The sequence below is a fragment of the Pseudopipra pipra genome, chromosome 26 (assembly GCF_036250125.1).
Source record: "Pseudopipra pipra isolate bDixPip1 chromosome 26, bDixPip1.hap1, whole genome shotgun sequence".
Classification (NCBI taxonomy): Eukaryota; Metazoa; Chordata; class Aves; order Passeriformes; family Pipridae; genus Pseudopipra; species Pseudopipra pipra.
In genome coordinates, this window is record NC_087574.1 from 957,428 (window position 1) to 1,093,535 (window position 136,108).

General features: G+C 51.4%; 18 protein-coding genes and 1 long non-coding RNA gene across 21 annotated transcripts in view; 9 read left to right on the forward strand and 10 right to left on the reverse strand.

Annotated features, from left to right (window-relative positions):
* Window positions 1-1,319: 1,319 nt before the first annotated feature.
* On the forward strand, window positions 1,320-1,709 carry LOC135402901 (feather beta keratin-like). The gene has a single exon (XM_064636428.1). It carries the CDS (start codon window positions 1,320-1,322, stop codon window positions 1,623-1,625), a length of 306 nt encoding a protein of 101 aa, XP_064492498.1. The 3' UTR covers window positions 1,626-1,709.
* A 5,500-nt stretch (window positions 1,710-7,209) lies between these two features.
* LOC135402818 (feather beta keratin-like) lies at window positions 7,210-7,872 on the reverse strand. The gene has a single exon (XM_064636278.1). It carries the CDS (start codon window positions 7,597-7,599, stop codon window positions 7,294-7,296), a length of 306 nt encoding a protein of 101 aa, XP_064492348.1. The 5' UTR covers window positions 7,600-7,872; the 3' UTR covers window positions 7,210-7,293.
* A 2,875-nt stretch (window positions 7,873-10,747) lies between these two features.
* LOC135402819 (feather keratin 1-like) lies at window positions 10,748-11,444 on the forward strand. Its single transcript, XM_064636279.1, has one exon. The coding sequence runs from the start codon at window positions 10,932-10,934 to the stop codon at window positions 11,382-11,384; it is 453 nt and encodes a 150-aa protein (XP_064492349.1). The 5' UTR covers window positions 10,748-10,931; the 3' UTR covers window positions 11,385-11,444.
* Window positions 11,445-13,545: 2,101 nt separating this feature from the next.
* LOC135402820 (feather keratin 1-like) lies at window positions 13,546-14,187 on the reverse strand. The gene has a single exon (XM_064636280.1). It carries the CDS (start codon window positions 14,022-14,024, stop codon window positions 13,647-13,649), a length of 378 nt encoding a protein of 125 aa, XP_064492350.1. The 5' UTR covers window positions 14,025-14,187; the 3' UTR covers window positions 13,546-13,646.
* A 2,563-nt stretch (window positions 14,188-16,750) lies between these two features.
* LOC135402849 (feather keratin 1-like) lies at window positions 16,751-17,373 on the forward strand. The gene has a single exon (XM_064636337.1). The coding sequence runs from the start codon at window positions 17,067-17,069 to the stop codon at window positions 17,370-17,372; it is 306 nt and encodes a 101-aa protein (XP_064492407.1). The 5' UTR covers window positions 16,751-17,066; the 3' UTR covers window position 17,373.
* A 3,730-nt stretch (window positions 17,374-21,103) lies between these two features.
* Window positions 21,104-23,380, reverse strand: LOC135403177 (feather keratin 1-like). Its single transcript, XM_064636916.1, has one exon. The coding sequence runs from the start codon at window positions 21,508-21,510 to the stop codon at window positions 21,205-21,207; it is 306 nt and encodes a 101-aa protein (XP_064492986.1). The 5' UTR covers window positions 21,511-23,380; the 3' UTR covers window positions 21,104-21,204.
* A 731-nt stretch (window positions 23,381-24,111) lies between these two features.
* LOC135403178 (feather keratin 1-like) lies at window positions 24,112-28,426 on the forward strand. The gene has a single exon (XM_064636917.1). The coding sequence runs from the start codon at window positions 27,971-27,973 to the stop codon at window positions 28,361-28,363; it is 393 nt and encodes a 130-aa protein (XP_064492987.1). The 5' UTR covers window positions 24,112-27,970; the 3' UTR covers window positions 28,364-28,426.
* A 2,779-nt stretch (window positions 28,427-31,205) lies between these two features.
* On the reverse strand, window positions 31,206-31,527 carry LOC135403180 (feather keratin 1-like). Its single transcript, XM_064636920.1, has one exon. It carries the CDS (start codon window positions 31,509-31,511, stop codon window positions 31,206-31,208), a length of 306 nt encoding a protein of 101 aa, XP_064492990.1. The 5' UTR covers window positions 31,512-31,527.
* Window positions 31,528-31,580: 53 nt separating this feature from the next.
* Window positions 31,581-34,921, forward strand: LOC135403179 (feather keratin 1-like). Its single transcript, XM_064636918.1, has 2 exons — window positions 31,581-31,832; window positions 34,495-34,921. Exon 2 carries the CDS (start codon window positions 34,515-34,517, stop codon window positions 34,818-34,820), a length of 306 nt encoding a protein of 101 aa, XP_064492988.1. The 5' UTR covers window positions 31,581-31,832; window positions 34,495-34,514; the 3' UTR covers window positions 34,821-34,921.
* Window positions 34,922-38,652: 3,731 nt separating this feature from the next.
* Window positions 38,653-38,958, reverse strand: LOC135402990 (feather keratin Cos1-2-like). The gene has a single exon (XM_064636587.1). The coding sequence runs from the start codon at window positions 38,956-38,958 to the stop codon at window positions 38,653-38,655; it is 306 nt and encodes a 101-aa protein (XP_064492657.1).
* A 4,045-nt stretch (window positions 38,959-43,003) lies between these two features.
* LOC135402992 (feather keratin 1-like) lies at window positions 43,004-43,645 on the forward strand. Its single transcript, XM_064636589.1, has one exon. The coding sequence runs from the start codon at window positions 43,167-43,169 to the stop codon at window positions 43,542-43,544; it is 378 nt and encodes a 125-aa protein (XP_064492659.1). The 5' UTR covers window positions 43,004-43,166; the 3' UTR covers window positions 43,545-43,645.
* A 2,064-nt stretch (window positions 43,646-45,709) lies between these two features.
* On the reverse strand, window positions 45,710-46,704 carry LOC135403007 (feather keratin 1-like). The gene has a single exon (XM_064636615.1). The coding sequence runs from the start codon at window positions 46,257-46,259 to the stop codon at window positions 45,807-45,809; it is 453 nt and encodes a 150-aa protein (XP_064492685.1). The 5' UTR covers window positions 46,260-46,704; the 3' UTR covers window positions 45,710-45,806.
* A 2,999-nt stretch (window positions 46,705-49,703) lies between these two features.
* Window positions 49,704-50,199, forward strand: LOC135403070 (feather keratin 1-like). Its single transcript, XM_064636701.1, has one exon. It carries the CDS (start codon window positions 49,793-49,795, stop codon window positions 50,096-50,098), a length of 306 nt encoding a protein of 101 aa, XP_064492771.1. The 5' UTR covers window positions 49,704-49,792; the 3' UTR covers window positions 50,099-50,199.
* Window positions 50,200-52,887: 2,688 nt separating this feature from the next.
* Window positions 52,888-56,195, reverse strand: LOC135403068 (feather keratin 1-like). The gene is made up of 2 exons (XM_064636698.1): window positions 55,945-56,195; window positions 52,888-53,282 (listed from the first exon to the last, which is right to left on the reverse strand). Exon 2 carries the CDS (start codon window positions 53,260-53,262, stop codon window positions 52,957-52,959), a length of 306 nt encoding a protein of 101 aa, XP_064492768.1. The 5' UTR covers window positions 53,263-53,282; window positions 55,945-56,195; the 3' UTR covers window positions 52,888-52,956.
* Window positions 56,196-56,248: 53 nt separating this feature from the next.
* LOC135403069 (feather keratin 1-like) lies at window positions 56,249-56,651 on the forward strand. Its single transcript, XM_064636700.1, has one exon. The coding sequence runs from the start codon at window positions 56,265-56,267 to the stop codon at window positions 56,568-56,570; it is 306 nt and encodes a 101-aa protein (XP_064492770.1). The 5' UTR covers window positions 56,249-56,264; the 3' UTR covers window positions 56,571-56,651.
* Window positions 56,652-58,329: 1,678 nt separating this feature from the next.
* LOC135403071 (uncharacterized) lies at window positions 58,330-61,482 on the reverse strand. Its single transcript, XR_010425305.1, has 2 exons — window positions 61,398-61,482; window positions 58,330-58,604 (listed from the first exon to the last, which is right to left on the reverse strand). It is a non-coding gene; the product is annotated as an uncharacterized LOC135403071 (long non-coding RNA).
* A 101-nt stretch (window positions 61,483-61,583) lies between these two features.
* GTSF1 (gametocyte specific factor 1) lies at window positions 61,584-69,625 on the forward strand. The gene is made up of 7 exons (XM_064636697.1): window positions 61,584-61,699; window positions 63,772-63,869; window positions 66,025-66,151; window positions 66,808-66,894; window positions 67,577-67,637; window positions 68,499-68,580; window positions 69,350-69,625. The coding sequence occupies exons 1-7, from the start codon at window positions 61,678-61,680 to the stop codon at window positions 69,362-69,364; spliced, it is 492 nt and encodes a 163-aa protein (XP_064492767.1). The 5' UTR covers window positions 61,584-61,677; the 3' UTR covers window positions 69,365-69,625.
* Window positions 69,626-73,051: 3,426 nt separating this feature from the next.
* Window positions 73,052-87,309, reverse strand: GOSR2 (golgi SNAP receptor complex member 2). Of its 3 annotated transcripts, none has more exons than XM_064636694.1 (6): window positions 87,196-87,308; window positions 85,124-85,188; window positions 83,168-83,276; window positions 81,681-81,813; window positions 78,789-78,929; window positions 73,052-75,804 (listed from the first exon to the last, which is right to left on the reverse strand). In XM_064636694.1, the coding sequence occupies exons 1-6, from the start codon at window positions 87,222-87,224 to the stop codon at window positions 75,643-75,645; spliced, it is 639 nt and encodes a 212-aa protein (XP_064492764.1). In that variant the 5' UTR covers window positions 87,225-87,308; the 3' UTR covers window positions 73,052-75,642. The 3 variants fall into 3 exon arrangements, with proteins under 3 accessions (XP_064492764.1, XP_064492765.1, XP_064492766.1); XM_064636695.1 differs by lacking the exon at window positions 87,196-87,308 and adding an exon at window positions 86,990-87,000 and having other exon boundaries at window positions 85,124-85,187; XM_064636696.1 differs by lacking the exon at window positions 78,789-78,929 and having other exon boundaries at window positions 87,196-87,309.
* A 40,671-nt stretch (window positions 87,310-127,980) lies between these two features.
* WNT9B (Wnt family member 9B) overlaps window positions 127,981-136,108 on the reverse strand; it is a 10,741-nt gene continuing 2,613 nt past the window's right edge. Inside the window, exons 2-3 of the mRNA XM_064636430.1 lie at window positions 131,181-131,446; window positions 127,981-129,119 (exon numbers count right to left, since the gene is read on the reverse strand). Coding sequence (XP_064492500.1) covers window positions 128,643-129,119; window positions 131,181-131,446 — 743 coding nt within the window. The 3' untranslated portion in view covers window positions 127,981-128,642. The remainder of the gene's footprint in view (window positions 129,120-131,180; window positions 131,447-136,108) is intronic.

Consider the following 136,108-nt stretch of genomic DNA (forward strand, 5'->3'; position numbering starts at 1 on the left):
CCAGGACCCACTTCCTCTGCTGCAAAGCTCTTTGGCAGCCAGTTGGTTCCAGCCATTTTGTGACTGCTGTGTCTTTCAAAGGGAGCTGAGAGCGGCCTTGACCTGACACCAACAGGGTGCATGGAACCAAGTCACACACACTCATGTCAGTCCAGTCTGTTTAAGTGTTCCCACATCTGATCCTGCCCTAGTGCAGGTCAGCCTTTCCTGCTGCTTTTCCTGCTGTCAACTTTCCAAGGCGCATCAGGAGCCCAATCTCTTGACAGCAATTCCAGCAGGTAAAGGCCAAGGCGAAGAATCCCTTCAGTGTCTCCACCTTTCCTGTCCCCAGTGAAGCTGCCCCAGTCAGCCTTTGGACAAATGTCCCTTTTGCTGCTCATCTCCTTGAAAGAATTCCTTGTGCCCTCTGCGTGATTTGCCTGTTTCGGGTGGGCTTTGGTTGTCCCCGATGCTGCACACTCGGACAAGCTGGCAAACATTCTCCCCAGAGCAAACTGCAGCAATAGGAAGAGAGCTAAAGCATCTTCCTACTAAGGGAGCTGTAAAAAATTCCAATTCACAGCTCCAAGACAACATTCCCTGCCTGTGTAGGACCCCTTCAGCATCTGGAGCACATCTTCTACCTTCACTGACACAACGTTACCCAGGATGTCCTTGACTCCTCATCTCAGCACATGAAAGCAGCCGACATGGCAGAGCAGGCACGTCAGAAATGAGGAAATGAAGTGGCAACGTTGACAAAAACCAAAACACAACCTGGGCCATTACATGGAACATTTTGTTTTTGAGGTGAGTCTGTTAGAAAATTACTGCCCTGTCCAGTGACCGTGGTCCTGGGGCGGTGCAGGAACAGTATAAAAGAGAGACCTTCTCCTCACTCTCTCATCCACTCCTCTTACCTCCATCCCATTGGGAACAAGGTCAGTCTGAAGCTCTTTCTCATCCTTCTCCTCCTTCTCCTCCAATGCACCTCAGCTCACACCTGCCCCAGTCCTATGTGGGGTCCTGGAAGTGCTATCATGGGAGAGGGGAGGGGGTGGAAAGGGGCAGAAGTTGTGTCATGATCAGAGGTTGGAGCTTGGTGAGGTGTCTCCTGAGGTACGGGCTAGGAAGGGATCTCTCTGGGCTTGGTTGCTATGAACAGGGTTATTTTGGGATGAAAGGAAGGTGATACCTTTGGACCTCCTTACACAGTCCCCAGCTCTTTTCTCCAGCTCATGACTTACCTCACTCTTGGTGGGGTGACAGGTTGCTCCATATCCACAGTTTCTGCTCTGCTTCCCCTGCCCTCTGTCCCAGGTGCAGCTCCAGCCCCAGACATGTCCTGCTACACCCCGTGCCGGCCCTGCCAGCCCTGTGGCCCGACCCCGCTGGCCAACAGCTGCAATGAGCCCTGTGTCAGGCAGTGCCAGGACTCCAATGTCTTCATCCAGCCCTCCCCCGTGGTGGTGACCCTGCCCGGGCCCATCCTCAGCTCCTTCCCACAGAACACCGCCGTGGGATCCTCCACCTCCGCTGCCGTTGGCAGCATCCTCAGCTCTCAGGGAGTGCCCATCAACTCCGGGGGCTTTGGCCTCTCTGGCCTTGGTGGTGGCTACTGTGGCAGGAGCTGCTTCCCCTGCTAAAGCTGCTGCCCATGGCCCTGGGGAAGGCCCTCGAGGACTCACAAGATGGTATTTCACTGGTGGTGGAGCATCATCTTGCTGCTTCCAGAGGGGCTGAGCCAGCCCAGCAGCCCTTGCAGAAGGACGAGGCTCTGGGCAAGCACGGCCCAGCCCTGCCTCTACCCTCTGCCACTCTCCTTTCCCTCCTGTGTCCTTGTTCCCTTGTACTCCCTGGTCTGTGAGGCCCTCACAGTCAGCCTGGGGACGACCGGCTGACCCTGCTGCTTCCGTGGGGCAGGCAGATGGACACCTGCTGGAATCTCCACCAGAGTTACTTGGTGCAGACTCTGATGTGCCTCTGGTGCTCCCTGCACTCAGTTACCCAGTTTCCACCTTTTGACACAATAAAGTTCTGCTGCATTCGAGCCCTTGCCTATGTGTCATCCTTTCCCCTGCATATGCCGTCACAAAATGATCGGGGGGGTTGTTGGATATGCTCGTGCAGTGGCCATTATCACAGGGTTGCTTTGACCGTGCTTAGAGTGTGATTTCCTTTTTTCAAACTTCTCTACCTATCTGAGGCTAGATAGAATGATCCAACACACTTCAATGACAGAGTTATACCACAGGTGCTTTTATGTCTCCCACTCTCAGCAAGCCCAATTCCCTCAGCTAAGTGCTCCAGCCCCCTCACCATCTAGTCCCTCTTCTGCTCAGTTTGCTGAGCTTGATGAAAATCTTTCATAGGATGACAATAATTTAGGTTGGAATGTGCCTTATGACCGTCTAGTCCAACCATATATCTAATGTTGTCAAGCCTACCACTAAACCATATCATGAATTGCCACATGTACACATCTTTTAAACACCTCCAGGGTCAGTGACTCAACCACTTCCCTGGGCAATCTGTTCCCGTGCATGACAATCATTTCATTGAAGAAATTTTTCTTAATGGCCAATTAAATCTCCCCTGGTGCAACTTGAGGGTATATTCTCTCATCCTATCGCTTTTTACTTGGGAGAAGGGACTGACACCCACCTCGCTACAATCTCCTTTCAGGGAGTTTTAGAGAGTGATAAGGTCCCTCTCTGAGTCTAACTTTTCTCCAGGTTTAACATCCCCAGCTCCTCATCTGCTCCTCATCAGACTTGTGCTCCAGACCCTTCCCCAACTCTGTTGCCCTTCTCTGGACACGCTCCAGCCCCTCAATGTCCTTCTTGCTGTGCGGGGCCCAGAATTGAACCCAGGATTCAAGGTGTGGCCTCACCAGTGCCAAGTACAGGGGAACAATCACTGCCCTGGTCCTGCTGCCACACTATTCCTGTTACAAGCCAGGAGGCCATTGGCCTTCTTGGCCACCCGGACACACTCAGGCTCATGTTCAGCCACTGTCACCAGCACCACCAGGTCCTTTCCAGCCACTCTGCCCCCAGCCTGGAGCACTGCAGGGAGTTGCTGTGACCCAGGGGCTGGACACAGCATTTCTCCTTGTTGAACTTTATACAGTTGGCCTTGGCCCATCAATCTGGCCTGGTCAGATGCCTCTGTAGAGCCTTTCTAACCTCCAGCAGATCTAGTACAACAATGACACCCAACTTGGAGTCATCTGCAAACTAAGTGAGGGTGCACTTGATCCCCTCATCCAGGGCGTCGATAAAGATACTAAACAGAACTGGACCCAAAACTGAGCCCTGGGTGACACCACTAGTGATCAGCCACCAACTGGATTTAACTGCACTCACCACTACTCTCTGGGCCCAGTCATAAAGACAATTTCTTATCCAGTGAGTATGATACACATGAGCAGGCAGTTTCTCCAGGAGAATGCTGTGGGAAATGGTGTCAAAAACTTTACTAAAGTCCAGGTAAACAAAATCTACATCCTTTCCCTTGTCCACTAAGTGGGCTGGTTATCTTGTCGTAGGAGATCAGGTCAGTCAAGCAGGATGTGTCTTTTCTACAGCTATTCTGACTGAGCCTGATCAGCTGGTTGTCCTGTATGTGCTTTGTGAGTGCACTCAAGATGATCTGCTCCACAACCTTCCCTGGTGCCAAGGGCAGACTAACGGGCCTGTAGTTCTCTGGATGCTCCTTCTGGCCCTTCTTGTAGATGCATCTTTCTTGCATTAGAGCCCAAAATTCAACAAAGATGTTGATGACGGTCCTCAGTGTCTGGAAATAGTCCTGCTGTCTGGAAACAGTCCTGCTGTCTGGAAACAGCCCTGGCAGTGGCACCTCTTTTGATGGCATTACCACAAAAGCATCTTTTTCTGGTCTTCCTTTTGGGCTGCTATTTCTCAGGGACTGGTTGCTACCAAGCCAATGTCTGATCAGGGCTCTGGGTGGACATGTGTCACCCTGCCCAGCTGTGTCCTGCAGCAGTTCAGCCACTCCCCTCCCTCAGTTGCTCCTGGACAGCCCTTCGAGACAGCCCTTCCTGCCCTGAATTTCTCCCTGCCTCCATCTCTCCATGATTTTTTCCAGGAAACCCTGGTCACAGACAGGGAAGGAGGAAAGTGAATGGGACAAGAACTGCCTGTGGGTCTGTGCGTGTGTTGACCCCGATCAGCTCTAAGCTCCCCCTGGCCATTTGTATTTACTCCACTATCACAATGGGATCAACCAAGAATTGGAAGTGCAAGGGAGTGAAATACTCTTGGGTCAAGATAATGGCAGTTGAGAAGGAAAGGGACAAGAAAGGAAAAAGCACAAGTTGTGCAAGACCAATCACCCACCACCTTGCAGCAGCAGCTCGATGCCCAGCCATCTCCAAACAGAACAACTACTTTGGAGAGACTGCCCATAGTTTTTTTGCTGGGCACGTTATATGGCATGGTAAAGCCCTTCCATCAGTTCAGCTGAACCACTGGAAAGACATTTCCTACTTGATTCTTGTTCCCTGGTACAGTGGTAGCCAGAGAAGGAGGAATTGCTTCCTCACCTCTCCTCTCATCTCCTCACCTCTCCTCTGCTTGCCTCACCTCCTGCTACCCTTGGAGGACATGGATGACTTCCAAAACTGCAAGTCACAATACCTGAGGGGGACCCATTGCACTCCCCATTCTCCTCTCCTTTTGTGAGTGCTGAAGGCTCCCCAAGCACCCCCAACTTCCTCAGGGCCTACAGTGTCCACAGAAGAGGCAGTAAACAATTATTCTTATGGTGGTTTGGTCTTGTCTGGCTACCAGGTGGTGGAGTCATAGTTATTAACTTATTGATCACATCCACATGGATGTCACAACACCCACCCTGCTATTTTACTTTCAAGAAACACATCCCCTATGCAGGTCCTTCAACCTGGCTTCTCTTCAAGGCCAATCCACCTTCCAAAAGAATTGGAATTATTCTTTTGCACTTCTCAAACACTTCTCCTTTCTTGCCCCACATGAAAGGGGAGCTGAACTGCAAGTAAACTGACAGCCTTCTTGCATGACCTTAGCAGCTGTCTTCCCCCTTCATAGCTCATACACAGACTTCCACCTTCAAGGTGGGCTCTTACCATCCTCAGTGCTCCCACTGCTCTTGCAGGAAGAGCCAGAGGGGCTGTGTAGCAGGATCTTGGGGCTCCCTTTCCCACTGACCTCATGGAACAGAATAGGCTACAACGGGTCACCCTTCACAGCTGAGGTGCTGACAGCGAGAGCTTTTCTTCAGACTTTCAGGGACAGGAAGATGCTCTCTCCACAGTTAGTGCATCCTCTTTGCTGATTCCTGGTCAGGCCCTTTCTCCCCCTCACTCGATCCATCGACAGTGGATCACCTCCTTGTCCACTATTTCTTTTCTCCTACTGGGACAATACCACACGTGTTGTTTGGGTCCCTACCTCAACCCTGGTGTTCTCACGTGAGAGTTGGGCGTCTGCCTCAACCACCATGTTCTTAACTGTAGTTTGGATGCATGGCTCTACTGTGACATCCTCAGAAGTGATTTGGGTCCCTGTCTGAATCACTGTCCTCTGATACTACTGAATGGTGGCTCAACAGGCACAGGTCAAGCTCCAATATTTTCTAAAAGCTGCCACCCAGGGACCAACCACCTCAGGGCATGTTTCACTGTTGCCATACCAAAAACTCATCTCTTCTTATGCCACCCTGACCAGATACCTCAAACCCCACATTAAGTCAATAGAGTTAATTAGTATTTTTAAACACCTCACACTAAGATGAAAAAGGAGTTGTGAGTCAGCACGAAACAACCTGTGTCATTCTTGGGTGAGAAGGGAGAGGTGTATTCCCTCATCCTCCCCACCAGGCAGCTCCCCCAGCACAGTATCATCTTTCCTGGCCACCAAAATCCTATCACTCCCCCTCCTCAGAGAGTAAGGGGGGGGGGGGAAGATATAAAATTAAAATACTGTGTGTTGAGATAAAGGCAGTTTAATGAAGTTAAGCAAGGAAACACTGCAGAAACACAGCAAAGCAAAGAGATTTATTATCACCTTCCCATCAACAGGCAATGTCCAGCCACTCCTGGGAAGCAGGGTCACATTTAGCAGTTTTTTCAGAAGACAAACAATCTACTAATGAATGCTACACCACCCCCCACCTACTATTTTCTCTAAGCAATTATTGCTGACCATCATGTCCTATGGTATGGAATATGCCTCTGGTCAGAGTCAGTCAGCTGTCCTGGCTGTGTACTCTCCCAGCCTCTTGCCCACAAACACACTACAGGTGTTCTGAAGAGGAGGCTGGAGATAAGGAACTGATGCTGGGCAAGTCCTGCCCAGAAAAACTCAAAACACTTCTGTGTTCTCAGCACCATTCCAGCTCCAACTACAAGGAACTAGAAGAGGAGTTAATGTGGTGAAACTTGACTCCATCTTATGTAGGCCCCATACAATGCTGTTACCCATCACTGCGTATTCATCCCAAGCAAACACTCACAGAAACACACCTGAAAAACATCTTATTCCCTGGGCATCTTGAGAGAACACCTGCAGGGGAAAGGATGATGCAGAGACATGGGCTGGGATGAAACAGAAATTTATTGAGTCAAGAGGGAAAAGAGGTTGCCCTGAGTGGAGGTCCCAGTGAGGGAGCACCAGGGACAGAAAGGAATCTGTGCCCCTTTAGTTGTGGTAGAGACCCCACCAGGTGTCAACCTGCCTGACCCAGAGATGGAACAGGGCCAGCAGGTCCTCCCCAGGCTGGTTCTGTGTGGCTGAGAGCCCACAGAAGCACAAGGGAACAAGGACACAGGACGGAAAGGAGAGAGTGGCAGACTCCCCCGATCATTTTGTGATGGCATATGCAGGGGAAAGGATGACACATAGGCAAGGGCTCAAATGCAGCAGAACTTTATTGTGTCAAAAGGTGGAAACTGGGTAACTGAGTGCAGGGAGCACCAGAGGCACATCAGAGTCTGCACCAAGTAACTCTGGTGGAGATTCCAGCAGGTGTCCATCTGCCTGCCCCACGGAAGCAGCAGGGTCAGCCGGTCGTCCCCAGGCTGACTGTGAGGGCCTCACAGACCAGGGAGTACAAGGGAACAAGGACACAGGAGGGAAAGGAGAGTGGCAGAGGGTAGAGGCAGGGCTGGGCCGTGCTTGCCCAGAGCCTCGTCCTTCTGCAAGGGCTGCTGGGCTGGCTCAGCCCCTCTGGAAGCAGCAAGATGATGCTCCACCACCAGTGAAATACCATCTTGTGAGTCCTCGAGGGCCTTCCCCAGGGCCATGGGCAGCAGCTTTAGCAGGGGAAGCAGCTCCTGCCACAGTAGCCACCACCAAGGCCAGAGAGGCCAAAGCCCCCGGAGTTGATGGGCACTCCCTGAGAGCTGAGGATGCTGCCAACGGCAGCGGAGGTGGAGGATCCCACGGCGGTGTTCTGTGGGAAGGAGCTGAGGATGGGCCCGGGCAGGGTCACCACAACGGGGGAGGGCTGGATGGCCACGGTGGAGTCCTGGCACTGCCTGACACAGGGCTCATTGCAGCTGTTGGCCAGCGGGGTCGGGCCGCAGGGCTGGCAGGGCCGGCACGGGGTGTAGCAGGACATGTCTGGGGCTGGAGCTGCACCTGGGACAGAGGGCAGGGGAAGCAGAGCAGGGCAGATGGATGAGGAGCAACCTGTCACCCCACCATGAGGGAGCCATGTCAGACCAAGATGGAGACAAGAGCTGGAGGTGTTGCAGGGATGCCCACAGGTTTTTTCTCACATTTAGCTCACAAGCTCGCCATCAAGAGCAACCAATCCCAGAGAGTTCCTGCCTAGACCATCACTCACTTCAGCCAAGCCCCAGCCTCCCTCCATGTGACCTCTCATGTCACCTCCCATGGAGAACAGTCCCATAATGCAGCATAGGACAAAAGGGTATGCACTGGAAAACAAAAAGAAGAAGAGGAAGAGTCAGGAGAGGAGAAAAGTCACCAGACCCACCTTGTTCCTTAGGAGATGGAGGCGAGAAGAGTGGATAAGAGAGTGAGGAGAAGGGCCCACTTTTATACTGCTCCTGCACTGCCCCAGGCCCACAGTCACTGCACAGGGCAGTAATTTTAAAACACTCATCTCCAAAGCAAAACATCCTGCGCAATGGCCCAGGTTGTGCTTTTGTTTCCATCAGCATTGCTGTTTTATTTCCTCATTTCTGCCATGACCATTAGGCCTCTGAAGATGCTTTCAAGTATTGAGATGAAAGGCCCAAGACCTGGGCAGGGACACATCAGTACAGGAAAATGTGCCAGAGGGGTCTCTGGAGAAATGGAATGTGGGACCAGGGAAAAATGATGACATTAATGTCCACCCTCTTTTGCTGAAATAGGGTCAGGCTGAGGGCAAAGTCTGTAGGGCTGCCTGGAGCTGCGTACTTGGTAACAGCCCAGTGCTGGAGATGTTTTTCTCCATGCAGGAATGGAGCTGCCCTTGCTGGAGGGGAATTCAGCCCTGACTGAGACACAAGCCTGCAGACAGCACACACTCCTGGCTTGGCCAACACCAAAAAGCTGACGCAAGGCCACTCTAAAATTAGAGTGTGACTCGCCAGGGGTAGGGAGAGTCCATCCCAGGAAATTTGCCTACTGAAGGCGTTCCCTTGCCCTCCTGGGATGCGTCCCAGCTGCCTCCATGTCTGCAGGGCAGGAAGAGCATCACTGCTTGGCGTAGTGTGAGAGCTGGGTTTGTACCCAGGGCCCTTCTGGGCACACAAGGCCACCCTTGATTCTAATGTTCCTAAAAAGTTCTTCTTTCTCAGAGGCAGCTGTGCATCACCATTTTTTCCCCATAATAGAATCCTTGAGGCTGGAAATAACTCTGGACATCATCTCTTCCAACTGCCCCTGCTGAAAGCATGATCAGCCTTTGGAGGATGCTCAGGGCCAAGTCCTGTCAAGCTCTGAATCCCTTCAAGGATGAAGAATCCACAACTGTCCATGTCAGCCACAGACAACTTCTTTACCAACATCACGCTAACAATGTCGTTTCTTATGTTTCCCTGGAACTTCCCATATTTCCAGATGTACCTGTTGCCTCTTGTCCCTTCACTGGATAGGACTCAGGAGAGTCTGACTCTGAGTTCTGGACTCTCTCCCAGCAGCTCTTTTTCCCATTCCTGGGAAGTGTGCCCAGATGCCCTCTCTCCTCCAGGGGGATAGGCCCACCTCGGGCAGCCCCTCCTGTCCCAGGGGCTCCAGTCACTCCCTGGGCTCTGAGGCCCTTTGCTGGACTGGTACCAGTATGTCCGTGCCTCTCTCACACCGGGCAGCTGCTCTTGGTGGCAGCTGTTTCCTGAGCACCGTGGAGCAGAGAAGAGGGGTCCCATTCCACAGGCTGATGGCAAACCCCATCCTAAGGCCACCCAGGATGCTGTTGGATGCCATTTCCACCAGGGCTCAAGGCTGTATCCTGGTGCCCCCCAGGACCCACGTCCTCTGGTGCAAAGCTGGGGCTGCCCCTCAGCCCCAGCCCAGGGTGGGGCAGGAGTTTGTCCCTCCAGCCCTGCAGGACTTTGCACAAGGGAGTTAAACACTGCTGGCCCCAGCCTGGAGCCTGTGGAGCCCCAGCGGGGAGTGTCTGCCAGCTGGACTTTGTGTCCCTCCTGCCAGCCCCTGGAGACCTGCAGCCATGCCCCGTTTCAGAAGTCAGGATGCTCGTTGTCTTTCTCCCGGTGCTCAGCTGCATTCCCCGAGTGCCAGCACTTCCAAAGGGGAGCTCAGGGAGGCCACTCCCTGACACCAGCACTCGTGTGCCCATCACCAGGTCACACACACTCATGTTGGCCAGGCTGTTTAAAGGTTCCCACACCTGAGCCTGCTCTGCTCTGGGAAGTCTTCCCTGCTCCACACCTTGTGAGGAATAGCAGGAGCCTGACCCTGAGACAGCAAATCTTGCCAGTAAAGACCATGGCCCAGCAGCCCTGGAGTACCTGACCCTTTCCTCCAAGCCCTGCACGCAGTGAAGCTGCCCCAGGCAGCCCTGGCTCAAGCCTCCCTTTGGCTGCTGCCCTGTGGGGAAGATCTTGTTTCCCTCCGCAGGCTTTGCTGATTCAACTCCAGGTGGGCTTTGGCTTTCCTGACCCAAGCCTGGAACACTCAGACAGCCTGGCAAAGGTTCTCTGTGAACCAAGGGCGTGAGGAGGGAGAGAGAGGAAAGCATTTGCCTGGAGCAGCAGTGGCCAGTGAGCACTGGAGTGAGCTGAGAGGGAGGAGAGAGAAGCCCGTGGGATGTACTGTGGGAAGAGGAGCCTTTGGGTGCTCTGCTGCTCTGGGCAGTGCAGGGCAGGGCTGGGCCTCTCCCTGCAGGTCAGTGCCCTGAGCCAACATCCCCTGCCTGCACGGGACCCTCCAGCACGTGGGGGCACATCTTCTGCCTGCAGGGACACATTCTGATCCAGGGGATCCTTAGGCCTGTCAAGGCAGCACATGAAAAAAGCTGCAGCACAGAGCAAGCCCATCAGAAATGAGGAAATGAGGTGGCAGCATTGCTGGAAACCAGAACACCGTGTGGCATTAGGTGGGATGCTTTGCTTTGGAGGTGAATGTGCTGGAAAATTGCTGTCCTTGTGCCGTGACTGTGGGCCTGGGGCAGGGCAGGAGCAGCATAAAAGCAGGACCTTCTCCTCACTGTCACATTCACTCCACTCGCTTCCAGCTCCTTGGGATCCAGGTGAATCTGAAGCCCTTTCTTTTCCTCCTCCTTTGGAGTTTCTAAGTCTATCCTGTCCTTTTGGTCTCATTTGGGTTCTGAGAACTGCCTGTCATGGGAGAGGGAAGGGGGCAGAAGGTGTGCCCGGGGAGAGGCTGGGTTTTGGCTGAGGTGTCTCCTGAGCCATAGTCCACACGGAGAAGTCCCTGAGCTTGGTCTCTCTTGGGGCTTCAGGGGCTGAGGGGAAAGTGATGCTGGTGGGCCTCTCTAAGCAGCCTCGTGCTCTCTTCTCCTTCTTTTGTCTTTTTTTCGTCATGGTGGGCCAAGAGACTCCCCTCACTCACCCCTGTGCCCTGCCTCCCCCGCCCTCTGTCCCAGGTGCAGCTCCAGCCCCAGACATGTCCTGCTACACCCCGTGCCGGCCCTGCCAGCCCTGCGGCCCGACCCCGCTGGCCAACAGCTGCAATGAGCCCTGTGTCAGGCAGTGCCAGGACTCGAATGTCTTCATCCAGCCCTCCCCCGTGGTGGTGACCCTGCCCGGGCCCATCCTCAGCTCCTTCCCACAGAACACCGCCGTGGGATCCTCCACCTCCGCTGCCGTTGGCAGCATCCTCAGCTCTCAGGGAGTACCCATCAACTCCGGGGGCTTTGGCCTCTCTGGCCTGGGCAGTGGCCTCTGTGGCAGGAGCTGCTTCCCCTGCTGAAGCTGCTGGCCCTGGCCCTGCAAGGAACCCAGGGACACACAGGATGGTACAAACCCAGGGATAGAGCATCAGTGCTCTCTTCACTGGGATCTCCACTCAGAGTGACTTCTTTCTAATCTTTGGACTCATTAAAGTTCTCCTGCATCCCAGCCCATGCCTCTGTGTCATCCTTTCCCCTGCAGATCCTCATCCAACGTGGCCAGGGAGAGAGGTGTTGCTGTGTGGTTCTGGGAGGGGGTCATTAGGGATGGTATTGCCATGGTTGTCAGCATAGCATTGATTACGTTAACACAGCACTGATTAGTCATATTTGGGGTCACCTTTCTGAATTTCTCTGCCTCTCTGTACCCGGAAGAATTACCTGACACTGTGCAATGACCACATCTACTCCACAAATTATTTTAGTTATCCCATCAGAGCATTCTCTTCTCTCTTCTCAGCAAACCCTGTGTCCTCAGCCTCTCATCCCCAGGAAAGTGTTCCAGCCCACTCACCATCCTGGCCAGTGTATTTCATATATTTGGCTTCTCTTGGTTGAGCTTTTCCTTGCACTCCCCTCCAACAGGCAGCACAACATGCCAGGTGCCATCTGAGCAGTGCTGAGCAGAGGGGGATCTTTGCTGCCATCAGTGTCCTGGCTGTGGTCCTGCTCGGAAAGCCCCGGATGTTGGTGACAGTCTTTGTGTCCAGGGACAGCCCCGGGAGTTGTGCCTGTTTTGATGATGTTACCACAAAAGCACCTTCTCTGGGCCCAGCTTTTCAGAGATGGAATGATGTGACAGGGTTGGCTACGGCACAGCCAACTTCCCATCTGGCCTCTGGATGGACATATGTCATCATGCCCAGCTGTGTCCTGCAGCAGTGCAGAATCTCCTCTTCATCATGTGCAAACTTCCCTGCAGCCTGGGCTGCTGTCACTGCCCTGCTCTGGAGAGCTCCTGGAAAGCCCTTGGAGACACTCAGCCCACACCCCCTTCATCTCTCCTTCCTCTGTGCTTCTCCCTGCCTCTTCCTCTCCAGAAATTTTCCCACAAAAATTGCACTGAGGAAATCCACAGTATCAGAACAGTCTGGGAGAACAAAGGACTGAGAGCAGACCTTTAAAAGAGACATGGGATACTGGAGATTTAAAAATTGGACATGAGCCAGCAATGTGCACTTTCAGGCCAGAAATTCAATCATGCCCTAGGCTGCACCAACACAAACATGGCCAGCACGTCAAGGGAGGGGAATCTTGGCTTCTTATCTGCTCTTGTTTGACCTCCCCTGCAGCTTTGTGTCCAGTCTGGAGTCCTCAGGTCAAAACAAACATGGACCTGTTAGAGCAGCTCTGGAGAAGGGCTGCAAACATGATCACATGGATACATCACACCTTCTGTGGAAAAAGGCCGAGGCAGTTGAGGTTCTTCAGGCAGGAGAAAGAGCTGCTCTGGGGAGATCTTATTGCAACCTTTGAGTACGTAAAGGGGATGTATAATGAAGTCAGAGAAAGACGTTTTCTCAAGGCCTGCAGTGATTGCAAAAGGAACAACAGTTTTACATTGAAATAGGGTAGAAATAAGGAAGAAATTACTGAAGATGAGTGTGATGAGACTCTGGAAAAGGTTGCCCGGAGAATGATGGGGTGTCCCATCTGGAGAAGTGTTTCAAGGTCAGGTGCGATCGAACTTGGAGTAATGTGATGGAGCAACAGATATCCCTGCCCATGGCAGGAGGGTTGGATTGGATGGCCTTTAATGGTCTCTGCCAACAAAAATCAATCGATGATTCCATGATCCTGTGGGTGTGTGAGAAGGCAGCCCCTGCACTGTGTGGTTCTCTTTGAGAATCCTGTGATTAGGAAAGGTTCTCCTGCAGTCTGAGGAGAAGCTGGTGCCTGTGTCGGGTCAGTAAGACATTCAATGCTGAGAACTTGTGTCACAGAGTGGAGCTTAGGGAGGAAAAGGAAAAGATGTGCAAACATCTGGTTGTCAGTGGCCAGTGGAGGGTAATTGTGTCCTGAGGCAAAGAGGCAGAAATAAAGACACCAGAGGGTCACTCCACACAGGACAGAGCTCACTCAGGGCCAGCCTGACAAATGGTGCAAAACCATCCCCAAGAAGCCCCTCCCAGAAACCCCCTGGGGCAACATCTGTGCCTTGGGAGAGTGTCTGCAGGGGAAAGGATGACACGGAGGCGTGGGCTGGGATGCAGCAGAATTTAATGAGTCAAGGGAGGGAAGAGAGGTGGATCCAAGGGGAGAGCCCAGAGCAGGGAGCAGCTTTAGCAGGGGAAGCAGCTCCTGCCACAGAGGCCACTGCCCAGGCCAGAGAGGCCAAAGCCCCCGGAGTTGATGGGCACTCCCTGAGAGCTGAGGATGCTGCCAACGGCAGCGGAGGTGGAGGATCCCACGGCGGTGTTCTGTGGGAAGGAGCTGAGGATGGGCCCGGGCAGGGTCACCACCACGGGGGAGGGCTGGATGGCCACGGTGGAGTCCTGGCACTGCCTGACACAGGGCTCATTGCAGCTGTTGGCCAGCGGGGTCGGGCCGCAGGGCTGGCAGGGCAGGCACGGGGTGTAGCAGGACATGTCTGGGGCTGGAGCTGCACCTGGGACAGAAGGTGGGGGAGGCAAAGCATGAGAGGTTTTTATGAGCAGCATGTCACCCCACTGTGACTCAGAGTCTTCCCCTCAGCTCACATGAACTCCACTAGCAGCAGCATTGCCCACCAATCCAATCCCCACACAGCCCATAGCTCAGGAGGCATCTGAGCCAAACCCCAGCCTCTCTCCATACCACACCTTCGGCCCCCTTCCCTCTGCCATGACCAACAGTTCCATGAAACCAGGTGGTGCAAAGAGGTTGGAATGTGCTCAGAAATCCCAGAGTAGGGACTGGAGGAGGAAAACAAGCAAAAGCTTCCAACTCTCCTTATGCCCATGTCTTGTTTCCGTGATATGTTAACCAATGACACAATGTAGGACAAAGGGTCAGGTATGCTCTGAGATATTCAAAAGGAGGAATAGGCTGAGGAGAAAGGGCTCAAAACTCACCTTGTTCCCAATGAGATGGAGGCAAAGGAGTGGATGAGAGAGTGAGGAGAAGAGCTCACTTTTATACAGCTCCTGCACTGCCCCAGGCCCACAGTCACTGCACAAGGGCAGCAATTTTCCAATAGACTCACCTCCAAAAATACCCAACCTTATGCCACAGGTGGTGTTTTGGTTTCTGTCAACGCTGCCATCTCATTTCCTCATTTCTGACATGACCATGAGGATCCACAGAGGATCTTTTGAAGTATTGGCATGAAAGGCCTGAGGATTTCCTGAGCAGGATCGTGTCAGCACAGGCAGAAGATGTGCCCCCACGTGCTGGAGGGGTCTGTGCAGGCAGAGGACGAGGCTGTGGGGAAATATGGTGAGGTTTTTTGAAACCCCTCAGAGGGATCATGTCTTCCCACCAATGCAATCCTCTCCTGAGTCCCCAGTCTTCTCCTAAGGAGGACATGCTGCAGCCCTCTCCCTCCCTGCCTGCCTCCCTGCTCAGGCCAGCACTCACTGCACTTTGCCTCTATAGGCTGGCAGGTTATGTTGCTGCTTTCAAATGGCTTTGTCCAAGGAAATCTTCTCCTTCTGGGAATACAATTCTTGGTTTTTTGGCACAGTTGTCTGCTCTCATTGCAGGCTCTGGGGCTCCCCACCAGTGCTGTCAGCAGGGTTGTGGAAGGAGAATACTGTCCTCTTCCAAACCCCTGAGTCCTCAGCAAGCCCTGTGGACTTGGGTTCCTCTCCTCTCACTCCCTGAGGGATGTGTTGGGTCTCAGGGCAGCACCTTCTTCCTGTCCCTCTCCTCACCCCACGATGCCCTTTGGCTGCACACTTTGCACAGGGCACACAAGCACAGGGCACTTTTCCAGGACACACTGTCAGTCCTGAGAACAGCCCTGAGCTGTGGCAGCGCTGCCAAGCGGGGCAGGCTGAGGGCAATGGCCTTTGGGTGCCTGGAGCTGTGGCTCTGGGCTCCAAGATGGTTTTCCTGGGAAAGGAATGGAGCTGCCCAAAGGATTGAGGCCTGGCAAGACCCTGCAGCTCCACGTGCCTGGGGATGCTCAGGGAGGGGACATGCCCAGAAGGGCCCCGGGTACAAACCCAGCTCTCACACTACACCAAGCAGTGATGCTCTTCCTGCCCTGCAGACATGGAGGCAGCTGGGACGCATCCCAGGAGGGCAAGGGAATGCCTTCAGTAGGCAAATTGCCTGGGATAGTCTCATAGACTCTCCCAATCCATGGTGAGTCAAGCCCTAATTTTGGAGTGGCCTTTTGGACCGAGGCCAAGCCAGGAGTGTGTGCTGTCTGCAGGTTTGTGTCCCATGTGGGGCAGAATTCCCCTCCAGCAAGGGCAGCTGCATCCTTGCCCCAGGCAAGTGGATGCTTGGCAGCACTTCCACAGGTCAGGAGTGTCCTCAGGACTGACAGTGTGTCCTGGAAAAGTGTCCTGTGCTTGTGTGTCATCCAGGTCAGAGTGTAAAATGTGCAGCCAAAGTGCATCGTGGGGTGAGGAGAGGGAAGGAACAAGGAACTGTCCTGAGACCCAACAGACCCCTCTGACAGTGAGGATGGTGGGACACAACTCCACAGGGCTTCTTGAGGAACCATGTGGTCAGGGAGGGCAAAAATCTCCTTCCACAACCCTGCTGACAGCACTGGTGGGGAGCCCCAGAGCCTGCAATGAGAGCAGACAACTGTGCCAAAAAACCAAGAATTGTATTCCCAGAAGGAGAAGATTTCCTTGGACAAAGCCATTTGAAAGCAGCAACATAACCTGCCAGCCTATAGAGGCAAAGTGCAGTGAGTGCTGGCCTGAGCAGGGAGGCAGGCAGGGAGGGAGAGGGCTGCAGCATGTCCTCCTTAGGAGAAGACTGGGGACTCAGGAGAGGATTGCATTGGTGGGAAGACATGATCCCTCTGAGGGGTTTCAAAAAACCTCACCATATTTCCCCACAGCCTCGTCCTCTGCCTGCACAGACCCCTCCAGCACGTGGGGGCACATCTTCTGCCTGTGCTGACACGATCCTGCTCAGGAAATCCTCAGGCCTTTCATGCCAATACTTCAAAAGATCCTCTGTGGATCCTCATGGTCATGTCAGAAATGAGGAAATGAGATGGCAGCGTTGACAGAAACCAAAACACCACCTGTGGCATAAGGTTGGGTATTTTTGGAGGTGAGTCTATTGGAAAATTGCTGCCCTTGTGCAGTGACTGTGGGCCTGGGGCAGTGCAGGAGCTGTATAAAAGTGAGCTCTTCTCCTCACTCTCTCATCCACTCCTTTACCTCAAATTCATTTGGAAGAAGGTGAGGTTTGACCCTTTCTTATCCTCCTCCTTGTCCTCCTTCTTCTTCCTCCCCTTTATCTTGTTCCTTCTCTGGAGTTTTCTGTCACATTCTTACCTCCTTGTTCTCTGCTGCCTTGAGGCTGCTTACCACAGGAGAGAGAAGGTGTACATGGAGAAGGGCTGGACTGAGGTGTCTCCTGAGCTATGGGTTAGTGGGGTCCTCCTTGGCCTTGGTCACTCTTGGTGGGGCTCATTGGGGTTGAGAGAAAGGATGTCCTTCATGGTATGGTGAGAGGCTGCCCTTCAAACACACCTCATGCCTTGATTTTTCTTGCCCTCTGTCCCAGGTGCAGCTCCAGCCCCAGACATGTCCTGCTACACCCCGTGCCTGCCCTGCCAGCCCTGTGGCCCGACCCCGCTGGCCAACAGCTGCAATGAGCCCTGTGTCAGGCAGTGCCAGGACTCCAATGTCTTCATCCAGCCCTCCCCCGTGGTGGTGACCCTGCCCGGGCCCATCCTCAGCTCCTTCCCACAGAACACCGCCGTGGGATCCTCCACCTCCGCTGCCGTTGGCAGCATCCTCAGCTCTCAGGGAGTGCCCATCAACTCCGGGGGCTTTGGCCTCTCTGGCCTGGGCAGTGGCCTCTGTGGCAGGAGCTGCTTCCCCTGCTAAAGCTGCTGCCCATGGCCCTGGGCTCTCCCCTTGGATCCACCTCTCTTCCCTCCTTTGACTCATTAAATTCTGCTGCATCCCAGCCCACGCCTCCGTGTCATCCTTTCCCCTGCAGCTGCTCTCCAGTATGATTTCCAGGTGGAGAGATGTTGCTCAGGGGTTGTTTTGAGAGGCAGTTTTAGAGAAAGGTGTTTCACTGACTTTTAAGACAAGAGTGTCTGAATGTGCTCCATCAGGCTATTGCTGCTTTCCAACCTTCTCAACCTGCTCATGCCTGGATAGAAGGAACCAATCCTCTTCACTGGCTGCAGCTGCTCCAAGGACGATTTTGTCTCTCTGACCAAAGCATTCTCCTTTCCACACTCAGCAGTCCCGGTGCCTGAGTCACGTGCTCAGCCTCCTTATCATCCCAAACACCCTGCACTGAACTTCCCCCCTTGCTCAGGGTTGTTCTTGCATTCCAGCCTGTCCTCAACAGGGCTGATGCCACCAGGCGAGTGCTGAGCAGAGCAGCATCGTGGCTCCCCTGGGTCTCCTGCTCACACAGCCCAGGGGGTTGAGGACAGTCCTCGGGGTCTGGGCACAATTGGGGCAGTGGCTCCTGTTCTCATGGGGTCACTACAGGAGCCCCTTTCTCTGGCCCTGTGTCCTGGTTTCAGCTGGGTGGAGTTAATTTGTTCTCAGTATCTGTTCTAGTGCTGTGTTTTGGATTCAGAAGGAGAACAGTGTTGACAACACACTGATGGTCTGGGTTTTTGATAAGTCCTGTTTATCCTAAGTCTTTTTTTTTTTTGCCTCCTACTCTGCCAGTGATGAGGTTGACAAAAGAAACTGAGAGGGAGCAGAGCTGGGACAGGTGATCCAATCTCACCAAAGGAATATTCCACAAATAGAACATCAGGCCCGGTCTATAAACTTGGGGGAGTTACCAGGAAGGGGGATCTGGCATCAGTCAGAGGGTGGTGAGCAATTGTATTGTGCATCACTCGGTTTTCCCCTATTATTATCATTATTATGAACATTTACCATTGTTGCTGTATTTTTATTTTATTTTCAATTATTAAACTGTTCTTGTCTCAGCCTACAAGATTGTCCTCATTCACCTGAGCTTTGGGGAGAGAGGAAGGTACCACAACCCCCTGGTTGGGGCTGTGCATGCCAGGGGCCGAGGCAGTGTGGGTGGGGACGTGGCTGGTTGGTACCAAGCCAGCTTGTGATCAGGACTCGGGATGAAGATGTTCCGGCCTGCCCTGCTGTGTCCTGCAGACATCCCCCTCCCTCAGCTCCCAGTCTCTGCAGCCTGTGCTGCTGTCACTGCACTGCTTTGGAGAGCTCCTGGGCAGCCCTTGGAGACACTCAGCCCACACCCACTGCCTCTCTTCCTGCTTTAAATCTCTCCCTGCCTCCATCTCTCCATCAGCTGTCCCAGGAAGCCCTGGGCACAGGCAGGGAAGGAGGAGAGCAAGGAGGACAAGCACTGCCCATGGGCCTGTGTGGTGTTATGAGCAGCACCAAGCACAGAGCAGCTCTTCTCATGATCCACTGACCCAGAGGGATGGGGGAGAACTGGAGAGAGTGGGATATCCTGAGGTCAACATCAGGACAATCTGTGAAGGGATGGGGAAAAAGAGAGCAACCCAAGTGGTTCAAAGGCAATCCCCCTGTACCTGGCACCAGCAGCCCAGTGCCCAGGCAGTGTCCAAGAACGGCTCCATTGGGAAAATGCCCAGAGCTTTATTGCTGAGCGTGGTGTGATATGTGCCAAGGGCAGTGGTGGAGTCACCGTCCCTGGAGGGACTTAAAAGACGTGTAAATGGGACACCTGGGGACAGGGTCTAGTGTTGAGCTTGGCAGTGCTGGGTTAATGGTTGGACTCCTTGATCTCAAAGGTCTTTTCATGTCTCGATGATTTTATGACTCCGAATGACATGGAATAGCCCTTTGGTCAGCTGAGGTCATCTGTCCTGGCTGTGTCACCTCCATCTGCTTGTCCACCCCTGGACTGCACTGCAGGGGATGCAGAGTGAGAAAGAGAGATAGCCTTGCTGGTGAGCAAGGCCTGTGCAGCAATAGCTCAAGCTTTGGTGTGTTCTCTGCACTGGTTTAGCCACACATGTGAAGCACAGAACAACATTGGCTGCTCTGAAGACGGTGACTCCCATCCCAGCCAGCACCAGTACAGACTGGTGCTCCATTCCCTCTCCTCTTGTCCTCTGAGGCTTTTTTTGGTTTGAGCCTCCTGTCCCAGAACGATGGCACCCAGGGCAAGATAAATTGCTGTATCTTCTTTCCTTTCCCTTCCTCTCCCCTCCTATCCAATTCTCAGGGGCTTTGAGGGCTTCTGCCCTCCCAGAGCCTTCCACAGCCCAGGCTTCTCAACCAGCTTGTGCAGCGGCCACGCGTCCCTTGCACAGAACGAACAGCGAGGCCCAGAGGACTGGGCTGGGCAAGGCTGGATCTGACAGCCAGGGGCTCAGCTGGAGTCATGGGTTCCTTCCACACCTGCAAGTGACGGTGCCCCAGGGGCACAGTCACCAGCTCAAGGTCCAAGTGGAAACCAGTGCTGACTGGTGCCCTTCAGGGGTCAATACTGGGACCATATTTGTTAATATGTTCATCGATGACATGGGTAGTGGACTGGGTGGACCCTCAACAAGGCTGTGCATGACCCAAGCTGAAGGTTGCACTGCTGCACTTGAGGAAAGTGTTTCAATCTAAGGGATCTTGGCTGACTTGAGGAATGGTCCCGTGTGGGACTCAGGAACTTCAACAAGGCCAGGACTGGAAGGTGAATGGTTTAGAGCAGCACTGCAGAGAAGGCACCAGAGAAAATGGAGGTTGAAGTATTTGACATGAGCCAGCAATGTGCACTTTCAGGCCAGAAATTCAGTCATGTCATGGGCTGCACCAACACAAACATGGCCAGCAGGTCAAGGGAGGGGACTCTCTGTTTCTGGTCTGCTCTTGCTAGACCTCCCCTGGAGCCTTTAGTCCAGTCTGGGGTCCCCATATCAAAAGAGACATGGACCTGTCAGAGCAGCTCCAGAGAAGGGCTGCAAAAATGATCACATGGATACATCACACCTATGGAGAAAGGCTGAGGGAGTCCAAGTTTTTCAGGCAGAAGAAGAGCAGGGTCTGTGGAGATCTTATTGCAGCCTTTGAATATGTAAAGGGCACGTATAAGGAAGTCGGAGAAAGATATTTTTCCGAGGCCTGTAGCGATTGGATAAGGAGCAACAGTTTTTAATTGAAATAGAGTAGATGTAGATGGGATAAGAGGATGAAATTTATGATGATGAGTGTGGTGGGATACTGGAAAAGGAGGTGGCCCATCATGGGAAGTGTTCAGGGTGAGTTTTGGTGGAACTCAGAGTAACTGATGTATTGACAGAAAAATGTCAGGAAGGGTTCTCCTGGTGTCTCATGGAAAGCTGGTTCTTGTGTCAGGTCAGTAAGATATTCACTGCTGAGAACTTGTGTCACAGAGTGGAGCCTGGGGAGAAAAAGGAAAAGATGCGTAAAGTACGTGTATGTTAGTCACTGAAGTGTGCAAGGTAATTGTGTCCTGAGGCAAAGAGGCAGAAATTCAGACACCAGAGGGTCACTCCACACAGGACAGAGCTCACTCAGGGCCAGCCTGACAAATGGTGCAAAACCATCCCCAAGAAGCCCCTCCCAGAAACCCCCTGGGGCAACATCTGTGCCTTGGGAGAGTGTCTGCAGGGGAAAGGATGACACGGAGGCGTGGGCTGGGATGCAGCAGAATTTAATGAGTCAAGGGAGGGAAGAGAGGTGGATCCAAGGGGAGAGCCCAGAGCAGGGAGCAGCTTTAGCAGGGGAAGCAGCTCCTGCCACAGAGGCCACTGCCCAGGCCAGAGAGGCCAAAGCCCCCGGAGTTGATGGGCACTCCCTGAGAGCTGAGGATGCTGCCAACGGCAGCGGAGGTGGAGGATCCCACGGCGGTGTTCTGTGGGAAGGAGCTGAGGATGGGCCCGGGCAGGGTCACCACCACGGGGGAGGGCTGGATGAAGACACTGGAGTCCTGGCACTGCCTGACACAGGGCTCATTGCAGCTGTTGGCCAGCGGGGTCGGGCCGCAGGGCTGGCAGGGCCGGCACGGGGTGTAGCAGGACATGTCTGGGGCTGGAGCTGCACCTGGGACAGAGGGCAGGGGAAGCAGAGCAGGGTAGATGGGTGAGGAGCAGCCTCTCACCCCACCACAGGGGACCCAAGGCCTGAGTTGGAAAGGAGAGCTGAAGGCTGTTGATGGAGGCTCACAAGTTCTTCCCCTCAGACAAAGCCCAGCAGCAGCTCAAGCCCAGCAAGGGCCCCAACTAGCCCAGAGCTGTGGGGACGCTTTGGCCAAGACTCAGCAGTTACACACCCTCCTTCTTTCCCTCCCCCACCACAAGCACTTCCAAGACCCCCCACGGGACAAAGTGACAGGTCTGTGCTGTGAAATGCCAGAGGAGAAAATGGAGAATGGGCTTCAAACTCACCTTGTTCCCAAGGAGATGGAGGCGAGTGGAGGGAATGTGGGAGTAGGGAGAAGAGCCTGCTTTTATACTGCTCCTGCACTGCCCCAGGCCCACAGTCGCTGCACCAGGGCAGTAATTTTCCAACAGACTCATCTCCAAAGCAAACTATCCAGTGCAATGGCACAGATTCAGGTTTTGTTTCCATCTACGCTGCCATTTCATTTCCTCATTTCTGGCATTCCTGTCCTGCTTTGCAGGATCCTTTCATGTCCTGTGCTGGGAAGCCAAAGGATGTCCCAGGCAGAATCCTGTCAGTGGAGGCAGAAGTTGTCTCCTCAGTGCCGGAGGTGTTGTCTTGGGGCAGTGAAAAGCAACTCTTTGCAATACCCTTTGCAGGAAGAGGCCCAGGTCTGTCCCTCACTGCACACGTTCAGAAGAGCATCCAAAAGCTGTGTTTTGGGGACATGTCACTCACTTCTCTCTCTTCCCTCTCTCTCACCTCTCCCCACACATCACGAGCTGTGGCACCTCCAGGCAGCCAGGCTGTGCCAGTGGTTCCAGGGCTCTTCCTCTTGGTGCCCTTTGCTCTGGGGAGGAGGTTTGACAGGCTGAGAATCCAGGGTGGGGTTAGGAAAGCCAAAGCCCACCTGGCACTGATTGAATCCGACCAAGCACATGGAGGGCAACAAGAAGGTCTTCTCCAGGCAAGTCATCAGCAAAGAGGGGCTTGGCCAAAGGCAGGCCCAGTGGTGAACAGGGCACCTTCCCTGAGGGCAAGGGATACAGGAAAGCTGGAGATACTCAAAGGCTTCTTGTTCTTATTCTTTACTGTCAGGACTTTCTGTCAGGAATTCAAGCTCCTGAAAGTCCTTGGAACATCTGGATCTTCCCCACAGTAGAACAAGATCAGGCAGGGGGAACTGTCCTGCACCTGGAAAGGAAGAACCTCTTGCATCAGGATGGACTGGGGACAGAACTACAGACCTTAGAGCCCACAGACCTCCTCCTGGGAGATCTGACCGTGGGGTAGGGTCAGCTGTGGGGAGAGACTTGGATGTTGGAAGGGGACAGACACACAGGCCTCCCCTGCCTGGCCAAGAAGACTGTGCTGCAGTGAGGAGCCCTCACCAATGTGCTGTGGAGGGAAAGAGAGTTGTAGAAAACAGCTCCCTCCAGGCTGGGACCCTTCCCTGGTTCAGAGGTGGTACATCTCCTCCTGGCATTAGGGCTTCAGCACACCTCCCCTGCCATTCCCCAAGGGCCTCCTCAGCCTGAAACCAAATCCAGCACCATTGGGGAGCCAAGGAAACTTCCCCCAGCTCCGCAGGGAGTGAGGCCTGGCAGGACCCTGAACAGACCTGGGGATGCTCAGGGAGGGGATGTGCTCAGAAGGGCCCTGGGTACAAACTCAGCTCTCACACTACACCAAGCAGTGATGCTCTTCCTGCCCTGCAGACATGGAGGCAGCTGGGGCGCATCCCAGGAGGGCAAGGGAACGCCTTCAGTAGGCAAGTTTCCTGGGATGGACTCTCCCTACCCCTGGCGAGTCATGCTTTGATTCAGGGTTGGCCTTTTGGTGTTGGGCCAAGCCAGGAGTGTGTGCTGTCTGCAGGCTTGTGTCCCATGCGGGGGCAAATTCCCCTCCAGCAAGGGCAGCTCCATTCCAGGCCCCTGGAAAACCATTTTCAAGCACTGGGCTGTGCCCAGACCCACAGCTCCAGGCAGCCCCAAAGGCCATTGCCCTCAGCCTGCCCTGCGTTGGCAGCACTGCCCAGGATTGGGAGCAGCCACGGGACTGAGAGCGTGAACTGCAAAAGGGGCCAGTGCCTCATCCAGCTCAGGGTGCAAAGTGTGCAGCCAAAGGGCCTGGGGGGGGGAGGAGAGGGGGGAGGAAGAAAGTGCTGTCCCAAGAGCCAACAGAGTCCTCAGGGAGTGAGCAAGTGCCCAACACCACAGGGCTCCACCTCAGCCTGGATTGCTGCCCGTACGGATTTGTTCCTGCACGAGAAGTCCTTGGGCTTCTCATCCCAGGACATGAAAGGAATCTCCAGGACCCAATGGGCCTGTCAGCAACGAGGAAATGAAATGGCAGCAGGGACAGAAACCAAAACACACCCTGTGGCACTAGGTGGGATAGTTTGCTTTGGAGATGAGTCTGTTGGAAAATTACTGCCCTGTGCAGTGGCTGTGGGCCTGGGGCAGTGCAGGAGCAGTATAAAAGCAGGCCCTTGTCCTTGCTCTCTCATCCACTCCATTCGCTTCAGTCAAGCCCCAGCCTCTTTCCATGAAGACTCTGCCCCCATCCCTCTCCCATCATAAACCACCCCATAACCCAGCACAGTACAAAGGGACAGGTATGTGCTGAAAAAACCTGTGAAGGAAGAAGACAAGGAAGGAGAGGAGAAAGTCTTCAACCTCACCTTGTTTCCAATGAGATGGAGGCAAGTGGACTGATGTGAGTTTGGAGAAGAGCATGCTTTTATACTTCTCCTGCACTGCCCCAGGCTCACAGTCACTCCACAAGGGCAGAAATTTTCCAGCAGACTCATCTCCAAAGCATAATATCCCACCCAATGGCACAGGTTGTGCTTTTGTTTCTGTAAATGCTGCCATTTCATTTCCTCATTTCTGACATTCCTTCTCTAAGCTGCAGGATCCTTTCATGTGCTACAATGAGAAGCCAAAGGATAGCCCAGGCAGAATCCTGTCAGTGGGGCAGAAGTGCTGGAGGGTTCTGCGGGGGCAGGAAATGTTGGCCTGGGGCATTGAAGTGCAACTGTTTGCTGCTGCCCCATGGAAGTGCCCCAGCTCTGCCCCATGCAGCACATGTCACCACAGTCCAAAAAGCTCCTTGTCCTTTAGGGATGTGTCACTTGCTTCACTCTCTTCTATCTTTCTCCACTCTCCTCCAGGATCACAAGCTGTGGCATCTCCAGGCAGCCAGGCTGTGCCAATGGTTTCAGGTCTCTTCCTCTTGGTGCCTTTTGCTCTGGGGAGGAGGTTTTCCAGGTTATCTGAGTGTCCAACAGCATCCTGGGTGGCCTTAGGATGGGGTTTGCCATCAGCCTGTGGAATGGGACCCCTCTTCTCTGCTCCACGGTGCTCAGGAAACAGCTGCCACCAAGAGCAGCTGCCCGGTGTGAGAGAGGCACAGACATACTGGTACCAGTCCAGCAAAGGGCCTCAGAGCCCAGGGAGTGACTGGAGCCCCTGGGACAGGAGGGGCTGCCCGAGGTGGGCCTATCCCCCTGGAGGAGAGAGGGCATCTGGGCACACTTCCCAGGAATGGGAAAAAGAGCTGCTGGGAGAGAGTCCAGAACTCAGAGTCAGACTCTCCTGAGTCCTATCCAGTGAAGGGACAAGAGGCAACAGGTACATCTGGAAATATGGGAAGTTCCAGGGAAACATAAGAAACGACATTGTTAGCGTGATGTTGGTAAAGAAGTTGTCTGTGGCTGACATGGACAGTTGTGGATTCTTCATCCTTGAAGGGATTCAGAGCTTGACAGGACTTGGCCCTGAGCATCCTCCAAAGGCTGATCATGCTTTCAGCAGGGGCAGTTGGAGCAGATGATCTCCAGAGGTCCCTTCCAATCTCAAGGATCCTGCAATTCTGTCGTGGGAAATGATGAGTTATGCACAGCTGCTCCTAAAAGGGAAGAACTGGTTGGAAACATTGGAATTCAAAGAAGGGCAACCTTGGTTCTCACACCTCAGAGACCCTGGAGTCAAGACCTGATGGCAGGAAAGAAAACCAGTAGCACAGGACAGGTCCTGGATTCAGGCACAGCAGATTCAGCTTAAGCAGCTGTTAGGGATGATTTCATGGACACAGCTTTTGGGTAGCACATGGTTCAAGAGCAAAAAGGGTCCAGCCCAATACTCAAAAACAAGGAGATGTCTGAGCAGACTGGCTTTGACCAAGTGGGGTTATGAAGACAGATCAACAACATCTAAACGCAGTGTCCTGGAGCTGAAGGGAGGGATGATCTTCAAAGGAAGAATTTAGAAATATTTCGTAAGGCATGTTGGGGTGCTGTTACAAAAATCAAAGCTCAGCATGCCTTGAGTCTTGAGAGACACATCCAGAGGAACAGACAACAAACATCATCCTACAAGAGCAGTTAAAGACTGACCAAGGAAAACGTGGTGCAACTGCTGACAGGGGCAGCTGATTTCCTGAAGAGTGTCCAGAGAAAAGGTTGGCGGAGTCAATGCCTTCTCTGTCTCAGTCATCACCTAGGAGTTCTCCCAGGCTGCTGTGCCCTCTCATCTAGTTGAAGGAAGTAGTGGGAAACCTCCAGCAGTGGATGGGCTTCAAGTCAAGGATTGCCTGAGAAAAGCCAATCCATACAAGCAGAGGGTGGAAGGGAATGGATACACCTGCCTTATCTACTTGGGCTGAGACTTGTCTCAGGCTGTGGTGAGGAGCTCTCCTGAATGTTTTGTGGAGTTAAAGAAAGGGTTGCAGAAAACCTCTCCCCACCACCTTGAACATATCCTTGGGTCTCACATGACATGACTTCTCTTGGAATTAGTGCTTCATCATGGTCCCTTTCCCCTGACCCAAAGACTGGCTCAGCCTGGAGCAAAAATTGGTACCATTCGGGAAGCAGAAACTTGCCCAACTAGCAAGTAAATGTGGCCTGGCAAGACCCTGCAGTTCCACATGCCTGGGGATGCTCAGGGAGGGGACGTGCCCAGAAGGGCCCAGGTACAAACCCAGCTCTCACACTACACCAAGCAGTGATGATCTTCCTGCCCTGCAGACATGGAGGCAGCTGGGACTCACCCCAGGAGGGCAAAGGAATGCCTTCAGTAGGCAAATTTCCTGGGACAGACTCTCCCAACCCATGGCGAGTCACACTCTGATTTTGGATTCACCATGTGTCATCCTTTTGGTGTGCTGTGTGCAGGCCCATGTCCCACACAGAGCTGAATTCCCCTCCAGCAAGGGCAGCTCCATTCCATGCCTCAGAAAAACCATCTTCAGTCACTGGGCTGTTCCTCATTCACAGCTCTGGGCAGCTTGAACAGACACCACCCTCAGCACGGACTCATTGCCATCACTCCACAGCTCAGGGGGCTTTCAGGACAGTAGGCTTGTTCTGGAAAAGATTCTCCTGCTAGTGTGGGGCCAAATTGTGGGGTCACAGTGTATGGTGATCTGAGGAAAATGGGAAGAACGAGATGCTTCACTGAGCCCCAACACACCCCTAGGGCAGTGAGAAAGGACCCAGCACTATAGGGCGAGTTCAGGAATCACAGGGTTCAGGAGAGCAAGTTATCCTTCCCCATGCCACTCATGACACTTGTTGGGAACCCCACAAGGCTGCCAGGAGAGGGGACAACCTTGCCAAACAAAGTGCCATGGGCAGGAGTGGACTGAATTGGTGGGAGGGTATGTTCAGAAGCCTCCAAAGAGGGTAGAAAACAACCACAACATATTTCCTCAGATTGGTGTCAACAGTCTCCACAGACCCTTCCAGCACATGGAACACATCTTCTGCCTGTACAGATGTGTCACTGCCCCAAATCCTTGGGCCTTTCATCTTAATACTTGAAAGGATCCTCGGAGGCCTAATGGTCATGTCAGAAATGAGGAAATGAAATGGCAGCACTGATGGAAACCAAAACACACCCTGTGGCATTAGGTGGGATATTTTGCTTTGGAGGTGAGTCTGTTGGAAAATTACTACCCTGTGCATTGACTGTGGGCCTGGGGCAGTGCAGAAGCAGTATAAAAGTGGGTTCTTGTCCTTACTCTCTCATCCATTCCTCTCTTCTCCATCTTATTGGGAACAAGGTGAGTTTGGAACACTTTTTTCACTTCTCCTCCTCCTCCTGCTTTTCCGCCTCCTGTTGTGGGATATCTTAGGACATACCTCTCCCTTTGTCATATTCTGGGGTCCTGAGGGTGCTTGCCATGGGGGAGGGCAGGTAGAAGACAGTGTGGCAAGAGAAGAGGTTCAGGCTTGGCTGAAATGTCTGCACAGCCATGGGCTAGGTGGGGTCCTCCCTGGGGCTGCAATTCCTGCCAGGGCTCTTCTGAGGGAAAAGGACATTCCTGTGGTCTCTTTGTGATGTTCTTGTGGGATAAGGGAAAGGGTCTCCCTCATGTGGAGGGTGAGAGGTTCTTCTTCAAGCACAACTCATGCTTTTCTTCCCCTGCCCTCTGTCCCAGGTGCAGCTCCAGCCCCAGACATGTCCTGCTACACCCCGTGCCTGCCCTGCCAGCCCTGTGGCCCGACCCCGCTGGCCAACAGCTGCAATGAGCCCTGTGTCAGGCAGTGCCAGGACTCCAATGTCTTCATCCAGCCCTCCCCCGTGGTGGTGACCCTGCCCGGGCCCATCCTCAGCTCCTTCCCACAGAACACCGCCGTGGGATCCTCCACCTCCGCTGCCGTTGGCAGCATCCTCAGCTCTCAGGGAGTGCCCATCAACTCCGGGGGCTTTGGCCTCTCTGGCCTGGGCAGTGGCCTCTGTGGCAGGAGCTGCTTCCCCTGCTAAAGCTGCTGCCCATGGCCCTGGCAAGGAACCAGGGATACACAGGATGGAACCGCCCTGGGGATGCAGCATCGGCTTCTGCTTCCAGAGCGGCTGAGTGAGCCCAGCAGCCCTTGCAGAAGGACGAGGCCAGCCTGGGCTCTGGGCAAGCACGGCCCAGCCCTGCCTCTGCCCTCTGCCACTCTCTCCTTTCTCTCCTGTGTCCTTGTTCCCTTCTGCTCCCATGGGCTCTCAGCCCCACAGAACCAGCCTGGGGAGGACCTGCTGGCTCTACCTCCTGTGTGGATCAGGCAGATGGACTCCTGGTGGGATGTCTGCCAGATCCAAGGGAGAGAGATTCTCTACCCCTGGTGCTCCCTGAACTGAGGTCTCCACTCAGAGCAACCTTTTTTCCCTCTTTTAACTCAATAAACTTCTGCTGCATCCCAGCTCATGTCTCTGTGTCATCCTTTCCCCTGCAGACATTCTCCTAACATGCCCAGGGGAAATGGTGTTGTCTAGGAGTGGTTCTGGGAGGGGGTTGTTGGAAAAGGCTGTGCAGTGTTTGTCAACGTGGTTTTGCAGTGAGGCTACTCAGTCAGGAATTGTGTGTACTTGCTGGTTTCTAAAGGTCTCTGTCTATTTGGGGATGGAGTGACCAGTGAAGTTCAATGTCTAACATCTGTTTGTTGTGCTCACCTTGTCTTTTGCCTTGGTAAGCTCATCCCTGTAACACAAGCAGTCCTAGGGAGGAGGAATGAATGTGTTATTGACAAGACAGAGGGAATACCTTCCCAGGAAAGCCCAGGAGATCCTGTCCTAGCAATAGCATTGAGGTTCAGAGTTGTGGGGTGAGGTGGAAATAAAAGCATGAAAACAGGAAGGGAACATACCACCACACAATATTCAGGAAGACTTTGTCCCAAGAGCTAGAGGCCACAGGTTTGTGGTCTTTAAGTTGGTGCAGGGATGTTTTTTGCAATCCTTTGTTTCCCTCAATGAAGCATTCCACAGAGCTCCTCACACTGCCTGTATCCTCACCGTGAAGCGGAGCCTCCCTTCCTCATTGCTGGCCTTACCCCAGTGGGCAGAGGCACAGGCTGGCCCAGGGTCCGTAGGATCATACCATAGTCAGGGTGGAAAGAACCTGCAGAGATCATTGGGCCCAACCCCTTGTTCCCAGCTCAGTCAGCCATGACCATCCAAGGAGGGCAACTGCACAACCTTCCCAGGCAATTATTCCACTGCTTCATCCTCCCCTCGATGAAGAACATTTTCCATCTATCTAGTCCCAGCCTCCCATCTTTCAGTGTGAGTCCAGTGTCTCTAGTCCTCCAGCCATGCACTGGCACAGTGTTGAGCCTGAATCTGTCTTCTGAGGCACCTCACCAGAGCTACTCCAAATCTGCTCTCAAGTCTCCCACTAAAGCTTCCCCTTCACACTCAGCAAGTCTCATACCCTCAGCATGTCCTACTCAGGGAGGTGCTCCAGCTCCTCACAATCCTGGAAATCCTCTGCTGAACTCCCTCGGTCAAGGGCTTTCTTGTACTACATCTTTCCTTGTGTCAGAGCAGAGTCCTGGATGCCATGAGGTGAGTGCTGAGCACAGCAGCATCGTGGCTCCCATGGATCTCCTGGTCACACTCCTGCTCACGTAGCCCAGGGGGTTCAGGACAGTCCTCGGGGTCTGGGCACATTGGGCCAGTGGCTTCTATTCTCATGGGGTCATTGCAGGAGCCCCTTTCCCTGGCCCTGCTCTGGGGCTGCTGCTTGCCAGGGGCTGAGGGAGGGGTCAGCACTCAGGGCTGGGGGGTCCCAGTCAGCTGCCATCGAGGGTTCTGGGTGGACATGTGTCACCCTGCCCAGCTGTGTCCTGCAGCAGTTCAGCCACTGCCCTTCCTCAGCTGCTCCTGGACAGCCCTTTGAGACACTCAGCCCATACTCGCTGCCTCTCTTCCTGCTCTGTGTCTCCCTGGGCTCTCTTTCCCCAAAAACATTCCCAGGAAGGCCTGGGCACAGACAGGGAATGAGCAGGGCAAGGGGGAGATGCACGGGCTGGGGACCTGTGTGGGTGCGTTTAACCCAGTCAGCACTGAGCACCGAGCAGCTCTGCTCTAGATCACTGTCCGAGTGGGATGGGGGAGAACTGGGAGAGCAAGAGAGTGGGATACCCTGGGTTTGAGATCAGGGTAAAACAAAAAAGAGGAAAAACAAAGGGACTGGAAGGTCATCACACACTGCCTTGCACCACCAGGTTGACGCTCAGGCATTCTCCTAAGGATGGATACTTTGGAAAGTCTTCCCACAGCCTCTCAGGTACCAATCATTGTGCCAATACGCATTGCACAAGCATCCCCAAAAATACTCTCAGAAACATCCCTGAGGATCCCCTCTCTCCCTGGACAACTTGGGAGAGCATCTGCAGGGGAAAGGATGACGCAGAGACGTAAGCTGGGATGCAATAGAACTTTAATCAGTGAAAAGATGAAAATGAGGTCGGTCAGAGTGGGGAATCGAGCGCAGGAAGAACCATGGGCAGACAACAGTGTGTGTCCATGGCTGTGGCAGAGATCCCATCTTCCTGATCCAGAGAGGGAACAGGGCCAGCAGGTCCTCCCCAGGCTGGTTCTGTGGGGCTGAGAGCCCATGGGAGCACAATGGAACAAGGACACAGTAGGGAAAGGAGAGTGGCAGAGGGCAGAGGCAGGGCTGGGCCGTGCTTGCCCAGAGCCCAGGCTGGCCTCGTCCTTCTGCAAGGGCTGCTGGGCTCACTCAGCCGCTCTGGAAGCAGAAGCTGATGCTGCGTCCCCAGGGCGGTTCCATCCTGTGTGTCCCTGGTTCCTTGCAGGGCCAGGGCCAGCAGATTTAGCAGGGGAAGCAGCTCCTGCTACAGAGACCACTGCCCAGGCCAGAGAGGCCAAAGCCCCCGGAGTTGATGGGCACTCCCTGAGAGCTGAGGATGCTGCCAACGGCAGCGGAGGTGGAGGATCCCACGGCGGTGTTCTGTGGGAAGGAGCTGAGGATGGGCCCGGGCAGGGTCACCACCACGGGGGAGGGCTGGATGAAGACATTGGAGTCCTGGCACTGCCTGACACAGGGCTCATTGCAGCTGTTGGCCAGCGGGGTCGGGCCGCAGGGCTGGCAGGGCCGGCACGGGGTGTAGCAGGACATGTCTGGGGCTGGAGCTGCACCTGGGACAGAGGGCAGGGGAGGCAGGGGAAGCAGAGCAGAGCAAGATGGGTGAGGAGCAGCCTCTCACCCCACCACAGGGGACCAAAGGCATGAACTGGAGGCAAGACCTGGGGGCTGTGTAGAGAGACCCACAGGCTTCTCCTTTTCCCCAGAAGAGCCCTGCCAAGAGCAACCAAGGGAGATCCCAGCCTGGTCCAGAGCTCTGGAGACTCCTCAGACAAGCCCCAGCCTTTCCCCACGTTGCACCTTCTGCCCCCTTCCCTCACCCATGGTCAGAACCTTCATGGAACAAAGAAGCTGGTATGGACTGAGAAATCCCCTGGGAGGAGGAGAAGGATGAGGAAAAGCTTCAGACTCACCTTGTTCCCAAGGAGATGGAGGCGAATGGAGTGGATGAGAGAGCAAGGACAAGGGCCTGCTTTTATACTGCTCCTGCACTGCCCCAGGCCCACAGCCACTGAACAGGGCAGTAATTTTCCAACAGACTCATCTCCAAAGCAAACTATCCCACCTAGTGCCACAGGGTGTGTTTTGGTTTCTGTCCCTGCTGCCATTTCATTTCCTCATTGCTGACAGGCCCATTGGGTCCTGGAGATTCCTTTCATGTCCTGGGATGAGAAGCCCAAGGACTTCTCGTGCAGGAACAAATCCGTACGGGCAGCAATCCAGGCTGAGGTGGAGCCCTGTGGTGTTGGGCACTTGCTCACTCCCTGAGGACTCTGTTGGCTCTTGGGACAGCACTTTCTTCCTCCCCCCTCTCCTCCCCCCCCCAGGCCCTTTGGCTGCACACTTTGCACCCTGAGCTGGATGAGGCACTGGCCCCTTTTGCAGTTCACGCTCTCAGTCCCGTGGCTGCTCCCAATCCTGGGCAGTGCTGCCAACGCAGGGCAGGCTGAGGGCAATGGCCTTTGGGGCTGCCTGGAGCTGTGGGTCTGGGCACAGCCCAGTGCTTGAAAATGGTTTTCCAGGGGCCTGGAATGGAGCTGCCCTTGCTGGAGGGGAATTTGCCCCCGCATGGGACACAAGCCTGCAGACAGCACACACTCCTGGCTTGGCCCAACACCAAAAGGCCAACCCTGAATCAAAGCGTGACTCGCCAGGGGTAGGGAGAGTCCATCCCAGGAAACTTGCCTACTGAAGGCGTTCCCTTGCCCTCCTGGGATGCGCCCCAGCTGCCTCCATGTCTGCAGGGCAGGAAGAGCATCACTGCTTGGTGTAGTGTGAGAGCTGAGTTTGTACCCAGGGCCCTTCTGAGCACATCCCCTCCCTGAGCATCCCCAGGTCTGTTCAGGGTCCTGCCAGGCCTCACTCCCCGCGGAGCTGGGGGAAGTTTCCTTGGCTCCCCAATGGTGCTGGATTTGGTTTCAGGCTGAGGAGGCCCTTGGGGAATGGCAGGGGAGGTGTGCTGAAGCCCTAATGCCAGGAGGAGATGTACCACCTCTGAACCAGGGAAGGGTCCCAGCCTGGAGGGAGCTGTTTTCTACAACTCTCTTTCCCTCCACAGCACATTGGTGAGGGCTCCTCACTGCAGCACAGTCTTCTTGGCCAGGCAGGGGAGGCCTGTGTGTCTGTCCCCTTCCAACATCCAAGTCTCTCCCCACAGCTGACCCTACCCCACGGTCAGATCTCCCAGGAGGAGGTCTGTGGGCTCTAAGGTCTGTAGTTCTGTCCCCAGTCCATCCTGATGCAAGAGGTTCTTCCTTTCCAGGTGCAGGACAGTTCCCCCTGCCTGATCTTGTTCTACTGTGGGGAAGATCCAGATGTTCCAAGGACTTTCAGGAGCTTGAATTCCTGACAGAAAGTCCTGACAGTAAAGAATAAGAACAAGAAGCCTTTGAGTATCTCCAGCTTTCCTGTATCCCTTGCCCTCAGGGAAGGTGCCCTGTTCACCACTGGGCCTGCCTTTGGCCAAGCCCCTCTTTGCTGATGACTTGCCTGGAGAAGACCTTCTTGTTGCCCTCCATGTGCTTGGTCGGATTCAATCAGTGCCAGGTGGGCTTTGGCTTTCCTAACCCCACCCTGGATTCTCAGCCTGTCAAACCTCCTCCCCAGAGCAAAGGGCACCAAGAGGAAGAGCCCTGGAACCACTGGCACAGCCTGGCTGCCTGGAGGTGCCACAGCTCGTGATGTGTGGGGAGAGGTGAGAGAGAGGGAAGAGAGAGAAGTGAGTGACATGTCCCCAAAACACAGCTTTTGGATGCTCTTCTGAACGTGTGCAGTGAGGGACAGACCTGGGCCTCTTCCTGCAAAGGGTATTGCAAAGAGTTGCTTTTCACTGCCCCAAGACAACACCTCCGGCACTGAGGAGACAACTTCTGCCTCCACTGACAGGATTCTGCCTGGGACATCCTTTGGCTTCCCAGCACAGGACATGAAAGGATCCTGCAAAGCAGGACAGGAATGCCAGAAATGAGGAAATGAAATGGCAGCGTAGATGGAAACAAAACCTGAATCTGTGCCATTGCACTGGATAGTTTGCTTTGGAGATGAGTCTGTTGGAAAATTACTGCCCTGGTGCAGCGACTGTGGGCCTGGGGCAGTGCAGGAGCAGTATAAAAGCAGGCTCTTCTCCCTACTCCCACATTCCCTCCACTCGCCTCCATCTCCTTGGGAACAAGGTGAGTTTGAAGCCCATTCTCCATTTTCTCCTCTGGCATTTCACAGCACAGACCTGTCACTTTGTCCCGTGGGGGGTCTTGGAAGTGCTTGTGGTGGGGGAGGGAAAGAAGGAGGGTGTGTAACTGCTGAGTCTTGGCCAAAGCGTCCCCACAGCTCTGGGCTAGTTGGGGCCCTTGCTGGGCTTGACCTGCTGCTGGGCTTTGTCTGAGGGGAAGAACTTGTGAGCCTCCATCAACAGCCTTCAGCTCTCCTTTCCAACTCAGGCCTTGGGTCCCCTGTGGTGGGGTGAGAGGCTGCTCCTCACCCATCTACCCTGCTCTGCTTCCCCTGCCCTCTGTCCCAGGTGCAGCTCCAGCCCCAGACATGTCCTGCTACACCCCGTGCCGGCCCTGCCAGCCCTGCGGCCCGACCCCGCTGGCCAACAGCTGCAATGAGCCCTGTGTCAGGCAGTGCCAGGACTCCAATGTCTTCATCCAGCCCTCCCCCGTGGTGGTGACCCTGCCCGGGCCCATCCTCAGCTCCTTCCCACAGAACACCGCCGTGGGATCCTCCACCTCCGCTGCCGTTGGCAGCATCCTCAGCTCTCAGGGAGTGCCCATCAACTCCGGGGGCTTTGGCCTCTCTGGCCTGGGCAGTGGCCTCTGTGGCAGGAGCTGCTTCCCCTGCTAAAGCTGCTCCCTGCTCTGGGCTCTCCCCTTGGATCCACCTCTCTTCCCTCCCTTGACTCATTAAATTCTGCTGCATCCCAGCCCACGCCTCCGTGTCATCCTTTCCCCTGCAGACACTCTCCCAAGGCACAGATGTTGCCCCAGGGGGTTTCTGGGAGGGGCTTCTTGGGGATGGTTTTGCACCATTTGTCAGGCTGGCCCTGAGTGAGCTCTGTCCTGTGTGGAGTGACCCTCTGGTGTCTGAATTTCTGCCTCTTTGCCTCAGGACACAATTACCTTGCACACTTCAGTGACTAACATACACGTACTTTACGCATCTTTTCCTTTTTCTCCCCAGGCTCCACTCTGTGACACAAGTTCTCAGCAGTGAATATCTTACTGACCTGACACAAGAACCAGCTTTCCATGAGACACCAGGAGAACCCTTCCTGACATTTTTCTGTCAATACATCAGTTACTCTGAGTTCCACCAAAACTCACCCTGAACACTTCCCATGATGGGCCACCTCCTTTTCCAGTATCCCACCACACTCATCATCATAAATTTCATCCTCTTATCCCATCTACATCTACTCTATTTCAATTAAAAACTGTTGCTCCTTATCCAATCGCTACAGGCCTCGGAAAAATATCTTTCTCCGACTTCCTTATACGTGCCCTTTACATATTCAAAGGCTGCAATAAGATCTCCACAGACCCTGCTCTTCTTCTGCCTGAAAAACTTGGACTCCCTCAGCCTTTCTCCATAGGTGTGATGTATCCATGTGATCATTTTTGCAGCCCTTCTCTGGAGCTGCTCTGACAGGTCCATGTCTCTTTTGATATGGGGACCCCAGACTGGACTAAAGGCTCCAGGGGAGGTCTAGCAAGAGCAGACCAGAAACAGAGAGTCCCCTCCCTTGACCTGCTGGCCATGTTTGTGTTGGTGCAGCCCATGACATGACTGAATTTCTGGCCTGAAAGTGCACATTGCTGGCTCATGTCAAATACTTCAACCTCCATTTTCTCTGGTGCCTTCTCTGCAGTGCTGCTCTAAACCATTCACCTTCCAGTCCTGGCCTTGTTGAAGTTCCTGAGTCCCACACGGGACCATTCCTCAAGTCAGCCAAGATCCCTTAGATTGAAACACTTTCCTCAAGTGCAGCAGTGCAACCTTCAGCTTGGGTCATGCACAGCCTTGTTGAGGGTCCACCCAGTCCACTACCCATGTCATCGATGAACATATTAACAAATATGGTCCCAGTATTGACCCCTGAAGGGCACCAGTCAGCACTGGTTTCCACTTGGACCTTGAGCTGGTGACTGTGCCCCTGGGGCACCGTCACTTGCAGGTGTGGAAGGAACCCATGACTCCAGCTGAGCCCCTGGCTGTCAGATCCAGCCTTGCCCAGCCCAGTCCTCTGGGCCTCGCTGTTCGTTCTGTGCAAGGGACGCGTGGCCGCTGCACAAGCTGGTTGAGAAGCCTGGGCTGTGGAAGGCTCTGGGAGGGCAGAAGCCCTCAAAGCCCCTGAGAATTGGATAGGAGGGGAGAGGAAGGGAAAGGAAAGAAGATACAGCAATTTATTTTGCCCTGGGTGCCATCGTTCTGGGACAGGAGGCTCAAACCAAAAAAAGCCTCAGAGGACAAGAGGAGAGGGAATGGAGCACCAGTCTGTACTGGTGCTGGCTGGGATGGGAGTCACCGTCTTCAGAGCAGCCAATGTTGTTCTGTGCTTCACATGTGTGGCTAAACCAGTGCAGAGAACACACCAAAGCTTGAGCTATTGCTGCACAGGCCTTGCTCACCAGCAAGGCTATCTCTCTTTCTCACTCTGCATCCCCTGCAGTGCAGTCCAGGGGTGGACAAGCAGATGGAGGTGACACAGCCAGGACAGATGACCTCAGCTGACCAAAGGGCTATTCCATGTCATTCGGAGTCATAAAATCATCGAGACATGAAAAGACCTTTGAGATCAAGGAGTCCAACCATTAACCCAGCACTGCCAAGCTCAACACTAGACCCTGTCCCCAGGTGTCCCATTTACACGTCTTTTAAGTCCCTCCAGGGACGGTGACTCCACCACTGCCCTTGGCACATATCACACCACGCTCAGCAATAAAGCTCTGGGCATTTTCCCAATGGAGCCGTTCTTGGACACTGCCTGGGCACTGGGCTGCTGGTGCCAGGTACAGGGGGATTGCCTTTGAACCACTTGGGTTGCTCTCTTTTTCCCCATCCCTTCACAGATTGTCCTGATGTTGACCTCAGGATATCCCACTCTCTCCAGTTCTCCCCCATCCCTCTGGGTCAGTGGATCATGAGAAGAGCTGCTCTGTGCTTGGTGCTGCTCATAACACCACACAGGCCCACGGGCAGTGCTTGTCCTCCTTGCTCTCCTCCTTCCCTGTCTGTGCCCAGGGCTTCCTGGGACAGCTGATGGAGAGATGGAGGCAGGGAGAGATTTAAAGCAGGAAGAGAGGCAGTGGGTGTGGGCTGAGTGTCTCCAAGGGCTGCCCAGGAGCTCTCCAAAGCAGTGCAGTGACAGCAGCACAGGCTGCAGAGACTGGGAGCTGAGGGAGGGGGATGTCTGCAGGACACAGCAGGGCAGGCCGGAACATCTTCATCCCGAGTCCTGATCACAAGCTGGCTTGGTACCAACCAGCCACGTCCCCACCCACACTGCCTCGGCCCCTGGCATGCACAGCCCCAACCAGGGGGTTGTGGTACCTTCCTCTCTCCCCAAAGCTCAGGTGAATGAGGACAATCTTGTAGGCTGAGACAAGAACAGTTTAATAATTGAAAATAAAATAAAAATACAGCAACAATGGTAAATGTTCATAATAATGATAATAATAGGGGAAAACCGAGTGATGCACAATACAATTGCTCACCACCCTCTGACTGATGCCAGATCCCCCTTCCTGGTAACTCCCCCAAGTTTATAGACCGGGCCTGATGTTCTATTTGTGGAATATTCCTTTGGTGAGATTGGATCACCTGTCCCAGCTCTGCTCCCTCTCAGTTTCTTTTGTCAACCTCATCACTGGCAGAGTAGGAGGCAAAAAAAAAAAAGACTTAGGATAAACAGGACTTATCAAAAACCCAGACCATCAGTGTGTTGTCAACACTGTTCTCCTTCTGAATCCAAAACACAGCACTAGAACAGATACTGAGAACAAATTAACTCCACCCAGCTGAAACCAGGACACAGGGCCAGAGAAAGGGGCTCCTGTAGTGACCCCATGAGAACAGGAGCCACTGCCCCAATTGTGCCCAGACCCCGAGGACTGTCCTCAACCCCCTGGGCTGTGTGAGCAGGAGACCCAGGGGAGCCACGATGCTGCTCTGCTCAGCACTCGCCTGGTGGCATCAGCCCTGTTGAGGACAGGCTGGAATGCAAGAACAACCCTGAGCAAGGGGGGAAGTTCAGTGCAGGGTGTTTGGGATGATAAGGAGGCTGAGCACGTGACTCAGGCACCGGGACTGCTGAGTGTGGAAAGGAGAATGCTTTGGTCAGAGAGACAAAATCGTCCTTGGAGCAGCTGCAGCCAGTGAAGAGGATTGGTTCCTTCTATCCAGGCATGAGCAGGTTGAGAAGGTTGGAAAGCAGCAATAGCCTGATGGAGCACATTCAGACACTCTTGTCTTAAAAGTCAGTGAAACACCTTTCTCTAAAACTGCCTCTCAAAACAACCCCTGAGCAACATCTCTCCACCTGGAAATCATACTGGAGAGCAGCTGCAGGGGAAAGGATGACACGGAGGCGTGGGCTGGGATGCAGCAGAATTTAATGAGTCAAAGGAGGGAAGAGAGATGGATCCAAGGGGAGAGCCCAGGGCCATGGGCAGCAGCTTTAGCAGGGGAAGCAGCTCCTGCCACAGAGGCCACTGCCCAGGCCAGAGAGGCCAAAGCCCCCGGAGTTGATGGGCACTCCCTGAGAGCTGAGGATGCTGCCAACGGCAGCGGAGGTGGAGGATCCCACGGCGGTGTTCTGTGGGAAGGAGCTGAGGATGGGCCCGGGCAGGGTCACCACCACGGGGGAGGGCTGGATGGCCACGGTGGAGTCCTGGCACTGCCTGACACAGGGTTCATTGCAGCTGTTGGCCAGCGGGGTCGGGCCGCAGGGCTGGCAGGGCAGGCACGGGGTGTAGCAGGACATGTCTGGGGCTGGAGCTGCACCTGGGACAGAAGGTGGGGGAGGCAAAGCATGAGAGGTTTTTATGAGCAGCATGTCACCCCACTGTGACTCAGAGTCTTCCCCTCAGCTCACATGAACTCCACTAGCAGCAGCATTGCCCACCAATCCAATCCCCACACAGCCCATAGCTCAGGAGGCATCTGAGCCAAACCCCAGCCTCTCTCCATACCACACCTTCGGCCCCCTTCCCTCTGCCATGACCAACAGTTCCATGAAACCAGGTGGTGCAAAGAGGTTGGAATGTGCTCAGAAATCCCAGAGTAGGGACTGGAGGAGGAAAACAAGCAAAAGCTTCCAACTCTCCTTATGCCCATGTCTTGTTTCCGTGATCATAGAATCATAGAATCGATTGGGTTGGAAAAGACCTCCGAGATCATCGAGTCCAACCCTTGGTCCAAATCCAGTCCATTTACTAGATCATGGCACTCAGTGCCACGTCCAATCTGCGTTTAAAAATCTCCAGGGATGGTGAATCCACCACCTCTCTGGGCAGCCCATTCCAATGCCTGATCACTCTCTCTGTAAAGAATTTTCTCCTGATATCCAACTTAAATTTCCCCTGGCGGAGCTTAAGCCCGTGCCCCCTTGTCCTATTGCTGAGTGCCTGAGAGAAGAGACCAACCCCCACCTGGCTAGAACTTCCCTTCAGGTAGTTATAGACGGTGATGAGGTCACCTCTGAGCCTCCTCTTCTCCAGGCTAAACAACCCCAGCTCCCTCAGCCTCTCCCCATAGGACTTATGCTCCAGTCCCTTCACCAGCCTTGTTGCTCTTCTCTGGACCCGCTCCAGCACCTCAATATCCTTTCTGAACTGAGGGGCCCAGAACTGAACACAATACTCAAGGTGTGGCCTCACCAACGCAGAGTACAGGGGAAGGATCACTTCCCTGCTCCTGCTGGCCACGCTATTTTTGATACAGGACAAGATCCCATTGGCCTTCTTGGCCACCTGGGCACACTGTTGGCTCATGTTGAGCTTCCTGTCAATTAGTACCCCCAGGTCCCTTTCTGCCTGGCTGCTCTTCAGCCACTCTGTGCCCAGCCTGTAGCGCTGCATGGGGTTGTTGTGGCCAAAGTGCAGGACCCGGCACTTGGCTTTATTGAACTTCATCCCATTGGAATCAGCCCATCTCTCAAGTCTATCCAGATCCCTCTGCAGAGCCCTCCTGCCTTCCAGCAGGTCGACACTCCCTCCCAATTTAGTGTCATCAGCAAATTTGCTGATGATACACTCAATCCCCTCATCTAAATCATCTATAAAGATGTTAAACAGGACTGGGCCCAACACTGATCCCTGGGGAACACCACTGGTGACCGGCCGCCAGCTGGATGCAGCTCCATTCACCAGCACTCTCTGGGCCCGACCCAGAGATTGATATGTTAACCAATGACACAATGTAGGACAAAGGGTCAGGTATGCTCTGAGATATTCAAAAGGAGGAATAGGCTGAGGAGAAAGGGCTCAAAACTCACCTTGTTCCCAATGAGATGGAGGCAAAGGAGTGGATGAGAGAGTGAGGAGAAGAGCTCACTTTTATACAGCTCCTGCACTGCCCCAGGCCCACAGTCACTGCACAAGGGCAGCAATTTTCCAATAGACTCACCTCCAAAAATACCCAACCTTATGCCACAGGTGGTGTTTTGGTTTCTGTCAACGCTGCCATCTCATTTCCTCATTTCTGACATGACCATGAGGATCCACAGAGGATCTTTTGAAGTATTGGCATGAAAGGCCTGAGGATTTCCTGAGCAGGATCGTGTCAGCACAGGCAGAAGATGTGCCCCCACGTGCTGGAGGGGTCTGTGCAGGCAGAGGACGAGGCTGTGGGGAAATATGGTGAGGTTTTTTGAAACCCCTCAGAGGGATCATGTCTTCCCACCAATGCAATCCTCTCCTGAGTCCCCAGTCTTCTCCTAAGGAGGACATGCTGCAGCCCTCTCCCTCCCTGCCTGCCTCCCTGCTCAGGCCAGCACTCACTGCACTTTGCCTCTATAGGCTGGCAGGTTATGTTGCTGCTTTCAAATGGCTTTGTCCAAGGAAATCTTCTCCTTCTGGGAATACAATTCTTGGTTTTTTGGCACAGTTGTCTGCTCTCATTGCAGGCTCTGGGGCTCCCCACCAGTGCTGTCAGCAGGGTTGTGGAAGGAGAATACTGTCCTCTTCCAAACCCCTGAGTCCTCAGCAAGCCCTGTGGACTTGGGTTCCTCTCCTCTCACTCCCTGAGGGATGTGTTGGGTCTCAGGGCAGCACCTTCTTCCTGTCCCTCTCCTCACCCCACGATGCCCTTTGGCTGCACACTTTGCACAGGGCACACAAGCACAGGGCACTTTTCCAGGACACACTGTCAGTCCTGAGAACAGCCCTGAGCTGTGGCAGCGCTGCCAAGCGGGGCAGGCTGAGGGCAATGGCCTTTGGGTGCCTGGAGCTGTGGCTCTGGGCTCCAAGATGGTTTTCCTGGGAAAGGAATGGAGCTGCCCAAAGGATTGAGGCCTGGCAAGACCCTGCAGCTCCACGTGCCTGGGGATGCTCAGGGAGGGGACATGCCCAGAAGGGCCCCGGGTACAAACCCAGCTCTCACACTACACCAAGCAGTGATGCTCTTCCTGCCCTGCAGACATGGAGGCAGCTGGGACGCATCCCAGGAGGGCAAGGGAATGCCTTCAGTAGGCAAATTGCCTGGGATAGTCTCATAGACTCTCCCAATCCATGGTGAGTCAAGCCCTAATTTTGGAGTGGCCTTTTGGACCGAGGCCAAGCCAGGAGTGTGTGCTGTCTGCAGGTTTGTGTCCCATGTGGGGCAGAATTCCCCTCCAGCAAGGGCAGCTGCATCCTTGCCCCAGGCAAGTGGATGCTTGGCAGCACTTCCACAGGTCAGGAGTGTCCTCAGGACTGACAGTGTGTCCTGGAAAAGTGTCCTGTGCTTGTGTGTCATCCAGGTCAGAGTGTAAAATGTGCAGCCAAAGTGCATCGTGGGGTGAGGAGAGGGAAGGAACAAGGAACTGTCCTGAGACCCAACAGACCCCTCTGACAGTGAGGATGGTGGGACACAACTCCACAGGGCTTCTTGAGGAACCATGTGGTCAGGGAGGGCAAAAATCTCCTTCCACAACCCTGCTGACAGCACTGGTGGGGAGCCCCAGAGCCTGCAATGAGAGCAGACAACTGTGCCAAAAAACCAAGAATTGTATTCCCAGAAGGAGAAGATTTCCTTGGACAAAGCCATTTGAAAGCAGCAACATAACCTGCCAGCCTATAGAGGCAAAGTGCAGTGAGTGCTGGCCTGAGCAGGGAGGCAGGCAGGGAGGGAGAGGGCTGCAGCATGTCCTCCTTAGGAGAAGACTGTGGGGACTCAGGAGAGGATTGCATTGGTGGGAAGACATGATCCCTCTGAGGGGTTTCAAAAAACCTCACCATATTTCCCCACAGCCTCGTCCTCTGCCTGCACAGACCCCTCCAGCACGTGGGGGCACATCTTCTGCCTGTGCTGACACGATCCTGCTCAGGAAATCCTCAGGCCTTTCATGCCAATACTTCAAAAGATCCTCTGTGGATCCTCATGGTCATGTCAGAAATGAGGAAATGAGATGGCAGCGTTGACAGAAACCAAAACACCACCTGTGGCATAAGGTTGGGTATTTTTGGAGGTGAGTCTATTGGAAAATTGCTGCCCTTGTGCAGTGACTGTGGGCCTGGGGCAGTGCAGGAGCTGTATAAAAGTGAGCTCTTCTCCTCACTCTCTCATCCACTCCTTTGCCTCCATCTCATTGGGAACAAGGTGAGTTTTGAGCCCTTTCTCCTCAGCCTATTCCTCCTTTTGAATATCTCAGAGCATACCTGACCCTTTGTCCTACATTGTGTCATTGGTTAACATATCACGGAAACAAGACATGGGCATAAGGAGAGTTGGAAGCTTTTGCTTGTTTTCCTCCTCCAGTCCCTACTCTGGGATTTCTGAGCACATTCCAACCTCTTTGCACCACCTGGTTTCATGGAACTGTTGGTCATGGCAGAGGGAAGGGGGCCGAAGGTGTGGTATGGAGAGAGGCTGGGGTTTGGCTCAGATGCCTCCTGAGCTATGGGCTGTGTGGGGATTGGATTGGTGGGCAATGCTGCTGCTAGTGGAGTTCATGTGAGCTGAGGGGAAGACTCTGAGTCACAGTGGGGTGACATGCTGCTCATAAAAACCTCTCATGCTTTGCCTCCCCCACCTTCTGTCCCAGGTGCAGCTCCAGCCCCAGACATGTCCTGCTACACCCCGTGCCTGCCCTGCCAGCCCTGCGGCCCGACCCCGCTGGCCAACAGCTGCAATGAGCCCTGTGTCAGGCAGTGCCAGGACTCCACCGTGGCCATCCAGCCCTCCCCCGTGGTGGTGACCCTGCCCGGGCCCATCCTCAGCTCCTTCCCACAGAACACCGCCGTGGGATCCTCCACCTCCGCTGCCGTTGGCAGCATCCTCAGCTCTCAGGGAGTGCCCATCAACTCCGGGGGCTTTGGCCTCTCTGGCCTGGGCAGTGGCCTCTGTGGCAGGAGCTGCTTCCCCTGCTAAAGCTGCTCCCTGCTCTGGGCTCTCCCCTTGGATCCACCTCTCTTCCCTCCCTTGACTCATTAAATTCTGCTGCATCCCAGCCCACGCCTCCGTGTCATCCTTTCCCCTGCAGACACTCTCCCAAGGCACAGATGTTGCCCCAGGGGGTTTCTGGGAGGGGCTTCTTGGGGATGGTTTTGCACCATTTGTCAGGCTGGCCCTGAGTGAGCTCTGTCCTGTGTGGAGTGACCCTCTGGTGTCTTTATTTCTGCCTCTTTGCCTCAGGACACAATTACCCTCCACTGGCCACTGACAACCAGATGTTTGCACATCTTTTCCTTTTCCTCCCTAAGCTCCACTCTGTGACACAAGTTCTCAGCATTGAATGTCTTACTGACCCGACACAGGCACCAGCTTCTCCTCAGACTGCAGGAGAACCTTTCCTAATCACAGGATTCTCAAAGAGAACCACACAGTGCAGGGGCTGCCTTCTCACACACCCACAGGATCATGGAATCATCGATTGATTTTTGTTGGCAGAGACCATTAAAGGCCATCCAATCCAACCCTCCTGCCATGGGCAGGGATATCTGTTGCTCCATCACATTACTCCAAGTTCGATCGCACCTGACCTTGAAACACTTCTCCAGATGGGACACCCCATCATTCTCCGGGCAACCTTTTCCAGAGTCTCATCACACTCATCTTCAGTAATTTCTTCCTTATTTCTACCCTATTTCAATGTAAAACTGTTGTTCCTTTTGCAATCACTGCAGGCCTTGAGAAAACGTCTTTCTCTGACTTCATTATACATCCCCTTTACGTACTCAAAGGTTGCAATAAGATCTCCCCAGAGCAGCTCTTTCTCCTGCCTGAAGAACCTCAACTGCCTCGGCCTTTTTCCACAGAAGGTGTGATGTATCCATGTGATCATGTTTGCAGCCCTTCTCCAGAGCTGCTCTAACAGGTCCATGTTTGTTTTGACCTGAGGACTCCAGACTGGACACAAAGCTGCAGGGGAGGTCAAACAAGAGCAGATAAGAAGCCAAGATTCCCCTCCCTTGACGTGCTGGCCATGTTTGTGTTGGTGCAGCCTAGGGCATGATTGAATTTCTGGCCTGAAAGTGCACATTGCTGGCTCATGTCCAATTTTTAAATCTCCAGTATCCCATGTCTCTTTTAAAGGTCTGCTCTCAGTCCTTTGTTCTCCCAGACTGTTCTGATACTGTGGATTTCCTCAGTGCAATTTTTGTGGGAAAATTTCTGGAGAGGAAGAGGCAGGGAGAAGCACAGAGGAAGGAGAGATGAAGGGGGTGTGGGCTGAGTGTCTCCAAGGGCTTTCCAGGAGCTCTCCAGAGCAGGGCAGTGACAGCAGCCCAGGCTGCAGGGAAGTTTGCACATGATGAAGAGGAGATTCTGCACTGCTGCAGGACACAGCTGGGCATGATGACATATGTCCATCCAGAGGCCAGATGGGAAGTTGGCTGTGCCGTAGCCAACCCTGTCACATCATTCCATCTCTGAAAAGCTGGGCCCAGAGAAGGTGCTTTTGTGGTAACATCATCAAAACAGGCACAACTCCCGGGGCTGTCCCTGGACACAAAGACTGACACCAACATCCGGGGCTTTCCGAGCAGGACCACAGCCAGGACACTGATGGCAGCAAAGATCCCCCTCTGCTCAGCACTGCTCAGATGGCACCTGGCATGTTGTGCTGCCTGTTGGAGGGGAGTGCAAGGAAAAGCTCAACCAAGAGAAGCCAAATATATGAAATACACTGGCCAGGATGGTGAGTGGGCTGGAACACTTTCCTGGGGATGAGAGGCTGAGGACACAGGGTTTGCTGAGAAGAGAGAAGAGAATGCTCTGATGGGATAACTAAAATAATTTGTGGAGTAGATGTGGTCATTGCACAGTGTCAGGTAATTCTTCCGGGTACAGAGAGGCAGAGAAATTCAGAAAGGTGACCCCAAATATGACTAATCAGTGCTGTGTTAACGTAATCAATGCTATGCTGACAACCATGGCAATACCATCCCTAATGACCCCCTCCCAGAACCACACAGCAACACCTCTCTCCCTGGCCATGTTGGATGAGGATCTGCAGGGGAAAGGATGACACAGAGGCATGGGCTGAGATGCAGGAGAACTTTAATGAGTCCAAAGATTAGAAAGAAGTCACTCTGAGTGGAGATCCCAGTGAAGAGAGCACTGATGCTCTATCCCTGGGTTTGTACCATCCTGTGTGTCCCTGGGTTCCTTGCAGGGCCAGGGCCAGCAGCTTCAGCAGGGGAAGCAGCTCCTGCCACAGAGGCCACTGCCCAGGCCAGAGAGGCCAAAGCCCCCGGAGTTGATGGGCACTCCCTGAGAGCTGAGGATGCTGCCAACGGCAGCGGAGGTGGAGGATCCCACGGCGGTGTTCTGTGGGAAGGAGCTGAGGATGGGCCCAGGCAGGGTCACCACCACGGGGGAGGGCTGGATGAAGACATTGGAGTCCTGGCACTGCCTGACACAGGGCTCATTGCAGCTGTTGGCCAGCGGGGTCGGGCCGCAGGGCTGGCAGGGCCGGCACGGGGTGTAGCAGGACATGTCTGGGGCTGGAGCTGCACCTGGGACAGAGGGCGGGGGAGGCAGGGCACAGGGGTGAGTGAGGGGAGTCTCTTGGCCCACCATGACGAAAAAAAGACAAAAGAAGGAGAAGAGAGCACGAGGCTGCTTAGAGAGGCCCACCAGCATCACTTTCCCCTCAGCCCCTGAAGCCCCAAGAGAGACCAAGCTCAGGGACTTCTCCGTGTGGACTATGGCTCAGGAGACACCTCAGCCAAAACCCAGCCTCTCCCCGGGCACACCTTCTGCCCCCTTCCCTCTCCCATGACAGGCAGTTCTCAGAACCCAAATGAGACCAAAAGGACAGGATAGACTTAGAAACTCCAAAGGAGGAGGAAAAGAAAGGGCTTCAGATTCACCTGGATCCCAAGGAGCTGGAAGCGAGTGGAGTGAATGTGACAGTGAGGAGAAGGTCCTGCTTTTATGCTGCTCCTGCCCTGCCCCAGGCCCACAGTCACGGCACAAGGACAGCAATTTTCCAGCACATTCACCTCCAAAGCAAAGCATCCCACCTAATGCCACACGGTGTTCTGGTTTCCAGCAATGCTGCCACCTCATTTCCTCATTTCTGATGGGCTTGCTCTGTGCTGTAGCTTTTTTCATGTGCTGCCTTGACAGGCCTAAGGATCCCCTGGATCAGAATGTGTCCCTGCAGGTAGAAGATGTGCCCCCACGTGCTGGAGGGTCCCGTGCAGGCAGGGGATGTTGGCTCAGGGCACTGACCTGCAGGGAGAGGCCCAGCCCTGCCCTGCACTGCCCAGAGCAGCAGAGCACCCAAAGGCTCCTCTTCCCACAGTACATCCCACGGGCTTCTCTCTCCTCCCTCTCAGCTCACTCCAGTGCTCACTGGCCACTGCTGCTCCAGGCAAATGCTTTCCTCTCTCTCCCTCCTCACGCCCTTGGTTCACAGAGAACCTTTGCCAGGCTGTCTGAGTGTTCCAGGCTTGGGTCAGGAAAGCCAAAGCCCACCTGGAGTTGAATCAGCAAAGCCTGCGGAGGGAAACAAGATCTTCCCCACAGGGCAGCAGCCAAAGGGAGGCTTGAGCCAGGGCTGCCTGGGGCAGCTTCACTGCGTGCAGGGCTTGGAGGAAAGGGTCAGGTACTCCAGGGCTGCTGGGCCATGGTCTTTACTGGCAAGATTTGCTGTCTCAGGGTCAGGCTCCTGCTATTCCTCACAAGGTGTGGAGCAGGGAAGACTTCCCAGAGCAGAGCAGGCTCAGGTGTGGGAACCTTTAAACAGCCTGGCCAACATGAGTGTGTGTGACCTGGTGATGGGCACACGAGTGCTGGTGTCAGGGAGTGGCCTCCCTGAGCTCCCCTTTGGAAGTGCTGGCACTCAGGGAATGCAGCTGAGCACCGGGAGAAAGACAACGAGCATCCTGACTTCTGAAACGGGGCATGGCTGCAGGTCTCCAGGGGCTGGCAGGAGGGACACAAAGTCCAGCTGGCAGACACTCCCCGCTGGGGCTCCACAGGCTCCAGGCTGGGGCCAGCAGTGTTTAACTCCCTTGTGCAAAGTCCTGCAGGGCTGGAGGGACAAACTCCTGCCCCACCCTGGGCTGGGGCTGAGGGGCAGCCACAGAGCTTTGCACCAGAGGACGTGGGTCCTGGGGGGCACCAGGATACAGCCTTGAGCCCTGGTGGAAATGGCATCCAACAGCATCCTGGGTGGCCTTAGGATGGGGTTTGCCATCAGCCTGTGGAATGGGACCCCTCTTCTCTGCTCCACGGTGCTCAGGAAACAGCTGCCACCAAGAGCAGCTGCCCGGTGTGAGAGAGGCACAGACATACTGGTACCAGTCCAGCAAAGGGCCTCAGAGCCCAGGGAGTGACTGGAGCCCCTGGGACAGGAGGGGCTGCCCGAGGTGGGCCTATCCCCCTGGAGGAGAGAGGGCATCTGGGCACACTTCCCAGGAATGGGAAAAAGAGCTGCTGGGAGGGAGTCCAGAACTCAGAGCCAGACTCTCCTGAGTCCTATCCAGTGGAGATGGGAATCTGGTAAAGGGGATGCTAAGGAGGTACCCGTGAAGCAGAAAAAAGGTCGAAAAACCAGCAGCACCTTTGGCACTTCAAGAGGTCAAAGTTCATGAAAGGTCCAGGCAAAACAAAGGAAAACGAGAGGAGACACTGATGGGGGGAGGAAATGGACACAGAGGCCTCATCTTTCTGGTCAAAGAGACCAGGCTGTGGAGGGGAGCTCTCCTGGATGCTCAGGAGATGAAAGAAGGGGTTTTTCAAAGCACCTGTCCACTGGCTGGGATTCATCCCTGGCTCCCAATCTCTGTGTCTTCTGCTGGGCATTGGCCCTTTCCCACGACCCAGAAGCTTCCTCAGCCTAGAGAACAACCCAACCCAGCACCACTGGACGGGCAGGAAAACCTTCTTCATGTCCCCAACACGTGAGAGCTGCAGGGAAACTGCAGTTCCACGTGCCTGGGGATGCTCAGGGAGGGGACGTGCCCAGAAGGGCCCAGGTACAAACCCAGCTCTCACACTACGCCAAGCAGTGATGCTCTTCCTGCCCTGCAGACATGGAGGCAGCTGGGACGCATCCCAGGAAGGCAAAGGAATGCCTTCAGTAGGCAACTTTCCTGGGATGGACTCTCCCTACCCCTGGCGAGTCACGCTTTGATTCAGGGTTGGCCTTTTGGTGTTGGCCAAGCCAGGAGTGTGTGCTGTCTGCAGGCTTGTGTCCCATGGGGGGGCAAATTCCCCCCCAGCAAGGGCAGCTCCATGAGAAAATCGGTGCTTGGCAGCACTTCCAAAGGTCAGGAGTGTCTCAGGACTGACTATGTGTATTGGAAAAGTGTCCTGTGCTTGTGTGTCATCCAGGTCAGGGTGCAAAGCCTTCAACTAAAGTGCATTGTGGGGTGAGGAGAGAGGGAGGAAGAAGGCACTGTCCTTAGATCCAAGGTAGTGTGGAGGTACCCAACAGCACAGGGTTCTACTTGAGACTTGATTCCTGCCCATAATCATTGAATTATTGAATCAGAGACAAAATATGACTGGAAAAGACTCTTAAGATCATTGAGTCCAACCATTGCTCATGTTCCTGCAACAAAAATCCTTGAGTTTCTTGTACCACTACATAAAAGGAATCTCCATCACCCGGTGGAAATGTCAGAAATGAGGAAATGAAATGGTAACATTGACAGAAGCCAAAACACAGCCTGTGGCATTAGGTGGGATAGTTTGCTTTGGAGGTGAGTCTGCTGGAAAATTACTGCCCTGTGCAGTGACTGTGGGCCTGGGGCAGTGCAGGAGAAGAATAAAAGCACGCCCTTGTCCTCACTCTCTCATCCACTCCTCTCAACTCCATCTCCTTGGCAGTAAGGTGTGTTTGGAGAGCTTTCTCCTCCTCTTGATCCTTGTGCTGCATTTCAAAGCACATACATTATCTCTGGCTGGGTACTGGGACTTCTTACCGTGGGTGAGGGAAGGAGGCAGAAGATGTGGCATAGGGAGAGACCGGGGCTTGTGTGAGGTGTCTCTTGAGCTACTGGTTAGGTGGGGATCTCCATGGACTTCATCATGACTTGAGGAGTCTTTTGGGCTGAGCAAAAGAGGGTCAATCTAATGGTGGGGTGACAGGCTGCTTCTCACCCATCTACCCTGATCTGCTTCCCCTGCCCTCTGTCCCAGGTGCAGCTCCAGCCCCAGACATGTCCTGCTACACCCCGTGCCGGCCCTGCCAGCCCTGCGGCCCGACCCCGCTGGCCAACAGCTGCAATGAGCCCTGTGTCAGGCAGTGCCAGGACTCCAATGTCTTCATCCAGCCCTCCCCCGTGGTGGTGACCCTGCCCGGGCCCATCCTCAGCTCCTTCCCACAGAACACCGCCGTGGGATCCTCCACCTCCGCTGCCGTTGGCAGCATCCTCAGCTCTCAGGGAGTGCCCATCAACTCCGGGGGCTTTGGCCTCTCTGGCCTGGGCAGTGGCCTCTGTGGCAGGAGCTGCTTCCCCTGCTAAAGCTGCTCCCTGCTCTGGGCTCTCCCCTTGGATCCACCTCTCTTCCCTCCCTTGACTCATTAAATTCTGCTGCATCCCAGCCCACGCCTCCGTGTCATCCTTTCCCCTGCAGACACTCTCCCAAGGCACAGATGTTGCCCCAGGGGGTTTCTGGGAGGGGCTTCTTGGGGATGGTTTTGCACCATTTGTCAGGCTGGCCCTGAGTGAGCTCTGTCCTGTGTGGAGTGACCCTCTGGTGTCTGAATTTCTGCCTCTTTGCCTCAGGACACAATTACCCTCCACTGGCCACTGACAACCAGATGTTTGCACATCTTTTCCTTTTCCTCCCTAAGCTCCACTCTGTGACACAAGTTCTCAGCATTGAATGTCTTACTGACCCGACACAGGCACCAGCTTCTCCTCAGACTGCAGGAGAACCTTTCCTAATCACAGGATTCTCAAAGAGAACCACACAGTGCAGGGGCTGCCTTCTCACACACCCACGGGATCATGGAATCATCGATTGATTTTTGTTGGCAGAGGCCATTAAAGGCCATCCAATCCAACCCTCCTGTCATAGGCAGGGATATCTCAATTCCATCTCCCCCATTTCAGTTTAAAACCATTGTTGCTTGTCCTCTCACTACAGGTCTCCATATAATTAATGTCTCTCTCCAACCTCCTTATACACCCCCTTGACATATTGGAAGGCCACATTAAGATCTTCCCAGAGCTGCTCTTCTCCTGCCTTAAAAGCCTCAGCTCCTTCAGCCTTTCTCCATAGCAGGGTTGGTTTATCTGTGTGATCATTTTTGCAGCCCTTCTCTGCAGGACAGCTCTCCATCCATCCACCCCGCTGTCTCTGTTGATATTGAGGATTGTCTCAAAGTAGTTGCAGGACCTTGGACTTGTTGAAGTTTCCAAGTTCCACCTGGGATCATTCCTCTAGTCTCCCAACATCCCTCTGGATTGGAACCCTTTCCTCAGGTGTAGCTATTGCTCCCCTCAGCTTGGGGTCATTGCTGAGAATCACAGGATCATTAAGGTTGGAAAAAACCTTCAAGATCACCACGTCCATCCCTTGACCCAAAACCCCTAAGCCAAATAAACCATATCACAAAGGGCTATGATGGTGCACCCAGTCCCACTATCTATGTCATGGGTGAACATACCAAACAGCATTGGTTCCAGAATGGACACCTGGAGGACACCAGTCATCACTGGTTTCCACTCAGACCTTGATCCCTTGACCCAAAACGCCGTACATTCAGCCAAAATGCCCCTTGGCCTCAGTGCTTGTGCTGCAGAAGGGACATGTGGCCACTGTGACATTGGTTGAGAAGCCTGGGCTCTGGAAGGCCTTGGGAGAACAGAAGCCCAATAAACTCCTGGGAAGACCACGGGAGCAGAAAGGAAAAGATTGGAGAAGCATCTGTTCCTCTTCCCCCGTCTGCCATCGCTCCGTGGGAGGGGCTCAAGCACAAAATGGCTTCAGAGGACAACAGGAGAGGGAATGAGGGAACCAGGATATGCTGGCACTGGCTGGGATTGAGGTCACTGTCTTCAGAGCAGACAGGACAGACGACCTCAGCTGACCAAAGGGCTATTTTCTGTCATATGGAATCACAGAATCACAGAATCTTTATGTTGGAGAATCTCTCTAAGACCAAGGAGTCCAACCATTAACCCAGCACTGCCAAGCTCAACACTAGACCCTGTCCCCAGGTGTCCCATTTACACGTCTTTTAAGTCCCTCCAGGGACGGTGACTCCACCACTGCCCTTGGCACATATCACACCACGCTCAGCAATAAAGCTCTGGGCATTTTCCCAATGGAGCCGTTCTTGGACACTGCCTGGGCACTGGGCTGCTGGTGCCAGGTACGGTGTGATTGCCTTTGAACCACTTTTTTTTTTCTCTTTTGGCCCATTCCTTCTTAAACTGTCCTGAACTTCCACCCAGGGTATCTCACTCTCCTGCTCTCCCAGTTCTCCCCCATCCCACTCGGACAGTGATCTAGAGCAGAGCTGCTCGGTGCTCAGTGCTGACTGGGTTAAACGCACCCACACAGGTCCCCAGCCCGTGCATCTCCCCCTTGCCCTGCTCATTCCCTGTCTGTGCCCAGGCCTTCCTGGGAGAGCCTGAGGACCTGGGACTTCCTGAGTGTAGGTAAAAAAAATCTTTAGGGGGAGACTGAAAATCATTTTTCTCATAGTTATAGTCACTGGAGAGCATCTTGTCATGCTCTCCAGCCCCAGTTAAGTAGAGAAGGTTAAAAAACAGAGTTATTTAACACGTGACTAAGAATACTCAAAGTCAGCCTGTATTAACACCCAACAGAGGCTGAGCACAACCAACCCCAACAAGCCTCTCCCAAAACCAGCCCCAAGCAGCGAGTCTCTTTCTGGGCAAGTCAGGAGAGGATTTGAAGGTGAAATGATGGGACAAAGACAGGGATTGCAATGCAGAAAATCTTTAATAAGTCAAACCAGGAAAATGAATTTGATCCAAGTAGAGGTCCCAGTACAAGGAGCACCGGAGAAAAACAACAGCCAGAGTCATTGCAGTGGACACCAAACCAGGTGACTACCTTACTGATCCAGAGAGGGAACAGGGCCAGCAGGTCCTCCCCAGGCTGGTTCTGTGGGGCTGAGAGCCCATGGGAGCACAATGGAACAAGGACACAGGAGGGAAAAGAGAGTGGCAGAGGGCAGAGGCAGGGCTGGGCCGTGCTTGCCCAGAGCCCAGGCTGGCCTCGTCCTTCTGCAAGGGCTGCTGGGCTCACTCAGCCGCTCTGGAAGCAGAAGCTGATGCTGCGTCCCCAGGGCGGTTCCATCCTGTGTGTCCCTGGTTCCTTGCCAGGGCCATGGGCAGCAGCTTTAGCAGGGGAAGCAGCTCCTGCCACAGAGGCCACTGCCCAGGCCAGAGAGGCCAAAGCCCCCGGAGTTGATGGGCACTCCCTGAGAGCTGAGGATGCTGCCAACGGCAGCGGAGGTGGAGGATCCCACGGCGGTGTTCTGTGGGAAGGAGCTGAGGATGGGCCCGGGCAGGGTCACCACCACGGGGGAGGGCTGGATGAAGACATTGGAGTCCTGGCACTGCCTGACACAGGGCTCATTGCAGCTGTTGGCCAGCGGGGTCGGGCCGCAGGGCTGGCAGGGCCGGCACGGGGTGTAGCAGGACATGTCTGGGGCTGGAGCTGCACCTGGGACAGAGGGCAGGGGAAGCAGAGCAGGGTAGATGGGTGAGGAGCAGCCTCTCACCCCACCACAGGGGACCCAAGGCCTGAGTTGGAAAGGAGAGCTGAAGGCTGTTGATGGAGGCTCACAAGTTCTTCCCCTCAGACAAAGCCCAGCAGCAGGTCAAGCCCAGCAAGGGCCCCAACTAGCCCAGAGCTGTGGGGACGCTTTGGCCAAGACTCAGCAGTTACACACCCTCCTTCTTTCCCTCCCCCACCACAAGCACTTCCAAGACCCCCCACGGGACAAAGTGACAGGTCTGTGCTGTGAAATGCCAGAGGAGAAAATGGAGAATGGGCTTCAAACTCACCTTGTTCCCAAGGAGATGGAGGCGAGTGGAGGGAATGTGGGAGTAGGGAGAAGAGCCTGCTTTTATACTGCTCCTGCACTGCCCCAGGCCCACAGTCGCTGCACCAGGGCAGTAATTTTCCAACAGACTCATCTCCAAAGCAAACTATCCAGTGCAATGGCACAGATTCAGGTTTTGTTTCCATCTACGCTGCCATTTCATTTCCTCATTTCTGGCATTCCTGTCCTGCTTTGCAGGATCCTTTCATGTCCTGTGCTGGGAAGCCAAAGGATGTCCCAGGCAGAATCCTGTCAGTGGAGGCAGAAGTTGTCTCCTCAGTGCCGGAGGTGTTGTCTTGGGGCAGTGAAAAGCAACTCTTTGCAATACCCTTTGCAGGAAGAGGCCCAGGTCTGTCCCTCACTGCACACGTTCAGAAGAGCATCCAAAAGCTGTGTTTTGGGGACATGTCACTCACTTCTCTCTCTTCCCTCTCTCTCACCTCTCCCCACACATCACGAGCTGTGGCACCTCCAGGCAGCCAGGCTGTGCCAGTGGTTCCAGGGCTCTTCCTCTTGGTGCCCTTTGCTCTGGGGAGGAGGTTTGACAGGCTGAGAATCCAGGGTGGGGTTAGGAAAGCCAAAGCCCACCTGGCACTGATTGAATCCGACCAAGCACATGGAGGGCAACAAGAAGGTCTTCTCCAGGCAAGTCATCAGCAAAGAGGGGCTTGGCCAAAGGCAGGCCCAGTGGTGAACAGGGCACCTTCCCTGAGGGCAAGGGATACAGGAAAGCTGGAGATACTCAAAGGCTTCTTGTTCTTATTCTTTACTGTCAGGACTTTCTGTCAGGAATTCAAGCTCCTGAAAGTCCTTGGAACATCTGGATCTTCCCCACAGTAGAACAAGATCAGGCAGGGGGAACTGTCCTGCACCTGGAAAGGAAGAACCTCTTGCATCAGGATGGACTGGGGACAGAACTACAGACCTTAGAGCCCACAGACCTCCTCCTGGGAGATCTGACCGTGGGGTAGGGTCAGCTGTGGGGAGAGACTTGGATGTTGGAAGGGGACAGACACACAGGCCTCCCCTGCCTGGCCAAGAAGACTGTGCTGCAGTGAGGAGCCCTCACCAATGTGCTGTGGAGGGAAAGAGAGTTGTAGAAAACAGCTCCCTCCAGGCTGGGACCCTTCCCTGGTTCAGAGGTGGTACATCTCCTCCTGGCATTAGGGCTTCAGCACACCTCCCCTGCCATTCCCCAAGGGCCTCCTCAGCCTGAAACCAAATCCAGCACCATTGGGGAGCCAAGGAAACTTCCCCCAGCTCCGCAGGGAGTGAGGCCTGGCAGGACCCTGAACAGACCTGGGGATGCTCAGGGAGGGGATGTGCTCAGAAGGGCCCTGGGTACAAACTCAGCTCTCACACTACACCAAGCAGTGATGCTCTTCCTGCCCTGCAGACATGGAGGCAGCTGGGGCGCATCCCAGGAGGGCAAGGGAACGCCTTCAGTAGGCAAGTTTCCTGGGATGGACTCTCCCTACCCCTGGCGAGTCACGCTTTGATTCAGGGTTGGCCTTTTGGTGTTGGGCCAAGCCAGGAGTGTGTGCTGTCTGCAGGCTTGTGTCCCATGCGGGGGCAAATTCCCCTCCAGCAAGGGCAGCTCCATTCCAGGCCCCTGGAAAACCATTTTCAAGCACTGGGCTGTGCCCAGACCCACAGCTCCAGGCAGCCCCAAAGGCCATTGCCCTCAGCCTGCCCTGCGTTGGCAGCACTGCCCAGGATTGGGAGCAGCCACGGGACTGAGAGCGTGAACTGCAAAAGGGGCCAGTGCCTCATCCAGCTCAGGGTGCAAAGTGTGCAGCCAAAGGGCCTGGGGGGGGGAGGAGAGGGGGGAGGAAGAAAGTGCTGTCCCAAGAGCCAACAGAGTCCTCAGGGAGTGAGCAAGTGCCCAACACCACAGGGCTCCACCTCAGCCTGGATTGCTGCCCGTACGGATTTGTTCCTGCACGAGAAGTCCTTGGGCTTCTCATCCCAGGACATGAAAGGAATCTCCAGGACCCAATGGGCCTGTCAGCAACGAGGAAATGAAATGGCAGCAGGGACAGAAACCAAAACACACCCTGTGGCACTAGGTGGGATAGTTTGCTTTGGAGATGAGTCTGTTGGAAAATTACTGCCCTGTGCAGTGGCTGTGGGCCTGGGGCAGTGCAGGAGCAGTATAAAAGCAGGCCCTTGTCCTTGCTCTCTCATCCACTCCATTCGCCTCCATCTCCTTGGGAACAAGGTGAGTCTGAAGCTTTTCCTCATCCTTCTCCTCCTCCCAGGGGATTTCTCAGTCCATACCAGCTTCTTTGTTCCATGAAGGTTCTGACCATGGGTGAGGGAAGGGGGCAGAAGGTGCAACGTGGGGAAAGGCTGGGGCTTGTCTGAGGAGTCTCCAGAGCTCTGGGCCAGGCTGGGATCTCCCTTGGTTGCTCTTGGAGGGCTCTTCTGGGGAAAAGGAGAAGCCTGTGGGTCTCTCTACACAGCCCCCAGGTCTTGCCTCCAGTTCATGCCTTTGGTCCCCTGTGGTGGGGTGAGAGGCTGCTCCTCACCCATCTTGCTCTGCTCTGCTTCCCCTGCCTCCCCCGCCCTCTGTCCCAGGTGCAGCTCCAGCCCCAGACATGTCCTGCTACACCCCGTGCCGGCCCTGCCAGCCCTGCGGCCCGACCCCGCTGGCCAACAGCTGCAATGAGCCCTGTGTCAGGCAGTGCCAGGACTCCAATGTCTTCATCCAGCCCTCCCCCGTGGTGGTGACCCTGCCCGGGCCCATCCTCAGCTCCTTCCCACAGAACACCGCCGTGGGATCCTCCACCTCCGCTGCCGTTGGCAGCATCCTCAGCTCTCAGGGAGTGCCCATCAACTCCGGGGGCTTTGGCCTCTCTGGCCTGGGCAGTGGCCTCTGTGGCAGGAGCTGCTTCCCCTGCTAAAGCTGCTGCCCATGGCCCTGGCAAGGAACCAGGGACACACAGGATGGAACCGCCCTGGGGACGCAGCATCGGCTTCTGCTTCCAGAGCGGCTGAGTGAGCCCAGCAGCCCTTGCAGAAGGACGAGGCCAGCCTGGGCTCTGGGCAAGCACGGCCCAGCCCTGCCTCTGCCCTCTGCCACTCTCTCTTTTCCCTCCTGTGTCCTTGTTCCATTGTGCTCCCATGGGCTCTCAGCCCCACAGAACCAGCCTGGGGAGGACCTGCTGGCCCTGTTCCCTCCCTGGGGCAGGCAGGTGGACACCTGGTGGGATCTCTTCTAGAGCCATGGAGCACAAACTCTCATCTACCTCTGGTTCTTTCTGCACTGGGTTCCCCACTTGGATTGACCCCTTTATCTCTTTCGACTCATTAAAGTTCTGTTGCATCCCAGCCTACACCTCTGTGTCATCCCTTCCCCTGCAGATGTGCTCCCAAGATGCCCAAGCAGAGCAGTGTTGACCAGGGTTGGTTCTGGGAGGGTATTTTGGGCATGTCTGTGCAGTAATTGTTAACTCTCATGGTCCTTGCCTCTGTGGACACCGCAGACACACAAGGTCAGGAGGAAGGATGTTTCTCTGGAGAGGTTAGGGGAGCACGGGGCACATGGAGAGCCTTCACTATTCCCAGAGGGAAGGATGGGAGAGTGCAGTGAGCCCTTTTCAGACACTCTCAGTTGCAGGTGAGGAAGGTGTCTACTACTCCTCCTGTTCCTCCCAGCTCTGTTGATCCTCTGCCCATAAATGTCCTCTTGACCTCAGTGGACTGTGTATGGAACAGCTGTGGGGCTACTCCTGGGACTGGTTGAGAAACTTGGGCTGTGCTAGGCCCTGGAATAGCAGCAACCCCACGGGGTCTTGAGGAGGGGATGAAAGTGGATTCCTCCTGCTCTGGATGCTGCTGTGCCAGCATGGGGAGAAAGGATCAGGCATAAAATACCTTTTATTCCTTAAGCTGATTCTGTTCTTGTTGCTATCAGAGTGCACTGGTAAGTCTTCAGTTATCTGCTGGAATTAAATTAGGCAAATTTCTGGCCACAGGCAGGAAAATCTTGGTTTGTAACTTCTAACTAAAACAGTGGGAAACCTTCTACTGTGTCTTCTTCCCCTACAGGAAAACAGGGGTTGAAGGTCCATGCCTTTTGCTCACATCCACAAAACTCCTCATTTGAAGCCAGTTCCCAGAAAGGACCATTGCCTTGAGGAGAGGTGGGTTGTGCTGGTCACGGAGGAGAGAACAAACAACTAGAGCCCAAATCTGACGAGGAGCAGCTGAGGGAGCGGGGGGGCTCAGCCTGGAGAAAAGGAGGCTCAGGGGGGACCTTCTGGCTCTGCAACTCCCTGACAGGAGGGGGGAGCCGGGGGGGGTCGGGCTCTGCTCCCAGGGAACAAGGGACAGGGTGAGTGAAAATGGCCTTAAGTTGTGCCAGAGGAGGTTCAGGTTGGATACTGGGGAAAATTTCTTCACTGAAAGGGTGGTCAAACACGGGAACAGACTGGCCAGAGCAGTGCTGGAGTCACCATGCCTGAAAGTGTTCAAAGAATATGTGGATGTGGCACTTGGGGACGTGGGTTAGTGCTGCACTTGGCAGTGCTGGGGGAATGGTTGGACTCAATGGCCCCAGAGGTGGTTTTTCCCACCTTAGCAATTCTGTGATTCTGTGAAGTAGAGGCAGAATCATGAGCTCAACCCTTGGTGTCCCAAAGCAGAGTCTCAGGCACGAGATTTACAAAAATAAATACTTCAACAGAGTGGTACAACAGCAGGTCAGCTTGAGCTGGTGCCTCTGTCACCAGAACAAAGAAATGCCCAGGCCCTTATGGCTTGTGCACCTGCCCCTCAACACATTCTCTTGGTCCAGTTTTTGGTCTTGGGTCTTCTAACACCTTGTTGAGGTCTTTTTCCTTGCCCATGCAGGCAGGAGCTGCTCTGATCTCACAGAGTTGCAACCTCTGCAGGAGGCTGAACCCTCCTATCTCCTGCTTTGGCTTCTGCTGCTCCTGGAATGAGAACAGCCCCAGACACGGGATAAACACGACTGAGCACCCAAACCATCAGTGTGTTATTGTTGTAAAATGTGGGACATGTAAAATTTTCTTAAGAGAGGATGTTCTGTAGTGTTTGATCTTTGTAATACTTTCGAGCCTAATCAACAAGAAGGGAGATTTAATCCAAGAAACAGAGGGAAGTCAACAAGCTCCAAGTGATGTCCGGGTGTTAGAAAAATTATTTGTTGTTAGAGTTGCCTCGTTAAGGTTTAGGGCTGGACATGCTTCAGTGATCTCAGACTTAGGGGGAGGTTAACAAAGCTTGGGAAGAAGGACGTACCACTGATAGTAGGCACAAAGAATGCAGGATTTACATCCCACAGAAATTTGGCAGAACTCCCAAGATAAAGAAGAAACGAATAAAGCCAACTCAGCAACTGTGCTGAAATCAGCTCCAGCTCGGTAAAGGGTAATGCTGGCAGGGGCAGATCCTGACCACATACCCAAGAAACCCACCGACCCAAAAGCACAAGAATGAGAGAATCATTAAGCAACAAATGATAGAATAGTAATTAATAAGAGAACTATGTAACTTGTAGCCAATGAACACTATTTCCTTTGTTTTCTAAAATGTATAAACAGTAAAAAGTTTTGATAGTTGCTGTGCTTGATTTGTGGGATACCACTGAGCACCCAGGCTTAGGCAGCTCTGAAATAAATAATCAGTGTTTCTCTGGAGTGTGTACTTATTGGCACAAATCCAGCGTGCAACAAGTCCAATTTTTGTGGGCAACATTATCAATGTCCTTCTCATACCAACACCAAAGCACAGCACTGTGCCAGCTACTGGGAAATTACTGAGGGAATCAACTCCACTCCAGCCAAAATAAATTGTCTTATGAGGAGCAGCCAGGGAGCTGGCTTTGTTTAGTCTGGACAGGAGGAGGCTCAGGGAGGACCTTCTCACTCTCTAAAACTCCCTGATGTCCCTGAGGGGCCATTGTAGTGAGGGGGTTCAGTCTTCTACCATGCCGGCAAGTGAGAGGACCATGGCAAATGGCCTTAAGCTGAGACAGGGCAGACTCACACTAGATATTAGAAAAAACATGTTTTCACTGTTCAGGAGGTCAGGCTCATGATTAGCTTGCCCAGGGAGGTGGTGGGGTCACCATTCCTGGAGGTGTTCAAGAGGTGTCTGGCTGATGTGGTTTAGGGGTTACAGTGGCAGTACTGGGTGGACAGTTGTGTTGGAAATGATATCACTTTCCTAAAATTTTAATTAATGGTACAGTTAGCTGGGTTCTTTTTTTTTTTCTTACAGACTCTTGTCAATTTGATCTTTAAATCACCGAAGCTCTGAGTTTCTCTGAACTAGCACTGATAAGCTTCAATAAATGAAGCTTGAGGGAGTTGAGGATTGAACATCTGGGGTCTTAAATTTATGGTCCTTCAAAGACATGTTGGAGTAACCAGAAGGTACAGAGGGGATTAGCAAAGATATTATACCCTGAGAGTTGGAGACTGTCTAAGGAAGAATGATAAGAGGACCAAAGAATGTTGACCAAATTAGCCAGTGAATGATAGAATACTAATTAAATTATGAGAATTGTGCAAATTAGGACCAATGAATGTTAATTTGTTTGCTAAAATGTATAAATACGTGAAAAGTCTTGAAAGAGATCTATGTGACTGGGATGATTCACTACCTATCTCTGGCCAGAATAAAGTAATGCCTGGCTCACTAACACTTCAGAGGTAGTGTTGGAGGGTTGAATTTCTTCCTGACAACTTTCATAGAATCATAGAATCACAGAATCAGCTGGGTTGGAAAGGACCTCCGAGATCATCAAGTCCAACCCTTGATCCACAACCACTGTGGTTCCCAGACCATGGCACTGATGCCACATCCAGTCTCATCTTGAAAACCTCCAGGGACGGAGAATCCACTACTTCCTTGGCCAGCCCATTCCAGTGTCTGATTACCCTCTCTGGAAAGAATTTCTTTCTAATATCCAACCTAAACCTCCCCTGGCACAGCTTAAGACTGAGCCCTCTTGTCCTACTGCTGCTTCCTGGGAGAAGAGACTGACCCCCACCTGGCTACAGCCTCCTGTCAGGTCTCCCTTGAGCCTTCTCTTCTCCAGGCTCAACACCCCCAGCTCCCTCAGCCTCTCCTCACAGCACTCGTGCTCCAGTCCCTTCCCCAGCCTTGTTGCTCTTCTCTGCACCTGCTCCAGGACCTCAATAATCTTCCTGAGCTGAGGGCCCAGAACTGGACAGAGCACTCCAGGGGTGGCCTCACCAGCGCTGAGTACAGGAGAAGAATCACTTCCCTGCTCCTGCTGCCACACTGTTCCTGATCCAGGCCAGGATCCATTGGCCTTCTTGGCCACCTGGGCACACTCTGGCTCCTGTTCAGCTTCCTGTCAATCCACACTCCCAGCTCCCTTCCTGCCTGGCTGCTCTCCAGCCACTCTGTGCCCAGCCTTGAGCTGCCGGGGGTTGTTGTGGCCAAAGGGCAGGACCCGGCCCTTGGCCTGGTTGAACCTCATCCCCTTGGAATCAGCCCATGGATCCAGCCTGTCCAGGTCCCTCTGCAGAGCCCTCCTGCCTTCCAGCAGATCAACACTCCCCCCCCACTTGGTGTCATCTGCAAATTTGCTGATGGTGGACTCCATCCCCTCATCTAAATCATCAATAAAGATATTAAACAGAACTGGGCCCAACACTGATCCCTGGGGGACACCACTAGCGACCGGATGATGGTGACAGTCAGACTGGCTGATCTTAAAGGTCTCTTCCAACCTTGATAATTCTGACTCAAAGGACGTCCAGGGTCAGTTCACAGCCAGCGCCTGAGCCTGCAGCTGGTCCAGTTAAAAACAACAGCACCCTGAACGTGACCCATTCCACGCGAACCCGTGCCTTTGGGCTGCACAGCCCACACCGCCCCACTCCCGCGGGGCCGGGCCGGGCCTCATGGCGGCGTTGCCCCGGCAACCGTGGCCTGGCGGGAAGGGGAGGGCGGAGCGGCGGGAGCGCCGTGGATACACAGCCGGGCTGGGAGCGGGCACACGGGCCCGCCATGGAGCTGGAGGAGGACATGGGTGAGCTCAGGGTCTGCCCGGGGCAGGCACACGGAGGGCAGTCGGCTGCGGGCAGGGCTCGGAGAGGCGCCACGAGGGCGCGGGCTGTCCCCACCCCGGTGCCCGAGCCGCGATGGGATTCACTCCCGCGGGCTCTCCCTCGGTTGTTCCAGTCCCGCTGCCGGTGGGGTCCGGCCGGCAGGAAGGGGGATGAAGCGGCTCCCGCCGGGGGCTCCGGGCGGGCGGCTCGGGCGGGCCGGGGGTTGCTGTGGATGTGTTTCCATGCGGTGGGGACAGGGACAGGGACAAGACCCCAGTGCACGGGGCATCGCTGTGGTGCCTCTGCTCCTTCAGCCGCCTGTAAATTGTGTCTGCTCACCTGCCCGGGACGGTTCTGGGGCTGGTTGGGCTTTGGGTGTCCCCTTCTCTTCACTCCTAGCGCGCTCGGTCACGTCTGATGTGGAGCCAGTTCACAGAGAGAAACCTGGAAAAATCTGTGACACACAGTGCTTAGTCTTGTGGATTCCTTTGACTTTAACAGACAGTACTTAATCCTATGATTAGCAGTGAGAAATAATATATATCTGATATCATTTATCTATCAGTGATATTTTAGCCCCGGGAATAAAGACTGTGCCCGATTTAGTCTTATGAATTCCTTTAACAGACAGTGCTCAATCCTGTGATTGCTTATCAGCGATAAATAATGTATATCTGATATCAGATATACATCTCAGATATACAGATATACAGATATATATCTCAGTGGTTAATGTGTACAAGCGGCTATTTTAGCCGTGGGAACAAAGACTGTGCCTTGAGCAAGGCTGATAAGACGGTGTTTCGTGGCCGGAACACACAGTTGGAATATGTTCAAGGAGACGAAACTGTGCTTAGGAGGTTTGTGACCTGAAAAGGATAATTGGAGGAACGGGATGTTCCCCAAAGACCCTCAAAAGGCCCCTAGTCTAATGTAAATGAGTTCCGAGAAGTGATTTAAATATGTAAAAGAATTCTCGGGAGCGTTTAGCACATACCTATGAGTTCTGATGAGTGTGTATTAGTTCCCTAGATATAAACTGGTGTGTTAGGAGGAGCATTCCCCAAGCACCCTGTGCCAAAATAAACACCTGCTTTCTAATACTGAAACTACCGTGTTAGACAGTTTTATTTTATTTTTCGGTGACAAAGCCACTTGTGGTTGCTGTTGCAGGGGCAGCTGGGCCAGTGCAAAGGCAGTTTGGTTCTCAGCTGCCCTGAGGGGCTGATGCAGGTGAGGTAGCCCACATGGAAACTTAGAGCTGTTTTACCTCTTGCATAATCAAATCCTAAATGTCCTAAAAGCCTGAGCAACAAGAGTGGCAGACCAAAAAGAATGGAGCAGCCTGGTCTGGCTCCCTGGTGTTGTATCCCATGTCTCCTGGCTGCCTCCTCCTCACTGAGAATATGGAAAGTGTGAGGTTTTATTAATATTTACATTTTAATATATTTTATAGACAGAAAAATATGTGTGGAGTCACACTGCTTCACTGTTCAGTGCTTTGATTCTTCAGTAGTTTTGCTGGTTTAGTAACTCCTCAGCTCCTAAATTATTACATGACATATTAAAAACTTCATTCTGAGTGACGTGAACTATGTTGGGCTTCCTCTGAAATGAAACTTAGTTGCTTACTGTTCTTCCTCCAGCAAAATGAGCTGTTGATGGAAAAAAAATTGATTCAGCTCCTGAAGGTGCTGGTGGGTGTGTTGTGATCCCACTGATCCTCCTCTAGGAAGCTGGAAAAGTGCTCCTGGCTTTCCCTTGGAGTTAGGGTGCTTTCCTTCCTAATAAGGGAACTGAAAAAGTTACACTCAGTGTTACTGACTCTCCTCTGTTTTGATTGATGTTCCAGTCATGAAAACTCTGCATTTAATTAATTTGCTTATGCAAATCAGGTGCCTGCCTTAATGAGTGGTTTCAAATTAAGAGCAACTGGTTTGACTCTGTCAGAGCACAACCCTGATGTGGTGGGGTGGGGTTTTTCCCCACTTCACTGTGTCAGTGATTCCTGTCTTTGTAACCAGGTGCTTTTCCCTGTGTTCTGTTCCATCAGATTTGTTGGACCCAGAGAGGTTGATCCAGTGTCCCTTTGTCAAACAGCATCAGATCCGAGCCTGCCGCTTTCCCTACCACCTTGTGAAGTGTAAGGAGGTGAGCTGGGCAGGGGCTGGGGATTCTGGGCATGCAAACGTGCCCTGTGTGTTCTCATTCCTGCTGCAGTTCCTGACAAACAGCCTTGGTTAGCCTTTATTTCGTAGAACTTCATGATTTGTTTAGTAACAGCTTCAGGCACCCATTAATTCACACAAGACCCGTCTGGCTCTGTTGGAAGGAGACAGAGATTGCTCATGGTTAGTTCAGATTCTGGTCCCTTCCAAGAGCTCACAGGGAGATCAGATACATTTTTCCACTTTCAGTTGGAGAGAGGACTCAGTCACAGTTCTGTGCACCCCTCTTGGCTCCTCAGAGCAGGAGGTCTGGGATGTTGCAGTGCATTCTTCCAGTGCTGGGAATGCAGCTGCACAGCAGGGCTGGGGAGTTTTGTTTTGCTAATAACTATTTCATGGGCATCTGGCACAAACTGCATGTCCTGGGCTCAGCACATTTGGGAGAGGTTTATTCCCCTCTTTGTCTTTTATCTGGAATTTGAATACAAATTATTTCACAGGAAGCATTCCTTCTCTGTTGTCCTCATGGTTGGGTTTCTTTAAACCTTCCTGAGATTTAGGTTTTTCCTGAGACCTTTGGAAACCTGATTGTCCCTTTTTAAGTTTGCCAGTGTGTTTCTAAACCAGTAGAGCAGTGCTATGCCTTCCAGTTAAGGTGCAGTTGTAGGCTCTGTGTCCTGGTATCAGTACAATTAAATCATTTTGGTGGAACTGGAGCCTTAAAAATATTAATTAACTAGTAGAAGTGGGGGCAGAAGTTAGTGGCAAGTACCAAGCATTCAGGAGGGCTGAAATTTTCTTGTTGAGCCCCTGCAGATTTTGGCAAGAGCGTGCATGTGAGCTGGGTGAACAGTGTTGGCAAGTAAATGTTCATGCAGGTTGGTTTTGTCCTGACTGATGAGCAGAGAGTTTTGACAAGTTTCCTGGTTAGGAGGATGAGGTGAGACAGTGATCACCAAGCAGACACAGTTGGTGTCTGAGTAATTAGCAGAAGGGCTTTGGGTTATCCATCTGAAGATGCCACAGTGGTAATCATGTGGGTGGAGATTGTCCCTTTGGCTTGGGACAGGTTTGTTGAGCTTCCTTTGCATACCTTATGCATAAAATCCAGTTTATGCCTCCCCTTCCCTCAGCCCCCCATGGCTCTGTGCAGGACACAGCCCTGCCCCAAAGGGGACACTGCAAGATCCAACAGAGCAAGTTGGGTCCTCTTGGCTTGAACTGTGTTAGAATCCTGCAGTCATGGAATGGTTTGGGTTGGAAGGAACCTTGAAGTTCAAGTTCATCCAGTCCCACCCCCTGCCATGGGCAGGGACACCTTCCTCTATCCCAGGTTGCTCCAAGCCCCAGCCAGCCTGGCCTTGGACACTTCCAGGGATGGGACAGCCACAGCTTTGCTGGGCAACCTGGGCCAGGGCCTCCCCACCTTCACAGGGAAGGATTTCTTCCCAATATCCCATCCCTCTGACAGTGGGAAGCCACTCCCTGTGTCCTATCTCTCCATCCCTTGTCCCAAGTCCCTCCCCAGCTCTCCTGGAGCCCCTTTAGGCCCTGGAAGGGGCTCTCAGGTGTCCCTGGAGCCTCCTCTTCTCCAGGTGAACCCCCCCAGCTCTCCAGCCTAATTTCCCAGTAAACCTTCTATCACTTGGAGGAGATAATTTGCTGTAGTGACAGCTGAGCTCTGCCACTAGAACTGGTGCTTGGGATGAAATTGTTGAATGAGAATCCAGGTGGAAACTGCCAACTCCTTGGCTGTTCTGAAAGGTTTAGGGAGTTTCTCTGCCTTCGTGCCTGCTTATTTAAAATACATCTGAATGGGTTACCTTTGCCTAATGTCTCTCCCTTGATGGCTTTAAAATTTGTGCTTTAAACCCCTTGCAGCCCTATCACCAGAAAACTGGAGGGAGTTGACTGAGGGTCTGTTCCACTTCAGTCAAAGGTGGCTCAGCGACTTGTGTTTGGAAGAACAATCCCCGTGGGTTTTTAGGGAGTGTCTGACATTGTGATTTCTTGTTTGGCTTATATTTTTTAAAGCAACACCACAAATATCCCAGTGGCTTTTTTGCCCTATGGATTAACAAGAGATAAGTGAATTTACAAGTGATGTGGCAGATGATTTTGGTTTTTCCCTTGCCCAGAGCAACCCAGAAATTGCAAAGAAATTGGCCACGTGCCCGTTCAACGCTCGTCACCTGGTGCCTCGGGGCGACCTCAGCAACCACATCATGAAGTGCAGCGACCAAGCCCTCATGGAGCAAGATGTAGGTGAGAGAACCTCCCTGCTCCCAGGTGTCTGCTCACCCTGCGGACTGAGATTTCTTGGTGTAAGGATGAATTGTGGCATAACCAAAAAGTGGGATTCAAACTGTTGTCTGTGGTTCTGTGTGACACACCAGCCTTGGAGAAAGTTGATCTTATATGCTTGGGTTTCTTAGGCAGTTTCTTGAGATGCTCTGAGTAGGCCTTGCACATATTTTGTTACCAGGCTTGTTGAATAGAAAGGTTTTGCCAAAAGCCATGCAGGAAGTGCCTCTGGCAGGAGCTGGGATGCTTTAATGACCACAAGGATGGGCCCTTCTTCCTTCAGAGCTGATCTCCCTGTAACTCCTGCCACACTACGGAGCAGACAGAAGTTTTTTATCTTCTGTAGAGCTGCACTGAGGCCAGCAGTGATGCCTGCATCCATGGCAGCAGCTTTCCCCTTTGCTCCAGCATTCCTGCTCAGAGTTCCAGGGAGCAGAGTCTTGTTCCTTGAAAAAGGCAAACTCAAAGTTGCTGGATTTCAGCTCAGTCCCTGGCTGTCCCCAGCCTGTTTGCCTTGGGCAGGGCTTCCTCTGCAGCCAAGGGATGTGTCACAGCTCGAGCCAGAGCTTCCATGGATTCTAGGATTGGGGTTCACTGTGTTTTCTCTCTTCCCCAAGTGAGTAGGTTCTGTGAGCCCCCACAGGAGCAGGTGAAGGATGGGAGCACGTGGCAGGCACCTCCATGTGATGAAGACTGGGAAACAGGTGAGGACCTGTGCCACACTGCTGCCTCCTCTCTGGTCCTGTCCTCCACAAGCCCAGGGATGCTGCTCACTCAGGTCTCCCTTGTAGGACACCTTGGTTATGCTCATTCCTAAAAACATGGATCTCTCCACCCAGCAGGCTTGTCTTGCTCTGGAGAACAGTCTAAAATGCTGCCATGGAGAGGGATTTCCAAGCATCCCCTCCTCCCATATAAGTTTTTGTACCGTATGTGCAGTGATGGCAATGGAAACATGATAGATAACTCTTTGAGTTCCTCAGTTAAATGGCAGCAAACACATCCATCATAGATCAACTTTTCCTCCCTCTTGAACTTGTAGAAATATGACAGAGATTCCTGATTGCAGAATCCCAGAATGGTTTGGGTTGGAAGGGACCTTGAAAATCCAGTGCCACCCCCTGCCATGGGCAGGGACACCTTCCACTAGCCCAGGTTGCTCTAAGCCCCCTCCAACCTGGCCTTGGACACTTTTAGGGATGGGGCAGCCACAGCTTCTCTGGGCAACCTGTGCCAGGGCCTCCCCACCCTCACAGGGAAGAATTTCCTCCCTGATTCCCAATCTAACCTTGCCCTCTGGCAGTGGGAAGCCATTTAAGCCAATGATCTGACAGTGGTTGCTGGAGTTTCTTGGTTCTGAGCTATAACATCTGTTTCCCTTCACAGAGGTGTCGGAGACGTCTAAGTCTGCTTTTGTTTGGGGTGTGCCCAACTCTGCCATAAACAGGTAGGGAATTTGATTGCAAACAAAGCAGCGTTTGTTTAGAGGAACACTGCAGCCTCGTCCCAGTCCTGCCTGGATGCTGGGCAGGGGCTGCCTTTGCTGCTGTACAACCCTGGGAGGAGGGATGCTGGACAGCTTGGGCTGCTGGTTCAGTGAGACCTGCTTTCTCCTGTGCCTGGTCTGTACCAGAGAAGGAAGCCCTCAGAAGCACAGATATTGCTCCTGTGTGCCTGTGGCAGGGTGCTCTTCCTGTCCTGTGTGCAGGAACTGATGGATGTCTGGCCAGTGTGCAGGGGAGAAAGGTGCTGGCACCTTGTGGTCCCTGTGAGTCCTTGGGAGCTCCTGGAGCCTGGCAGGTGGGACCTGGGGCCTGGCCAGGTGTGCTGGTGTTGGGCCCTGTGTTTGCAGAATCCTCCCCTCCTCCCCTTGCAAAGTGTGATCCCAGTTCGGGCTGGGGGAGCTCAGAGCTCAGTGCCCAGCTGGGAACAGAAGGAGCTGCTGTGGCTGGTTTTGCTGCTCCACCAGTGGATCGGGATCATGGGCTGGGTGTGGGATGTGGTGGCACCACCAGAGCTGCCAGAGATAGTTCAAGGTTAATCCAACAGTGGGTTCCTTTAAGGTTCAGCAAAGTCCTGCCCATGGCAGCTCCAAGTTCTCTATGAGCTCACCCATGATGTCCTCCCCTTCCATCAGGACTGACAGCAGCACTGTCTACTTCCACCTCTGGGACTTTTTGGAAACCCTTTGAGTGTTTGGAGCATAGACAGCTCTCCTCAGCACCATCCCCCACAGCCCTGCTGTGGGAAGATGCAGCAATGTGACCCAGTGCATTTGTGAGGAGTAACCAAAGTCTCTCCATTGCAGCACCACCAGTGGCCAGACCAACTCCCTGCCCTCGAGGATGAGGGCCCCTGAGAGCCTCCCATACACCATGTCCTGCAGGGCTGTGAGTACTGACCTGTGTCACCTCCAGAGCTGGGGCAGCTCCTGCAATCTCTGCTGCTTTGTGGCTCCCATGGACAGGAGGGGTTTTATTGAACACCTGCCTCTTGAGAGCAGCTTCTGAGGGAATCTGCTGCTTGGATCATCCTCTGTGTGCTTTCTTGGATGCATCCTGTGTTGTGTGTTCTCTTTCCCTGTCCTTCCCAGCCCTCCATTCCTGTGATCCAAGTTAAGGCAGCACCACTCCTTGGCCATGTTGGCTCTGTCTCTCTAAACAAGCCCCTCCACACCATCTCCATCATCTCCTTTCACCCTGCACCCGCCCCCTGACTTAAACCAAACTTTCCTTGCTTTGTGCTCTGCTCACTGTCAGGCCCAGCTAAGCCAGAACTGAGGCTGCTTAAACCAGCACTACTGAGGGGAAAAGCTCTCAAATTCCACCTGGGAAGGAGCTTCCTGTGTGGAAGTGTCCAGTGCTGAAATCACACTGACTAGTAGTTGCCAGTAGCAGCAAAGCAACAGCTTAAAGATACTTTGAGGAATGATTGCCCTGATTCCCACTGGGAGCAGCTCCAGCCAGTGCTCTGAGGGCACTGCAGGCACGGCTCCTGCACAGGCAGGGGCTCTGCACTCCCCACAGGGTTGGGCTGAATAAGCCTTGTTGCCAAGGGGACAAGTGCTGCCTCTGCAAGGGCCACTGTCCCTTGGGGGAGTGGGGGAAATTGCTGTGTCTTTCACCATCTCATGCCAAAAATGTATCTTGTCCTTTCCAGAATTTGGAGTATTGACATCTCATCCCTCTGGAAGGTGTTTTCCCAGCAGGAAGTGCCTCCCTGTCTGGGACAGGAGAGCTCCTGTAGATGACAGACCTGCTCTGGACCTGGTGGCAGGACTCTCTACACTTGGCTTTTGTTGCATAACATGTTTCTTGCAACGTTTGGACTTGTGAAACTGTCCTTGGTTGCCAGAGGTTTCCCCAAGTGATTTTTTTAATTTACCTTCAGTTGGTGACTTTGGTTACTTTTATTAAATAAATAGACTGATTAATTTACAGGTACTCAGAAACCTTTCCTACTCAAACCCAGGCCCTGTTAACACCCCCTGAACAGGAAAAACAGGCAAGTCTCTGTTGTTCCACCTGTCAAATAGCAGGTGATGATCTGGAAGCTGTTTCTGTTTCCTCCAGAGACTGGGAAACAGCAGCAGAACCCTTTGGAAGGGGTGATGGGTTTTAAGGGGGGAGGTGAAGAAATGGGTGATTTTAAGTAGGGGAAGTTGTGCAAAATTGAGATTCTTTTAAAATTCTGTCAAGGTTCTTGTTGGCAATTTAGAATAAAAACATTGTAAGTGTTCTGGGACTGCTTTTCTTGTGAGTCAGTAAGTGCTGTCCACCTTGCCTTCATTTATTTTTTGTCACTTGGAATGAAAGTGGTGACAAATGCCAGCTGTGATTGTTTCTGGTTTGGCAGCAGTGGTTTATTTGCAGGGTTTGTGGGCCAGAGCACTACAATTTTACAGGTAAATGCCATAATTGGGCCCCATTACCCCGAACTCCTTTAACTGCCAGTGGGTGAAAGCCTCACAGAGCCTAGTGCTCCTGCTCTTGGGGCTCACCCTTGTCTGTCCTAGGAGGGGATGAGCTCCAGGTGCTCCTGCTCCCAGGAGGGACATTGTTATCCCAGCCCTGGGGGAATCCAGTAGCCCAGCCTTTCTGGAAAGGACCAGGTGGGCTTGGAAGGTCATGGTTGTGACTTCAAACATCCCCAGGCCACAAGAACTGGAGGGGACCATGAGAAGGGGCTTTGTGTGTAGGGTGGGTGCAGCCAACCTGAGACAGAGCTCTGAGATCTGAGATCCCATATCCCAGAGAGCTGAAATCCTGTATCCTCCTCGGCATGTCCTGCACGTGCCCCTGCCTGGGAAGGGCAGGAAGGCCATGGCTGTGGTGTTCCTGCAGTGCTTTGGGAGTGCAGGGTGTAAACCCCAGGGTGACCCTCCAGCATGAGGAATGTTTAAATTCCTGATATCTATCACTGGGCTCTTGGCTCCCTCTGGGTGTTTTGTATTTACCACAGAGTATTTTTAAAGTGTGTCCCAGGGCACCTCCAGAGTGACAGAGGGAGAAGTTTGATGTGACATATTCCTGTGTTAGACCCTCAGTCTCCTGTGCTGGGCAGGTTGTGCATCACTGGAGCTTTCCCCCCCTTCCCTGGAGACTGGATGTGTCCCTTGGCAGGAGCTGATGGGATGCAGAGTCACACCAATACTGGTTTTGGTTGGAAGGGACCTTAAAGCCCACCAGTTTCACACCCTGCCACAGGCAGGGACACCTTCCACCAGCCCAGGTTGCTCCAAGCCCCCTCCAACCTGGCCTTGGACACTTCCAGGGATCCAGGGGCAGCCACAGCTTCTCTGGGCAACCTGTGCCAGGGCCTCCCCACCCTCACAGGGAAATTTCTTCCTAACATCTAATCTAAATCTCTCCTCTTTTAGTTTAAAACCATTCCCCTCCTTGTCAGTGTCTGTCTGTTTAAGAAGTCCCTCTCCCTCTTTCATTATCCCCCTCTAGGCACTGGAAGGGGATCTACGGTCTCTCTGGAGCTTCTCTTCTCCAGGTTGAACAGCCCCACCTCTCCATCTGTTGCCACCAGTTCTCCCTTCTCGTTTATTGGGAGCATAAACTCTCCTCGGCTTTTCCATTCTGACCTGTGTCCTTTGCCAAGTCCTGTTCCATCTGTGCCTTGGCTTTTCTGCTCCTGCTGTAGAGATTCCATCCTGGCCCAGGGCAGCAGAGACAGCCAAGGTCTCTGACAATATCCCTGACAATATCCCTGCCCTATATTTTGGGATTCTGGTACCATTTCCATTCCCAGTGGGCTGTAGTTTCTCCTGCCCATTTCCAGAACCGTGGTATGACTTATTGTTCTTCTCTGATCTCGCCACTGGTTTATTCCCCCCTCCCCCTCCTTTGCTCTTGGCCTTGCACCTCTAAGAGGAGGCACAGAAATAACCAAGAGTTGTGGAACAGGAGCCCAACGATGGCTGGGAGGAGGAGGAACAGCTCGATGCCAGGAATCCCTCGGGACTGCAGCACCTGGAGCCGGTGAGTGCAGAGAGCTGAGGGGCTGGGGAGGGAAAGGCTTCTCACCCCGCAAGTTTGGGAGACAAGAGCAGGGCAGGACACCCTCAGGCTCACGGTGTGACTCTTGGGTGTCCTGTGCAGGGCCGAGGGTTGGACTTGGCGATCCTTGTGAGTCCCTCCCAACTCAGCATATCCTGGGATTCTGTGACACCTCCACCTGTGGGTTCTGTTATGGACCAGGGGAGACATTTCTCTCCCCGAGCTGAGACACCCAGCGTTGTTATTCTAGTCCTGGGTTGTGTTTTGCACTAAAGGACGTTTTTTAATCCCCCCCCCCCCCTTGTACTCGGACATTCCGGGGTTAACATGAGGAATCAGTGTAAGGGGAGAGGCACAGAGCAGGCTTTGCTTCCCGGCCAACTCCAAACATCCTCCGGTGCTTATCTGCACTATCTTCCTTCTAAATTAATTCTGTCCCACCCAACCATCATCTTTATCACCCATTATCTCCCTCTCGATTCTATACTGTACCCCCATTTCAGCTTTTTAACTGCTCAAATACTCACCCGATTGGTTTCTTTGTTTCAAAAGCTTTTCCCTCTCAGGTTTGTCTTGATTTAACCCCACCCAGAACATCCCACAACCATTCCCTCCCTGTCCCGGCAGGGATGGGGGGCAACGAAGGGGACAAAAGTAAAACTTGTGGGTCGAGATAAGGACTCGTTAATTAAATTTAATAATTAAAATTATTATTTTATTATTATTATTTTTAAAAAGCAAAGGGACAGAGGAGTAAAACCCAAGAGAAACAGAGATCGAAGCCCTTCAGGGGCCCTGGAAGGGACATGGTGCAGACCTGTCCCATCTCTGCACCCCCTTCAGACCTACAGCACTGATGACTTCCTGCATTCTTTGCTGGATATTTTCTTATTTAGTAAGTGTTTTGTAACTCTGGGGGACTGGAATTATTTCAAAACAGAAATTAATAGCAAGAGGAAGATAATCCAACCCCTTGATCTCACATTTGAAATCCACAATCTCTATCAACAGCCCCATTTTGCCCTCCAGGTTCTTCCTTCACTGCTCTTAACCAGAACCCAGAGAAGGGGCAGCAGGACAGGGGGTCTCCCTGCCCCCAACCTGCATCATCAGCCCCATCCCTGGGGGCCTTTGGCTCCTTTTGCTACCAAAGAATTCCTACAAGCCCCTCCCAACCCTCCCTGGCTTTGACCCCAAAGCAGCATCGATCCCACTCCGAGCTGGCCAATCCTGCTTCCACCTTCTGGGAACTTCCCCTCCCCTTGAGCTGGGACAGGGCTCCTGACAGCCCCAAACTGGCCCTGCTGGTTTATCTGGGCCCCAACGTGCTGGTCAAGGTAAAAAACCTTCATCATGGCTGAAAAAAAAAATCTTTATTCACAGAATATCACATGAATCACATCATGTCCCACCCCCACTCCTTTTTGTATAAAATACTGGTAAAAAGGTTTTTTTTCCAGAGGCAAGTGAATTCCCAGAGTGTCCCCTCGTGGGAGAGCAGCTCATCCCAGAGCTGCAGCAGCAACACAAGCAAAGCCAGCAGAGCTCCAGGTCCGGCTCATTCCCCATCCCAGGGACCCCGATCCCACCCCATCCCACTGCACTGGAGGCTTTCTGGGGTTTTACACAACACCCCTGAGAGCACTTGGGTTTCCAAGTCCACCTTGTACTTCCCATGCAGTACAATCGCGTTTGAAGTCACGTGTCCTCAAATCCAGGGGGTTCCTCCAAGCCCCTCATCCACCCCTGGATGCAGGGGACAGCAAGGACACTTGGCTCCCCGTGGGGAAATCAGCCTGTGCAGGGACAAGGAGACTCCAGGAGGCAAAACAAATTAACAAGGAAACATCTACTGAAATGCCAAACTGGGCTCAGAAACAGAAAAAAAATCCAGTTCCAAATATTTTATGGCTCCCACCACAGCCCAAAAGGAAAGAGATTGGCCAGAGACCCACCTTTGTGTGAGACAAACCCTCCTACAGCAGGTCACAACCACAGAAACTTTAAACAATGACAACCCCAATCTCTGAACCCCAATCTGTAAAATCAAATGGAATTGGAGCAGTTCATGGGAGACAGAAGGAGATTTCAGGGACTCTCACAAGTGCCCAGCTGCCCTGCCAAGTGACCTCCCAAGGGCACCACAGGAGGAATCCATCAGATTTCCTACTCAGAATAAATCTAAGCTCAATTTGGATTTAAGGTTTAGACTGCAGAGCAAGATAGATGCTCTGTCACTGCCACAATTCCTCTTTTCCTTTTAATCCCCTCCTCCCTTGGGCTCAAATGAAAACCAATTCCATGCCTGCTCTGCCGAAGTGTTTCCTTGGAAAGCCTGGACAAAGAGGGAACACGGAGCAGGACACACCTCAGAGGCATCAAGCCCATGGAGAAGCCCATGGGCTGGGGCAGCTGATCTGCTCTGGGAGCTCTGTCTGGGCACAGCAACCCAGCACAGCCCCGGGCTCACTGAAATTCATTTTTGGAGTTATTTAAACCGTTTCTCCCAGTTTGCAACAGGCTACATGATAAAAGCAAAGAGAGAATGCAGAACTTGTGATCTGTCACTAATCCAGAGACCCACAACCATTCCAGACAGAAAACAAGGAAGGAATTGCCAGCACAAGGCCACATCATCTGGATATGACACCTCTGTGCTGCCGCCAGACATCAGGGAATGCTCTGGACACGTTGGGATGGGAATGGACCTGAGGGGTGATCGAAATGGATGCTGCCCAAAATCCCAGGATGGCCCCTCTGACAGAACCCCCAGGCTGCAGGGAAAGCAGGGCTGGATTGGAAAGAGGCATCTCCCAGCTCGGGGTTGACCTGTGCCAGGGAACTCCCCTGAGCACATGTGTCCCAGCCAAGTGTCTGTGCCAGTAACTCCACGGGTGCAAAGGTAACCTGGAGCACACCCTGCCCAAGGATGGGGGGATGTGACCATCCCAAGGCACAGAGCTTGAGGAACCACAGCTGCCTGTGACAGGCCTGTTGAGCTCATCCCACTGTCCCCATGATGTAAAGAGCAGCAGGGAGCCTGTCCCAGCTCCATGAACAATCCCACACCTCCGTGGAGCACAGGGGGACTCACCTGCTCCATCAACCCCAAAGTACCAACTCCAGAGCCCAGAACCCAAGCAGCACCTCAGGAGCACAGCCCATCCATGGGGATGTTCACCAGCATCAGGAATGTCCCCCAGTTTTGGAGGCTGGATTTGGTGGGAGGCCCAGGGATGTGCACCTGCCTGGAGGAGGCAGGAGCACAGCACTGACCTTGCCCTGGGAGCAGAGGGGCAGAGAGAGGTACCAAACACCCTGAGGTGAGCTGAGCAGCACTGCAGCCTCAGCCAGGAGATCTGTGCTGTTTGATGCTGTGTGTAGAGTTAACTGAGGTTTAACTGTGCCCTAAGACCTCTCCCCACAAACCCTCCTCCTCCTCCAAGCAAATGGTGGATCTGCAGATGGAAACCCTTCACTCCCCAAGTCTTTCTGCACACTCAGTCCACAGGTCCAGGGCCACAAACCCTGGGAAGTCTCTGTGCCCTTCATGCACTGCCAAGTGCAGTTCCAGGGTCAGCTCTGGCCAGCACAGGAGAGATTCACTTGCAGCTTCCACTCTGCATCCTCCTGTCCCTGTGCCTCCAAAGGGACATTCCTGCCTTGCCTTGCTGGGCACGATATTCACTTCTGCTTCCTCTGAACCAGATCCTCAAACCTGCAGACATGAGGTGAGAGCAGTAAAGGCCAGGGGGTATTTTTACAGGGCCATTCTCAATTACAGTGTCCCCAGACACATCCAGTTCCTGACGTGCTTTCCACGTGACATGTGTCCAGGTGGGATTTGTAAACTCTGAAGTCCATGGGAAGGGCTCATCCAAAGCAGCACTCAGAGGGAAGTCCAGTCCACGTTGCTCCAAAGGACTGTGTTTCTGGCTCAGCAGCTCATGTGAGGTACTGCACCACGAGGAACATGATGACACAGGTCACTGCCATCCCCCCCAGCATCAGGAACTTGTCCTGGAAGGCGCGTTTCTCGATGAGCCTCATCACCGTGTTGGACAAGCCCAGCATGTTGGCAACATCCAGGATCTTCTTGTGGGTACCCTGAGAGCAAAAACACACCAAAGACACCATTAACCTCCTGGTCTGACACTTATTCCACAGCCCAAGAATGTTTCATCCTGGGTGGTGAGGGATGGATTCTGACCATGGAACCATTTGACAGGGGGAGGCCACAGAATCCTGGAAATAGCTGCAGGTTGGGACTAATTAATTCACACACATGAACAAAGATGTGGTTAAAGACACAAAACAATCTGTCTGGATAAACACACAATAAAAAGTGTCTCAGAAAAATGCACTCCCTAGGGAGGAGTAAGAGTTCCAGATGGGGTCTAAAAGGAGCTGGCAGCCTGTGTGCTCCCAGGGGGAACTGCCCTGTCACACCAGGACAAGGGACCCATCCCTCACAGTGGCTCTGGGTCATCCTTGGCAGAACAGCCCCTTCAGGAAGGTGTAACTGGTTTCATCTCTGAGCCAGGTCAGAAGCACAGATTCCCATCACAGTGCTCAACTCTGTGCTTGGACTTTGAAATAAAAACTTCAGCTTCTCTTCCCACAGTCCACTGTATCTTTGGTCTCAGAAGAGTAAAAATGTGAAAATTTGGAATTGTTTTGAACACAAACCTGACTGAAGATCAGAAAAATCTCCCTGAGGACTTTTAGATCAACAATATCAGGCACACATGCACAAACAGCTTCTCAATCCATAGAACATACAGGTTTGCAATGAAAAATGTCAGAGTTTCTTCTGTTCAGGGTTGTGCAGGTACTCGGGCCCTGCACTGAAATCAGGTTGGGTCTTTCCAGTAACACATCATCACATTTTCCCCCTGCATTTCCCACACCTCACATTAACCCCCTGGAGGCTGCTCTTGGGTTCAGCTCTTCCCTGTCCCTGCAGAATCTTTTCACACTGCTTCAGAAAATACCAAACCTTGCAGGGAGAAAACAAACCAAATATAAAGCTTTGAAATAAAATAAAACAATAAAAAGTGAAAACTCCTCAATTCTTGCAGTCATGGAACAGTGGAATTGTATAATTAGAACAGTTAAAGTGATAATCTGGAAATACTTGGTCCATACCTGTCTATTTATACCAAATAAGCACAAAGTTTGAGAGAATAAAGGTATTAGGGAGTGTCCAAAGGAGGGACATGAGGATGGGGAAGGGTCTGGAGGGCCCACACGAGTGGCTGAGGGCACTTGGCTTGTTCAGCTGGAGAAGAGGAGAATGAGGGGGTCTGGAGGGGCAGCTCCAATCTCTGCTCTCTGTGAGCAGGGACAGGACCCAGGGAACGGCTGGAGCTGTGTCAGGGCAGGGTCAGGTTGGATCTCAGGGAAAGGTTCTTCCCCCAGAGGGTGGTTGGCACTGACCAGGCTCCCCAGGGCAGTGGGCACAGCCCCTGCCAGAGCTCCAGGAGGGTTTGGCCAACACTCTGAGGGACAGGGTGGGATTGTTGGGGTGTCTGTGCAGGGCCAGGGGTTGGACTGGATGACCCTTGGGGGTCCTTTCCCATTTAGGATAGTCCACAATTCCACATTAACCTATTCCCCTCTGTAACTGTCTCTTACAGCAGCTGCTTCTGCCAGATGTTATCAGGCAACAAAGCCCTGTCAGTGTATGAAAAGCTGGGTAAGGGGGAAAGGAACATGAACAGATGTTTCCTCACCTGTGAGGAAGAGGAAATATCCCCCTGAAAACACAAGGACACGATGGCCCCAAAGCACAGACCTTGGGCAGAGACCCCCACCAGTTCCCTGCTGCAGAGCTCCCCCAGGGCACAGGCTGCCAGGGGAGACAGGGCACAGCTCCCTGCAGGAGCCCCTTGGGATCCCACAGGAGCAGAACCCCTTTCTACCCCCCAGTCCTGCCCCGAGACAACCCAGTGACAACATTCCTCTGCAATGAACGAACACCCCACCAAGATTTCTTCAAGTTGTTCTAGTAATTGACTCTGTATAAAAACTAATCTCTATTCAGTGAACAAGTGACCTGATCCAAGAAGCCAAATCTCATCTTGGAAAGGACCTGGCCCCAAACACTGCTTTAATGCCTGCAGGTGACATCTGTGGTGCAGGGACTGCTCACCAGACTAGGGAGCAGAAAAGGAGCTCCAGCCCTGCTTTATCCCCCGTGCTGGTCCTGTGCAGGGCTTTGGGAGAACCACGAACCTGGAATTCTGTGACCAGGACAGCTAAGTGCCCGTGTGTGCAGCTCAGCTCCCTGTGTGTGAGCTGCAGTGCAGGCCAGGCTGTCACTGCCTGTGACACCAGGGACATTTGATTCCTGACCAAAACAGGAATTCATGTCACTGAAAATGCCTAAATCCTCTGGCAGATACATCCCAAGGCAGACAACAGCAGTTATCCCCATCAGAAGATGACTACAACACACAAAAGGATTTCCCCACATTTTTCAGAAATTCAGTTTCTCCCCACACACATTAAAAAAGTTTTTCTATCTTTGAGCTGTTCACTCAAAATATAACATCACTATGAAGAGCCTTTAAGATAAAAGGCAAATATTTGCTCTTAAGAGACTTGCAGAAATACAGCTGAAATGAGCAGTGTTTGCGGAGGGAGGGATGTTGAGGTGCATTATCTTTATTCCTGAGGTACGTTATCTTCATTACTGAGGAGCATTACTTCTATCACTAATCTCACACACAGGTGCTTTACAGCAGCTCTGAGTGATGTTCATCTGAACCAACACCTGCCAGCCAGTTCCTGCCCCTTCTGAACTGAACCAAAACCAACAATCAACCAAAGGAAAACAAACATAAGGGAATAAAACACAAGATTCAGCACTCCAGATACTGCCCTGCAGGGGAAGGCCAGCCAGGCCCAGAAAGACCTTAAAGATATTACTAAAAGGATGATAAAATGTAAAGATTTCGGGTTGTTTAAATGAAGCCTGGGCCTTTCCAGCACCCTCAGCTCGAAGCAACGCATGGACCGATTTTACAAAGGCTGGTCATCATAAACACAGAAAAACGTGGGGTCTTTGGTAAAAAACAATGCCCCACCTTTAAGGTGACTCTCTGGTCCCTCAGGCCCTGCAGGATGTTGGTGCCACTGCCAATAAGCTCATCCATGCCTCGGTGGGCACTCTGCAGGGACTCGTTATACTGCAGGGTTTCGTCGATCGGGATGGTGGTGGCAGAGTCCTGTGGGGAAAGGCAGGGACTCGGTTACCTGCTCACTCACACTGCCCACACCCAGCACACACCCCCCTGCAACACCCCAAGGGCTGGGGGGACTGCCTGTAAAACAGCTTTTCCATCAGGATATTTAACACAACACTGAGTGAAAACAATTTAGAGAAGACAGGGAGGAAGCCAAAGGGCAAAGCTGATCAGCTGCTCCACTGCAATTCCATCTCGAGGATAAAGGGATTAAAAGCAGAGAATTTTTATAATCTCAGTTTATGATAAAGAGATCCAAGCAGAGAATTTTTATAATCTCATTCTATGAATCTTTATGATCTCAGTTTATGATTTATGTAGGAAAGGGTTATTGCAAGACAGAACATCAAAGCTACAGAAGGTGTTTAACAAGGAGTCATTTGATCATTGCAAGTGAAAGATTTGTGGAACATTTCCCACCATGTCTCTGAGCGACAAAAGGCCTGAAAAACCCAATGTTTGGAGATGATATTCCAAGTACTTATGACATGGCAGTGAGAGCGAACAGACATGGGCCTGGTTCCCTGAGCTCTGGCTCACTCATCACCCAGGGCCTCAGAGAAAAAAAATAATTAAAAATTTACATTTTTCACATTTTTTCCAGAAAAGATGCATTTGCTCAACAAGGAACTAGGAATCTTGAAATGGAAATAATGGGATAAAGCTCTAATCTGGACTGCACAAGTGGGCAGAGGATGCGATCACTTGTTTCTGTCAAAGGCCCCCAGTTCAATCTTCTCTCTCTTCCAGAGAGCAAGGAAATGGCTCATCACTCCCACACTGGTTTAGAGCAGGAATGGTGACACTGGTAAGTGTGGGAACACTGATCCCTGCTCCCAGGGACTCAGAACAAGAACGGCCCAGAGGCAGAATTCCTGTCTGCAGCATGTGCCTGTGAGCTGCAGGTCACACCCAGGGGACCCAGGGAATGTGCTCTGAGCACAATCTCCAGTTCAAACCCCCGAGGTGGGTGTGAAGATGCTCTGCAGAATCCAGTGCAGGGGCTGCAGTGCCCAGGCTGACTGTGAGAGAAGGACAGCCAAGGACAGTGCCAGAGCCAAGGACAGTGCCAGAGCCACGAGGGCCTGGGGAAGAGGCTGTGCCAGGACACACACACTGACCCCCTGCTCAGGAAGCACCAGGGCTGACACAAGTCTGTGAGCAGAAGCACTTGGATTGGCATTTAATGGCTCTTGTTCCACAGATTTAACAACCTTCAAATCAGCAGGGATTTCATTTCCTACACAAGGGGCTCTTTTCAGACACTATTAGGCAGCAATGAAAATGTGGGAGTAGATTTGTGACCCCCCTCCCAAGGAGATGAGATGGCACCACAAGAGCTTTGATTTGCTCTTTGGGGTTTTTCCAGAATGGTACAGGGCAGGCTTTGAAGACCACTTTAAACTCTGAATTAAGCCAAATGTTCAGAACAGCTTCCAAAAACTGTTCTGGATGTCACAGTGACTTCCTGAGGATGCCCCAACACTCAGTTGACATCACCATTTAATAGAATAGGGGAGTTATGAATATGAACTGTGTAACTTCTAACCAAAATAAGCCAACAACTGACAAATAAATCCTCATTTTCCTATTAAATTGTCACTTTAAAGTCACATTTTTGTAGCAAGGTAAAAAGAAATACAAAATAATCATGTGTTTTCTTTCCTTTGAGACACATTTCAAGATCTAAAGGAGGAAAAAAACCCAGTTTGCTCTATATTTTGCATCTGTAAGCCAGCTATTGCTCTTTAAAACTGTTCCTCTAACACACGTTTTAACAACGAATTTTCCTGTAGGAAAACTTGTCCCTATTTGCAGAGGAACACCAAAGTGTTTAAAAATAAATCAGGCTTCAAATCTCAGTTTTCCTTTCTAGCCTTGTTTAATATTTTGAAATAGCCAACAAAATACCAGACATTATCTTTCTGGCAGGCTGTGAGAAGTGCATGGAACTGCCCAAATCTCAAGCAAAGAGAATCCCCCACATTCATTCTTCCTGGCCCTAACAGTGACTGACAACACAGATAATGAACGCTACGGAAGGTGCCTTTAACAAAAAAGGGAAGAAAAAACTTTAAAAAATAATAATGATTAAAAAAAAACCCACAAAAAACCACAAAACAAAACACAAAGAACCCCCAAACAAAACCAAGACTAACTTTTCAGCTGCAGAAAAGGGAAATCTGAAAGTGAACCTACATTACTCAGAGCAAAACTCCTCCAGGAATTTGCACCGGGGGGACTTCCCAGCAGAGGAACTAAGAATTAGCATGAACAAGTGGAACATGTTCATGTTATTACAAACTTTTGACTCATTTCTAGGCAAAAAGCAATGGCTTTGTCCCAGCTGTGTGATTTGTATTTGGATAAGTAGCAGTTTTGCTGACATCTACTGTCAGCAGGGTGTATAAAGTCAGGCTTTTCACAGATCTCAGGATTTGACACAAATCCAAGTAAAATGTACCCTTTGGTACCTACCTCATTCACCCTTTTGCAACTGCCCTATAAAGCCAGGTGGAACTGCACTGGATAAAACAGGAGCTTCTGGAGTCTTTTCCTGCTGCGTCCTCACAGCCATGTGAGAGCTGTACTTTATCCCTACATTGTTATCCTTCTCTGCCTTTACTGACACATTCAACAGCCCTGCCTGAAGCTGCTCTGCCAGCCTGCAGCTCCTGGAGCACAGAGAGGTGAACCACACGTGTTTCCACCGAGGTAAACACACATATTTACATTGGTGGTGAAGGTCCTGGCCAGCAGCTCCTCCCGCTGCCGCTCCTGCTGCTCCCGCAGGTACCGCCGGTGCTGGAAGTTCCTCAGGGCCGTCTGCAGGTGCTGCACATCATACTTCAGCTGGTCCACCCTCCTGGAAAGGACCAACAGCAGGGTGAAAACACTGCTCTGTGCTGCTGGTTCTCACAAGGACAATGCAGCATTACCAGGTAACACAGACTGATGGGTTCTACTTCTCCAGAAGGACGCAGGACGTTCAATATCAGGCCAAAATTCCACACTCACATCTTCCCTGCCTCGTTTTTCTACCAAAGAGGTGATGATTTAACAAGTGATTATTTATTTTAATCAATTATTTAGCCTCCAGGCTAACAACAGAATGTGAAGCAGAACTCCTGAGCTGTCACAAAGTATTTCTGACATTTAACAGCTTGCTTTGAGCAAAAAAGTGCAATAAATACACAGGAGAGCTAATGGGCAGTCTCAGCCATCCTATCCCATCACTGGTCTCTTCAGGAGTTATGCATATCTATTTCTCATATAACACAGATTTGGAAAGATGGCAGGTTTTCTATTTCATGATCCTCATTCACACAAAAGATGAAGCTTTCAAGCTTCATTAATTAGCACCATGTTCTTAAGTTTGAATATTTATTAAAAGAAGATTGAAAGTCAGTGGGCAAAACAGGAGACACCACAGACATCTCCACTGGGCTGAAACAAATCCTGTCCAGAACTCCTGATTACATGTTTGATAATGTTTAATGTTTGATTACCACACTAGATAACTGATTACCTTGATTATCAGACTATCCTGGTCTGGTGGAAGGTGTCCCTGCCCATGGCAGGGAGTTGGAACCAGAAGATCTTTAAGGTCCCTTCCAACTCAAATGAGATTCTATAAAGAAATTCATGACTACTTCACATACTGACCTCTATAACACATGAAATCTACCCCTACTGTCTACAAGGGTGTTTTGGGACATTGATAATTGAATCACAGAATTAATTAAGAACAGCAATTCCTGATGTCTGTGGTCCAACCTCCTGCTCAAACCAGCGCTCACTTTAGAAATCTCATTTTAGTCACCAACAGCCAGGACAGTGGTCCAGAGAAATTACACCAACTGAAGGAATGTTACTCCCTACATCCACAAATGCATTAAACCCAAATATCATACAAAGTGGAATTTTATTTAAGCCTCCAAGTGATGTTCTGCTCATCTGAGAACAGAGCCACAACTCCAGCTCCACCACCAGTCTGGACTTGAGGATCTTTGAGGTCTTTTCCAACTTAATCATTCTGTGGTTAAATGCAGGAAAGCAATCTTGTCTCTGTGCCTCAACTCTGCTACTGCAGAGCACAGAGTAAGTTATGCAGAGTATAAAAGTTTCATACAAATCAAAAGGCAAAGGACTTCAATAAATTTAATTAATATAATTACAAAGACTCCCCTGCCCAATCAGAGCCAGGCAGGTGAACTCACAGCTTGGCATTCTGCCTCTTGTTGGGAGGTTCTTTGCTGGACAGGATTTCCAGGCGTTCCAAGTTGCTGAATATGTTGTCTATTCTTGCTTGGATCTCGTTTTCCACTACTGCAAGGAAATAAAAACATCATTTGATTTGAATTAAAGAACTGCGATCTGATGAAGGGAAAAGCTCAACAGCATTCAAAGCTGTACGTAAAACCTGAGAGATGCAAATCCTTACTGGATGAAAATCAGATAACAGAACTATAAATATCATGAAATACCACTTCTTTAGCTCAGTAATTTGACACTCTCACCTTTCCCCCCCCTTCAGAGAAGGTAGCTAGGAAAACCCCATTCAGCAGAACCCAGAAAAGCAAAGAGCACACATGACCCTTTTCTTTGCCCCTGGATCTCCCACAATTAAAGAGTAACAGACTCACATCTACACACACAAATCAAAGTGTTCTTATTCTTCTCTCCATCATTTACTGCAGCTAAACTCAACAGAAGAGCACCCAGAAGAGCAGACAGACAGTTACAGCAGCTTTTCTTAGACCAAACAACACTATTACAGGATTTTTTTGAGCAAGGAGGGACTATTTGCTCAAAGTTGGAAAAGGCAAACTGCAAGTTTGATTTCCTGGCCCCTATTCCTGCTCCTCAGCCACAGATAATCCCTTTTCCCATAAATTCTGAAATACACACTAATATCCACAGCACTATCTGTATCTTTATATATGTATAAATAATCAGTATGTTCATTTATTGACCATGTAAGATGTACATAATCCTATCTCTTGAAAAGGTCTCAAGCAGCAGAAGCAAGATAGGAAATCATACTCATTTTCAAAATCACACCCAGGGAACAGCAGTCTGGGAATTCTGGCAGTGTAGTCAGAGTAGTACTATCACCAGGAAAACCAGAATCAGGATTTAAAGTTGTTATTTTTGGCTAGGAAAGTAATCACAGCCCTTTTTAGTGCAAGGTCATACTTCACAAGAATATTTAGAGTAATAGAAGTCAATGGACATGTAATAAATGCATCCAGTCAGTGCAGTGTCCTTTCACTCAGGAGTTCCTGGTGAAGCTCATTATTAGTGACTCAAGCAGGAATTAAGGCTTCAAACACAGGTCCAAAATACATGGGCCCATTCTGCACTGGGGTAAAAAGTCCTGCCACACATATCAGAGCATTTTATTATCAGAGTCATTTATGAGCACAGGGTTATAGTCCAGATTCACTGAGGCAATTTCAGACCTAATGGTTCTGCACATTTCCCCCAAGCAGATGGAATCACAGGTTCTGACTCTGATACAGCAGGAACTGTCAGAATCATCCTGCTTGAATCTCAGCCTTTTCCCCAGAAGCAGCACTGAGCATCTTCAGGGGAAGGCTGTAGTTGGTGGATGCTGAGGGAATACCAACAGCAGAGCAGGCACAGCCACACCCCTCACTTTTTGGGTTCTAACAAACCAGCCCAGTAATGATGTGGATGTGCAGCTCTGCCCACATCAAGGTGTTTATTAATTGCACCTCCACGAGGGCAGTGATGGGGCTTTTAACCCAGTTACGGTGCACGGCCTCCAAACACACCCTGACCACGAGTTCCAAAATCCAACAGCACCAAAACTCTGGAACTCCCACATCAGGACATTACAGAGGCACCCACAGTGAGCACTATTTGTCAGTTAAAGGATTTCAACAGGAGGATGATTTGAAGAAAATTCTTGTTCCGTCTTTTTCTGCTCTGTCCTTCTTACAAAACATCACCTTACTGAAGTTAAACACTAAAATAATTGTAATGTATTCCAAACTGGTGCTGTGTCTCCAGCTGATCACAATGACTCACAAGCCAAATTTGTCCCACTAATGATTGCAAATACAATGATAAAGCTCACAGCTTTATCATGATAAAGTCCCACCCAGCTCAGTCCCTGGGTGGGACTCTCCTCACTAAGAACTACTTACAGTGAACTGACTCCTTGTCTGAAGTCTCCAGGCGCCCCATGTACGACTGCACCTCATGGACCTGCCTGTCAGGAGACAGAGGAAATGCAGTCAGGGACAGCTACAAAATCATTTTTCAGTTTCCTTTATTGAAAAGTACTTTTCAGAACAGAGCAGGAATCAGCACCAGTGTTCAGTGCAGACAGCCCATCACTGACCACCAACACAGCTCCACTCCACGAGCACTGCAGAGTAACTTCATTTAAGCACAGAAATCACAGTGAAGATTATGAAAAGCACAAAACAGCTTTTCTACAAGAAACAGCTGTTCTGCCTGGAGGTGACAGTGGGGAGATACCTGAGAGCAGAATGGCACAGAAGGTGAATAAGGAATGGTTTTCACTGTCCTACAACATATAAACTCAGAGGCATCAAGTGAAATTAAAAGCTTAAAATTATAAGGAACTACTGCTGCTGGACAAGCAGTGGTAAATGGAAACAAAGAAAAAATACTAATGGTTGCCAAATTCTTCTGTTTCAAACCCCCAAGCCTCACATTTCTGGGAGACTGGGACAACATTACACCAAAGTATTCCATATATTTGTCCATTTTTTACTGTGTTTCCCAGAGATCTGCAGTTGGGCAATGCTGAAATAGTCCTGACCAGAGGGACCTGCAGCCAAACTTGGTGTGACCAGTCTCACAGCTGGTCACTATTCGACTTCAATAAAGGCACTTCATCGATGGTTTTGATTAAACTTGATATTTACAAAAATATCACGACCTTTTTTAAAAACTAATTTTAAGAGACCAGAATCTTGGTCTTTCATCTGATAACCAAAGCACAAATGTTTCTGAAGCCAGACTTTGGAAACCAACTTACAGAGCACTAAAACATTTGTTCTTCAGTTATTAGATTTTTAAATAACTCTCAGAGCTGCCTTCTGAACCCTGACTCCGTGCTGCTGAAGAGGGGATGTCCCAAGTACAGCAATGCTTGGAATTAACTACAGAACCAATTCAATACCAGTACCCTGCAATCCCACACTTGTTCTATAGTTTCGTTTTCAACCAGTTCAATTATCACCCCACCTCCCTTAAAAGAGCTTCAGAAAGCAGCAAATTACCACGGAAATTTGGAATATTGGATTAAACATGTCCTTCATCCTCTTTCACACAGAATCACAGAAACTTCTGAGTAGGAAGGGACCTGTGAGTTATTCCACATGGAGTAACAACAGAGCTGCAAGATTTTTTTGCCTCATTTTGCAATTTTCACACCACTCCTCCCTCCACAGATGGGCATTATCCATGAAGTGGGGGATTTATCCTCAAGGAGCTTCCACAGGTGGTCCAAACTGCAGCAGCAGGACACCTCAAACCCTACTGCCCCAAAAACCAATATGAACGAGCATCCCTTAAATGAACGCACATTAATTAACAGGGAATAATTAATAATTAATTAAGAGGTCCCCCGTGGCCCGGGCTGAGCCCTTCAGGGCTGACGTGGCAGCAGCTCCTGGGAACTTCGAAATGCTCGATCTTGTAGTATGGACTTGAATGCTTTACAGAACACAGGCCTTTCCTGATTTCTCAACACCCCCACACCCCTCACACACCTGTTGCTGTGCTGGTACAGCCCTTCAGACCTGCCAGAGCACTGCTTCCCCTCACGCACTCGCTGGTTGCTGGCACACCCCCACAGCCCTCACGCACTTCTTGCTGTGCCGGTACAGCCCCTCGAACCCTTTGTTCCCCCTCACTCACTCCTTGGTTTGCTGGTACAGCCTCTCATCCCTCACGAACTTGTTCCTGTGCTGGTACAGCCCCTCCTGTTTCCCCTCACGCACTTGGTGTTCTGGTACAGCCCCTCTCCCCCTCACGCCCTTGTTGGTGTGCTGGCACAAACCCCGTTTCCCCTCACGCCCTTGTTGGTGTGCTGGCACAAACCCCGTTTCCCCTCACGCCCTTGTTGGCGTGCTGGTACAAACCCCGTTTCCCCTCACGCCCTTGTTGGCGTGCTGGTACAAACCCCGTTTCCCCTCACGCACTTGTTGGCGTGCTGGTACAAACCCCGTTTCCCCTCACGCACTTGTTGGTGTGCTGGTACAGCCCCTCCATCCCGCTCGCGCGCCGCTCCCCGCACACGTCGCCCTCCGGCCGCTTCCGCTCCCGCCGCTTCCGGTTCCGGCCCCGCCTGCTCCTCCCGCCGCCGCCGCCGCCAGGGGGCGCTGCAGGACAGGCGGGAGCCGTGATGGGGGGGGTGGGCAGGGTTGGGAGTTCACGTCCTTCCAGAAATTCCAATTCCGGGGCTCTCCAAGGCAGCCGCAGCTCAAAGCTGCTGCTTCGGACGCGGAGGTGGTGTGAGCCGAGAGAGCTGCCTTGGGGCCGTGGAACTGCGTCCCCTGCGTGGCGTCATGTTCCCAGCCACGAACACCTTCCACCAGCCCAGGTTGCTCCAAGCCCCGGCCAGCCTGGCCTTGGACATTTCCAGGGATCCAGGGGCAGCCACAGCTTCTCTGAGCAACCTGGGCCAGGGCCTCCTCACCCTCACAGGGAAGGATTTCTTCCCAGTATCCCATCTAACCCTGCCCTCTGGCAGTGGGAAGCCATTCCCTGTGTCCTGTCCCTCCATCCCTTGTCCCCAGTCCCTCCCCAGCTCTCCTGGAGCCCCTTTAGGCCCTGCAAGGGGCTCTCAGGTCTCCCTGGAGCCTCCTCTTCTCCAGGTGACCCCCCCCAGCTCTCCCAGCCTGGCTCCAGAGCAGAGGGATCCAGCCCTTGGATCCTCTGGACTCGCTCCAGTGGGTCCATGTTCTTCTTATCCTTGGGCTACACATGGACACGCAGCCACTGGCACACGTGGAGATCAGCCCCTGGGGTTGCCTGGGCAGCAGAGGTGTCAGTGCCAGGGCCCTGGGGTGTGGTGACATCTCTGTCCCACTGGGGATCCATCCCACCACTCAGCTTGCAATCCCAGCTCAGAGCTCCAGGCCAGGTTCTGACTTTCCTACCCCTGACCAAGGTTGACTCATTTCAGGGACATCCAAACAGGACCTACAACCACCACAGCTGTTGACTCCTTGGAGGAAATATGAATTTTCCGAGCTATGAAGACACTGGTGACCACTTTCATTCTCTTGCTTAAGACCTGTGGCACCTGTGGTACCTGTGGCACCTGTGGTACCTGTGGCTGGACTCTTGAGGATATGGGTGCACTGTCCCAGAGTGATGCACAGGTTCCTGTCATTTCTCACAGGGCTGGGAATCAAAGGCTTGCTCTGGAGTTGTATCAAAGCCTTTCAGTTCTTTCACCTGTGCATTGTTTCTTCATTGTTTGGACCAGATAATCCACCACCGTTAAAGCCACAACCCTTTCTTGTATTTGCTGAGCTACAAAGCCCCACGTGCTTTATGGTCAGAGTCTGCTGAGCCACAGAACTACTGACACCTTTTAACTTCATGGGAAAGTCAAGGAGAATGTGGATTATAAAAAAAAATAAAAATTAAAGAAGAGGAAATATAGGCCAGTTAATCAGGGCAGCAGGACACTGCAAACTGTTTTTTCCAATGATTGATTGGAAGAGCTCCAATTAGGACTATGATTGATTAAATACACTGATTAAAATGAAACACCGATTGATTAAAAAACTCCAATTAATACAGTGACTCCTTCTTGTCAGTGTAGTTTAATGGAATATAGTTCTTGTCAGGAAATGTAACTTCATCCTAATAAATGCTTGATTGGGAAAAACTGGAAAAGGCCTGTATTCTGTAAGGCATTCAATACATACCACGAGATTGGGCATTTAACACTCATCAGGAGCAGCTCTGCCCTCATGGCCCAGGCAAGCTCTCAGCTCTCTCCATTTCTTCCCTCTATTAAATGGTGTCATTTTTTTTATACTTGTTTCTCAGGCTTTGTTAGGCTGATTCTGCCCTTCTCTGGGTTTGTGCTGCCTGTCCCACCTGTGGTGTGGAGAGAAACCTGCTTTGTCACCAAGAATAATGTCTTAAACTGGGTCCATCCAGATAAAATGCTCTAATACAGTTAAATACACTGGTTTAACACTAAGTCCTCTTCAGCAACCTCAGCCCTGTCTGCACTTCACTTAGGCAAAGCTAAATAACTACAGCAAAAATTCAAGGTCCTAAAGGTTGACAAACGTTGGAGGAAAGGTGAGAAATTATTTTCAGACACCTCCTGCTGTGGGACTGGGCAAAACGGGAAATCTTGAGGCTGGAACAGTCTCCAAAGTGTTGCTCATTGCAGTTCAGGGTGAGCACCTGAAGAATGCAGCCTAGTCACAGGAGAACGAGTCCCTGAACATCACAGGGATATAAATGAGTGAAATAACTACACATCCTTAATTAATGAGAGAGTCTGCCCCTGTGGGTCCATCCCTTGCATCTCAGATAATGCATCAGACTTTGTCTGCCCTGCCACTCAGCCAGCCAGGCCTCTGGCAAAAGATTATCCCCTGGCTGTCAAATAAGCCCCAGAAATCACATCAGTCCAAGAATAAACAACATATCAACAAAGCCATCAACTGCAGCAGTAACAAACACATTCCTGTCCTTTGCTCCCCTTTCCCTGAGCCATTATACCCCATTTTCAAACACTTTCTGGAAATAGGTTGAATGAAAATAGTTGCTGGGATTTCCCTCCTGGCCAGGGCTGTGAGAGGTATCACAGGAGCCCTGATGAAATGGCAAGAGCTGCAATACGAGAAGAGATTTCTGTTCTTTTGGGAAGAAATTGAATTTTGCCAGAAACAAGACTCTGCGACCAAGAGTCAGGTGTTGTTAGACTTCCAGTCCTTCCAGGAGGAGTCCTTCAGCAAATTGGCTCATTTAAACACAACAGCCAGGAGCAGGGAGAGGGGAAAAAGGGTTTTGTTCAAGGAAAGCCTCTGTATTGTAAACAGGATAAAAGGGGATGGAGAGAGTCACTTATCACTGTCTAACATGTCCCCAGGTCATTCCCAGGTAGCATCTACGAGAGGTAAAAGGATTTCATATTCACTGCTGCCCCAGAAATCTGGGAGAAAACTGGGGGGTTTTCTCTGTCACACAATCTCCAGACCCCAAATTCATTCACACCCCAAGTGCATTCAGCAGCAGCTTTCAGACCCCAGTGCTGTGTTCCCCATTGCTCTGCTCAGCCTTGTAAAGCCTGGCAGCACCAAAGGGAAAGCTGGATCCTCCAGGGTCTCCTTTGCTCTGCTTGCACCAGCCCATGTCCCCCTCTCAGATATGGGATCTCTCTCTGAAAAATCGGATGCTCTGCTTAATCCCAGACCCCCCCCCCTCCCCCATCTCTCCTTTTCCCTGAGCATGATCTCAACAGGCACAGAAACTCTCTTCCCCTCTTTCTCTGTCTCTTCCCCCTCCCTCTCTTTTTCAGGCACTCTTTGCATGCTTTCCTGATGCTCCTAACTGTGGCTTTCCCAACAAAGCTGAGCTGCACCCCGGGGCACAGCCAGGCAAGATGAAGATGAAGCCTTGCTGGAGCCTCCTGTGAGTCCAGCCGCAGGCCCTGGGCTGTGTGTCCCGGCTCTGACAGGCTCCAGGACACAAACCAGACCTCCCAGCTCGCCTCCAGCATTTCCAGCCTGGGGAAGTGGGGAAGAGGAGAAGGGGAGACATGACAAGAATGTCAGAGACTCATCTATCGAATGTCTTGTGCTGTTGGGTGATGTGCTGGACACAGGGCTCCCTGGGCAAGGAGCTTTCAGAGGCACATTGCACCTTCCTACTCATCTTCCCAAATTAAAAACACTTCTACACAACTATTTTGGTCAGTTTTGAGACTGATTTGTGACCAGGAGACTCACAAATGCTTGGACCATCATTCCTTTCTTCATAAATATCCCAGGTAAAGGGACATGGCAAGGGAGGGTAAAGGGGAAGGTCAAGGGAGAAAGGGGTCAAGGAACATCTCTACCATTTCACTCCCTCCCTTCTGCAATGATGCCAGGGAAATATGACAGAAATAGGAAGAAGAATAGGAAGAGAAAGAGAAAGAGAAAGAGAAAGAGAAAGAGAAAGAGAAAGAGAAAGAGAAAGAGAAAGAGAAAGAGAAAGAGAAAGAGAAAGAGAAAGAGAAAGAGAAAGAGAAAGAGAAAGAGAAAGAGAAAGAGAAAGAGAAAGAGAAAGAAGGAAAAAACACATCCAATGGTGAGAAGAACTGCAGCATCCCCCAGCCTGAGGAGTCTTTGAGACACAAATGACTGGAGGTTTGGAAAATATCCCGGCCAAGTATAATTTCCTCATGCTTTTATCGTTCCCTGGGTGGCAGCCACAGAAGGCTGCTGGAGGTGCAGGACTGACCTGGCTGGATTTTTGGTTATGTTGGTCCCTCCATGCCCCCAGTGCACTATAAATGTTGTATTACCACAATCACCATTAAACACAACTCAGTTCTCCATGCAGGACTGAGTTCCTCATGCCTTTTCCCTGCTGATCATACCTGTTTGACCTTACCAAGGAAATTCAGGAAACAGGAGTAAAGAGCCTCCTCCAACAGAGCCAAGGAGTCAGAAGGGGCAAGAAATGACATTGCCTTCACAGACAGTGAACAGATTAAATTCTAATAATCTGCCAATAATATTTCCTTTTGCCCAGCATCAGGAATTTGTTAGCCTCAACTGCCTTTGGCTGAGGTAGCATCCCCCTCAATTCCAAATCCCACAGAAATCTGTGACTTCAGACCTTAAAAGCTCTGTCTTTGAAAATCTTTTGTATTTCTCTACTGAGCAGCCCCGTTTGATCCATAATTGTGTTAGGCCAGGTTTGTTTGGGCACTGCCGTCACCCTGGACTGGGTGCACAATGTAACACTTACATAGGGAAATCTTAAAATCTGGGAGCAAAACCGTGTGCTATTATCCTGATTTTTCCAGGGGTCAGTTCCCTGAAAGTCTCTGAGATGTGTCAGTTTAAGAATTCCATCAGAATTAGACAACATCATCGCTGCTTCAGGAAATTTTAGGCACAGATCTCTTGTGTTTCTTCCCACTGAATAATCAGCCATTTCCTATGTCTAATTTTGGCAAACCAACCTGGGTAACTGGAGTTCATCAGCTTAATAGGTTAATGCTGAACTGCTTCCCAAGTCAAAGCTGGATGTCAATCTGCCTCACCCTCACATTTTGTCAATATGAGGGATCTTGAAATGAAACAAAAATGTGAAAATCTTTTTCATCCCCGTTCCATCAGCAGGGTAATCCAGGCATGAAGAGCTGGTCGGGCCGGGTACCTCTCCCAGGCTGGATGGGATGCTCCAGGGGCTGTGAAATGTTTGTTGTTAAACCAGCCTGACACAAAGAGGCCCCTGGAGCTGCATGCACCCACAGGATGGATGTCTTCTCCTGTCAATCCAGCCCGAGTCCCCCAAGAGGGAAAACAGGATTGTCTGAAGGGGTGAGGGGAGAGTCCTCTGAAGGATGTCATAGAGGAATTTTCCTAAAACCTTCTCCAGTAATCTGAACTAAACCTTTCCAAGTCTCTGGTGTTACAAGAGAGACCAGGTGAAAGTGTGGGGACTGAATGGAGACAGAAAAGATGGAATTGGCTCTTCAGTCTGCCTGGCAGCTCCTGTGCCAGAGTCGTAGAATCATGGAATCACTGGGTGGTTTCGGTTGGATGGGGCCTTAAAACCCATCTGACACCTTCCACTAGCCCAGGTTGCTCCAAGCCCCATCCAAGCCCGGGGGCTGCTTGGAGTGTAATCACAGCAGTGTGGTGCTTTCCAGGCCAATTCCAATGCCTAAGGAAGATTGGTACTCTGCTCAGAGGGGTCCCAGGAGTTGCTGATAGCCCAGGAAGCTGTGGACTGTTGTGGCACTCAGGAGTGTACAGCACAAACTTTCTCCTCAGGAATTTGATTTTGCTGTCTTCTCACAAGATCTTTTGGTACCTGTGAGAAATTTCACATTTCTTTGGGGCTGGAAAATATTTGAAAAGGGGTGGAGAAGCAGATTGTTCCCCATGAGCCTTTATATTGTGTAAGAGCAAGGCTCACATCAGAGGCTGAGAAGACCCTTGGCATGGGTTTGGCTCAGCCTCCTCAGCACCAGAAGTGGGCTGGATGCCATGTCCCCTTGGACATGAGGACACGCCACTGGTGAGGTGGCACTTGCCCACCTCCCAGGATGTCTGCAGAGAGAGGGATGGTTCCTGCCTGTCCAAGGCTGTGTTGGAGATCTTATCTCCAGGGATTAGCTGGCCCCTGTCCTGCTATTCTGAGCCATCCCTCAATTTGCTGCTTCTGTTTCGAATTCAGAGAAGGGCTTGTTTTCCCTAAGGCTTATCTGCTTTTTCTGAGCCAACTAAATGGTCTAATCACAAAAAATCTACCTCCAGCAGCCAGCCTTACACCTCTTCCCTCACACTTCAGTCTTCTCCCAGGTCCAGTTGCATTGCCCACCCCAGACTGTACTGTCAGCAGGGTTTCGTTTGCCCCACTACAGGGCAGGAGGGTTTAACAACAAAAGAGATCTGCAAAATTACATCCACCACTCTCTCCTGTTTTATTGAAGAGGAGTTACTTTATTGTTCTTTCAAGTTTGCCAGTGCTGCCTCAGTGACCCAAGCACTGGGGACATGAGGAGTGGCACAAGAGCTCCAGGATTTATTTCTCTTCCTAAATGATTGTGGGTTATCCATGCTGGGAGGAATCCATTATCAGTTTAGTCCCTGGTAAACCAACATCTCCTGAACCAAGCCAGGTGTGCTCACCTGCCTGGTCATGCTGCCCACTGCCAGGGCAGCTCCACTGACAGCAGAGTGATCACACATCATGAAGAGATTAATTTTTTCAACATAGTTTTTATAATTCTTTTTCTTGCCTTTGGAAAAGTGTCTGGAATTCGCGATCATTCTCTGCTGGCCACATTCTGAATGGCTATACCTTGCTATCCCCGTGGATCTGAATTTCCCAAGATATAGTTTTGACTCCTGCTGGATGATTTGATGAATTATAAAAAATATATAATATAAAATTATGTGCTGTAATTATACAATTGTAGAATATTATAAGCCTGTGTTAGTAACAGGCACTCACAGCTCATCCCTGTCCAGTCACAGAACTTTCTGCATCACTTTCCTGCAGCCTCCAAACCAGGTAAGTTTTTTGTTCTCAGCAAGTGATGCAAAATCAGACTGTGCCACTGATGGTAAGAGATTTTGGTGTGTTTCCACCTGCCAAGACCCTTCTCCCAGTGTCCACATCATAAACTGGCTGGGAGAACCACTCTTGCTTCTCCAAGATGCTTCACTTACCTGCTATGGCTGTTGTAAAACACCAGCTTTTTCAACATCAGATGCCACAAGCTTCACTTCCATGATTATGAGTTAAAATTAGAAATATTACATGTGTTTTTAGGGATTTTTTTTACTGGAAAGAAAAATATCATCATTTATATTGCAGATGCTGAGGTTAATTCCTCTGGCCTGTGTCAGGTGAGGTGATACCTCAAACCTGTGTGATAAATGACATTATCTCAGTTGTAAGGCTGAACACAAGGTTGCTCACAAACTCTCCACTTTGAATCACCAATCCTCTATTTGAAGGGAGGCAGAGGAAAAGCAGAAAGACAAGTGGCATCCTTATGTAATGGCAGCCCCGTGACCCTCAGCAAGGAGAGCTGGGTTTGCCAAGGCCACATTAATGCCTGCGCTGGCCCCGGGGGCTGGAGCTCAGCCTCGGAGATTTGCAATGTAAATCCCTTTCCCTGCTCCTGGCCAGGACTGCCTTGACTGGTATCTACAGCAGCATCAGGGCCATTCCTGCATCCTGGCAGCTCCAATGTGGCAGCTCTGCCTGTCCTGTGCCCTGGCTGGCTCTGCCCTTGCCCTCCCTGCAGGGCTAAACACAGAGGGGCCGGAGGGTTTGTTGGGCAGAACGAGCTCTGTCTGCTCAGGCCCTGCTGTGAGCACACAGGGCATGGCTGCAGGTCAGTCAGGGGGGCACAACCCTGCCCAGGGAGGGATGGAGCTCACCCTGGGGTCCCACAGTGCCCAATGTGGAACAGAGCTCACCTTGGGGTCCCACAGTGCCCAACAAGGAGCAGAGCCCACCCTGGGGTCCCACACTGCCCAACAAGGAGCAGAGCCCACCCTGGGGTCCCACACTGCCCAACAAGGAGCAGAGCCCACCCTGGGGCTGCCCAGGACCATAAGCTCTGTGAGACCAGTGGTGGGCTTGGGGGCTGAGGGGTTCAGCACAGGTCTCCAGCTCTTCTTCAGCTGCTTACAGCTCCTGGATGTTCCCATGGAAAGATAGAACCATAGAATCACAGAATTATTTGGGTTGGAAAGGACCTTAAAGCTCATCTCATTCCAACCCGCTGCCACATGCAGACACCTTCCATGACAAAAAAATACAGGTTGCTCCAAGCCCCGTCCAACCTGGCCTTGAACTCTTCCAGGGATGAGGCAGCCACAGGTTCTCTGGGCTTAGTTTTGGACTGCTGGTTAAGGCCTGACCGTACTGGGTGGGGAGAGCTCAGCAAAAGGAGGGAGATGTGACTGCACAAGCTGCCCAGAGCACAGGACCCTCACTTCAGTGTCCCCACTGCCTGTTCCTGGCTCTGCTCCTGTGCCAGTGTCCATGAAAGGTCCTGTACAGTCACACCTCCACTCCCTCCATCATTACACTACCCACAGGTATCCCACTGCTGTCCCACAGATATCAAAGTTCTCTCCGTTTCTTTGTTAGAGGATTTGAGGCACAAGGAGGAGATCCCCGTTGCCCAGTAGCAGATCTGAGGAAAGGCTTGAGCACCACTCTCTTGGCTGCTGCTCTGGCACTGGTCCCCACTGGGATCTCCTACCCTCCTCGCTGGGGTGCTGAGTGTTCTGCAGCCCTGCCTGGGATGTTCTGCCCGGTTGCAGCACTGCAGCTCCTCCCAGGGAGCTCAAGGAGCGGCAGTGCCTGGGGGCACTCAGTAAATGAATAAAAAAACCAGAGTCAGAAGTGATTAGGGAGCTCAGGTTTTGGCTCGGACTCTCTAGAGCCTCCAAGGCATAGCTGAGGCTCAGAACCTCATTACTTCTATAAAGTGAATTCAGTAATTAGCTCAGGTCAAAAGTTTACGACTTGGAGGCGGCTGCTGGGGAATGGTTCCTCCTGGATGTTAGAAACCAAAGTGCAGGGAGCAGAAGTTGGCACCAAGGCAAAACACTCACTCAGAGGTCCTTTGGATGGGACTGTGTTGCTGTATAGGCTTGTTGGACAGTGATGTTGCAGTGATGTCCCCTCAGAAGGAAAGACATTGCACTGGAGAAGCACAAGGACACGGCCACAAACCCTTGTGAACCTGGGAATTGCCTCCCTGGGTGGGTTCTGGGCTGGCTGAGCCAAAATCCTGCCATGGCCAGAACAAGATTTTCCAAAGCAGGCTGAGGGAGCTGGGACAGGCTGTGTCTTGCCCCCTCACCCCCACACAGCCCAGCTGAGCAGCCGAGACCCTGTGCAGGAATCCATCCCCCGGGGACAGGGTTGTCATCAGTTTAAGTAGCCAATCTCTGCTTAAATGTTTCTATGTTCCTGGTTTCAAATATAGCCCAAAGCAGCAATTCCACATCCTTTATTCATCCTATGTACAAAAGCCTTTCAGTGACTGACAATTTTTTATTTTCCAATTTCATGTAATATCCCCTACTAATACGCTATGAGACAGGAAAGCCCAGCACCATTTACTGTTCAGTCACTTTGGTTCTGGTTTTAATGATTCATCTGACTCACAGACAGTCCATTTTCCTCATAATGACCAGGCCTCTGGGTCTCATCCCACTCTTAGTGGCCACTGCACCTCTGGTACATCCCATGGGGTGCCCAGTCCATACTGGCAGCAGCCAGAGCTGCCCTGCTGAGCTCTGGTGAGGAACTGGGAGATTTTCCATCCCAGCCTTTCCCTGGGATTATGCACCCCACCATCCTGCCCACCTGGGGATCAGAACCCAAGTTCTGTGCCACACTGCCCAGCACAACCCCCTGCCTGCTCTCCCCTTTTCCTGCCTGTGCCGGAGAGAAAGTGGGACAGGGAGAAGGGAAGGGAGGGGCTGAAGGATTAAACAGGACAGACCAGAAAGCTTTGCATTTTTCCCCTAATACTCAGCTATTTAATGACTAGTTTGATGATAAGCATGAAATTAAATAGACAAAGAAAATTCTCTCATGTCTAAGAAGTCAGCAGATAATTAGGCTTTGATGGGGACATTCTGGGGTACTTTCTGCTTATTTTGTGAGGCTGATTTAATGCTGGGGCTCCCTCAGTTGTCCCTACAGTTGAGCTCTGCTGATCTCTCCTGGCCAGACCTTGGAGAGATGCTGATGCCTCCTTTACCCAGGAGGTGCTGTTCCCCTGGAAAAACCTTCCTCAATAGGGAAAAGCTTTCTGCTCCTCTCAGTTTCCATTTCCCACGTTCATCTTCTTTCAAACTCCACAGAGTCTGAAAGAGCATTAATATGGCCTTGGCAAACCCATCCAGAGCAATAGTAACACAAAGCTTTAGAAGAATTTGGAATGCAGCTTTCTGTTCTCCCCAGCAGTGTGAGGAACAGTCCTTCAGCAGCTTTAAACCCAAATTCATTGCTCCCATACCCATTTTGTAGATGTAAGTACTTCAAGTCCAAAAGTTTTGAAAGCCAGAAAACAATCAGCTCAAAGATTCAGACCCAAACCAGCTTTGAGGGTCTGAGGACCTAAATAAGAAACCCACAGCACAGCAGATAGTGTTGACTGCACAGCACCCTGGTCCTGCCCAGGGCAGCCAGAATTTGAGCACTCCTTAATGCCATGAAAGAAAATCCCTTTCCTCCCATGTAACCACTCCTAAGGGTATATTAAGCTTTATTTTCAGGCAAATCCTGGCTTGTTATGGCAACACTTGAAGCCAAAATCACAAGTGCAAACTGGCTTCAAACTGGGAGCCATGAAATCACAGGTGACATGAGGCTGCCAGAACTGAGGCTCATCAGGGGTTTGCAGGAGCATCTCTTAAAGCTTGAGGTAGGACAAGTGGTTAAAGGAGGGAGAACTGGAAAATATGGGAGAAGGGGAAGAAAGGGAAAAGCATAATGCAAAGCAAAAGGGACCAAGGTGACTTTAGACACTGGATTTAAAAAACAAAGCACGAGAGAGGAGAGGGAAGCAGGGCTGCTGCTCCTGCACGGGGAACTTTGGGGTCGGAGAAAAGGAGGAGGATTGGCTGACTCTGGAACCCAGCCCTGACAGCCAAGTCTGAGAGCATAGGTGGCACAAGCTGTGATAGAGTCACTGTCCCTAAAGCAGCATCTCCCCAGGTTTGGAAAAGAAGTTCTTATAATCCCAATTAAAATGTTGGAATTGGAACCAGTTCAGTGTTAAATTGTTAATCCTGACTGTCCCTCAGGTTTCTCCCCTTTGTTTTTACAGGTCCTGATTCATCAAGAGATTATCTTAGATTTTAATTCAACCATGTGCCTATTTTCACTGAAATAGAATAATAATAACAGCAGTAATAACTATTATTATTACTATTACTACTATTATTACTTTTACTATTATTATTATTATAACTATTACTTTTTAAGTATTTTCAGACCTTAAAAGCGAAGCTTATGCTTTATTGTGATATCTAATCCCATAGAGCGAGAGGCTTTAATGGAGCCACAAGCCAAATCTTAACCGTTTAACACTCTTACTGAGTCAGATCTTTAGTTTCTTGTTTAGTCTTGAGTCAGGCCAAGCTCTCCCTGAGCTCTCTGCAGCTTTGTCAAAACTTCTCCCAAGGATTTTCCTTCTCTCTCCCTCTCCCTGCCCCTGTAGCACACCTTCCCAGTGTGCTCACCATCCACCAAGTTAAATTTAAATGACAAATCTGATTGACCCCGTTGAAAAATTGAACTGCCACTCCACCATTTCTGCTTTGATCACAATACATGATGGGAAAAATTCCAAATCTTTGAAAACTTGCCCTTGTGAAGGACAGAAACCCATTTTAAACCCATTTCCTACTAAGCTCCAATCTCAAATACATTTTGCTGTTTATTTTTGGAGGGAGAAGACCAGCAAACTTGACAGTGCCCACAAGGAATGTCCAGCTGCCAGCAAGGTGTTGACGGCTCTCAGGCTGCTGGGGGAGTGCTGGGAGGCAGGGAGGGAGCATCCACTCCTGGAATGCTGCCGGGAGCCCGGGCCGGGCTGGGTGTGACTATGTCACGGACCCGGAGCAGCCCCGAGCCTGTGCATCGCCTGCAGCTACGGGAGGGCTCCGAGCTCACACACACCTAGAAAGGTCAGCCTTTAATGGATGGTAAATGTTTGCAGAGACCTTTGACCAGCTCTAATGCTGCCCCTGACCGGGTAGGGGTCGGGAATGAATGACCAGCCTTAGGCTGGGCTGCTCACTTTGGTGAACAAGGACTGTCAGAGCTGCTGCTGAACCCCCCGTGCCTGTCAGGGGCTCACCCGGCGGGTATCGAGGTGGGAGGGACACGGCTTGGGGTCACCCTCATCCTGTACAACCATCACAGAACCACAGCAGAGTCACACAATATTCTGAGTTGGACCCACGAGGATCATGGAATCCATCTCATGAGTGAAGGGTCCCCGTGGGGATCAGCCCCCCACCCCTGGTGTAATAAGCACCGTGCTCTGACCAGCTGGGCTCATCCCAGGGGAGCAGAGCACTCCAGAGCGCCAGGCTGAGTGGGAGAAGATGCAGGAATACCTGCAGATGCCTCCAAAAATGCTTTCCCCCCTGAGTTTTCAAATGAGCCAAATTTGTTTGAGCCCTGCTCATTGTCAGCTGCTTCATGTGCTCAAAGATAAGGAAGCCGTGGGTGTGGAGGGCTTGGACCCTGGCTTGGTCACTGAGGAAGGCATGAGAGGAGTCATGTTGCCTTCTGTGTTCTTACCATACACCACTAGGCTCCAGTTCCCCATGGAATCTCACACTTTAGGATGTTCAGCTTTCCCCGACAATATTCACAGTATTCTCTGCAGAAATTCCCACAGGCATTTTTTGCCAAGTTGGAAACTCCTGGAGCCCCCAAGTAAGACATTACTCACAGCAGATGTATTTTGGTGCCCACTTCGCTACTCTTTCATGTCAGGCATTTAAATTTTTCCTTCTTTAAAGATTAAAACACTTTCAAGAGACTTTCAGCTCAACGAAAATGATTCTGGTAGCCTGGGGCAAAGCTGTAAATACAAAGTGAGTGTCCTCATTTCTACTTCCAGGCCCTGTCCAGAGGGCAGTGATGGCTCTGTTTGTGGTGCCTTGGCTGGTCTGCTTTGAAGGCTGACAGGACAGCAACATCCATGGCTTTATGTCCAGTATTTTCCACTAGGAATTTCAGGGGGAAATATTTCACAGAAAGGGAGTTGTGAACTACTCATTAGGGATGAGTGGGAACCAATGCATCATATCCATGATGATGTGCCATGGAGGAAACGGGAATAAAATGAAGAGGGAATGGCTGAGCAAAGGCTCCAGGCCTTGGGCCAGTTCCTCAAGGGAGCCTTGAAGTAAATACTGACTTTGTCCTCTCACTGTGGTTACAGACCTTTGTGTGGCTTCATGATCCTATTGCCAGTTTTTCATGATCCTATTGCCTGTTTGTCACCATCCTGTTGCCTTTGTCTTGAGAAGCTTGGAGACCCTGCAAGTCTTCTGAGGTGCCACCAAACTGCAAAATAACCAATATTTCAGCTCAGTAATGTTTCAGTGAGTGATGAGTAACACAACTATGTCACCAAGCCTTGTAAACGGGGTGCCAGGCCAGCAACAACTGTTGTTAATCCCACCTACATCCCTGGATCCACCTAGCTTTTCTCAACATCAACCATCCTGCCAACCAGGAGTCCCCAGTCCCTTGGACCTCCTCACATGTGCCCCCAGTGCTCTGTATGACTGTGCAGTGTGCCTGGGAGGATGGAGGGCTGGCAGTGTCAGATTTGAGGTTGAACACCTTTTTCTTACCCCAATAGTGTTGCCTGTTCCCTGATAATAAGGGCAAAAAGAGCATTCAGCAGAAGAGGTTGCACAAGCTGTTGTTGAGTGTCTCTAGTTTGGGAACAAGGAAGGAAAATCATCATGATTGATTTACAGAGACACTCTCATGAATCCTGCCTATAACCTGACATTTTGCATGGAGTGGACAGAAACAATAAACATGTGATTTTGCTACATTTCTTATTGTCAGGTGATATTTTCCCTTTCAGGCCCCTGGATCAACCCTGCAGATTCTGCCAACCAAATCCTTGTGACTTTTAAAATCCCTGTCACAGAAATAATCTCAGTTCACATGGGAACTGGAGTATTTACTGTCGTGGCAGTGCTGGAACCAAAGCTAATGATGCACAGAAGTTGACTGGGGAGGAGAAAAGAGACCCTGAAGGGTCACTGCAGGAGTGAATACACAGAGCTTTGTGTTGCCTGTCTTTGCTTCAGGAGTCCAACCCAGATCTGACTGTAGTATGAGATACTTTAGGAGACAGTAGGTAATGGGTCCTATGGAAATATTCCATAACATATCACGGTCAGGGGCCAAGCTGAGTTTGACTCCAACAGCTCTGAAATGTTTCACCTTTCCCAGAAGTGCTTATGTTTACCTTCCCTTACTCCAGATGTTCTCAACACAGACTGTGCATCACTCTGGGACAGTGAATCCATATCCTCAAGACTCCAGCCACAGGTACCACAGGTACCACAGATACCACAGGTGCCACAGGTACCACAGGTCTTAAGCAAGAGAATGAAAGTGGTCACCAGTGTCTTCATAGCTCAGAAAATTCATATTTCCTCCAAAGAGTCAACAGGTCCCTCCTCGTGACCTCCTCTGCTCTGTTGCCAGCTGTGGTGGTTGTAGGTCCTGTTTGGATGTCCCTGAAATGAGTCAACCTTGGTCAGGGGTAGGAAAGTCAGAACCTGGCCTGGAGCTCTGAGCTGGGATTGCAAGCTGAGTGGTGGGATGGATCCCCGGTGGGACAGAGATGTCACCACACCCCAGGGCCCTGGCACTGACACCTCTGCTGCCCAGGCAACCCCAGGGGCTGATCTCCACGTGTGCCAGTGGCTGCGTGTCCATGTGTAGCCCAAGGATAAGAAGAACATGGACCCACTGGAGCGAGTCCAGAGGATCCAAGGGCTGGATCCCTCTGCTCTGGAGCCAGGCTGGGAGAGCTGGGGGGGGTCACCTGGAGAAGAGAAGGCTCCAGGGGCACCTGAGAGCCCCTTGCAGGGCCTAAAGGGGCTCCAGGAGAGCTGGGGAGGGACTTGGGACAAGGGATGGAGGGATAGGACACAGGGAGTGGCTTCCCACTGCCAGAGGGCAGGGTTAGGTGGGATATTGGGAAGGAATCCTTCCCTGTGAGGGTGGGGAGGCCCTGGCCCAGGTTGCCCAGCAAAGCTGTGACTGCCCCATCCCTGGATGTGTCCAAGGCCAGGCTGGAGCCTGGTTGCTTGGAGCAACCTGGGCTGGTGGAAGGTGTCCCTGCCCGTGGGAGGGGGTTGGAATGAGATGGTCTTTCATATCCCTTCCAACCCAGCCATCCTGTGCCAGGACATCCACGTGTGCCTGTGTGCATGTGCCTGGCTGCAAACATTCCCGTGGTGTCCACGTGTGTAAAGAACTGTGCAGACACTTGTGTGTGTGTGGCTGTGCCTACACTGGGGTGCACTGGGGTGCACCCTTTGGAACAGGAAAGAGGAGCTTTTCTGGGAAAAAGATGAAAAGCAAAGCTCCCAGCAGAGCTCTCAGTGCTCTCAGTGTGGGATTGGGGTGGGAGGCAGGGGGATGGGACACAGCCCTGCCCAAAGGAGGGACAGGCACAGGAGCTCGGTCTCCAGGCATGCAGAGGGAGGAAATAGGAGAACACAGCTAGCCAGGAACAACTGAAGAGGGTTTTGCACCATCATTCCCAGCAGTGTCAGTGTCAGGCCAGGAAAATCTGGGCTGGAAAAGCAGAGAGCTCAGCTGAACTGGGAGCAGACTGCAATCCTGGTGCCAAGGGCTGGTGGGGCTGGTGGATGCCAGGGTGGATATGAGCTGGCAGTCACTCAGGGCAGGCAAGACAAGCTGCCTGCTGGGTCTGTGTGGAGGGACACAGCTGGAAGCAGAAGGACACTGCTGTCAGTGCTCAGTGCTGGGAAAGCTGTCCCTGGAGTGCTTTGTTCAGTTGTGAGCTCCCAGTTCAGTTCAGTGTGGAGAAACTGGAGAAGGACCAGTCAAGGCAACCAAGATGGTCAAGGCCTAGGGCACATGATCTCCAGGAGAGGCAGAGGGACAAGGCTGGTTCAGCAGAGGTGGAGGGAAGGCAACGCCTCCTCTGTTGGGTGAGACTGAGCAAGGTCTAAGAGCAGTCCATGAATTTTTGAAGGGCCATTAGACAAGGATTGACAGAGCCAAACTCTTCCCACTGGTGCCAGACAGCACAGGAAGGGTCAACAAACACAAACTGGAGCTTAGGAGGTTCAGGTTGGGCATTAGGAAACAGCCTTCAGGAGAGTGGTGCAGCCTTGGGCCAATTGCCAGAGTCTTTATCCCCCAGCACTTACAGGGTTCAGTTGTACAAAGCCCTGCTTATCCTGACCTAGTCCTGGGCTCATCCCGCTCCAGGGAAGATGGGCTGGAGACTTCCAGGCGTCTCTTTCCACCAGCACTGTTGTGGTGGTTCAGTTGATAAGGTTCATGTTGCTCAGGTTCTGTTTCTGTGGCAGCTGCTCTCCCATGGATGTGCACTGTTCTCCAGGTTGCCGCTCTGTTACAGAGCGAAGGAGTTATCCTACCCCTCTTCCCCCATGCTCTCTACACAAGGTGTCTGCCCTGTCACAAATTCAAGCCTAGATCCTTGTTGCACAGACAATTTCTCTTTAATAAAAAGGAGTCACCTTGTCCTTCCTAGAGGCCTTTTCCAGGGCCTTGACCTTGGTCCTGCAGTTCTCCAACGTGGCCTCACAGCAGAACCGCCATGTGAGGCTCTACCTGGGTGTCATCAGAGCTGCTGTGAGCAGAATTCTGTCTGCAGGAGGTGAAAGAGGGAGGAATTGCTTGCAGTGGATCCCACTGTGGCTGAGAGTGTGAATCTGGCCTGGGGAGGACACAACCCCAGTGCTGGCAGGTCAGTGTTGTGGTGACAGTGGAGGCTGATATGGGAGCATCGAGCCAGGCAAGGGCCCTGTGAAGGTCCAGGACAAGGGCAGGGACAGAGATGCTGAATATTCAAAGTGGAAAGAAGCACAGAAGGCCCTGAGCCACATCTGGAGGGAGTGGTGATGTGTGGAGGCAGCGACTGGAAGGTTCCATGGGCGGCGGGAGAGCACGGAGGGGCTGATGGAAAGGCCCTCAGACAAGCCAAGGGAGGTCCAACCCAGCAGTGCTGCTGTTTGCGTGCTGATGGCACATCTGACATGAAACATGCTGGCACAAAGTGCACCAATCAGCCCGTTTGAACAAACCTGAGCTGGCACAAGGAGTTTATTCAGCTCATCGTGAGGCCGGATCACTGAAAGCCCTCCAGTCAGATTTAGCTATCGCTGAACTGCAGTTGTAAATCACAACCTCCCATGTACTTTCTCCTTTCTCTGAAAAACAGGCATCAAAGGACTCTCTTGGGAGCTTCCCCTCCTACTCCTTCTATCTCATTTTTCAGTTGGAGAACTGAAAATCATATCATTGTATGGTAATTTCCCCTCCCTCCTCTCAGTTTCTTCCATTTGGCTGATGCCTTTGGACACTGCTCCAGAGCCAGGGAATATGCAAATACCATTTTGTTTGTCTTGCCTTGGGACAATGAAGGCTTTGAAATGCAGATGTGGGAGCTTCAATTTGTCTTGCTCTCTAAGAACCTACTTTCTCTTTAACTCTTATGTTTTTATACAGTTCAGTAGAAGGACTCTTCCCTTTCACTTTCAGTCCCAACTGAGCTGTTAACTCTCATTCAGACACAGTGGGAATATATTTCATCTGGTCACTGTTTTTATTTGCTGGACTACATTGCAAATTGGGTATTTTTAAAAACTACTCCCATTCAATATCTTAGCAGTGGGACAGCTGTAATTCTTCCCAGAATTACATGAAGTGTGAACATTACACTCAAATACAGCTGGGAGGTGCTCAGGGTGTACAGAGCCCTCCTGGTTTAGACATGACAACACAGGATTGTCAAATCCAAGTCAAGCGCAAGATCCTTTTAGCTCAGTGTTGTGTCCCTGGTTGTGGCCAGGAGAAATCCCTAAGGAAGGTGGCAGGAGCAAGTTGAGGAGAGCATGCAGCCCAGTCAGTGAAGCACCAGGGCACTTATGTAGCAGGAGAAACCTGTGTCGGGGCTTAAACCCAGACAGCAACTAAAACACCACACAACCACTCACTCACCCCACACACCCAGTGGAGAAGGGAACTGAGAGAAAGTAAAACTTGTGGGTTGAGAAAAGAACAGTTCAAGAATTGAAACAAAACGTGGATAATAATGACAATGATAGTAATGGAAAGGAGAGAGAGGACTAAAACTCCAAGAAAATCCAGGGATGAACAACACAATTACTCACAGACCAATGCCCAACCCCCCCCCAGCAGCAATGGGCAGCTCCTGGCCAGCCCCCAGTTTATGTACTGGGAATGACCTTCTGTGGTGTCATATCCCTTTGGTCAGTTCAGATCACCTGTCCCTGCTCCCTCCCAGCTTCTTGAGCACCTTCTTGCTGGCAGAGCCTGGGGAACTGAAAGTCCTTGGTTTAGGGTAAGGACTGCTCAGGGACAGTAAAACATCGGCGTGCAACCAACAGGACTCTCAGACTAAGTTCAAAACCCAGCACTAAGAAGAGAATTAACTCCATCCCAGCCAAAACCAGGACAGTCTGTAAGTTTGGTACCTCCCTAAATGCAGTGAATGTATAACTGAGAAAGGACCAGTGCAGAAGAGGGTCACCCACGTGTCAGCAGGGACCTCATCCCTCGGGAAACACCCCTGGAGAAGAGCTGTGCCTGTGTGATGGCCCAGCCCCACCCTGTCTGTTGTGTGACAAGCCACGGTGCCCTCTGCACAACCCTCTCCCAGCAGCACAGTGGGCACAGCCCTGTTTGAATTAACAGTGAGGGCTGGGCCAGCTCCACTGAGATCAAACTCCCTATGGGTTTCCATAAGTGTCTCTCACATTTTTGTGTAGTTGTTTCAAGGGATGACTGTTCAGCTGCGTGGCCTCTCCACCCCTGTTCCCCCAGTGTACCTTGACAAAGCACCTCCACAGCCTGGGGAGGTTCAGGATGAGAAGCTGATCTGGCAGTGCCACCTCAAGAACTAAGCCAGTCACCCACTGTGTCATGACCCTTCCTGATCCAACACTTCAGTCCCATCCAAAGCCTGGCTGGTGACACAACCCCCAGTGACCCAGGGCTGACCCACAGCTGCTCAGCTTCCTACAAATCATCTCCCCTTTGTCCTCCCCACAGCCACCCCAGCCACCACCAATGATTCATTCGGTCCTTAACATAATTTCACAGGAATTTCCCCCCACCTGCCCATGTCTGAATCTTTGTGATCCATTTTTACTCTTCACTGAAGAGTTTTCAGTTATTCCAGAAATGTTTTCCGCCTTGAGTCCTTGAACTGCAAGTTCTGGAGACTGGAAGATTCACCTGTGGAAGTGTCCTACCTGCTTACCCTGCTCACATATTCATCTCTGAGATCTTTAGGTGGACTTTTAATCCCAAATAACTGTTGAGTTCTTCTGTCTGCCTTGTTTACTCATTAAACTTCCTCTGACAAGCACATGGATAGGTTATTTCTAGCCCTTGGGACAAAATTTTTCTGTGTCTCATCATCCCACTCAGAGACAATTATTGTATTGGGTTAACTTGGTTTAGAAGAATGTCACAGATTGAATTCTTAGCTCAGTTCTACCTGAATTTTCTTATAACTCTATTCCTCTGTGTGGCAAACCAGGTTTTATTTCAAGTTCAATTTTCAGCTGTGAGCTCAAATTTTCTAAGGAATCTCTTTTTTGCTTCTGCTCATGTGGTGCAGTGTTTGAGGAGGCTGGGGGAACTCAGATATGGGCCAAAAAGAGCTACAAAAATACACAGGTAAAGATTCACAGCATTTCTTTACCAGTTCACTCTCAGAATCTCCAACATGCTGCTCTCCACCATGTTGATCCATCACAAAATCTCAGGTTAAAAAAAGACCCTCTTACCTCTGATTCCTCCATGAAGATGCACGTAACTTCCCTGGAATTCTGAAAGCCTCCCATGATAAGCTTTTGCCCACACAACTGACTCCCCCACCCAGACCTGTGATCAAGTCCTGGAAGGAATTTTTTTGATTGATCATGAAAAAAAAAGAATTATATGAATGACAATCTGTGATTGATCAGGATGTAGGAGCCAAGAGTCAAAAAGTGGCCAGATGTTCCCCTATGGAAGGGTGCAGATGTGATGAAGGAATCTCTCCACACGTTTGTCCTTCCACCTCTTCACTCTGAGCCCTCTCTGGGACCCAGCAGAGCCAGTGGAGCCTCCGAGGGCTCATCACAGCCCTTCCTGCAGATTAATCTCTCATGTTGATTAACAAACACCCACAGCAGGGGCATTTCTGCTGCTAACTCACAACGAGCTGCTGGGAAGTGCCAAGACAGTTTGTGGTTTGACTCTTGGCTTTCAGCCCCCTTCCCAATCCCTGTCCCGACCCAGCTCGTGGTTTCGGTGTTGTCCCCATGACTCCCAGAGGGGCAGAATTCAGCCTCACTTCTTTGCCCTTGCACTGCCTGTTGCCTGACTCATTACCCCACAGTATCCTGTTTTGTGGGCAACTCACTCCTCACAAATTCTGGATCCAAGGTTGTACATGACTGAACACCTTGAATTGCAGTTTTGTCACCCCTGCTTTAACCCCTCAAAAACCCTCACAAAAGGGCCCAGGAGTAGATTTCCAGCACAAGTCAGGTCTGAGGAAACAAAGGCTCCAACAGAAAGCAGAAAACAAAATCTGACAAGTAAAAAGTGCTTAAAATTAACATACAATAACAGATCCTTTTCAAAGATAATTTAGGGGAAGTTTTCATGAGGCTCTGGTTGTTATCTTTTAATTTCTTGATACGTTTGTTCATTGTTGCTCCAAGTTCTCCAGGATTTAAGGATGCTTGGAACACATTCTGTAAAAGAAAAGGAAACACTCGGTATCTCAGGGTGAAATTACAAAACCTCTTAAATATACTTTCAAGAATAGAAACAGCCTTGTTAAAAGCATGAACTGCCAGTGCAGTGAAGGGTGAAATGCAATAGGAAACGGACTTGATAAAAGGATAATTCCAGTAAATGAATAACACTTCCCTTGTATCACACAAGATCCAGAAGGCTCACTTGATAAAAATAGCAACTGCAGCCCGTGTTCTGAGAGGCTTTGCTGGCAAACCCGAGTGGGAGCCTGTGGAGAGGGAGCTTTGCAGCCAGTCTGGGTGAAGAGTATGAAGCCTCATGAGCCAAAGCAATCCTGGATGACCAGCAGAACTAAAAATTGTTTCAGTTGATGTCACTCTTGCCATTGAAAACATCACCCCAAATCATCAAGAGGAGAGTGCAGGGGAGTGTCCGGGGCCTGGCTCCACATGGATGGGATTCATCTCCTTCTGGAGCTGGAAAGTGAGATGTCAAGGATCAGCCTTAGGTTCTGCTCATACTCAGAGACGGAAAAAAACCTCAGGGCAACTCATCTGGCCCTTCTTAGAGACTGTTCCTCCTTTGTGGGCCTGATTCTTCCACTGTCCATAAAGGGAGCCCAGAGCTCAGGTGAAGATGTTGAATTGGTTGAGAAAGGTCTGGCAAAGAGCCCTCACCATGTCACACAGAACTACAGAATATCCTGAGTTGGGACCTACAAGGATCATGGATTCCAACCCCTGGCCCTGCACAGACACCCCAACAATCCCACCCTGTCCCTCAGAGCATTGTCCAAACCCTCCTGGAGCTCTGGCAGCCTTGGGGCCGTGCCCACTGCCCTGGGGAGCCTGGTCAGTGCCAACCACCCTCTGGGGAAAGAACCTTTCCCTGAGATCCAACCTGACCCTACTCTGACACAGCTTCATGTCAGGACTCCTCAGGAAGGATGGTTGACTAAATGGCAAGTCTTGAAATGGATTATCCTGGAAGTGGACACTGTTCAGTTCTTGCCAGAAGGGATAGGGAGTCCCCCTGTATTTCATGGCTGTGACTCTGCCTTGGCACTTCACTCTGGATTAATCTTTTTCCTCTGCTCTTCTTTTTCTACTTGCACAAAGCTGGCTGTGAATTTGAGGCCCAGCAAGAGACTGTGGATGTGGGGAAGTGCGGGGCAGGGTCTGAAGGATGGCAATCACAGCTCCAGACAGCACCCAAAATACCAGACACACCATTTCCCACCTCCCTCCAGTGCCAAGCTTTGCAGTCAGGCTCTGGAGGCACAGCTAGTGGTGATGATTAGTGGGTACTCAAAGTCAGATATGAACAGGGTCCTATGGCCACAGGAGTCAGAACAGACACGTTAACACTGGCCACTGACACCCAACACACTGATCAGCCCTGCAGAGGAGGGAGGTGTGTGAGCTCACTGGCTCCGGTGTATTCAGAGCTAAGGGATGAGCCCCATTCCACCAAAACCACCTCACATGGTAGGTGTTTTCCTAATCCCATGAAAATGTTTGTATTCCAGTGGGAACAGGAGCTGCAATGCACTGATTTTAGAGGTTGGAGGCGTTAGGAATGAGCATGGCAAGCAAGGAGACCATTTTGTCCTCCCACCTTGGGAGACGTGTCAAGGTCCTGCAGTGAATCTCCATGGCCTGGTGCTGGCAGGTGACAGACACTCACTGGACAAAAGCCAATGCTCTGCCCTCCCTGTGGCTGCACTGCTGCTGAAAGGGAGTGAGGAGGAGAAAGGCTCCGGCCTGCCAGGCCCTCTGAGGAAGTGGCCTTCTCTTCCAGCATGGCCAACCTCTGTAAAACTCTTCTTCAAGCTGCTCTGCTGGTGGCAGAAGCAGCTGGAGCCCCTTCTGAGGTCAGATAGTGGAATTTTAGCTGGAGGCACTTTTTGTCTCAACAGAGATGCCGCCAGTTTGTTCGGCTGAAAGATCTAAAGTTGGGGCCGCTGCAGCAGAAATCCACGTGCTTGGGCCAACCACTGCCCACCCACCCTGGAATGACTCCAACACACTCCCCAGACCCCCCAGCTCTTGTTTAATCTTTAATGCACCTCCAAGTGCCTCAGGGTGGACAGCACAGCATGAGATAGCAGTGATGATTAGCTGCCTGACCCCCGTGTGTGCTGGGCACTGGGAAGTGCTGACCCTCCGTCGATCCCCAGCGTGTCCTCCGGGCAGGAGGAGTCATTAGTGGCAGCTCACGATGGAGGAGCCTGAAGTGCCTCTCACTCTGCTGGATGCAGGCACATGGAAAAGCCACAGGCACAGCAGACCTGTCCTACCTGTTCCCGCTCTCCGTTTGGCTGTTCTTAGGTGTCCAATGGAATAGGGAATGGGGGAGGGATGAACAAGCGTGCCCTGTGCACAGCCCCTGCAGTGCTTGCCTACATCCTTCTCTTCCTGGGATACCTCAGGACAACTGTCCTGTCTACAGCTTGTCTACAAGCCCTGACATCTGCCCAGGAACTCGCACAACACCCTAAAAGTTCCAGGGGTGAATCTGGAGACAACTGCACTACCCAGCCCCTACATCTGTGCTCAGTTTTGGTGCAAGACAGTGGAAAATACAGGGAGGGAAAATCATCAGCAGAGGCACTGGCCCCCACCAAAGAGGAACTTCTCCAAAGCTGGAGCAACCCAAGGTCTAAGGTCAAGCATTGTTCTATATGACAAAAGGTGGGGTTGACAACAACAGTGAGGGAACTCAGACCAGGAAAGACAACAGAGAACAGCAAAAGGAACAGATTTTATGGCCAACACATGAAATAAGGGAACTCCTCTCTGACCAAAGGATCATTTGGGACAACAAGAGAAGGGGGTGAGAACCCAATGGTGGAAGAAGGAAGAAGAAAGAAAATGAAGAGATAAAGGAGCTTAAAGACAACTGGGTAGCTTCACCTTTATCATGTCCCATGGGCTGGACACCAACAGGGCAAAGGCTTCCCCTTCTGTTGTTAATTTATCTTTGAATAATTTAAAGTAATAATTTTATAAAAATAAATTATTATTATTTATAATTATAAATAATTTATCTTTTAAGATGACTTCTTAAATAAGTTAAAGATAAAGGGGAATAATTTCTATAAGAGAAAGCAACTGGTTAAGCACTCCAGAGAATGTGTTTTGTGCAGGTTCTATCCAGGGTCCATCTGCTCTGAGTGTGGATGAAGCCTCAGTGGTGAGATGAGAACAGACTTACGTGGCAGGACGAAATTACCCAACTGAAAATATCCCTCAGGATACCAGTGCAAGAGCCTGGAGCAATGAGAACTTTGTTGGGAGAGATTTACTGAGGTCGTATGTGGTGGTCCCAGGATCAGGAACACTTGAACCAGCAAATTGGAACAGAAATGAATACCTGCAAATGCTGATGCTCAGAGCAGCCTCAGGCATGGGCAGATATTTGCAATAGATATCAGACCCAATAGGATACTCACTGTGATCTGAGTGCCTGTCCCAGGGCAGTGATGAACCCCTGTGCAGGGCATGGCCTCTCACTGAGTCCATAATCTTTCTGTTCTCCACATTGGCTCTGGGTCACAGGGGAATGTGTCATCTGCTTCTCTGTTCCTCCTCCAGTTGCTTTGATAAAGCAACTGTTTTCCTAAAACCCCTGAATTCTGAACCAATTTGAAACGAGTATTTATCTTGTCTTTTAACATGAGGGAAGACCCCTTGGTTGGCATCACCAACAGGTCCAGAAAACAAGTTCTTTTTTCTAAGACCTTAATTATTAAATAAGGAAGGGTCATTGGTGATGGCTCTGCCCTTACTTGTCATCCAGCAGCAATAGAGGGTCAGCCCTACTGGATGAAAAAGAGTTACTATCACTGTGATCAGAAAACATCTTTCAGGGTTACAGTCCTCTCCTTGCCCCAGAGAAATTACCCTCCTCAGTCCCACCACGTGAATGCCAAACATATGAACCACAAGCCACCACTAGACTGAAGGGATCTGATGGCCACAAATCTTCTGCATTTGTGAAGTTCCCCTCTTCTTTCTCCCCCCTGCTCTTCCCACCCTCTGGATATCTCCCTTCTGGTTTTCATGGCCGAGCACAGCAAGGTTCAAATCTGGTCAGTGGCTCACTCTACTCATAAGCTTTTCCTCTCCCCCGATGCTTCCAGAGACAAACTCCAAAGTTCCAGTGGGATGGGCTGTGGGGAGTTTGTAAATGTGCATCTTCTCATCCTATACTCCTGAATTACATCTCTCTTCCATTACACAATGTCTGGGACACAGAGCCATGCCCCAGGATATCACTGCTGTTTCTGCCTTGGCAGTGCCTCCAGCTTTGTGCTATTAACACGTCAAATTAAGACACAGCTGACATGGACTATTCCCCCAAAAACAGCTCAGCTCCAGCAGGAGGGTGTTGTTACCTCTGGTACCCGAAAACTGTGAGAGAAGTAAGTGGATTCATATATCTTGTTTTCACTTGAGTCACTGGAGTAGGTCAGAGAAGCACAAGTTACCTCTGATAAGGTACCCCCAGGGAGTGATTGTGAAGCTTCATTAGGTAACTTCGTGCAACATCCCTGGTTCTGGTATTATGAGAATTTGAATTATTTAATCATTAAGATCTTAGAATAAAGAACTCGTTTTCTGGACCTGTAGGTGATGGCAACCAAGGGGTCTTCCCCCTTGTTAAAGGACAAGATAAAAATTAATTTCAATTTGGTTCAGAATTTGGGGTTTTTAGGAAAACAATTGCTTTAACAGACACTTTGACTGGTCTGTTACATTTTTCCTCAGACAAACCAGTGTTTTAGCCTAATCACTTCTTCAATGACATGTTCCATCAAAATCCTTTGGTTAAATACTGAGGTCAAATATACAAACCTGCAGCCACTCACATCACCTTTTTCTCCCTGTTTTTACCCCAGGACACTGATCCTCTCAAGGCAAGCAGGACACTTTGCTAAGAGCTGAGTGGTGGGGTGACAGACCCACCCAGAGTTCTGATGTAAAATGATCAGCACAGCTCCAGAAGGACCTTCCAGTGGTGGAAACTTCCCTGCCCCACCATTGTTTTTATCAGTCTCAAATCCACATTTCATCTTTTATTCCTGGCAGATGTAAATTTTAATTCATATTTTTAATTTAAATTTTTTGAATCTTCTTTGAAGAATCACCAACTTGTCAAATATTGTCCAGTCAAAAATTAATCTCCATTGCATAGAGAGTGCAACAGCATTAATCCAGAGATATCATCTTAAATCAGGGGTGGGTTTACTCTGTAAGACACAGGTGTCCAGTCTAATCCAGTATCAAAATCTGAGACTGATAAGTGGAGCAACTGTTGTTCCAAAAACCGAAATGGAGTCATGATCAACATCCCTCCTTTACAGGGAACAGAGATCTAAAGCAGCAGCAGATACAGGGAAAGACAACACTTCACATGAAAATGTGTCTGAGAGACTGAGACATAATATTTTAAAAATTCAGAAAGAGGGAAATGAGGTTTTAAAAAAGTAAATTCCACATCCAGGCTGTCTCCCTCAGGAAAGCCAGGAGGTAGAGATCCCATGGGATATATGTGGTGTGGGTGCTTCTTCACATATGTGAGTTACAAAGGAATGGTTCTGCTCCGAGCCAAGACAAGTTTGGGGGTCTCCTGTTTTTCAGAACTGAGTTTGCTGAGCTGCAGGAGTCGCAGTGGCAGCTGATATTGTGAAGTCAGGACAGAAGCAAATGTGTTCCTCCAGCAGAAGTTAATCAGGATTTCTGTGACCAAGTGGAGGAGACCCATCACAAGAATTTTCTTCTTGTCACACAAAGGCAATGAGGAGCAAGGGACTTATATCTCCAAAAAAGCAACTCCAGCAGGGCATTCAGTTCTGGTTTAGGGGTTGGGTGGGGGTTCTTTTCCCTGACTGGAATGGCAGAAATTGCCCAGATAACTGTAGAAACTCTTTCACTGTTATCTCTGCTCAAGCCACAGGCTTGTCTTATCTCTCCCCCAGTGCCCCACTGTGCAGCTCCTACAAGCTCCCTGTCCCCCCCATACTGTTCACTCCCTCCCTGTAGTTTTGCCTTTCAATATGTCCTGAGGAATCCAATAAAGGCTCCTGCAGGAATTTGTAGCAACACATTCCTTTTCCATCATCATCTGCACTTTGAGCAAAGCTCTTCTCTTATATATCTCTTCTGACAGAATATGAAACCACAAGTATTTTAAGCTGAGACAAAGAAGGCAGAGGGCTGTAATCCAAACTGACAGCAACATTATTAATTGGGGAGGAAGAGGCTGAGCAGAGCAGATTGCTCAGAGATCTGAGAAATGGCCTCATGGTGGGAGGGGGCTCCCAGGTAGTTCTGAGCACGGTGGATGGGCGGCAGAGCCTCACCTGGAGGACACCTCATCAGTCCCCAAAGGCAATGGTAGGAACAGAGATATGAGACCACACAGGGCTGAAGTGCCCCCACTCCCAGCATCTGCTTTCCTTCAGAACCTGCTCTGGATGCTCTTGCTTTGATCAGATCCCCGGTGAGGGGGGCAGGCACTTTTTTCACAGTGTCTCAGTAAGATTTTTACCAGCTCAGGGCCCTTTCTCTGACAGTGCTCGGGGTTCTCCTGGGTGCAGTTTTAGGATCTGTGTGTTCAGTAGCAGGATGTGCCATCCCTGGGTCCTGATTCCTCTGGAAGGTGAGCTGGGCTGTGCTGACCTGGAACCCACAGTTAGAGAGGGGGTAAACATTTCAACACTGCAATGGACCCCCCTCTACATTCTACAGACCTGTGCACTGGGATAAAACCCACTTACACAGCCATGCACTGGGATAAAACCCACTCTTAACACTTTTTAAGCTGATGGAGAAATAAGGGAGTTACATTCAGGAAGTGCCTGCTGGGGACCAAGTGAAGAAGTTCATGCTCCAGGGTCTGCTCAGTGTTTGCATGAAGTGGATGAGTCCAACCACGCTATTTAAATAATCTTCATTATAATGTAATCCAAGCTATTATTTAAGCCTGGCTCTGGTTTTAATTGTACAAGATTCTTCTGCAAATTTTGCTAACGATAATTTACACTGGTCCTATCACCAGTAGCAACAGATGCTTCTGTGAACATCCCTATTAGAGAACAGTTCCCTTGTGATGCCTTTGTTAGTCTGTTATATTGATTCACAATGGGCAATACATTTTTTTAACTTTTAAAACAGAACATATTGTGTCACTAAGTCAGCTGAATGACAGAAAGTGTCCTTCATACCTAGAAAAGAGGAGCATGTGCTACTTAATGGATCAAAGAGGGAGATAAATGGCAGACATGGAAGGAAGGAGGCCCTGGACAGCTGCCTGTTTATTCTGATGGTAATGGATGATGTGAGGCAGCAGTTTGGAGCTGAAGACAGATTTATATTCCATCTCATGTCAGCTTTTCCATCATTTTCTGGACACCAGTGAAACCAGTCCACTATTCAACAGGACCTTTCCCCTCCTCCCCAGAACTTCTCCAGTAACCCAAGTCTTGTTAAACATCACTGCTGATGACTCCAATCTTCCCAAGTAACTCCCTTTAACTTCCCAACCGTGATTTATTAGACCCAGTCCCTTCAAAAAGATGTAACATCTCCTGTAGAACCCCAAGGGGTAGGAAGGAGCTGGTTGTTGCAGTTGAAGGCAACTGCATCATCACATCACTGACCTGCAAGTCAGGCCTCTCAGAGGGCTGCAGAATTCCTGTATTTCCATTTATTAGCAGACAATGTTTTCAACTGATGAGAAGTGAGTCAGTTTTCATTTACAGCCTCCAGTCACAACAAGCCTCTTTGGTCTCATGCTTTGGAATCTGTATCTTTCTTTTCTTGCATTTGATTGCTTTTTAAATGACCAAATTCCTCCCCTGGGACGAGCAAGGCAGCCAGAGTGGTGACCTGACCAACCACATGGCTGTCAGTGGCTGTGGGACAGGTTTTGTCTTCTCAGGGGTTGCCTTGCAGGATCATCAGGAGATTGGACCCTGCAGCCAAGCCAGACCAGCCAGAGTTCAACTCCCAAGGGAGGTGAGGTTGGAAAATTGTGCCTCGTTCACAGGCTGAAGGGTTGGCTGAGAGCACAGGGACAGCTCAGGGTGATGCTCTGAAGGTGGTTTTCCTTCCCAGTCAGAATCTCTTCAGTTACTCTGGAAGAGCTTTTTGGAGGTTTGCATGAAATCTTATTGAAATTATGGAAAAATCTCCATGGCAATGGTAGACAGCCCAGGATCCAATGCTCCTGCAGTGTTCATTACTCCTCCCAAGCCCCAGGGTGCTCTTGGGTCAAACTGAATTCCCCCTCCCCACAGAGGTAGACTGGGACAACATCACTCCTTGAGCTGGGATTCAGACTCGTACTCCAAAACTTCCTCAGGAGTGCACAGGCCCTCCCTTCTTAATATTAATATTAATGACAATGAATATTTGTGTTACATGAACACAGGCCTGGTATTGGCCTGGGCACCTTTGTGCTGCCCAAAGCAGAGCAGCTGAGGAGCTGCCCAGGGTCACAGACACATCAAGAACAGAGCTGGGCAGATGATCACAGAGTCACAGGATATGCTCAGTTGGAAGGGACCCACAAGGATTTTCCTCAGGATTAATTAGGAGAGGAGGTAAATATAAATTAATAAGTAAACCATTTTGGAGTTTAGGTCAGGTTTGTGTCAATCCGAGTTTCCAGAACTTCTGTGGAGCTCCTGGGTGTCGTATCAACATTCCCATTCCTGTCTGATCTCACATCTCCAGGCTGAATTTCCATTCAGTCCCTGTACTTTGTTTCCTGGTTAAATGTCCTGATGTGCCATGGTCACACCATGACCTCAGGGATTGTAACCAATCCTGAGAAGCCTCCTCTGGGAGGAGAACAGCTTCAGAACACAACCCTACAGTCACTGGGAGTGGATAATTTACAAGGAATTCAGAAACCCCACTCACATGTGGGAGAGTTGTCCTTCTTGCCAAGCTGTCCTTCAACATGCAACCCTTGCCAGCCAAACTACACGTGATCTTTCCATGGGAAATACCACGACAGCCCCAATTAAAAACATGTTTGAGTAACAGGCCAGATTTTAAAAATAGTTTCCCAGTCTCTACTCCATATTTGCTGATTTTGGGCCACCCCATGATTTCGGTGGCAGTCTCTCTTCACACCCCTCAGCCCGTGGGGAGGGTGAGCACAAACGGAGTTTCACGGCAGTCACTTTTTGCAGTTGGATGTTTTCCCACCCCTCCCCTGATCCATGAGTGGTCTCCTGTCCATGTCACAGAGTCACAGAATATGTTGAGTTGGAGGGGACCCACAAGGATCATCGGGTGCAGCTCCTGGTCCTGCACAGGCCCATCCCCAGGAGTCACAGCCTGTGCCTGAGAGTGTCATCCAAACACTCCTGGAGCTCTGGCAGCCCTGGGGCTGTGACCACACATGATGTTGGAGTGGTGGACCAGAGGAGAGCGTGGCCATCCTGCTCTGCCCCCAAAAACTTTTCCTGGGATGCTGGGGACTGAGGGCTGGGGGGGACATCGGGTTATCTCTGCACAAACAGCCCAACAGTGCCACTGTCTGTCTGTGCAGAACTCTCTGACCTTGGGCGATGATCCCCAGACTGGAGCTCCTGTTCAAACCCGAGCCAGCTCTTTATACAGCCCAGGTGGGAGGAAACATGAGCCCTGGCTGGCAGCTCTGGCTCCTGCTGTGTCCCCCTCCCCCTGCAGGAGCCCCCCCACCCAGGGGGAAGCAGAGCCCTCGGTCCCCCCATCACCTCCCAGGCTGTGGCTCCCAGAGCCTTTGGGCACTCAGGGAGAGCTGGAGAGCTCATCACAGGGGGAGGGAAATGTCTTTTAGGAGATTTTTTTGGTTTTTTTAATGAAATGTGCTGGTTTCAGGTGACCTCAGGGTGTTTTTGGATAGCAGGGAGATCCTTCTCCCCTCCTCTCAAGTCAGTAACACAAAAGCCCCAACCTGGATCAGCACAAGCTACTGATCTTTCTTTCCCTGTTTCAATTTCCCTCCCATACTGCTTGTCCAGGCAAACTGACAGGATTCTGCTGGAAAGGTGGATGGGAAATGGTTTCCCACCTCATCTGCACTTGTGACCTGGCTTCTGCTCTCCCTGTGGGAGGGTTGTCCCCTTGGCTGGGTGATGCTACAGATCCTTAGTCCCAATCTTGCTGCTTTTTAATTTTCCTCTGTTTCCTTCTCTCCATCTCTAGACCTGCAGAATTCTGGGAGTGAATTAAACACCTGGAGAACTTGTTCCAGAATTGAAAGAGAGGAAACCCAAAACAAGCCTGATTTTGGACTGTAACTGAGATGCACAAAAGGGGACAAGGACCTATTTATATCTCCCAGCTCTCAGGCACCAGCTGACTTTCTGATGGGAATGAGAGTCTCTATATGAGCATTGACACCAATTCACACCCTGCTGACAACTCTTCAGGGCAAGCACAAGTCCCAAAAGCTGGAGAGCCTTGCAAATGAGTTTAAACCACAGCTGTGGCCACACTGGGAGCTGGGAGACCCACAGCAGTTCTCCTTTTCCACACAAGGTCCTTTCCCAGGGTCCTGAGCTGCCTGGGAGCAGGGCCTGGCTGGATGTGGCCCTACCTGCCCTGCTAACCCCAGCCATGCCCCCTTGCTCCCGAGGTATTTTTGCTCTGGAGCTTGCCTGGGGCAGTGCAATGCCATGAATAACTTTCCTGCTAAAAGCAAGAGGGGATGGAGAAATGGAAGAGGCAGGTGGGGTTTGGCAAGAGCAGCACAGGGGAAGAGATAAAGAATTTGGGTTGAGTCGGGGGTGGGGGAGGGAACAGAAACTGGATGGAAACCAAAGGGAGTAAAGGACATTGGAGAACAGCCAGATCAGGCCAGGCAGCAGGCAAGGAAAAGGTGGTATCAAAGCAACTACAGGGCATGGATTTGCATCTCTACAGCAGGATCAGGCAGGATTAGATCCATGGCAGAGCCCTTCCCAGGGCTAGGGTGACTCAGAGTAACTGATTTAATAGGGAAGAGCTAAATCCAAGGGGATCTCCTCACGGAGATGTTTCAGCAGCACATGGTAATGCCTTGCCCAGCTCCTCCATCTTGCCCATCCACAGAGTCATGTCCCCAGACCTGCCAGGCTGGATGGAGACCAGGAAAAGTCCCCAAGGAAACACTTGGAGCAGCGTGTGCAGCTGGGGAGGTGATGGGATGGCAGTGGGAGGGAAACTCAGCAGAGCTGTGGAGCAGTGTCTAAAATCTCTTTCCATAAGCAGGGGGCTGTGGAGGTGCAGAGCACTTGGAATGTGAGAACACTCGTTCCTCTGCACATGATGTTGCACCTGGTGCTAAAGCAAATGTCTTGTGGCTCAGCACATGCTGGGCCAAGGATCCAACAGCCAATATCCATTCCCAGCTGCCCGGAGGACGTAGGGAAGCAGTTGGCAGCACACAGAGCAAAGGTGACAAAATCTAAGTGCTGAGTTGAACATTCAGCCAAAAGCAGCCCTGGGAGAATATCTGGGTTCTGCAAGGGCTCCAAAACAGGGCCAGCAGCTGAGCAGTTCTAAGGAGCTATTTGGGACCTGTCCCATGTAGCCTTAGGAGCCATTTCTGCATCTGAAATGGTTCACCAACAGATATCGACAATGTCATCAATATCTGATAGATCTGAGGCATCACCTTCTACAGCCCTGATATTCTACCAAGACAAAGAGGAGGAGAATCTCCAAAATTCTCTGGAAACTATTTGTGACACTGCATTAAAAACCAGCAGAGAAATGTAATTTCGGGGGGAAAATACACACCTTGCCAGGAAAAGAGGAGTATCAGGAAGTACAGAAAACTTGGGACGTGTCTCTATGCATGGACAAAAGGGATACAAAAGCTTCAGAAATTTATATTTTGATGGGTAGCTTCTCTGAAGCCTGGATGAAAAAATGTCTTATCTATTGACATTCAAATTTACAGTTGCTGTATCACATGAGGTGCTGATAAGAAAGGATTGTTTGACTGGGATCTGGCAGAGACAGTCCATCCCTCACACAGTCCAGGTTTATAATCCAAGCCTTGGGACAAGGTGGGTGCTGGAAGTCAGAGTCAGGCCAGGTCCAGGAAAGCCCGGAGAAGGTTTTACACCTTCTGCGTTTCAAACCTGAGGCCTGGCAGAAACATTTCCCCAAAGCCTTTCAGACAAGTGCAGCAGAAAGGCATTGGCCAACACACCACAGGCTGCAGAGGCCCCTGTCCCAGGCACAGTTATGGGATTTCAAACTTGCATAAGCTGGGAAGTAGCAAGTGGAGTTCATCTGTCCTGAGCATTTAAAGCAGATGGCCTGCCTGGGAGGGACCTGCTTCTTCCCCTGGACTCAATCATATCTGCAGCTTAAGCTCTGAGACACCTAAGGTTAGGTTGGAATCCCCCAAAGAAGTCAGGTTTAGAAAAGTAGAAGCTGACAGACTCACAGACACAGCCAAGGACGTGTCCTGGGTCCTGGCTCTGCCACTGCAGAACCCAGAGCACAGGAGCAGGTTTTGCAGGAGCTGGGCAGGTGAGCCAAGGCTCTGGGGGGGTGGGCACACGGATCTCCAGCCATGGGATTGTCCCCTCACCCCCTTTGTCAGAGCAAACTCTGGCACTGAGGAACCTGAGCATCGGGTGGTGTTTCAGCATCCAGGGCATGGACAGGGCATGGACAGGGCAGGAGCCATGGGAAGGACACACAGCTCACACTTTGCTGCTGTCTCTGGAGGGGATGTTGGATTTACATAAGAGTTTAGATGTAGTTGTGGAGGAGAGGGAAAAACTGCTTTCTTGGGAACTGCCAGAGTCACCCAATGCTGGTGTTACCCTTGACATGAAAGAGGACTGTGATTTGTGCTATTTATTAATTGTTTCCACAGAGCTGCTGCTCCCCCAAAACAATGGGACCTTGGTCACCTGTGATGCTGCTCAGGGAAGCAAACTGACCTGGAAGACACTGATCCCTCAAGGTATTTCCAGTATTTCCCATATCTAAGGTGTGACTTGCAAACTACCCTGTGCTTTTTCATAGAATCACAGAAAGGCTGGAAGGGACCTTAAAAGCCTTTTCTATGTCCAGGCTCCTGCTGTTCTCCTGCCTGGTGAGAGAGCTGTGCCTTCAAAGAATTCCTTGGAGGTCTCCACTGCCTGGGAGAGGGATGGCAGGGACGGCTGTGAGCCACCACAGCGTGTCTGCCCCAAACCAAGCCCATCTCCCAGAGCACAGAAGCCCTGCCCAACCCCAGTGGTCATGCTTTTCCCCACCCAGCAGGGGAAAATCCAGGGGCAGGATTTTCAACCCGGCCGCACAACTGAGCCAGATCCCACTGGCTTCGTTTGCCAGGAGCTCTTTCCCATGACACTGTAATCCCACTGCCACAGTAACAAGCAGCACGAGGAGGCTTCATTGCCCCCACCCAGGGCACACACAACCCCTGTGAGAAAACAAATTCCTCCCATCACCATCAGCCCAGGGACAGATGAGCTCGGAAACATGACCTTCCTTCCTGGGGCTCGACTGGCCCTTGTGTGCCCAGGTTTGTGCTGCCTGACACTGCTGAGGAAGGATGGGACACCTTTCCTTCTAGGCCTGTTCCCTCTCACAGCCAGACTCAAGGTTTCTGGCCCTTTCCCGGGCCCTGAAGTCCTGCTGCCTTTTGGTGCCCTGGCACAGCTGAGAGGCAAAAGCAGCCTCTAAGGTTGGGCTTAAGGTGACCCAGTGGGAAAGTTCAGCCCCATCACACAGGCAAAGCCTGTCTCCCCTGATCCCTCTCAGGGCTGATTTTTTGTCCTCATGCTGTGTCCTGAACATCCAGAAGAGCCTGGAGCCACTGCTGCTTCCTGAGGCAGTGGGGAGGGGCTCTATTAAGAGTCTGCCCAAAAAAGCCAGCACTCTTCATCCACCCAGGGGGTTAAGTCTGTCCCACTGCCTCACTGGGCAGGAGTAAATGAACTGGGGACAACTTGGGGTGCAAAACAAGCCCCAAGAAAGGCCATGACCAGCATGTGCCCAGGAGGCACTTGCTTTGATGAACTTGCTGTTCATCAAAGCGGCAGCTGAAGAAGCCAATCCATGGGGTCTGTGGGGCTCTCCTTGAACCTCCAGGGTCTAACCAGTTATCCCATTTCAGTAGTGGTGTTTTGGGGGGGAAAACAGGACACTCCTGGGAACCCTCATGCCCTGTGACAGACAGACATTCCCAGCCAGAGCTGGATCTGCTCCCCTTTGCCTCAGCCAAGCCCCACGAAAGTGCTCCTGGCCTGGAGTAACCCATCCACAGAGAGGCACTGCTTGCTTTAGCTCTCCTGGGAAGCAGACTTTGCATGGCCTGCGTGACAATCATACACAGTCTGGGTGACAATCTGGGCAGAGCTTGGGAGACATCAGGGAAAAATAGAGTAGAACCAGAAGGGTGGGTTAGGACAGAGGGTTGGGAGAGGACCCCTGAGTGTCTTGAATTACTGCTCATCCCCAGTGCACTGGGAAGTTTTACCCAGGAGAGGCCAACTCCTCTGAGTGGTACTCCTCACCCACTTCCATGGGGTATGTCCCAAGGAGCTGGGCAGCCCTGTGTGCACCTCCAGGGCTGGGCAGCAGCGTGTTCCCTCCTGACAGCCCAGAACAGGAACTCGGGAGTTCTGTGTGGAGGATTAAACTGGTGGGGAAGGAGGGATGGAGTGACAGGATCCCGAGCAGAAACAAACCACAGTATGAAGTGGCTCTGTTGGAGCCATGATGGGCAGCTCTGGGCAGTGGCACACGCTGGACGTGGATGTGCTGAGCTCAGACACAGCCCTTGACCACACTCAGCTTGGCTTGGGCCTCAGGCACAGCCCGTGGCCAAGGCCCTTCCTCTGGCCCTGTGGTCATGTTGAGCACCACAACAAAGAGATGAGGTGTCCCCATGTCCTGATGGCCTGGAGACAGACCAGGGTCTGGAGGAGCCGTGTGGGATCACCTGGGAAACCCATTCCCAGCCACTGCTCGGGGCTGCCGGAGCCAGCAGGTCCTGTGTGCCCAGGATGAAGGGCAAGGACACCCCTGCTGTGTCACCACTGCTGTGTCACCACTGCAGCACGAGGCCATCTCCAACACCCCTCCCTGCAAACGAGCTGGTGTTCCTCTGCACATCCACAGGCTTCCCTCAGATAACCTGCCTTGTGTCCCCAGGGAGAGCCAGAGAGCACCGGGCAGCCTGGAGTCACAGCTGTGAGGATGAGCAGCTCCTGCTCCAGTTCCATCAGCCCAGTTCCCAAGTTCCACAAGGCATCACATCCCAAGAGCTGACACATAGGCACTGGCCAGGGGACAGAGCACCCAGGGACACAACATGGGTGTTTTTGCTGCCACAGGAAACATGCCACTGACACGTTCTGGATGAGGTTTGGTCACCAGTGTCACATTCCCCTAGTGCAAACACACCTGAGCTCAGCCCAACTGGTTGGGTGGGCAGAAATGGGCATTTCCAGTCACCTTCTGTAGGTGTGGGGAAAGGAGAACTAAAGGAATAACGTCACTGTGTCCATGGAGGGATGGGGTTATTCAAAGGTATTTCCCAGGGATGTTCCTTTAAGGCAGAAATGTACATTCTTAGAAAACAACTGGTATTTATTGACTGAAAAGAACACCAGCAGAGCAGACACTTGTGCAACTCTGAACAACACAAATAAGCGTATTATAATCAAAAGGATTATATAAAAATTAAGGTACAAGCAGGACTGTAATGCAACTTAAAACCCACAGCACCATTTTCCTTCTAGAGAAAATATAAGAGATATAAATAACATCCATACTTCTTGTCACACACCTTGTACATCTTGAGGTAGACAAAAGGTTTGTTTCCCTTAAAGCACAGCCCTTTTTTTTCAAGTGACATATTCTGTTGTTGCAAATCAGCCTCCCAGTCTGACACAAGATGCCTGAGGGTGAAGAAATGACTATTGCATGACTGGGGGTTGTTACTCCACTCATTAATGGTTTTTGGCTTGCATGGCTCTTTTTGTTGATGTAATAAAGCCCCCTTGCCCCCAGCACTGCCCTGCCATGCCAACACCAATGTTCCATGGATCCCTGGATCAGTCTCCAGGAATTACTGGTGTAGGATTATTATGTGGGGCAGCCTCCTGGTGTGTGATTCCTTCCCAAGCAGGTTCAGCACCTGGGGATGGTGGGGTCCAAAACCACCAGAAATGGGACACAGCTCAGCAAAACTTTTGATAGAATCTCAGGATGGTGTAGGTTGGAAGGGACCTTAAAGCTCATCCAGGGCATGGGCAGGGACACCTTCCACTAGCCCAGGTTGCTCCAAGCCCCCTCCAACCTGACCTTGGACACTTTTAGGGCTGGGGCAGCCACAACTTCTCTGGGCAACCTGTGCCAGGGCCTCACCCCCCTCACAGGGAAGAATTCCTTCACAATATCCCATCTAACCCTGCCTCTGGCAGTGGGAAGCCATTCCCCCTTGTCCTGTCCCTGCAGGCCCTTGTAGAAGTGTGACTGATGGAGGATGGATGGATGGATGGATGGATGGATGGATGGATGGATGGATGGATGGATGGATGGATGGATGGATGGATGGATGCATAGATGGATGGATGGATGCATAGATGGATGGATGGATGCATAGATGGATGATGGATGATGGATGGATGGATGGATGATGGATGATGGATAGATGGATGGATGGATGGATGGATGACAGATGGATGATAATGGATGGCTATTTCCCTCATGCAGGGATCCATGACTACCAAGCCCAGCACCAAAACACACCAGGAGAGGCAATAAATGCTGGCCTAGGAGCTGCACACAGGGACAGGGACCAGGACAAGGACAGGGACTGGCCTGTGTGTGCAGCATAGCCCTCGTGTGTGCAGGGAGGGCCCCAGGCAGTTTGGAGTAGTGGGGCTGTGGCTGTCCTCAGGTTATTTGGCTCTCAGGCACAGAGGAAAGGATTCAACCCAAACCAGGACACTCCATAGGACAGCATGTGCAGTTCAGATTTTTCCCATCAATAGTCACTGAGGTACATTTGCACTTGGAAAAGGGTTTTTTTTATACTGTATAAGCTTTCACCTTTGCTGCTGTAAAGATTCCCATGTAAAGACTCCAATGAGATCTCCTTGTATCTTCATTCCAGCAATTTGCACATGTAACCAAATCCCCTGGATTTGCCAGACATTGTGGGGTGTGCAGCACAATTAAAGAACTCCCACAGGACCCCATGGAGACCCAAGGTCTTCACAGCCCAGATCTCCAGGAGGTGGCAGAAGAGCTTTGCTGAAGATGATGCTTGGTCTTGGCTAGGAAGAAAATATAATTCAAGCCTAAGGATACCAACAAACAGACCCAGGTTTTGCTCCCTGATCACACAGAGACTCCCACTGCTGTCAGTTGAAGTAGATCACATTTTGGAATATCAACCCAATTAACCTCAAGTTTGGGTGATAAAACAGCCCTGGACAACTGAATGAAAAAGCAAACAAGTAAAACCACCAAGGTATCTGCCTCAAGCAAACTCTGTCACTCCTTTATCCAGATCATCATTCCTAAAACACAGTGCTGAAGGACACCAAAAGGACTGACACTAGTGTTGCCTCAAACCCAAAGTATGCTCCAGTCTTTTCCCCAGCCCTCAAATGGGGCATTTAAAATTCTTTATTTCCCATCAGTGTTCATTGTCTGGTTCCCAGACTGAGCAAGGCTGTATTGCCTGGGGTAGAAATGGGCTCTGAGTTAACCTGGCAGAGCAAAGTTGGGACCATCAGACATCTGTCCAGACCTGGCTTAACAGCCAAATTTACTTCAGCCCAATGCCAAACCTCCATATTCCACAGAGCCCAAACCCACTCCAGGGGTACCAGAGAATGAACCATTCCTTAGGTCTTCTCCATATTCCCCCTTCCTTAAGCAGCTCTGAGCCATGCAAGGCAAGGAGCTTCAGGTCCCAAAGTCCCCTTTGGCACATGAAGAAACTTAATTTTCCTCTGAAATATCTTTTTGCCCAGTTTTTATTCAGCAATTCCTGTTGAACTGCTCAAGTGCAGCTTTGATAAAAGCAAGAGGGCAGAGTGGTGTCTCCTCCACTTGCTTCCCAAAGAATGGGATCCAGCTGTGCTTCTCCCTCCTTCCAGTGAGTCCCAGTCCCTGTTTAAATGGGAAAGATCCATATAATGCCATGGGATCCCCAAATGGGATCCCTGTGGTGGGATATTCCCTTTCTCTCTGATGCTGGACAAGCCCAGAGGTCTGTGGGGCAGAGGGTTTGGGATCAGTAGCGTAGAGCAGAGTGAGTTCCTTGGTCACTTCACCTATGCCAATTTTAGCTCATTTGGAAGCTTTTTCATTGAGTGCCCAACACTGAGACCCATGGGAAGATTTCAACTCCAAAAGGATTAAAAGCAGCATACGATCTGCTCTTGGGTATTTAGGAGGTAAAAAAAATAAGGCTAATTAAGCCTATTTGCACACTGTTTATGTCTGTCATAAACACTTTAATTCAGTTCAAGTCAACTTGAGCCAGAAAGGGGATAAAAAGGAATAAACCCTTTAAAAGACCTGTATCTGGGGAAAGGGAAGGTCTTGGTGGCCTCTGAACAGCCAGATCTGCTCTGAGACAGTTCTGTTCCAGCACCTGAGGGAGCAGAAATCAAACAGAGTTGTATAAAATAAAGGGCCAAACAATTCAAGGTGTGGGCACACATTCCTCCCTGAGAAGGGGCTGTTCCAACAGCTGCGAACGAACAGCTGAGTCCAGGAGATCCACACTTCAGAGCTGGAGCACATAGCTGGCATCTCACCACCTCCCGGGAGAACCCAATCCCATGGAAAGCTCTCCCTATGGATGAGCCCATCTAGACAACCCAAACCAGCACCTTCACCCATTCCCTTGCCAGTGAACCTGAATCTGAGCTCAAGGATTTCCACATTCCTTGCAGCACCACTCTGGCTGGTTTATCCCCATTGCCAAGACTGAGCACACACAGCAGCTTTGTTATCTCAGGGACAATCCAGAGCTGCTCACAGTAGGAACACTCTGCTGCTGCTGCAGGATTAGCCAGGAAAACCCCTGGAGTAGGAAAATACATTGTCATAGAGCTGATCACCCAGAGAGGTTGTGCCACACACACATTTACCTGGGGACTAGATCAGGGGATGCCTCATTGCCATTCCCAAAATTGCTCTGTAAACCACAGCCAAAGAGACTAAATAGGCTGTTTCTATTGTGTTGAACTTAAAGTCAACTAGGAAAACATGGCTTAAAGTCTATATAGACTGTAACAGACTGTGCTCTGTCCCCCAGGTCACCTTCTGCCATGGCAGATGCAGTGTGTGGATAGATCCAACTTCTCAGGTCAGGGATTGTCATCTCATGACTTGCAAATTCTTCAGATACCCCAATTCCTGTGTTTCCTAATTCCCTTTCAGAACTTTTACCTGTCATTAGCACAGGGCAGGGCTGTGGGATGTGACACACCTCGGGCACCAGGCAGAGAGTGGTGCACACAAGACAAGAAGGTGATTGATTGATTGATTGACTGGGGGAGAGGGGGAAGAGAGATGTATAATTGGCACCACCACCCTGGATCCACCACCACAAAATACCCCCTGTGAGACTGCAGATGGGGAACTTCACAGCCCTCCTGTGGCACATCCACTGCCACAGAGGCAGTTCCTGGCTCCTGTGTACAGCAAAGTTAAGTAAGTATGGCCAGTCTTCGCGAACGAAATGTGGTTAAAATGCCCTTGGAGTCAGATGTCCAAACTACAGACCTGGAAGATGATGGACACGAGCTCCATTTGTTTGTAAACTGGTACTTCTGAGGCACAACTCTTGCACCAAAATGAGGCTGTTCAGCAGTGTGTCTTTGAGTTCACAGCAGAAAGGATCCAACCAGCTCCCGGGAACAGCACTGGGAATCCCCTGCTACCAGAGTCTTTTTGCCTTGGTGCAGGAACACGGCTGTCCCTGCTGCATCAGGATCCAATCTCTGGTTTTACTGCCTCCTCAGTCCCTTAATTCTCTCCTCTCCAGGAGCCAGGGCACAAGCCCTCAGTATCTCAACGTCACCACCCCAAAATAAGTGCACCTGAGGGATGGAGGAGGAGGATATTCCTGAAGAGTAAAAATTTTAAGTCAAGAGAGATATATGTCACTGTTTCAGTGTTTCTGCTGTCCCACATTCCCCCCCCCCTCTCCATTCCTCCTTCCTGATGTGACACCTGACAAAACCTCTGGTTTCCCCCGCTCCTGCAGGGGCTCTCCCTGGGCTGCAGGATGCCAACGCTGAGGACATAGGAGCACTGCACGTTTCTGGTGCTGGCCTTTGCCCTCACCCCGCAGCAGAGAATGGTGTTTCTGTCTCCTGACAGCTCCCCCGGCCTCGTCCTGCCCCTACTGTTTGCAGCTGTACACCACCTCCTCCTGCATGCACTGCTGGCACTCCACGTAGCAGCACCACTGCACCTGGCAGTGGCAGGAGAAGGTGACCAGCCTGCTCTGGGTGTTGTAGCCTCTCCCGCAGCACATGCTGTCGCAGTTGCCCTCCCTGGAGCAGGTCCTCCCCGCGGTGCCCTGCGAGTATTTGCTGGGGCGGCAGAAACTGGGCGAGTCCTCTACGTACACGAGGTCGGTGGCGCGGGGGGCCGGGGGCAGCCGAGGGGACTGCCCGTGCCGGGGGGGCCCGGCCAGCTCCGAGTGCCCCACGGCATCGTTGGTGGTGCTGAACACCTTGACGGCGTCGTCGTAGCGAAGCTTCAGCAGCCGCCCGATCTCGTGGAAGGGCGAGAGCTGTTTCCAGCACGTCCGCACAGCGCAGGAGCCCGACACGCCATGGCACTTGCACGTGGTTTTCAGGCCATTCTTCACTGCCTGAGGAGGAGGAGAATCATAGAATCATAGAGTCATAGAATCATAGAATCAAAGAATCATAGAATCAAAGAATCATAGGATCAGCTGGGTTGGAAAGGACCTCTGAGATCATCAAGTCCAACCCTTGACCCAACACTGCCGTGGTTCCCAGACCATGGGACTGATGCCACATCCAGTCTCATCTTAAAAACCTCCAGGGATGGTGAATCCATCCCTTCCCTGGGCAGCCCATTCCAATATCTGATTACCCTCTCTGTAAAGAATTTCTTCCTAATATCCAACCTAAACCTCCCCTGGCAGAGCTTAAGACCGTGCCCTCTTGTCCTACTGCTAATTCCTGGGAGAAGAGCCCAACCCCCACCTGGCTACAACCTCCTGTCAGGGAGTTGCAGAGAGTGAGGAGGTCTCCCCTGAGCCTCCTCCTCTCCAGCCTCAATAACCCCAGCTCCTTCAGCCTCTCCTCACAGCACTTGTGCTCCAGTCCCTTCCCCAGCCTCGTTGCTCTTCTCTGTACCTGCTCCAGGACCTCAATGTCCTTCCTGAACTGAGGGGCCCAGAACTGGACAGAGCACTCCAGGGGTGGCCTCACCAGCGCTGAGTCCAGGGCAAGAATCACTTCCCTGCTCCTGCTGCCACACTCTTCCTGATCCAGGCCAGGATCCATTGGCCTTCTTGGCCGCCTAGGCACACTCTGGCTCCTGTTCAGCTTCCTGTCAATCCACATTCCCACCTCCCTTTCTGCCTGGCTGCTCTCCAGCCACTCTGTCCCAGCCCGTGGGGCTGCCGGGGGTTGTTGTGGCCAAAGGGCAGGACCCGGCCCTTGGCCTTGCTGAACCTCATTCCGTTGGAATCAGCCCAACTCTCCACTCTGTCCAGGTCCCTCTGCAGAGCCCTCCTGCCTTCCAGCAGATCAACACTCCCCCCCAGCTTGGTGTCATCTGCAAATTTGGTAATGGTGGACTTGATCCCCTCATCCAGATCATCAATAAAGATATTAAACAGAACTGGGCCCAACACTGATCCCTGGGGACACCACTGGTGACCGGATCCCAGCTGGATGCAGCACCATCCCCACCACTCTCAGCTCGGCCCTCCAGCCAGTTCCTAACCCAGCACAGAGTGCCCCTGTCCAAGCCGTGGCTGCAGCTTTTCCAAGAGAATGCTACGGGAGATGGTGAAGTGGTGGACTTTATCTGAGCCTAGTTCTGGGCAGAGGCAGAACCTCAGAGCACAGACAGCCTGCAAGGACTTCAGTTTTATTAGTATTATTTCTATTTTATGAGTAATAGTAGTTTTAAAAAAAAATGAAGCAGAGGGATGGCTACAGAGTTGACTGGTGAGCCAGAGAGTGGAAAGCCCGAATGAGAACAAACAGCTGAATACCAAATAAGTTCTTCCTAAGCCTATCTGGCCCAGTAGGAGTAAAAAAAAAAAAAAAAAAAAAAAAAATCCAAAATAGTATCTCCAGCATGGTATATTCAAATGAAGACGGTGCTCTGATTGAACAACGAACTGGACTCAGGAAATGGGAAACAGTGATAAGCCAGTAGCCTGTAGAGGCCAAATATGGAGGCCAATAATGGCAACAGAGGCCAAAATGTTCAGTCTAATGGTCTCCCTGACCCAAACCTGTGACATGACGAGTTCCACAGCAAGTCACCAGCAGACTCGTAATTGACCTCAAGAGTGTCAGCCCTTACTCTGCCTTACACATCCCATCAGCTCTGAAGCTCTAGCTGTTCACAGAGCTCCCTGTGGCTGTGGCACAGCCCATGGAGTCACTCAACCACTGAATGTTACAGCTCTTCCTGGGCTGTGTGTTGCTGTCACACAGCCCCTGGTACCACCAGAGGATACAGGATGCTCCTCTGCCTGTCAGCATGCAGCTCCTCACACCAGAGTTCAGGAGACTTTCCAGGGAGTTCTCAGTGCCAGGACACACAGATAGAGGCACTGTTGTTTGTGAGCAGGGGCAGGGAATACCCCCCTCACAAACAGCCTCAGCTGGGGATGGGTTAGAAGACTTGAGGTCACTCCCACCCTGCCAGTGCGGGTCCTCACCTTGATGCCCACGTTGGTGTTGTGGATGTCCACCTTGGCCCGCAGGTCTTTGCCGATCCTCTTCTGCCCCAGGAACTTCTTGAGGAACTTGGTGCTGTACTTGAGGTTGTCCCCGCAGACCCCCCACTGCCAGGCCTTGCGGTTCTCCAGCCCCGGGGAGTCGTCGCAGGTGCAGCGTTCCATGCGCCCGGCGCTGCAGGCCCGCGCCAGCGAGTGCGTCAGGGCCGCCGAGGACACGGCATACAGGAAGGCCGTCTCCTTGAAACCTGCATTGGGACAGGGGAGGAGCAGGGTAAGGTGTTCAGCTGCCTCTACTGGCTCTCCTGACTGTCCATGGACTAAAACAAAGCACGACAATTATAAACTCAAAGAGACAAAACCCAATGAGTGCGTGAGGGCCACCGAGGACATGGCGTATGGGAAAGCCGTCTCCTTAAAACCTGCACAAGACAAAAACACTGCTTAGCTGTGCTGCTTAGGCGAGCAAAATGGGTAATCTGGGTGTGGAAGTTTCAAAAACAAGAACAAATCTAAAAAGAAAAACCCAAAAACTAAACCAAGCCCACACCGGGTGCTGTTCTTGCTTGTTGTTTCCTGTGTGCTGATTGAACTAATGGCTAGTCTGGATTTCTTCTGCAACCTTGGACTTCTAGAGGATAAAAATAGCCTAGAGAAGAGAAGACTAAGGGGAGACCTCATTGGTGTCTTCAACATCCTCATGAGGGGAAGCAGAGGGGCAGGTACCTATACCTTCACTCCTGTGACCAGTGACAGGACTCGAGGAAACAGCATGAAGCTGAGTTGGGGGAGGTTTAAGTTGGATATTAGAAAATGGTTCTTCACTCAGAGGGTGATTGGGCACTGAACAGGCTCTCCAAGGAAGTGGTCACAGCACCAAGCCTGACAGACTTCAAGAAGCGTTTGGACAATGCTCTCAGGCACATGATGTGACTCTTGGAGTGTCCAGGAGTTGGACCCGATGATCCTGATGGGTCCCTTCCAACTCAGCATGTTCTGTGATTCTGTGATTCTGTGACTGGGACAGGGTAGGAACAGGGTAAGGTGTTCAGCCACCTCTACTGGCTCTCCTGACTGTCCGTGGACTAAAACAAAGCACGACAATTATAAACACAAAGAGACAAAGCCCAGCGAGGGACACGGAGGACGGGGCAGAGGGGAAGGCAGTCTCCTTAAAACCTTTGTGGGACAAGGATTAGGAAACGGCAAGAGCAGGAAAGGCAAAGTAATAAAAAGGTTGAAGACTCCCTCACTGGCTCTCCTGACTCCTCATGACTAAAGCCAAGCACAATAATTACAGATACAAAGGCACAAAACCCAGCGAGTGTGTGAGGGACACGGGACATGGCAGATGGGAAGGCAGTCTCCTTAAAACCTGCACATGAGAAGGACAGGGAGAGGGTAGAAGAAGAAAAGGTAAAATATGGTGTTCAGCCACCTCACTGGTTCTCCTGACTGTGCATGGACTGAAAAATTAAGCACAATAATTACATTAATTATAAATACAAAGAGATTAAACTCTTTACTTGCACACCACTCTAACAGAGAAGCTCCACATCGTGTTTGAAGTAACTGGTGTAGTGACACCCCAGTCTCACCCCATGGCTGTGACTGGTTCCATACAACTTCCTTGTGAGGGGCAGAGGAGGGGCAGGCCCTGAGCTCTGCTTTGTGTGACCAGGGACAGGACCCAGGGAATGGTCTGGAGTTGTGTCAGGGCAGGGTCAGGTTGGATTTTAGAAAAAGGCTCTTCCCCCAGAGGGTGGCTGGGCACTGACCAGGCTCCCCAGGGTAGTGGGCACAGCACTAGGGCTGCCAGAGCTCCAGGAGTGTTTGGATGACACTCTCAGGCACAGGCTGTGACTCCTGGGGATGGGCCTGTGCAGGGCCAGGAGCTGCACCCGATGATCCTTGTGGATCCCTTCCAACTCAACATATTCTGTGACTCTGTGACATGGACAGGAGACCACTCATGGATCAGGGGAGGGGTGGGAAAACATCCAACTGCAAAAAGCGACTGCCGTGAAACTCCGTTTGTGCTCACCCTCCCCACGGGCTGAGGGGTGTGAAGAGAGACTGCCACCGAAATCATGGGGTGGCCCAAAATCAGCAAATATGGAGTAGAGACTGGGAAACTATTTTTAAAATCTGGCCTGTTACTCAAACATGTTTTTAATTGGGGCTGTCGTGGTATTTCCCATGGAAAGATCACGTGTAGTTTGGCTGGCAAGGGTTGCATGTTGAAGGACAGCTTGGCAAGAAGGACAACTCTCCCACATGTGAGTGGGGTTTCTGAATTCCTTGTAAATTATCCACTCCCAGTGACTGTAGGGTTGTGTTCTGAAGCTGTTCTCCTCCCAGAGGAGGCTTCTCAGGATTGGTTACAATCCCTGAGGTCATGGTGTGACCATGGCACATCAGGACATTTAACCAGGAAACAAAGTACAGGGACTGAATGGAAATTCAGCCTGGAGATGTGAGATCAGACAGGAATGGGAATGTTGATACGACACCCAGGAGCTCCACAGAAGTTCTGGAAACTCGGATTGACACAAACCTGACCTAAACCCCAAAATAGTTTATTTACTCATTTATGTTTACCTCTTTGTCTATTCAATCCTGGGGATAATCGTAATGTTCTTTCAGCAGTTCATTTGTAGAAAAGAAAACTATTAATGAGAAATTGTTTAACAAGTCCACAATTTAGGAATTAGTGCAAGGAAGAGAGACGGGTGACTGTTCAACAGCTCTGAGTGCAGGAATGGGTAAGATCAGCCAATATAGAAAAAAATTGGTTTATGAGAAATAGAGTGGTGGTACATTGCAAGGAGGAAAAAGCAAACAAATATTCCACATGGGAAAATTCCAAATTTCCTTCCACATCAGAAGGAAAATCTGTTTACCCCAATAATAGAAGAGAGAGAGACAACCACAGAGACTTGATCTAGATTTACAGTTACCTGCTTGGAGCAGAGGTTGGAATTCACCTCTAGAATTCACCAAGTCCACCCTCAGATCTTTCCCTTATTATGTTCCCTCAAAGAATTCCCATCAAGCTGTAATAAGAGATCAGGCCACTGACTGCTGACATCTGAGTAACACCTGAGAACAGGACACAGAGCTCTCCTGACAGTTATCAGCAAGAAGAATGAGAAGTGTGACTGACCATGAGCACAGTGGAGAGGCTGCATTACCAGCTTCAATACACACTCCATAGGAGCTCTTTGGAATTGCAGAATTGCAGATAAAGATCCAGCAACAGTATGGACATGAGGGGAGAGTCAAAATATGGAGGAGATAAGGAGATCAACCAACCAACTCCTTCCTGCCTCACCATCTTGGTCGCTGTAAGCACTGGGACAATAATTTGCCATTAGTCTCTCTGGTTGATGATGCTCTACAAAATTTCTCGGGGTACTGGAAAAACAATGAAAGGATGTCACCAAATCCATCAAAAGTTTTAGAAAAGCTGCTGTGGGACGCAGCCAGTACAGACTATGGACAGCAACATGGTGCTCACACATTTTCAACAGTGGCCAACCCACGCCAAAGAAGGAGCTAAGAGGGGGTGAAATATATTTGAGATCCTAAACCTGTTAAATCATTCCAGAAGCCAATCTCCAAATATTTACCAGATTCCCAGTTTCCTCTCTGACACACTGATCCCAGAAGCAAGGAGAACATTCCAGAAGGCCTTTCCCATACCATGTGAAGGCAGCAGTCCCCGGCACCTCCTCAGCCCCTGCTAAATCTGGCTCTGTGGAACACCACACTGCTCCTGCTATTTCTGACCAGCAATGCTTTGGTTATCCTGTGGCACTCCATGGAAGTGCTGGCCAGCTCTCAGCCCACTGGAAATCAGAGACCGTGGCTTGTGGTCAGGCCACTGCAGATAGCAAGGACTGCACATACCAAGCAGGCTTTCAAATCATCTCCTTCTCCACCCCTCCCACCTCCTCCTAAGACAAAGCTTCAACATCTCCAGGCTGCCAAATGCTTGTCCAAAAAGTCTGAAATGATTCCTTGTTCTTTATCCTAAGGGATCAATCACCATTTAATGGTTAATTTACAAATCACGCGAGTAAAGGGAGAACTGAAAGGTCCTTCAGCCCCTGTGGAATAACAACATGCAACAGAGCAGCAGCTGGATTTTCAGTAGGACACACCACAAATGGGCAGCAATCAGCTCCAAGGAGCATGATTTAAGATCTGAGAGAGATTTCCCCATGTGTCCTAGTATCCTTCCTCCCTCTGTCACCAGAGCCAGCAGAGCCTGGAGCCGATGCTGGGCTATCAGGACCCGCTTTGGGGATGAGTCACTCCCCTGACCCCACTGACTGGGACCAAATGGAATCTGACACTTGGGGCAAGGGGGAACGTCTCCATGAGATGTTTGCTGGGCAGTTTGGTTGCAAACATCCAGCACAGAAGGAATTTCAAGATGCTGCAGCAAACCAGCCCCCTCAGTAGGACCTTGCACGGGTCCAAGTCCTCCCCTGAGCTCTCTGGGAGGATTTCTGAGCTCAGCAGCCTATAAATACAGAGAGATGTTTGCTGCAATGGCACCACTGTTCTGAGTGTGGTGTGCTCCAGACCACAAGGAAAACTATAACAGGAGGAGTTCAGCCATGGGCTGGTTCTGCCAAAGGAAAGATGCTCATGGGCAATGATTTTTCAGTGCTACAGTGAAGGTGAGTGTCTCAGAGCAAGTGGAGGAGGGAAAACAATCACATCAACAGACCAACCAACCAATCAAAAAAGAACTGTAGAAAGATTTAGGATGGAAGGATTCTCAAGGTCTTTAGCACAACCTCCTGCTCAAAACAGGGCTAACTCAGTGCCAGCTGCTCAGGTCTTCCCCAGCTGAGTTCTCAAAATCTCCCACAGTGGAAATTCCACGTCTCTGAGCC

Excerpts from the sequence above, each read along its gene's own strand:
- LOC135402901 (XM_064636428.1), top strand. The coding sequence starts at position 1,320 with ATGTCCTGCTACACCCCGTGCCGGCCCTGCCAGCCCTGTGGCCCGACC.
- LOC135402818 (XM_064636278.1), bottom strand. The coding sequence starts at position 7,599 with ATGTCCTGCTACACCCCGTGCCGGCCCTGCCAGCCCTGCGGCCCGACC.
- LOC135402819 (XM_064636279.1), top strand. The coding sequence starts at position 10,932 with ATGCTGGTGGGCCTCTCTAAGCAGCCTCGTGCTCTCTTCTCCTTCTTT.
- LOC135402820 (XM_064636280.1), bottom strand. The coding sequence starts at position 14,024 with ATGCTGCTCATAAAAACCTCTCATGCTTTGCCTCCCCCACCTTCTGTC.
- LOC135402849 (XM_064636337.1), top strand. The coding sequence starts at position 17,067 with ATGTCCTGCTACACCCCGTGCCTGCCCTGCCAGCCCTGTGGCCCGACC.
- LOC135403177 (XM_064636916.1), bottom strand. The coding sequence starts at position 21,510 with ATGTCCTGCTACACCCCGTGCCGGCCCTGCCAGCCCTGCGGCCCGACC.
- LOC135403178 (XM_064636917.1), top strand. The coding sequence starts at position 27,971 with ATGTGGAGGGTGAGAGGTTCTTCTTCAAGCACAACTCATGCTTTTCTT.
- LOC135403180 (XM_064636920.1), bottom strand. The coding sequence starts at position 31,511 with ATGTCCTGCTACACCCCGTGCCGGCCCTGCCAGCCCTGCGGCCCGACC.
- LOC135403179 (XM_064636918.1), top strand. The coding sequence starts at position 34,515 with ATGTCCTGCTACACCCCGTGCCGGCCCTGCCAGCCCTGCGGCCCGACC.
- LOC135402990 (XM_064636587.1), bottom strand. The coding sequence starts at position 38,958 with ATGTCCTGCTACACCCCGTGCCTGCCCTGCCAGCCCTGCGGCCCGACC.
- LOC135402992 (XM_064636589.1), top strand. The coding sequence starts at position 43,167 with ATGCTGCTCATAAAAACCTCTCATGCTTTGCCTCCCCCACCTTCTGTC.
- LOC135403007 (XM_064636615.1), bottom strand. The coding sequence starts at position 46,259 with ATGCTGGTGGGCCTCTCTAAGCAGCCTCGTGCTCTCTTCTCCTTCTTT.
- LOC135403070 (XM_064636701.1), top strand. The coding sequence starts at position 49,793 with ATGTCCTGCTACACCCCGTGCCGGCCCTGCCAGCCCTGCGGCCCGACC.
- LOC135403068 (XM_064636698.1), bottom strand. The coding sequence starts at position 53,262 with ATGTCCTGCTACACCCCGTGCCGGCCCTGCCAGCCCTGCGGCCCGACC.
- LOC135403069 (XM_064636700.1), top strand. The coding sequence starts at position 56,265 with ATGTCCTGCTACACCCCGTGCCGGCCCTGCCAGCCCTGCGGCCCGACC.
- GTSF1 (XM_064636697.1), top strand. The coding sequence starts at position 61,678 with ATGGAGCTGGAGGAGGACATGG. Across the intron at positions 63,870-66,024 it reads ACCTTGTGAAGTGTAAGGAG|AGCAACCCAGAAATTGCAAA; the intron begins GTGAGCTGGGCA and ends TCCCTTGCCCAG. Across the intron at positions 66,152-66,807 it reads CCTCATGGAGCAAGATGTAG|TGAGTAGGTTCTGTGAGCCC; the intron begins GTGAGAGAACCT and ends CTCTTCCCCAAG.
- GOSR2 (XM_064636694.1), bottom strand. The coding sequence starts at position 87,224 with ATGGAGGGGCTGTACCAGCACACCAACAA. Across the intron at positions 81,814-83,167 it reads AAGAGGCAGAATGCCAAGCT|GAGGGTGGACCAGCTGAAGT; the intron begins GTGAGTTCACCT and ends GGTCCTTTCCAG. Across the intron at positions 78,930-81,680 it reads CCAGGACCTTCACCACCAAT|GACTCTGCCACCACCATCCC; the intron begins GTAAATATGTGT and ends CTTTCCCCACAG.